A 142,537-nucleotide genomic window follows, 5' to 3' on the forward strand; every position below is an offset into this window, starting at 1 on the left:
GCCTGGGAATCTGCTAGAACAGCTCACGGAACTCATGAAGACACTTTACTTCCTGTTACTGGTTTATTAGAAAGGCTGCGACTCAGGACAGCCAAATGGAAGGACGCACAGGCCCAGGCGTGGGGGAAGGGTGGAGCCTCCAGCCCTCTCTGGGCGTGGGGTCCTCCCAGCGCCTCTGCGTGTTCACCAACCTGGAGGCTCCGGAACTCCCTCCTTAGGGGATGGATGGATGACGTTCCCCTCCGCGGGCGTGACTGAGTGCATCACTGACCGTTGGTGATCAACTTCAGGGTCCAGTGGCATGGTCCGTTCCTCTGGGCAGTCAGGAGGCACCTTATGAGCATAAACCCAGGTCTGGTTGAAAGGAGCTGGCTATGAAAAACAGAAGATGCTTCTAAAACGCCTCTTCTTTCCATCACTCAGGAAATTCCAAGGGTTTTTGAAGCTCTGTGCCAGGAACCGGGGACAAAGACCAAATATTTATCTCATTATACCCCACTTTGCAAAAGGGCCTTTCAGATGTGATTGTCAGCCGTCCTGAGACGGGGAGCATCCTGACGCTGTGGGTGCGCCCAGTGGACCCCCCAGGGTCCCTGTAAGGGGGCAGTGGGAGCATCAGAGAAGGAGATGCGAAGAGAGTGGAGATGCTGCTGGCCCTGAAGATGGTGGAGGGGCCACAAGCCAGGGTGTGGGGGGACTGGAAAAGGCAGGGCCCCCCCCAGAGCCGCCAGAAGGAAGCAGCCCCCTCTAGACTTCTGACCTCCAGAACCGTCTGGGATAGGTCTATGGGCCTTGGAGGCACCAAGTTCATGGTGATGTGCGACACTGTCGCTGGAAACGGCGGGCGCACGTCCTGTGGGGCCTTTGGGTTGTTTTGCTCTGAGCAGGTGGGAGCGTGGGGGGTTCTGAGCAGAGGACGCTTGGGGAACAGGGTCACTCCGGCTGCTGCAACAAGCCGGGCACCGCGACAATGGTCTGCCTTCATCGTCTCATTTAACGCCCCCAACAACCCTAAGAGTTTATTATTACTGTGCCCACTTTACAGAAGAGGAAACTGAGGCTTCAAGGAATTACGTGCTGTGCCCAAGGTGGCTCAGCTCATAAGAGGCTCCACATCATCCTTTAATGGGGCATACAGGGTCCTTCGTCCAGTGGCCTCACTTGCTGTAGGAGTTTTCCTTCAAGTGTCCCCTAAAATAAATGCCCAGCTCTCTACTCTTCCCCTGCCCACTCCCTCCTGCAGGTCCCTACGGCCTCCCCAAGAGGCAGAGGACGCCAGAGAGCAGACGCAAGAGCACCGGCCCAGCCGGCTGACATCACCAGGCTCTCCAGGAGGCAGCAGGGGGCTCCAACCCCCATTCCTCCCCTTATTGGGCTGTGGGTCCTTACGCACGTGGACCCCACCCCTCCAAACTCCCCACAGCTCTCAGCCTCCCGCCTGTTGGCTTGACCTCAGATTTAGTAATTCCATGGTTCTCAGCTGGGAGCGACTGTGTACTCAGGGGACATGAGTGGTTGTCGCAGTAGGCGGTGCTCCTGGCGTCCAGAGGGTGGGGGCCAGGGAGGCTGCTGAGCGCCCCACAATGCACAGGACAGCCCTGCAACAGAGAATTTTCAGGCCCCAGCGTCAGGGGTGCCGAGGCTGGGACCCCACCTTCCTGGTCACAGGGCTCCTGCTGACCTTGGCCCGGGCCCCGGGGTCTGCCCTTGGCCCTGCAGACTTGGGCGTTACACAGGGGGTTTCTGTACACTATCCTTGCACCCTTCTGTTCCGCCCTGTCTTACGCGCCCTCAACTGGCCCTGGCTTGAGTGCCTTCTGTTCCCTTGGGGCCTGTGCTACCCTCCCCCACACCCGCCATGTCCCACCTTCCCCTGACTCTTTACCTGCTCCCCCTTCTCTCTGGCTCTCTCTGCCGTGGATGCACCACCCAGGAGAGGGGCCTGCTCCCTGGGTTCACAGCGCATCCGCGGTGCCCAAGACACTGTCCACAGCATGCAGATGCTCAACGTGTCCCTGTCGAATGGTGAAGGTGACAGCAACCGTCTTGGACCCTGGGCCTGACCTGGACCGAGCCCTTGTTCTGGGCACTGGGAGCAGGACGCGAGTCTGTGGGCTGGTGCAAAAGGAACACGGGAGGCCCAAGGGGCCGTAAGAATTTCAAGACAGCAACTGCAGGGCGTTCAGCCAAACTCAGGCCGCTCGAGCACAGAGCTGTGGGCTGCCCGGCGCATGGCCCGAAGCCGGGGATGGCTTGTCATCTCGCAACACTGGCTGCCGGCCTGTGACAGGATTTGTGGCCACACCGCAGGGCTCATAGCACAGAAAGCGAGCTGGCTCTGGGCCTGATTCCATGGGGTCGGGGCTTGAGACCCTGCCCCAGCTCGGCCGCCCCCTCCCTGCTGGGGAGCGTGTCCAAGGGGCGGGCGGGCTGACGGAAGGACTGCAAGCAGGCAAGGGAGGAGCGCTCCCAGCGCAGGTGCTTGCTGCTCCATCCAGCCGTGGCGAGCTCCGAAGGCTTTGGAGCGGCCTGTGTTTTTCCTCTTCTATTTTTATTTCCTCAAATCTAAGACCAAGAGCAGCGAGGGCCAGAGTCCTGAAGGGGTCTGAGCCAGGAGGAATCGATCCACGGGCCAAGGAAAAAATGTCTGCAAAAGGTCACAGTGAGTGTCTGTGGAAGGGATAGACGGACTCCAACCTGAGTGCAGGGCTGGGGCCCTGAGACAGGGTCTGTCCAGCGACCCGATGCCCCCGACTTAAGCTGGGGCGGGGCTGCCTCTGCAGAGCCCCAGCATGACGGGTGGCGTTTTCGTGGACACCTGGGTGGATAGCGCCCCCTGGAGGTGTGCAGGGCCCGCCCACTAACATCCAGCAAGCATCTCACGGGGCCATTTTCACTGCCTGCGCCTTAGCCTAAACTGGGAATGGCAGCTGCAGCGTGCGGCTTCTCAGCTTCTCCCCAGGAAGTGAGCTCAACGGGGCAGCCCTCCGTGTCCTTGGGCAGGGGCCCCGACCAAAGCGAGGGCTCTGGAGCTTGGAGCGTGTTTGCAAAGATCCAGACGGGTCATCCTACCATCCTTCCCAGGCACATCCGACAGCAGCTGGGGTGACGAGTGACTTTATCAACAATTTTGGAACTCCAGGTAAGGATTCCAGGCGCGTGAGGGTTGCAACTCAAATTGTTCAAATCATTTGGTGGAGAGGGAACTCTGGGTGGGGGGACCCTGTATCCAGTGGCAGTCGCTGTTACCTTCTTGTGTGGGGCTGTAGGCCAGCGCACGTTTCCATGCGCCTGCTGTCTCCTATACCCTCTATATTAGTCGAATTACGTAGTGAGTTTAGATAGTGTGCGGGGCAGAATTCCACGACGGCCCCAGAGATTTCTGCCTGATCTGTGATTATCACTCCCAAAGGTGAAGGGAATTTGCAGATATAATTAAGGCCCCCAATCAATTGATTCTCAGTTAATCAAAGGGAGATTATCCTGAGAGGGTCTGGCCTAATCAGGTGAATCCTTAAAAGAAGTAAGAGCCGTTTTCCTGCTGGCTTCGAAGAACTAGGCTGCCGTGTTGTGAGAGGACCACACGGACAGGACCTGGTAGTGGCCTCTCAGAGCGGAGAGTGACCCGTGCTTGACAGCCAGTGGCCTCTCGGAGTGGAGAGAGACAGCCACCAAGAAAATGGGGACCTCAGTTCCACAACTGCAAGGAATTGAGTTTGGCCAACGACCTGAACGAGCTCGGAAGAGGACGCAGCCACTTCAGGTGAGGGCGCAGCCGCTGGCACCGTGCATTCACCCGGGTGAGATCCTGAGCAGTGAACCCAGCTCCGCCCTGCCCGAACTTCCGATCCGCGGAAGACGGAAGACGACAGATGGGTGATGATTTAAGCCGAGTTTGTGGTAATTGTTATGCAGCCACAGAAAACTAATCCCGGCAGGGAATTACTGATCTCCAGCAGTCACAAAATCCTGACAGCAGCAGCACCCTGACTGCTGATTTCTGACTGTGTACACTGCCACCCAGAATCAAAGATTACAGTCATGCGCCACAGAACGACATTTCTGTCAATGGCAGACCGCATATGTGACGGTGGTCCCATAAGATTAGCATCATACGGCCTAGGTGTGTAGGAGGCTGTACTATCTAGGTTTGTGTATGTGCACTCTATGATGTTTGCACAATGATGAAATCGCCTAATGATGCGTTTCTCAGAACGTATCCCTGTCATTGAGTGACACATGATCGTATAGTTCTCAGTCTCTCCTGCAGCCAGATGTGGCCATGTGACTGTATTTTTCCTAATAAGAGGGGAGTAGATATTTTGTGTCTGATCCTTAGGATGGCTGCTTAAAGGGAGCATACAGCCTACAGCCTGTATGATGGCTGTAGACATGATGGCTGGTGCTCCAGCAGCTATTTTGGACCATGAGGTGGATTGTGAACATGGAAGTCATTAATTAGGATGGCAGAGCAAAAAGATGGGAAGAGACTAGATCCCAAATGGCACAGTGGAGTTCCCATCTTGACCTTGGACAGCTTACCTTCAGACTTTTTTAAGTGAGAGAGAAATAAACTTTTTATCTTGTTGAAGCCACTGTTATTTGGGGTTTTTCTGTTATATACAGCTGATCCTGATCCTAAGTAATCTAGGTGGACACCAAATCATCTCACAGATGAGGAAACTGAGGCACAAGAGGGTAGTAAGTTGCCCAAAGTGGAGGTCCCACAGCCAACTAAGTAACTGAGTTGGTTTTCAGTTGGAGCTGATCCTGGCCCCTCTGCCCAGCAGGCACTGCCTCTGGCTTTCTGGCGTCAGAACTCCCCTCCATCCTGAATAAATATCTGTAAGAGGGTCCCAGGGGAGTGATGGAGCATCCTCTCAGCTGCCTCCATGCATGGACTTGACCAGCACCATTCCCACCAAACACTGCGGAGAGGGGTCTGAGCGCTCACCCGCCTCCAGCCTCTGCCGGGCTACCTCCTAAAATGAGGAGCAGGGAGAGGCTTAACCGGACAGGACAGAGTAAAATGCCACTCTCTCCTTGAAGCCCCAACCCCGTTCCCCAGCTCTTCTCATCACACGTCCTCTCCCACTCTCGGCACTTCCTGTGACCCCATCAAAAAGTCCCTCTGTGGCCCTCAAAGCCATTCACGTCCGGCTGTTCTCATTCCTGCCTGACTCACCTTACTCCAGCCACACGGGCCTCCTTGCTGTTCCTCCAACCTGCTGAGCAAGCCCCATCTCAGGGCCTTTGCACGTGCTGATCCCTCAGGTGGAAGTGCTCTTCCCAGTGGTGACTCCCTCACCTTTTCCTTGGAGTCCTTCCCTGACGAATCTTTCCGAAGAGCTTGGCCTCTGACTCCACCCTCCCACCCCCTGCTCGCTGCCTCTCCCTAGCACTAGTCATCCTTAGCCACTGAATTGCTTGCTGCTGGGCCGGCTTCTCCACCAGGCACGGTGGGCACGGAGTCCTCGTTGCTTTTAGGGGCCCACAGAACTATTTCAATGTCTTTTAAAATCAGAAGATAAGAAGCGAATATAATTCAGCCCGGTTTACCTCATCTTTATACCAGCGCAGTCATAAAATGGAATTAGTATTATTTTGTATGGAGGAGGGGCCCACGCAGCCATGGGTGGTGCCAGATCTCCTGTTCACTGTGCCCCGTACGTGAGCTCCCAGGTGCAGGTGTCTCGCCTCGTCCCTCTGCGTCTCCAGGGCCCACAGCAGTGCTGGCACACCGTGGACACACAGCGAAGGAGCCAATGAGCAAGGGAGCGCTTCTTGACAAAGAGGAAGCCCGTGCTGTCCTCTGAGCATCCCCGCGCCTGTAGAGGACGCTATGGTGTGGCCATTGGCTACGGCCACCCTCACTTATGGTCTGCCCGCTCCTGCTCCTCCAGGGTTGACCGAGCCTGGAGGCCCTGCTCTGGCAGAGCGTGGGTGAAGGGGCGGAACGGGGAAGAAGCTGACGCTGGGCTCTCCCGGCCCCTCCTCCAGCCGTGGGACGGGCAAGGAGCTGCAGAGCTCGCACCACCAGCACGGACGGCGGCCAGGGGCGTTGAGGACCAGCTGAGGCTGGACAGGAAGTTCTGTTATACCCCCCAAACTCTGCAGTGGGACAGGAGGACAAGTCCTCGGGAGGTGACGTGCAACCTCACCGTCGGGTGTCAAATGGTGGCCCCTCCATAGGGGTCCCCATCCTAAGCCCTAGTACCCATGAAGGTGACCTCATTTGGGAAGGTCTTTGCAGATGTAATTAGGAATCTCGAGATGAGGCGATCCTCCTGGACTATATGGTAAACCCTAAACCAGGGGCACGTGGCTTATCAGAGACACGCAAAGGAGACACAGAAAAATGGAGAGAGCCATGTGAAGACGACAGCAGACACCGGGGAGATGCAGCCACAAGCCAAGGAAGCTGGCGGCCACCCGGAGCTGAAACAGACACAGCAGGCTCCCCAACCCGAGCCTCCGGGAGGGGCACAGCCCTGCCAACACCCTGACTTTGGACTTCTGGCCTCCAGAACCGTGAGAATAAATTTCTGTTGTTTTAAGCCATAATTCGGCCGTAATTCGTCATGGCAGCCGCAGGACACTGATACACTCACCTCAGAAAGACCAGAGTGGAGGGACGCCCTCAAAATGGCACGTGAGAATTTTCTGAGCAGGTGGCCCCAGTGACCGCTGCTGACCCTCCCAGCCTCCCAGCCAGGTCCACGCACTGTTGTTGCCAGGCAACGGAGCAGCAGTCAGAGGCTTGGCAGGTGCGCTGGAGAAGAGGTGAGGCCACCAGCCCCAGCCGGGGGAAGCCGAGTTCAGCATCACGCCCACAAAGGAAGGACCTGAGCAGCCCAGCAGCATGAGGGGACCCCAGGCCTGACCTTGTGCTGCAGGAACTCGGCATGGATGCAGGGACCGACATACGGGATTGGGGAAAGACGCTGGGGGGCTGGGGCTGGGGGCCAGGAATCCTCACATTTCATGAGAAGCCCCAGGAGATTCGAACTCAGGGGAGCCTGGGGTCGAGCCCAGGACTTGCGTTCAAATTCCAGTTCCAGTAATTCTTAGCTGGTGACTTTGAGTAAATTGCTTCACCTCTCTGTGCCCTCTCAGCATGGCCGGTGGTGACATCAGGGCAAGCGGTGGGAAGAACGGCACCAGACACAGGTGCCCAGCGAGCAGGACTGGGAGATGCGACCAGGAGTTGCTATAGGGTGAAAATTAGCAAGAGAGGTGGAAACTAGGAGGGGGAAAGGCGGGGGCAAAAGCTAGGCCATCTGTGGTGCTGCAGCCACAAACACACCTGCCTGCAGGGGCCCAACCAGGAGCCGGGGGTGAACAAAAGACTGTTTGTCCTCTCTCTTCTTCCCCAAGCGTGTGGCCTCTCAGCTTTTACTTGCCTACTCTTAACAGAGACATGGGTACAGATAAATAGCTATCTACAATTTTTGAAACAGCAACTGAGATTCGCCCCTTCTGAGAAGGCAATAGGGAGTAGTGGAGACTGCAGCAACAATTGCCCTCTGGCTCCAGCCAAGAGCTTCCAGGCAGGAATGGAGCCCAGAGTGGCCAGATCTACTGATTTCTCCAGAGAAGCCAGAATCTAAGATTTTTCATCCCAACCTTCTGATTTTCAAAAACATGTTGGCAATAAATTCACATTTTAAAAAAATGTGTAAACAGTGTGCAGAGGGAATAAGACACGTCTGCAGGCCACCTCTGGCCCTCCGGTTCGTGGCTCGGTCTTTGGCCTGGAAAGAGAACAAAAGAGGAGTCGCACGTCAGGACAATGACAGGAGGGTTTAGAAACCACAGGGGTTGGAACTTGTTAGGATACAAGGCAATGGGGGAAGAGCGAGCAGCCTTGCCGAGGCCCGGCCTGGATTCTAACATCCATCAGGTGATCCGAGGGCGGAGTTCAAAGCGAAAGGGGACGGAGATGCTGTTCCCTGCTGCTCGGTGAGCGTGCTCTGTGCGCAGTCTCCAGCCGCTGCAGGCCGTCTACGGCTGGAGCCGGGAGCCAACAGTGGCCCCCAAACCACCGACGTAACCCTGGACCGTGCCGGCGCCGGGGCCTGAGGGCTTCGGGGTGTACACTCCCCTCAGCCATTTTTTCTTTCTTGTGCCTCTTTTATTGGGATGATGAAATCTTTCAACTATGTGAGCAGTAAACACAACTAATTTACCCCTCGCCTCTTTGAAACAGCTGCTGACAGCTGCACTGTAATTCAATCAAGGATCTTTGTAGTCGAGCCTACCAAATTCACATTTGTTGCTTGATTCCACCTCTCCTGCCTGAGCCCACACAGCTGCACCAAACACTGACGAGCGCCTCTCTCCCCAGGGCTGGACCAGCAACAGCCTGTTCACGGTGGGGCCAAGACGGAGCGTTCTTAGCAGCTCCAGAATGCCAGCATCCAGGAGTGGAGAGGAAAAAACAACACACACAGACACACACAGGCCCAAGAACCAGAACCAAATGTCTCCTTTTATTGCAAAGTCAAAACCCTTTGTCTATTTATACAGAATTTGTGCTGAGGACGGCTCTAGGCAACAGTTGAAGGTACATGGGTCCGACCGTTAATAAATAGTCTTAAATAAGAAAACAACAGATTGGAGGAAGCGAGCTCGTCGTCCTGGACACGGGGTTGAGGAGGCCCTAACAGCTTCAGATGGACATAAATAATTTCTCTGTTTTGTAACAACTATTTACATGTTTCAATGTACAAATGATGCTAACCAGAGGCTAGTTGGGGCCTGCGTGGTGAAAAAACTCGCACCAAGAGGGAATCACACAAAAATCCCCAGATCTGCCAACAGACAAAATGAAATATAACAGAAACCGCGACACTTCCTCATGGACCAGGCAAAGGCTGCAGCCCAAGCTACTACAGAAGAAAAAGATAAAAGAAAATGAAAGCAGGGCCCAGTGTTTCCAGGAACCAACTTAATCAAGGGGGAGAAACAGTTCCCCACCGGACTGGATTGCAGGGGCCACGGGCCTCACCCAGGCAACAGACGGCCCGGGGCCTCCCCAAGGCCTGGTGTGCGGCTGGAGGCTGGGTGCGCACCACTGACGGGAACTGCTGGCCAAGGCAAGGGAGCCTGGCATCAAGCGTCATCTCAGAAATGGCACCTATAGTCAGGACACTTGACTAGGGTGCCACTTTCAAAACAGCTTCTAGAGCCTTTCATTTGAGATTCGTGTCCAGCACACCCTGCCCCCAGCAGACCTCCCACCACTCCATCTTTCCCTTACTTCAAGGAGCCGATCATTTGCAGGGCCCTCAATAGGGGTCTGCAAATGAGAAGAAGGGGCCACGGAGGCCCTCGTCAGAACCCAGACTTCAGGACGCTATCAATGAACAATGGAGGGGCCCACCTGGGGGATGGACAGTCCCCTGCCCACCCACCCCTGTCGAGGGCTAGGCTCCCTCGGTGCTTCTGGAAACGGGGCCACAGTGGCCGAGTCCAGGGTCAAGTCCGGGTTCTGCTCTGAATGTTGCCCCCTCCTCTCGGCCATTTCACTGATTTCCTACCCCGGGGAGAGCTGGAAAACCAATTGCGAGCATCTCCTGGGGCTGCACAGGCCTACTTGAATTCTTGCCATCACACACCCAGCTGGAGGACGGGACACATTTTTCCTTCAAGGTCAACACGCCCCCTCCTCGGAGCAGAAATCTGCTGTCTCCCCTCCCAGCCCAATCCTGCGTTTGGGCAGGTCTGCGCAAACCGCGGGCCTCAGGCTGAACACGGGATGGGGTGGAGGGGGCCTCCCGCCCTCCGCTGGCCGCGACTTCTGTTTATGAAATCAGAGTAAACCAAGAAATGGGGATAAACTGTTTAGGAAAATATATCTGTAACATCCTAACCATTTTCATTCATTCATTTTATTGTGACGTTTATTACAGGGACTTCCTGCTCAGCTTTCCTTCAGCCCAGACACATGTGTGCCCACCCCTCGCCGAGCCGCCCACTGCCCGCTGCTGGGTGGCCTGGCGGAAGGGCGCTCCCAACCCCCGGGGACGAGTCAGTGCACGGCTGAGACTTTGCAGCCAGCGATCGTGGCCGGGCCGTTTTCTTTACATTTTTTTTCCTGTTGGGTTTTGCCCGCAGCAACCTGTGGGAGCTTGCCCACGGGATACCGACGAAAACTGATCAAAGCCTCTCAAATTCCTGAACGCTCCCGCCCTTTTCAAGTCGGGGAGGGCGTGATGGTCTCAAAAGAGGCGCTGGGCCTGCTGAGCGTCACCGAGGCGTGGCGGCGGGGGACCGTGGGCGGCGGGAGACGGGGATCCAGGAGAAGGTGGCCCCAGAGGGTCTGACTTCCAGGAGGAGCTAGTGGCAGCCACAGGCCCGGACGACCATGTTTCTGTATTTCTTCAGGATGACGTTGGAGCTGTCGTCAAAGTAGAGGACGGAGATGGCGTTCAGCTGCGTGGGTGCACAGCAAGGCTTGGGCACCGTCTCTGGGTTGATGAAGTGGACCTGGAACACACAGCAAACGTCAGCAGGGGTCAGCAGTGGTACCTCCCCGGCCTCCTTATTCCAGAAGGAACACGTGCTCCCTTGGCTAAATGACGGTAGGTGACCGTCACTGAGCACTCCCGTTTCTGGGGTTATCCTGTTTTACAGACAAGGGAACCAGAGCACAGAGGTTTACACAGCACCCAGCTGGGAAGTTCGTGGCCAGACCAGACATTTGGGGCCAGATGATCACTCCATCGAGAGGCTGTCTTGTGCATTGTAGGACATTTAACAGCATCCCTGGGCTCCACCCACTAGAAGGCCAAAGCACTCCACCCCCACCCCCCAACTGTGACAACCAAAAATGTCCCCAGACGTCATCTCTGCCCCAGGAGGCAAGACGGCCCCAAGTCAAGACTAACTGGGCTGGCAGGGTCGGCCTGCGGCCAACTCTTTCCTTCACCTGTCTCTGCGAGCAGAGCTCTGCTGGCGTATGGCCGCGCCCGTCCGTTTACCCAGCGTCTACGGCTGCTCTTGAAGAGTTGCAACAGAGACCTTATGACTCTCAAAGTCGAAAATATTTACTATCTGGCCCTTTCCAGAGAAAAGTCCTGACCTCTGGGCTAGACCAGTCCTGTCCAAGAAACATACTGCAAGTCGCACACAGAATTTAAAGTGTTCTTGTATCCACGTTTAAAGAGATGGAAAAGAAACAGGTGAAATTAATTTAACCCAACATTTCCAAAATATTATCATTTCAACATGTACTGAAAATAAAAAATTATTAATGAGCTATTTTACTTTCTTTGTACTAAGTCCTCAAAACCCGAGTGTATTTTATACTTAACAGAACCTCCTGAGTCAGCCTGGCCACATTTCAAGTGCTCAAGAGCCACATATAAAAGTGGTTACTGTACTGGAGGGTGCAGGACGGGACTATACTAGATGATTCTGCCTCTTGAGCAATCAAAAGAAGGAGGAAAGAATTTGGGCAAACACTTGGGTGGACATCAACAGGAAAGCAGAGAGTCCAGAAAGTAAGAATGAAGAAAGAAGCAGTCCAGCTGCTCAGGTTTACTGCTCCTTCTTGTTCCTGGGCTTCTGTGAATTTTACGGAGAACGAGCATCAGAGGGCAAAGAAACTCAAGTGCCTGCAGGGGCCACACAAGCAGTGTTGATGAGTGAGCAGGCCAGAAGTAAGACAATAGGGAAGAGTGAGGACTGGGGCAAAGTAAAGGGAGATGGCCACAAGCCAACTGTAGCCAAGTGAAGGCGATGTGGTCAGATGTGCTGAGTGTTCAGGACAGGCCAGAGATTTGGTTCTGTTTTGTTTTTATGTGAAACTTCCAGATTTCCAACACACCATGCTCACCAAGCGAAAGCAGTCTGTGGATGGCCCTCTGTTCACAAGGTTCCGGTCTATGACCTCTGACATAGGCCAGCACACTTTTTAAACTTCTTATTGTGGACAATTTCAAACCCGACAAATCTAAACCTTCCCCCATGTCCTTCACCCTTGAATAATCTTACGGCAAATCCCAGGTGTCAGCTCATTTCCTCTGTAAGGATCTCTCTAGGACTCTCCAGAAGGCAAGGGCTCACTCCCCTCTGAAACGTGACCACAGACCCCTCATTTCCAGATAATCGGAGCGGTCACGCAGATCCTGGAGCTCACTGGTGAAACACGGAGTGAGTGGGTGGGCACAGGGCAGGGGTCACAGGAAGGCAGAGGTGTGCCTCTGGCAGTCTGAGGGAGGCCCCGTCACCTCCCAGCGTCCTCGGAGCGGGACCTTATGGGGGACACTGGCACAGGGAGTAGGTCCAGGCCGAGGAACGCAGAGGGGGGACTAACCGCTTCCAGCCCAAGGACTTTCCAGCCTGAACAGGGCTTCAGAGCTCACTGTCGGGGGAGCAGGGCCCTGGAAAAGCAGTGCTAAACAGAGAGCCTTCCCCCAAAGGGAAAGGAACAGAGGAGCTTTTCCTCTAAGAAGAAACACATGGGGCAGGGACGAGGGACGAGGATTACTGAGCAAAAGCAGCAGAAAGCTCCGTAAGAAACAACTGCAGGACAGAGGGGATGGCCCTGGGGAGTGAGCAGCCCATCACCAGAAGCATTCAAGCCAGGGAGGATGACCAGTTGTCAGGAAAGGCCCAGATAATGTTCATGGCGGGGAGCTAGAAAACCGAGGTCCCCGAACCTCAGATTCTAAACTAAAGAACAAAGTCCCTAACTCTTATCGCTGCTGTTGTTGGTAGAGTAGTAAAAATGACATCTGTGAGCGAGAGTCACCACGCTGGGCACCCCCTACGAGCTTTCATCTCATTACCTCGCTGAACCCTCCAGGGCGACCCCCATCTCTCTATCCTACCATCCAGCGGCCGTCTCCCCAACACTCTCCATCTCTCATTTGCTCTTTTCTTCACTTGACTGTTTCCTCCCTGGAAAATGAGGCCGGGGCAGGGACCACACAGTTATAAGGTATAATTTTTTATCTTTTTTTTTATGGAGGGAGGGACCCACAAAAGCAGAGGTGCCCAAGGCCCACGAAAGTCACGGCGCGGCCTGGGGCAGAGGGCTCCTCTGGCCCCAGCGTGCAGGCGCAGGGCAGGCTCTGGCGGCCCTGCTCCCCCGCTGACCACGCCCCAGCTGGCACGCAGGCCGCACTCACCAGTGTCTGCACGATGGCGTGGTTGGTGGCGTTCATGTAGGAGTTCAGCGGGAAGGCGCACTCTCCCTCGCAGTAGTAGGCGGCATAGCCTTCGGGTGCGATGATCCAGTCCTGGGGGAGACAGAAGAGAGTGCAGCGCAAGGGCCGTGTCCAGAACCACACGGAAAGTGTGGGCCATGGGGTCCCACCTTCCATGACAAAACCCTCCTCCTGTGGGCCAGACTCTGGTGCTGCCAGGAGTCAAAGGCAGGGCCCACAGCCCCCTGAGCAGCCGGGGGTCCCGCAGAGGCAGGAGCAACGGGTGGCAGCATTTCCAGGTCCCAGCAGAATGCACAATGTCCTCAGAGACTACCGCAGGGCTGGGCTGAGCCCAGAACGGACACTTGCGTGGCTTTGTCGGAAGGTGGCATGGAGAGGGGTGATCAGGGTGGCATCAATTTCACCCCTCCTAGGTGGTAACACATTGGCAGTTTGCTTTAAACAAAACCTCAGTCCACCTGCCTGGGAGAAAGACCAATAACCCAAATGGTGTGAATTCAATGAAGTGTGGACCACCCAGCACAGCGCCTGGTATACTGTGCTGCTTGTAAAGGATGCGCATAGCCATGCCTGCCTTTAGGGTCGGTGAGCACAGAAATATCATTCTAGCAATAAATATCCCCCTCACTGACTCAAGGCCATAGACTTTTCCAGCAGAGGCCCCTGGAGTTCGCGGCTCTGTTCCAGCACTAGAACCAAGCACTGCCTGGAGCCCCTTCAGGCGTGGATGTCGTCCTAAACGTGAGGACACAGTCGCCAGAGGGCCCCATGCTGGCTGTGTGTGCAAGACCCTGAGAGTGTATTTGGGAAGATCCCCAGGGAAGAATCTGGACTCTCCCACTGAGCTATAAGCTCACTCAGAGGACAACAAAACCCGTGGCCTGGTGACCCTGTGACAATGCTCTGTAGGGGATATCTGAGCTCCCCGAGGGCAGGGACATTGCAATGTTACTGCTGCACCCCCAGTGCCTAGGAGGGGCCCAGGATGCCACACAGGCTCATAAACAGCTGGGAGACGGGACGATCCTGACTCCCTTTCTAGGACTCATGCCCTGTCCTCTGTCCCACCCCACCAGAACGGTTCCACGGGGCAGCCACGTTCCTACGACAGGACCTCACCCCTAAAACAGCTGACGGGTTCAGGAGCAAGCACCTGCCCCGAGCTGGACGCTTCAGCCCATTCCCTGGGGACCTGAGTCATGGGAGGGGGAAGGAGGCACCGACGGGGCAGAGGGTGGGAGCCGGCGCTCGGCCAAGTCTGAGAGAAGCCGTGGGATGCACACGGGGCTCACGGGGGGATGAGGCTCAGAGTCCACCGTGTTTGGGGCCCTGCTTCCACTTTGAGTCTCAATCACAGTCCTGCGCTGGGGCTTCAGGAGGCATCCCCAACCTCGACCTGGACCCTTGGCCCCAGCGAGGACACCTGACACAGGTCTCAACTGACACAGACGGGAAACAGCTCACTGCGCACTTGGGACGCAGCCCCACTGCCTAGGGGGGAGCCCACCCCAGAGGCCCCAGCATCCCGGTGGCTGCAGCCCGCGCCTCACCTGCCAGCCCAGGTCGCGGAAGCTGACGTACAGCTCGTGCTTCTTACAGGCCTGCCTCTGGTCGCTGCTGCTGTTCTCTGCGTAGACGACGACGGGCGGAGGGGGCGGGGGGACGAGAAGGACAGCACGTGTTACTCTCCCTTGGTCTAAGGCGGCGGGGCGAGCGCAGGCGGACTCGCAAACTGGGGGCCAGTTTCTGACACAAGAGCCGCTCCAGCGCCTGGAGCTTAAAACGCATTTTGGTCCCCAGCCCCTAGCCTCAGTAAGGGAGGTGCCAGCGCCGCGTCCCTCTCGCACGCGGTCTCAGTCACGGCACCTTCTGGATCCTTCTGCGGACCCTGGTTTCTCTTGCACACACGTGTTGTTTGGATACTGACATCTGCCTGGATTACTAAGGGAACAACCCCATCTGCATCCCACAGGGCCGGCCGCTGGAGCCCATGCAAGGGCAGAGACAGGGCCCGGGACAGAGCCCCCAGCACCACCACCACCACGAAGAAAACAGAGGGCAGAAGGTCAAATCCCACTGACCTTCCGGAAAAGCACACTCCTGAGGTTTTGTTTGAAGAGCGAAAAATCTGCAGTGGGGTTTTCCAGAAGTATGTAAGGTTTGCAGGCACTGGGTTAGGGCCTGCACACTGGTAAACATGTGGAAATGTCTGTCTCTCTCCCTCTCTCTCTCACACGCGCGCACACACACTCCGTGCTGCCACTGCACAATCTTCCCTCCACCCTGCAGCTGAAGGGATTGGTTTTTTTCTTACCCACAACCTGTCTCATCTACACCTAAAACTTTCCCGGGGCTTTCTATCTTACTTATAGCAATGTCTGTACTCCTGTCCTTCGCCTGTAAGGCCCTGTGTGGCCCTGACTCCTGAACTATCAGCTACCAACCTTCAGTCACACCAGCCGTCTTTCTGTGCCGTGAATGTGCTGCCCGTTCCCACCTCAGGGCCTTTGCACCTGCTGTTTCCTCTACCTGGAACGCTCCTTCCCATAATCTTTGTATGTCTGGCTCCTACTGGATATTCAAGCCTTGGCTCGAATGTCACCTTTTCAAAAAGGCCCTGTGAGGCAGGGTCCGGTGTCCACCAATATTTGTGGGATCAACATACAAATAAATGAGTGGTTAACACCTTAGTTTCTGTCCACTGCTCTGATCCCCTCAAGGAATAAGTGTCCCAGAAGGTACTGAATGGGTGAGGGGCACAGAAAGAACTCGCAGGATGGAGAGGAAAGACCCCGGAGATGAACGGGGCTGCCTGCTCACCTGACCTGAGCTTGAGAGACGTCCGGGCGCACCTGGCTCCCACTGCCTGGTTGGCTGTCTCAGATGGCCTGGTGGGGGGCCCTCCCGGACTCGGGTCAGGGGCCGTCAGGGCAACCCCACCCCTTGCCAGTGACTGGCTTAGAACCCAGGCTGAGCTCTCCAGCTCACACCCTGTCCTTCGAGTAACGGTTGCTTCCGAAAGGCCAAGTAATCCAGCCCAGGCCAACAGGACACAGGTGGACGCACACAGGGGCTTCTGGAAAAGTTCCCTCATTCCTCAGAAGGACCCAGGGGAAGAGCGGCTCACTGGCTTCCCTCCATTGCCCAGGAACAGAGAAGGAGTGAGGTTCCAATGGCTACAGCCGTAGCCTTGGGATGAAGCCAACATGAAGGTGGCGGCGTGGGGACGCAAAGAGCCAGGCCGCAGAGCTTCTGGGTCAACCAGCCCACATGCCCACCCAATCTTGGATCTGGGGGCCAACGATGTTCCTGAGGCTGGGAGCCCCTTTGATTTGGTCTCTCTTACTTGCAGCCAGACCATCCCAACAGGTCCTACCTCTGAAGTTTCCCGTGAGGGCTCATCCTGATGTGGGAGTGCCAGTTGGCTTGAGCTGAGGTGTAGACCCTGGAGTGCTGACCCTGGAGTACACCAGCCCGAGTGAAGTCTGAGCAGTGAGTGAGGACCGGGCAAGGGGGCCACTCCAGCTCTGGAGTCAAACCCTGGGTCTCCGAGACCCTGGGCTCCTCATCTGCAGAGTGGGGAGGGGGTCTGACACCTCCCAGAGCAGGCTTGTGTCTCCAAGTCGGATTAGCACCGCGCTCAGCTCATAGCGTCTGGCTATTTAGTATCATCTGCCAGCCCCTCATTAGGGAAGTTTAAAGGCGTACACCTCCTCCATTTACACGCACCCCCTTTGACCATTCGGAGTTCATGACTGTCTCCCCCAAACTCAGTGACACGTCACCCACGTGTTTGGCAAAAGCTGAAACACCCTCCGTGTTCCGCTTTCCCCTGATTCACAGGGACTCTATCTGCACAGCTTCCAGGTTCACGAGAAACAGTCAGATAAGAAGGACATCGCTGACTTCCCCTCCCGGGGCCTCAATTTCCTCAGTGTAAAATGGGTGTGACAGGAGCTGTGTAGGGAACTCACTCTGTATCCATAAACCCGGTGACCATCCACTACAGACCAGAAAGCCTCCTCGGACACACACTGGACATTACGTCGTCCTGGAAACCCTCGACGTCCAGCCACCTGGGCCGCGCGGTGGCCGAGAACGACTTTGAAATGAAATAGAGGAAAGGGGAGTGAGGGTGGGAAGGAAAAAGAAAGAGAAACAAGAACGGGGATGCGGAGAAGAGGGCAGGGAGCGAGGAGAGCGGAGGGGCACAGCGGTGACCAGAAGATGGCCTCCCACTGGTGTTCCCGAAACGCTTAGGTCCGGGACAGACAGGCGTTCCTGGCTGGGGGCTTTGGTCTCAGGCTGCTTCTACTTTCACCAGCTTTGTTGAATATCTCCAATTTTATACAGATCTTTATATCCATAGTTCAGAAAAGCAATTTTTACGGATATACAAACCAATGAGAAAATTACATTTCACTGAACACAACTGAATTTGACGTGTCTTTATAGGAGGGATCCTGGCTCCCAGGAGACACTCAAAACCAGTGAGATGACCTCAGCGTGGGCTGACCCAATGGGGCCCAGTCAACCCCCCAGGCTGGGGGGCAGGGAGCACTCGCCTTCCAATGTCTTTGGCCCCCACGACCTTGGTGCCTGGCATACCATTCATTCATTCATTCATACGAACTGGTGTTGAGTGCCTACTGTTTTAGGCGTTAGAGCTACAAGTGTGAACAAAACAAAGCCGCGCCAGCAAGGGCTTCTCTTCTAGCGAGAAAGGCCGATGATCGGCTGATCAGTCATGCTGTCGAGATGAGCACTATGGGGAAAAGGCAGGCAGGGCAGGAGGACAGGAAGGGCACGCTGCCAGGGAGCTCTGTGGCGCAGGGGCACACAGGAGGCCTTTCTGCAGAAGTGCCGTCCGCGTAAGAACCGAAAGGAGGTGAGATAGCAGGCCGGGGAGGTCTCCAAGGGAGGAGCACCAGAGGATATGGAGTGGAGAGGAAGGCGCCCTCCACAAGGAGGAAGTCAGCAGTCGGAAAGGAGGAGCAGGCGAGAGGGGGACAGAGAGCCAGGCACCGGTGTGGATGGGGGATGGTCTGCTTTGCCAGCTGAGCTCCAAGGCTGGGGGTCGGGGGAGGTTAGGGAGGACGGAGCAGCCGTGGGGACCCCACCTCTGGGCCTGGTAGCCCGAGGGCTGTGAGGGACAGAAGCAGCTGCAGGGGCAGCCAGGCCTCTGGAAGGCCAGGTGGTCATTAACATGTGAAGGTCAAGGTCAAGGGCATCCTCAGAGAAGAGCCTGGGAAATCTACTGGACCATTCACTGTACTGTCCTGAAGGAACTGTATGGAAATCCATGATGGCCTCCATTGCCGTGGCAATGCCCATGGCCACAGGTGGCAACGTCAACACCCGAGACTTCTTCTCCCTCTTCCCTGCAGGGAGGTGGAAGATGGAGGGGAGGCAGGCGGGGCGTCCCTCAGCCCCGTGATGTTGTGCGAAGCAGAGTGAACAACACAAAGGTCTGAGCACGTTAGCTCGGGCCAGACGTGGCAAAGAAGCTTCGTGCCGAGGGCCAGCATGGCCGGCTGCTGGGTGCCCCAAGTGAAGAAGGATCTGATGTTATGTGAGGGCTCCGCATTGATTAGCAATGTCTGCCATAAGCAGAGCAAGGGCAAGCATCGGCTGAATGCCACTTTCCCCAGCTCTGTCTTAAAGCAAAGCAATGACATCTGGCTTAAGGCTGAAACCGAGGCTGCGAGCAGCTCACGAAGCTAGCCGTGGATGTGCAAGTGTGAGGTGGGCACTAGTCCTGCCATCAGGGACCCCAGCCACCTGCACTGTGCCTCCAGGCCCCCTCAGGCTGTGGCTACTCTGGGAGAAGTGGTCAGAAGTCCTGTTTCACCATGACCACTTATAGCAGAAAGGCAAGGAGGGGGGAGGAGAGAGATGCTCAGGAGGTGGTCTCCCAGCTCCCCTGTCCGTCCGGTCCTGCCCTACCCAGCCACCCGCAGCAGGCCGGCGAGCAGGAGCCCCCGCCGGAGCAGCTCACAAGTTACAACGGCTGCTGGGACTCAGCTGGCCCCCCACAGGGTCATCTGGAGAAGACGGCTCATGACCAGGGAGCTGGGTCCAAACGTGGGTGGGGAGAAGGAAGTGCAAGGGAGCCAGGGACCCAGTTTCTCAACCCCAAACCATGCCGTCTGAAGAGCAGCCGAAGACCCCGGGGTGGTTAGGCTGCAGGAGAGAGAGCTTTGTGGCCCGCGGCCGGCTGGAGCGTGTGTCCCCCCAACACACAAAGAGCTGCCTGTAAGAGGGCACCCGACTTGTGTGGCCCCACAGCAGGACTCCCGGCCCATCACGTGAGGTAAAGCACTTCGAACAGGCATGTACATGCCCACACACCCACACACACACACTGAGAGATTCTGGTTTACAAACCTGCAGGGGTGCTCAGGCCTCAGTGTATATATATATATATTTTGTTTTTGTTTTTGTTTTTTATTTTTAGAAAGATTAGCCCTGAGCTAACATCTGCTGCCAATCCTCTTCTTTTTGCTGAGGAAGACTGGCCCTGAGCTGACATCCATGCCCATCTTCCTCTACTTTATATGTGGGACGCCTACCAAAGCATGGCTTGCCAAGTGGTGCCATGTCCGCACCCAGGATTCAAACCAACGAAACACTGGGCCGCCTGCAGCGGAGTGCGCGAACTTAACCACTCGGCCACGGGGCCAGCCCCAGCCCCCAGTATTTTTTTTATTACTAAACTTCCAGGCAGGGTTTGGATGAACTTCAAACAGTGCCAGGAAGTAGAAATCCACAGGAAGGAGGCAGATGCCAGGCAAGGCAGACCAGCTGCCACGTGAGGTAGTGAGAGCCCAGTCCTGGGGGTTATGTAAATGAAGACGATGGGGGTTTGGTGAGGATGCATGGGGGAAATCGGGTGTTGAATTCTAAGACTCTGAGACCTGGGCCCTCCCCTTTTATAACCAACATACAGCTGGTAGAGTCCAAGACTCAGGAGTCTCTGCTAGGACGGAATGTGCCAGCACTTCCTGCCTGGTTGACCGGGGCATGCCTCCAGCAAGTCTCCTGGTCTGACCCTCCCCCAAGGCCCCACTCGGCTAGCCCTATTCTCGATTCTCAGAGCATCTGGAACGATCTTATCACCCCCACCCGGCACCATAGCAGGGACTCTGCAAAGGCTTCCAGAGCTGCTATGGATGAAGCTCAAAGTGGAGACGTGGCTCCAAGAGGACACGTGACTCTGCTCACCTCCCCAAGCCCCCGCCCCCCATCCCAGCCACGCAACCTCCCCTCTCCCCTTGAAGGTACCATGCAACCTCCTGTCACGGCCTCCATGCCACAGGGCCCACTGCCTGGAGCCGATCTGGCCTGGCCTGCGGCCTCGCTCGGCGCAGAGCACTCGGCCGGGACGTCTTCTCTGAACCGCCCCTCCCTGGGTGACTGGGTGAGTCCCCAGTCACCGTGTGCCGACTCTCAGGACTGTTAGTGTGGCTGTGGACACCGGCCGCCTCCTGCCCGTCCCGACGAGATCCACGAGGGCAGACCGTGGCCGGGCTTTCCACCTTGAAGGCAGCCCCCAAGAGCCCAGCACAGAGCAGGCTCCCAGAGCGAATTAAGACAGTCAGCTGGCTTTCCACTGGGAGCCCCCAGATCCCTTTGAGAAGCCTAAGAAGGAACGGATGCCCCTGCCAGAAGGAACCCCTACAGTTCCGGCACACACCCCCCAAAGTCCATCCGGGCCTGGGGGCCGGAGCCCTGCTCTTAGAAACACTGCTCACGACCAACCCAGAGCCATGAAGTCTCCCCCAGAAAACCCTACCACTGACATTCAACAAATATTAGAATCTGCCATGAGTTTCAAACGTTTTTCCCTTTAAGAAATAAAATTGAAGAGAAAACAAACGCCCCCATTTTTCCTCCTCCCCCTCCCCAGGCAGCGGCTCCCTCCGCGGGCAGGGAGCCTTCCCTTGCAAGCTGTCAGTTCTCTCTCATTTATCTGTAGCCATTATTTTGCCTCTTTAGAAATTTACACGATTGGCATCTCTTTCTATTACTGTTTTGCTGCTTGCGTTTCTAAACGCATTTACTACTTTCACACAATGAAGACGGGGAGCTCCGTACAGGTCGGGATTGGTGCGTTTGCTTCCCGCCGCACTGGTTCCAGAACCATCTGTTGAGCACGTGAGGGGAGTGTGAGTCGCCCCCGCTGGGGTCCTGCAGGGGCCCCCGTGGGTCCCTTGGGGTCTGTGAGTTAATCCCCCCGCCCCGGGCGTACCTGCGACATTGGCCACCCGCAGGGCCTCCTGGTTCTTGGGCGTCTTGGAGCGGTTCTGGCTGCGCTGCTTGCCGCCTGTGGAGCGGGTGCTGCGAAGGTGGACCTCGGTGGCCTTGAAGAAGGCCACCATGAAAGGCTGCTTGGTCTGGGGGCCGTGCCGCCCGATCAGGCCCGCCAGCTTGGGGTTCACGCTCTGCCCTAGACGGGAAGCAGCCAAACGCAGAGAAGAGCAGTTAGAGGAGGGGCGGTGAGCGGGCGACTTCATCCACGTCTCCCGATGCACTCAGACTTCTGTTATTCGTCCGCGAGCACGCGTGTATGCACACTCATTCTGTGCCAGGCTGTTTTAGGAGCTTGCATCACAGCAGCAACCCCACAGAGAGGAGCCCCTGTCCTCTGGGCGTGCGTGCTGGCGGGGCAGGGGCACGAAACACACACCACAGTAGCCCCTGGTGACACTATGGGGAGAACGGCGGAGAGCAGAGCGGCGGCCGAGGTTCGCGGAAGGACCGGGCTGGCGCAAGTTCCACTCACATTTTACTGGCCGGGGCAGGTCACGTGATCCACCCACATCCAAGGGGTGGGCAATCCTGCTGGGTGCCAAGGGGTGTGGGAACAGTTGCAAGCAGCCCTGGTGACTGAAGGCCACCCTCTGCGGAGAACCGGGTAACGGGGAGGAAGCCTGGAGATAGCTGGGGAGAGGGCGTTCCAGGCGGAGGGCGCTGCAGAGGCACGTGACCCGAGGTGGGAGCGAGGGGGGTGTGTTCCAGCAGCAGAGCAGACTGGGGGCCAGAGGGCTGGTGGGGTCAGAGAGATAAATGGTGGGGGATGGCAGGGGACACAAATAACACAGGGTCCTTTGGGCATCAGGAGGCTTTCCTGTGTACAGGGTTGGTGTCCCCCAGACTCACGTCCTGGAACCTCAGGATGTGGCCTTATTAAAGAATAGCGTCTTTGCAGATGTAATTAATTAAGATGAGGTCATACTGGACACCAACCCAATGACTGATGTCCTTAGAAGAAGGCCACGTGAAGACACAGAGGTGCACACACGCGCTTGCACGCGCACACACACACGGAAGCCGGCCATCTGAACACGGAGGCCAAGGAACGCCGAGAGCCAGCGGAGGCTGGAAGAGACAAGGAAGGCCTCTCCTGGAGCCCTCGGAAGGAGGGCAGCCCTGGAGCCTGGATTTCGGGCCTCCAGGCTGCGGGAGAATAAAGCTGGTTGTTTTAAGCCCCCAGTCCAAGGTCCTTTGTTAGGGTCACCCCAGGACACTCACACACGTTAAGAACGAAGACCACGGGCTGTGTGAGCTGAGAAGTGGCAGCTTGAGTTGTTTGTAAAACCACCTCAGGCCGCCCCTGGAGACTGGACTGTGGGGTCAAGGTTGGAAGCAGAGAGGAGGCGGAGGCGGCTGCCCAGTCCAGGGAGAGGTGGGGCCTGGACCTGGTGCTGGCAGCCCAGGTGGCCAGGAATGGGCAGATCCTTGATTGTTCTTCTTTTTTTAAAGACTGGCACCTGAGCTAACATCTGTTGCCAATCTTTTCTTTTTCTCCCGAAAGGTCCCAGTACATAGCTGTGTATGTTTTAGTTGTGGGTCCTTCTAGTTGTGGCATGTGGGACACCGCCTCAGCGTGGCCTGATGAGCAGTGCCACGTCCGTGCTCAGGATCCCAACCGGCAAAACCATGGCCGGCCAAAGTGGAGCACGCGGACTTAACCACTCGGCTATGGGCCGGCCCCCTTGACCCAAAGACACCCAGCTTGGAAGCAACAGAGCCGAATTTGAACCCAGGTCAGGCTGCGTGACCGTGACAGATGCCCTGAAGTTAGGCCAGAGGGGTCGGAGGCCAGAGCAGGCTCTGGAGGCCCATCCACATCTGGAACAAACGTCACCTGGAGCTCCGGACTGACTGGAAGTCAAGAACCCAGCCCCCCGAGGGCCGGACGAGCACCAGCGGCTCCGCTTTGGTTCTTTAACGACCAGCGTTTAAAGAGCACACCTCCGCGCGCAGCACTGTGTCACCCTGACTCCCGTCCACGCTCCGCTGCCTGCATTCTTTACCGGGGTTTCCGCGAGTTCACGCGTCTATAATTTGAACAATCCTATAAAAGAACCCATTAAAGCTGCGCCCCTAGGAGTTGCGTTCCCCCCTGGAAGGCTTTTAGGGCGAAATAAAAATGCCTCGCCTGGAAAGCTGACGCTGTTGCAGAGACAGCGCGTCCAGGCGCTGCAGCAGCCCCTGCGCCCCTTGGAGGGCGTCCGGCTGGCTCTCACAGCTGTCAGGATGGTCGGGTCTGGGGACCCACAGCATCATCCGGGAAACGGGCGGACAGAGGTGAGAGAAGAGGGTCTCTCGGGGTTTGAACCCACGTCCACCTCGGACCAGCCTGTGTGGGCTGACGGAGGTGAGGCTGCGCCCTGGGGCCTCGGTTTCCTCACCTGTAAACTGGGAGTGATGTCGCATGTCTTACCCACGCCGCCCTTTCCTTGGTACCCAAGCCAGTGTTCATTTCTGCAGCTGTGCCTTGGCTGACCCCACGCTGGCCACAGCGGAGGGGCCTGTGGTCTAACATGTGGTGACTAATCCTCCGGCTACAGTGATTGGTTCAGGGATCACACGTGACCCGGTGCAGCCCATAAATGGAAGAGGGGTCTCCTGAGAGCTTCTGGGAAAGAAACGGCCCAGTCTGGTGTCCAGAGCAACCTTCTCTCTCCCTGGACAGGACTGAGGGAGGAGGGACCGAGGTAGCACCAGAAACAGTCACCATCTGGTGACCACAAGTGGACCACGTTTTCAAATGGGGCTGATCTGGTGGAAGGAAGAGCAGAGAGACAGACAGACACAGGGTCTCTAGTGACGTCACTGAGCCACTGGGTCAAACCCGTCCTGAAGCTCGTGGCTTGCCCCAACCACCAAGACTAATAAACCTCCTTGATTGTTTAGTCTGAGCTGCCATTTTGGGGTTGTTCTTGCCCTTTTCTTAGAGGCTTGAGGACTAGAGAACAGGGCAACAAGCCATCCTGGACGACACTCAGAGGGCAGGTATGAATCATTCCCCTTCCGTCACCACATCTGAGAAGAGATTAAGGTTTTCAACCTAAAGGCTAGCAACACCACAGCGGACATTTACCTTCAGCAAAAACCCAGGGCTATGGAAAACACTTCCCTCCGTCTCAGATGGCCACAACCATGGCAGGCTGGACACAAGTTTTGGAGAAGGAACCCTCAGACGCTGCTGGCGGGAAAATGGTGCAAATGTTTGGAAAACAGTCTGGCGGTTCCTCAAAAAAGTTAAACATCGAGTTCCCATATGACCCGGCACTTCCACTCCTAGGTACATTCCCAAGAGAACGGAAAACATAGGTTCCCACAAAAACTTATGCAGAAACGTTCACAGCAGCAGCATTCCCAATAGTCAAAAAAGGGAAACAGACCAGACATCCATCAGCTAACGGGTGGATAAAGAAAACGTGGCACGTCCATGCAGCACAAGATCAGTCACCACAAAAAGAAATGAAGTTCCCTACTTGCTACCACACGGATGAACATCCTGCTGCGTGAGAGAGTGAGTCACGGGACATCACATGTTGCCCGATTCCACGCGTGTGAAATGTGCAGGATGTGTTCCATGTGTTTTCATAGGAGCAGAAAGTAGATGAGAGGCTGACAGGGGCTGGAGGTGGGGGGGGGGGGCAGGAGCTAAAGGGACAGGCAGCTTTCTGGGGTGATGGAAACACTTTGGAATTAGTGGGATGGTTGCACAACAATGTGAATATACTAAAAATCACTGAATTGTACACTTTAAAATGGTGAATTTTGTGTTATGTGAGTTATGTCTCAGTTTTTAAAAAGTGCAGGGCCTGGCTCCGGTGGCCTAGCGGGTAAGTTCGGCACACTTCGCTTTGCCAGCCTGGCTTTAGTTCCCAGGCGCGGACTGACACCACTCGTGCATAGGCGTCTGTGGTGGCATCCCACGTACGATACAGAGAAAGATCGACAACAGACGTTAGCTCAGGGCAAATCTTCAACAAAAAAAAAGTGCAAAAAAAAAAAAAAAACCCAAGGCTAGGAATGATCCACCCACGGCACCCTGGGGCCCAGGTTTTATAACAAGCGCCTGGCCCTCCTGGGCTCCTGCCGTCAGTTTACTAGATGAACCGGTGGGTCCATGTCAACAGTGGACGGAGCACTCATAGCTTATTGCAGTGTCAATGCAGCCGCCAGGCAGACACCGCGACCTCACCGTACAAAGAGAAACAAGGCCGTGTGACTACAGCCTTGCAGCTGGTCAGTGGCGCAGGCAGGATTCGAACCCTGGTCTGTTGGAAGCCAACACCAGTGCTCTCAGCCACACACCAGCATGTCCTTGTGCTGCAAACACGCCCAGACCTTCCTCCTCGGCCATCCCACATGCTGATGCTAAATAGGGTTCGGGGTTCCCCAAGATGGGGAGGGGGCTTCACGCGAGTTTGGAGGCCCCCTTGGCCCAGGGCCACATCCGAAATGGGCACCTGGGGGTGGGGAGGAGATGACTTCTCCCAGCGGCAGGTCCTCCCTGGTATTCCCTGAAATATCAAATGTGGGACCAATGGTCATTGGAAGAATTGGGAACGAAAGACTCTGAACTGGGTTCATCGCCCTGGCTTTTCCCTGCAGCAGTGGGATTACAGAAGCACTACCTGCTGTCCGCAAACAGAACACAGTTCCAGGGTCCCCTGGAACCTCCTGCACGGAGCCCATTTGGGGTTCTGGAAGATGGATCAACCTTCCAGCATCCTCGGGCACCAGGACCGGCTCGGAATCTGCAGGGCCCAGTGCAAAATGAAAACGCAGGACACCTTGTCCAGAAGTTATTAAGAATTTCAGGATGGGGAGAGCAGAGCATCAAACCACACAGGGGGCCCTAGCTCAGGATGCCGTGCGGTCACACAGTGAAGCCAGCCCCGGCATGCACGGACAGACACAGAAACACGTGTGTGATTCCTCACCATTGCGATTGTGCTGTCACTGCTGTTCCCTATACACCTGGTTTTTACACTATATATGGTGGATGTCTGTCCACGTCAGTGAAACACACACTGACTTCACCCCTCGTGGCCACAGAAGAGCCTCCCAGCTGGAAGTTCCTCCGCCTCGTCCTCTCCTGCTGGTGGACATTTGAGTATGTGTCCCAGGCTTGAACAACCACCTCGTTTATTCGTTTACTAGTCCGTTCAACAACTCTTTCAGAAGCACTCACCAGGTGCCCAGCACTGTGCTGGGGTCGGGTACCGCGGAAAGCCAGGACAGGGCTACAGCTGCCCGGAGCTGAGCACATACGCTCAGGGACAAGGCCGGACGGGTCAGGGAAGGCTTCTCAGCCACGGGGGTCCTGGGCGAGGAGCAGTCCCAGCAGACGGAACCGCAGATGCCAAGTCCAGGAGATGGGAATGTATGTGGTGTGTCTGGGGAAGGGGGAGGGAGGGGGCGATGGCAATGAGGCCAGGAGGAGGGCAGGGATTAGGTCACGTGGGGCCTCTGCAGGGGCTTTGGGTCATGTTCTAGGTCGTGTTCTAGGTGTGACAGCAGCCACAGAGGGTTTGGCGGTGGAGACGTTGCCAGAGTTCTGTGGCGAGAGGTGCACTAGGGCTGGTGTGTGGGGAACACGTGGGGCAGGGAGAGAGGAAGCCGAGTGGCGGTCCAGAAAGGAGCCCCGGTCACCATGCCCTCCTCCCGACCCCCACGGCGCTCTGGGTGGCCTCGCTGGGCCCTGCACACTTGTTCCTGTCCTGCTCCAACAAGCTCAGCACCTCAGGGCAGGGACGGTCCCTTCACCCCCTCCCAGCACAGGAGGAGCTCCAACACTGAGCCCAACACACGTCCATAGCCGGCTTCTCCACCGGCACTGGGCACCGTGGCGAGACAATCCTCGGTGGGTGCTGTCGTGGGCACTGCGGGATTGTAGCAGCGTCCCAGGAGGCTCCCAAAAATGCATCCCCAAAATGTTTCCAGACGTGGTCAAGTGTCACCTGGGGGCAAAACACCCCAGGTTGAGAGGCCCGGTTTTACCTGCCCTCCCTAAGGGCAGCCAGGCAAGAGAGCCGTGCAGAGAGAAGGCACCAAGGCAAGTTTTTAAGTCAAGACCCTAGAGCCAGCTGGTGCTTTATCAAGACAGGATGGTTAAATTAGGGGGCATGCACGGAGCACCGAGCAGCTCCCTGCACAACTCATTCATCTATTTACCAGCACTGCTCCGGGCCTGGGGTGGGCAACCGGAGGAAGCCAGGCACAGGCCCCCCGGGGGCCCAGAGACAGAAGGTCCCTACATCGGCCGCTAAGTGAGAGGCAGAACATGACACAGTGTGACTCCACCTGGGAGAAAAGAAATTTAAAGTATTTACCAACATATGTAGGTATGTTCACATACAAAGCTTATTTTTGTTTTAATGCTCCCAAAAAGGGCCGAGAAAGGTTCTATAGAGGGAGAGGAAGTGGGGGTTGGCTGGAGGGGAATTCCGCTGCATTTACGACGTTACAATATACAGGCTTCACTCAGCACATCAAGTATTTGACTATTTGTATTTAAGTGTCCAGGGCAAGTCACACTGGGCAGGGAGCCGGGCCAAAATGTCTTAGGCAGAGGGCCTGAGGTTTCCGAATTGATTGATCCAGGGAGAAAAGATACATGATATTTTAATATAGGTCTATATCTTCGGGCAAGTTGAAAAGGATTTCTATTCTAGCCAAGGGTTAATAGGTTAAAATAAAAACAGCTGAAGATTTGCCCAAGAAGAGGGTTGCCAGATTTTGCAAATAAAAATACAGGCTGCCTGGTTAAATTTGAATTTCAGATAAATGAATAATATTTGCAATATGTGGGACATACTTATCTTAAGCAGTTATTTGTCGTTTATCCCAAATTCAAATTTCAGGGCGAGTCCTGTATTTTATCTGCCAAGAGGTGCCCCTTAAGTGAGGATAGAAAGGTCTTCCCAATGTGCGATTGGAACTGGTTTGTCCGCGGGCTGCAGCAAACGTGATGGGGCCGCTGGGCCACTCGACGGACAGGTCAGCGGGCCCGGGGCAAGACTTCGCTGGGTTCCACTTCTTTAGTAGAACTCATCGCTGGCCTCCGTGGGGGGGTTTGCTTCTGTTTTTTGTTTCTTGGCTTTTTAAAAGTTTAGTTTGAAAATTGACATAGTAAAATGGAGCTGTTTTGATGTACAGATCTGTAAGCTGTAATGCATGTATCACTGCTACTGTCAGGGTTCAGGGCGGGCCCAGCCCCCCGGAGAGCTCCCCGAGCTGCCTTTCATCTCAGTGGGTTGCAATCAGGGGTGATTCTGCGCCCCAGGACATGTGGCAGTCTGCAGACATTTGGGGTTTTTATAAATGGTGCTGCTGGCATTGAGTGGGCAGAGGCCAGAGATGCTGCCGAACACCCCACGGTGCCCAGGACGGCCCCACAGCCAAGCATGATCCAGTCCCAAACGTCACAAGTGCCGAGGAAGCTCTGCTTTCCCATCATGCCCTCCCTCGACCCCAGCCTCTGGCCACTGCCGACCTGTTCTTGTCACTCTGACTTTGCACCTTCCAGACATTTCATATAAAGGGACTCCCACGGTCTCTTGCTGTGGCTTATTTCAGCCTGCATCTTTGGGAGGCACCGGCAGTGCTGCGTGTTTCTGTAGCTCGCTCCTTTTCGTGGCTGAGTAGTACTCCAAGGACAGATGTACCAGTTCATTCATCCATCACCTGGGGAGGGGCCCTTGCGCTGCTTCCACTTTGGGGGCTCATGAACCTCCGGAATAAGCTTCGAGGACAGGTCTTGGCGTGGATCTATGTTCCCGTTCCTGTGATGTGAAGAAGTGAAGCCCCTCGTGCGGCCCGTTTCCCACAGTCCCTGCACACGCTACGTGCCCATCCGTTCCTGAGTCCTCACACCTGCTCCCCGAGGAGGCCGGGCAGCTGTCTGAGCAGGCCCTGCTCCCGTCAGAGCCGAGTGCAGAAAGCCCGGCCAGGGGGCGTGCCATGAGGCAGAGGCGGCCGGCTGCAGAGCCCACGGCCGTGCCCAGCCCCTCTCCACGAGACCCTTCCCCAGCCTCATTCGCAGCCCCTCGAGGTTGGGGGCTGTAGGCTTCTCAGATACATCTGCCTCCCCAAAAAGGCAGACGTGAGAGCATCCTTCATCCAGCCCACCTGCTTCCTTCCTCCGGGCCGGGCAACGTGGAGGCCGCCGTCTTGCCAGCCGCAATGTGATCAGCCTCAGGACCCATCAGCCCACTCAAGGGGGCGGGGCTGGGGGGAGCCTTGACTGCTGTGGGTACTCGAACTCCGGGGTCTGCACACTACAGCCCGGGGGCAAATCCAGCCCCCGCCTGTTTTTTTCTTAAAGATTGGCACCTGAGCTAACATCTGTTGCCAATTTTGTTTCTTTTTTTGCCCTCCTGCTGCTTCTCCCCAAACCCCCCCAGTACATAGTTGTGTATTTTTAGTTGTGCGTCCTTCTAGTTGTGGCATGTGGGATGCCACCTCAGCATGGCCTGATGAGCGGTGCCATGTCCATGCCCAGGATCCGAACCGGTGAAAACCCTGGGCCACCGAAGCGGAGCGCGCTAACTTAACCACTCGGCCATGGGGCCGGCCCAGCCACCTGTTTGTCAAATAAAGTTTCATTGGAGCACAGCCGCGTGCATGCATGCACAGACCATCCGTCTGCTTTCACGCTACAATGGGGGGTCGAGGAGCTGCAACAGAGAATGTCTGACCCAAAAGCCTGGAACCGTTCCTATCTGGTACTCAACAGAAAAAGTGCTGACCTCTGCCCTCCCCTCCCCTAGATCCACTTACTTCCAGACTTGTGGAGAAACCGTAAAGGTCCCCGTGAGATAAGACACTTTTATGGTCTATTACTTGCCAATGAAAGTATTCCTGATAGCGTCGGTTCCATCTTGTTGGTTCTCGACAAAGATGAGAAACGACCCGTCACTGAGGGCTCGCCAGCACCGTGCTGAGCCCATTCCTCGTAGGACTCTCAAGCCCATATTCACAGAGGAGGAAAGCGAGGTCACAGGCGTGAAGTCACCTCTCTGGGACCCACCACCAGGGATGGCAGAGAAGGAGTCCACACCCCGGTCCAGCTGACTCGAGCCAAGCTCTTAACCACCGAACCATCGCCAAGTCCAGGTGGATGTTGGGGGACATGCGGAAAGGAAAGCTCGCCCGCGCATGGATGTGGGCCACCTACGGGGCCTCCAATGGTAAGAGGAATTCACTGAGGCTCAGAGTAGCTAACGCCTTCCAAGAGGCGAGCCAGGTGGGCAGTGGTGTGGACACAGGACTCTGGGAAGTGAGTTGAGGACAGGAACATGCCTGTGCATCAGGCCACCACCTGCAGGCTCCGGGTGGCCCGAGCGGAATCAGTATTTTCAGCCCAGAAGCAGCTCCCGGGGAGCAAGCACAGAGCACAGATAGGGCCTCTCGGGAAAGGAGGGGCTGCCACCCGCCCACGGCAGAGGCGGCATCTTGGTTTTCTCGTGGCTTCTTTGTTTTCCAGGCCCAGGGCCACCGGCTGCCCCTTGGAGGCCCACAGCATAAGAACGTTCCTCATTAATTGTGCAGAACATTAATTCCAGCCACTTCTCTTGATGGACCCAGGCCTGAGTGACAAGTGAGCATGTAGTTAACACTTGTGACATCCGCCTGGCCCCAATTACCCAAAGCCATCCCCGCCACCACTGCCAGCCCAGCCCTGGAAGGACCAGTCCCAGCCTCTGGGCCATAGAGGCCTCTTCTCTTCTCTCTCACTCCGGCTTCTGGACAAACAGGATGTGAGGCAATCGCATGGGCGAAGGCAGCTTGGAGCCAGCTGCGCTGTGGGCGGGATCCGTCGCTCGCCAGCCCCAGCCTTACCGAGCTTAGTCTCTGCAGCTGCAGTGGGCGAGTGGGTCACCTCCCGCGTCCGGACCCCAGCTGCCTCGGCTGAGCACCACACTCGGACAGCATCCGCCCTCAATCCTTTAAACGCCTTGCCATCCCATTCGATTGCATCTGGGGCGATCAAGAAGGGGACACGTGCTCTCGCGCCCGGGAGAGAAGCCCGGGGCTGTCCGTGCACACAGATGTCCGGAACTGTGTGCATCTGACTCGAGCAGGCAGAGACAGGGTGGGCGGCAGGAGAAGGGCCCTCTTGGTCTGAGAGCTCAGTGGGTGTCGAGCGGTAGCTGGAGGCTCCTGACAAGGAAGTGTGAGATGGGGAACTGAGGCTGCCGGATCGTCTTCCTGGATCAGAGAGGCCGGGCGGATCGGTGCTGCACTGCTGAGCCTCCAAGTGGTTTCTTCTGTGGACAGTGGAGGGGGGACCCCACAAACTAGGACAAGAAGCTGGAATCCTTGTTCAGGGAACAAATGACCAGGGGCTTCCACGTCTGCAAAGACTGAAGGGTCTCCAGCCCCAAATGGTCTCCATCTGCCTGCAGCTCTGGGATGGCAGGCGGCACCGGAACCATATGTACTCATGTGGAGAGCAGCAACAGGCCCTCGTGAGCCGTCCTCAGAACCACAGAACTTGTCTTCAAGGTCTCGTCCTTGACCTTCAGCCTATGGCCCCTTCACTGTCTGTCTCTTTCTACGAGAATGTGAGCAACACGATGGCAAAATCCTTGTCCTGTTCAGGACATGGCCCCATAGCCTACAACAGTCTGTACCACATCACAGGTACACACGAATGTTTGTTGAGTGAATTGTACTTCCCAAGTGGAAAAGAGGCTCTTGACTGCAGGAAGCTGGTTCTAACAACCAGGTGCTGGAGAAGGGAGAGTTCAGCATCGTTCTCCGGCCTGGGATGCAGGCTGAGGGCCAACTCGTCCATCAGGCACCGTGCCCAGCCCCACGGCACTTTAGGGCCCATGAAAACATTTTAATGTCTCTTAAAATCAGAAGACAAAACAGGAACTTTTTAGGGTGGGAGAAAATGTCAATTTTTAATCCTGCCAGGATTATATTTGTCTTCATACCAACATGGTCATAAAACATAATTTTTAATATTTTTTTTAATGGAGGGAGGAGCCCTGGACGCTTGTGTTCCACAGGCTCCTTCAGTTAGCCCTGCGGGAAGCTCGCTGTCTTCTGGGTTCTTCTTCAGACTCTTTCCTGCGCAGGAAAGGGGACGTGGCAGGAAGAGCCAGGCAGGAACTGAGATGCTGTGGGTCCGGGGCTCTGTCTGGATGGCCAGCCAGGCACCCAGCAGGGGCTCAGTGATCACACACCAGGCCCACAAGTCTGGTCCCGGGCGACCACACTCCCTGGAAGGCTTTTCAGCAAAGAGTGAGGGGCCGGAGTCCAGATCCGCGGTGAAGCCCAGGGCCACCCCAGGAGCCAAGTGACTCTAGTCAAGTTGCTTGGCCATCTTGGCCTCAGTTTCCTCATCTGTAAGATGCTGGCAATAACAATCACGCTACTTGGGCAGCGTCATTGTGGGAATTAAACACATCACTAACAACAACAACAACATAATAATAATATCTAGCACTCATGGGCACGGACAGGGCGCCAGGCCAGGGCGCAGCATTTTGCATGAATTCACTCCTGTCTTCCTCCCAACCGTCTACAGTGTGGGTGACATTATTGTGCCCATGGAACAGATCAGGGACAAGGCACCGAGAGGCTGGGCCAGCTGCCTAAGATCATGCGAGGCTGCCCCGAGGAGCTGCCATGTGACGGGGCTGGGCGCTCCGGAGTCTGTGCGGGAGCTGCGAGCCTGTCCAGTTTCTGGTCTTGCACAGGGCCTGTCCTGCAGGGGGTGCTCAGCAATCGCCCGCACCCCCTGGACAGCCCCCTCGTCGGCGGGCAAGCCCTTACTCGGTGGGGCCAGAATGTGGAGGGCCCCCTTCGCTCAGGGTGCCTCTTCTCACCTCTCCACCCGCCCTAGGGGGAGGGGGTGGACAGCAGCCTGTGTGGCTGGGAGGGGAGGGGCCGCCTGCCCGCCTCTCTTCTGCACAAAAGGAAAGACAAGCAGCCGCCAGCCCTCCTTCCTGCAGCGTCCGGTCCCACACAGATGATGGATGCTCCCCAGGGACTCCTGACGAGCCACAGGTGCCTGGGGAGTGACGGGCTTCTCCCCCACAGGCAGGCCAGGAAGGGCGCCAGCTGTGCAGCTCCGAGGGGTGACTAACAGGAGGGCCGCAGCTGGAGGAAGACGGAACAGACGCAGGCTTCCTGGGTGGCCTCGGGTGACATTTAGAGGCTGAGAGAGCAGGCGGCCCACACTGGCCAAACACAAGGCTTCTGAGAGAAGGTGGGGGACATCTGTGCCTCGCTGGGATGGAAGCTGTCACCAACACGCCCATCGTGTGGGTGAGGAAACCGAGGCCCCTGAGAGAGGACAAGCCTCCATATTCCCGTGGTGGCCTGGAGACCCCTCTCCACCCATGGCGGGTGTAGCCTGGTGGCGCCAAGATGCTGTCGAGAGTCAGGGCGAGGATGAGGTGCTGCACCCCTGACCCAGTACCTCGTCTCCTCCTCTCCCCGACGGGGTCCTGGGAGCTGGGCAGGGGGGCCACCCACCGCCCTGGGACTCAGCTTGTCCGGGTGCCATCTCACTGAGTTTATGCTAAAGTTGGTGGGAGATCCCAGGTTAGGGACCAGGCTGTCTCTGCACACAGCCCGGGGATGGCACACAGTAGGTGTGCACCAGGCTGCCCAGCAAACGGACCCCAGAATCCATGGACTCCCCAGTAGCTCGTCTGGTCTTTCACCGGTGTCAACATCTAACAGGAAAAGGTTTAGACCCAGGACCTGAATGAGGCCGGTCAACCTGGATACCGTCTTATTAACAGCGGACCCTAAAACACGGGGCGTGACTTTGCCAGTGTGTGGTCACTGGTCCGGGCCCTGAGGGATCCATGGGGCTTGTGAGAAAAGGCAGATTTCTGGGCCCATCAGGGGTCTGGGGATGCGGCCTGGGAATCATACGCTCAGTGTGCCTCCCAGTGTCCCTCTGAGGGACACCACGCTGGAGAACCACCGCTGCCGGGAGAAAAGAATTTCCTAGCCAGAAGCCTGCGGTCTCAGAAATGCTGGGCTCACATGCTTCTTATCTTATCCCCAAAAGATCCGAAAACCCACATGCCCAGTTGGCCATTATACACTTTGACCCTCCCTGGGGGTCTGAGTGGGTGGTCCTTCCCTGACCCCGGCCGCCACACCAAACTTGGTGCACACGGCGCCCAGACAAGCCGAGTCCCAGGGCGGCGACACCCACACCCGGCCCCCAGCGCCCCGGCTGGGAGGGGGGACATGGCACCAAGTCAGAGGTGCAGCATCTGGTCCTTGTGCTGACTCTCAGCAGCATCTCAAGGTCACACCGCACACGGATGGAGAGGGGTCCCCTGGCAGCTCTCAGGCTGTCTCCTTGCCTGTGCCGTGGCATGTTAGCGACAGCATCCATGCCGCTGTGTGATTGTGAGGATCACAGGAGAAGAGGTGCCTTCTTCGTGCTTAGGAGCTACCGCAAGTGGAGCAGTGCAGCTCTGCACTTGCATGAGCTCATCTGGTCCTGACGACCGCGCTGGGAGGTGGAAACTGTTAGTCAGCCCCTGTCCAGAGGAGGGACAGCACGTGACTCCCGCTGGGTCACACGGCCAGAAGCAGCCCAGCTGGGATTTGAACCCAGGGAGTCTGGCTGGCTCCCAAGCCCAGGCTCTAACCATCAGGCTGTGCCACCTCGATAATGGGAAGCCTTATCCACAGCCTGAGGGGGCAGAAGCTGGAGGTGACAGGAGCACAGAGACCCTGACTTTGGGGGAGAAAGATGATGGCAGGCCTGACAGCAGGGGAACCAAGTTGAGCGCCACTTAAGAGAAAAAACAAATCTGGGCCCCCCGAGCCAGCAGGGCAGGCAAGACAGAGGAGCACAGGACCCGCTGGGGTAAGCTGAAAGGTCTAGCCAGTAACCACAAGCCCAGGGAAAGGGTCACCCTGAAGAGGGGAATCATGTCTACCTTGGCCTCAGTTTTACCTCATCCCCAGTATGTTCCACAGGGGCTTTTAAAGAAAAAGAAGAGTTGAATGATGCTATTGCCAAATAAGTTTGCTATTCCTCTGTGCCGTATTCCCCATCAGCAGATTCACAATGGACGTCGGCAAAATAAAGGCTCTAATAAGTCCTGCAGAGAAATCCGTTTTGTTTATCCAATATAGCATTTCTTACTTAACCGGTCACAAACCCCTTCCCTTTTCCCTGGGACACTCATTGACATTTCATGGAACACAGTTTGAGAAATGCCGGTCTAGAGCAGGGGTTGCCAACTTTTTCTGTAAATAATTTTTCTGAAAATAATAAATATTTTATTTATTTATTATGGGCCATAGAGGAAATGTGAATTTCATATAATTTTATGCATCACGAAATATTCTTCTTCCTTCGACTTTTCTCAACCATTTAAAAATGTAAAAACTATTCTTAGCTCATAGGCCACCCACAAACAGGCCGCAGGCTGAATTGGGTCCACAGGGCAGAGTTTGCCATCTTGATACAGAGCAATGGGAAACTCCAGGCTCTTTTGGGACCCCCTGTAAGTGTCCGGGGCGTGGACAGGGCAGGGGGGTGGGGTGGGGACACCATCAGGAGAGAGAAGACTGGCCTGAAAACCAGACAAGTGTGGTCCTAAGCCCCGTGGCCCCTCCCACGTGGCCTGTGGCCTTAGGCGAGTAATTCTGGTTTTCTGAAACTCGAGGGGGCAGCTCCAGATGGAAGCAGAGGCCTCCGACAGGAAGGAGCAGAGGAGAAGCCCGGGAGCAGCAGAGGAAAGGCCGTAGAATTCAGCTACATGGTCTAAATCCACTTGGCAAAACCCAGCATTAACCACAGTAGAAAGAGAAACTAAAAACTGGGGAAATATTTGCTGCTCAATTCACAAGGGCAAGTGTCGCTAAAATATAAAGAAAGAAAGAGCGAGACCCTGTCCGAACAGTGGGCAGAGGGTGTGAAGGGAGGGGGCACAGGGGAGAAACCGCCAAGGGCGCGGGAGCAGGGCTCCAGCCGCACAGGAGAGAGAAAAGCAGACGGAACTGTGGGACCCGCTCGTCCTCCGGCAGGTGAGCCGAGACAGGCAGGTGGAGAGCTGGTGCCGACTGAGAAGGGGAAGCAGGTGCCCGCGTGTATTCCCGGGGGGTGCGCACAGAATGACCCCTAGGGAGGACAAACTGACAATATCCATCAACTGTACAGCTAGACAAGGTCACCTTCAGGAATTTTATCCTAGAACTCCACCCACTCACACACAATGACGCATGCACCGAGGTGACCCCTGCTGCCCTGGTCGTGAGAGCAACGGACCGAAGACACGGAGACATCCATCCCAGGGGGCTGGGTAAGTCACTTTGGGTGGTAAGAACAACAACAACAACAACAATAATAATAACACCAGCAGCAGCCGCTCTCACTGAGGGCATGTGTGCGATGAGCCAGGTCTCGTTCTCGCCCTGGCCACGCAAACAGGGTCCAGCAGCCAGGAGCCTTCGCACCACTGGGGGCTGGTCGGGAACGCAGGCTCCCCTCCACCCCAGACCCGCTGAATCAGCATCTGCATTTTAACGAGAGGCCCAGGGGTCCCAGGCACAGGGAGGCATCATTTTCAAACTCTTCCTGTAACAGCTCCAATCTCAGGACAGCCCAATGGCCAGGCCCTCTGGTTTCCGGCATGTTGGAGATGAGGAGCTGAGGCTCTGACAGGCATAGAGCCACATGGCAGAGCCACACCCACTCCGCACATTCACAAACACACAGCAGCCTTTAAACGCACGAGCAAGCTCTTTAATGGCTGCAAAGGACCAAGCTCTAAGACGGTCTGTCAGGTGAAGAAAAGCAAGGTGAAGCACACTGGAGATAACGCCACTGCTTGTGGAAGGAAAACAAAAGGAAGGCAGAGTCTCTATGTAACTGCTTAGATGCCCGGACAGCATCTCTGCAAAGATGTCCAATAACACGGGAGGGACAGTGGCCTCTGGGAGGCGGAACCCAGGAGCTGCGGGAAGCAAGTGGGGGGAGACTATTCACGTTGCACACATCCATAAGATTAGAATTTTGAGCCTTGGCACGGATCACCTATTCTAAAATTATTGTTTTTCTTGAAACTGGTGTAAGGAAGAAGCTACACCCACCCCCAAACCATCCCCACTTAATAAGAAACACACTTTGGGAGGGAGAAATGGGCACAGCCAGGTCCACCCTGGATCCCCACTCACCATCCCGTCTGCCCTTCTGGAGGAAAGATGGGCGAGTAGGGGGGAGGGACGGTGCCGGGGAGGGCAGGCCAACAGGCTCCTCCGAGTGTTTGGGACTCAGAACCATGTTCAGACTCTTGGGAGGGGCTGACGCCTTGCACCAGTGTGCTGGTGCTTACCCAGGGCCAGCTGTGCCCTGCGGGGGACATTTGGCAACGTCTGGAGACAGTCTGGGTGTCCCCATTGGGAGATGCTACTGGCTTCTAGTGGGGAGAGGCCAGGGACACCATTAAACAGCCTGCAGAGCACAGGACCACTGGAATGTCCTGTCCTGCGGGGGAGGAGCGTGCATCAGCATGTCCAGGACTGCTGTGTGTTCAGATGTCACCAGGGGCTCCAGGCCAAGCGCAGCTTCTGGCCCATGCAGCAAGCCAGGGATGGGCAGAGATGCTGCATTTATAATGGGGGGGGGGTGCTACCCTGCTGGGGTGGGACCACACACTGAGCAACGAGGCCTTACCCAGTGCAGCTGGCCAACTGTGTGATCGTCTTGTGCAAAGTGGGTGAGGCTGCTTTGGGTTTGGATCAAAAGGCTGGACCTTGAGTACCGACTCGGCACGGGGCGGGGGCAGCCTGTTCTTGATGGAAACAGGCACTCGTGCTGCTAAGATCCTCCTCAAGTCCAGGAGTGGGGGCTGCATCAGAACCGGCTGGAGTGGGGGCTGCATCAGAACCGGCTGGAGTGGTGGCCGGGAACTTACCGTCCAAGGTCTCCACCGAGAGCTGCAGGCCCAGATTGTGCCGTGGGTTGACCACCCAGTGGTTGCTGGTGGCTGTGATGTCGAACACCAGCCAGCCCTCCTCTGAGGCCCAGAGGGTGCGGCTGTCAAGCAGGAACAGGTCCGACTCCCTGCAAAAGAGGAGGAAAGAGATGCAGGCCCCAGGTCAGCAGGTCATGGCTCAGTGAGCCACACTGATGGAGAGGAGGTAGGGGAGGCAGGAAGGCGTTCGCTGGTCCCCCAAAAGGATTCCTTAGACCATGAGCCAGGCATGGAGACCCCTTAGTAGCTATGATGGGGAAAGGGAGTGCAGAAGAGGTATAAAGAGATACACACAGGACAGGGAGCTGCCACAAGGCCAAGTCACCCTTCACACTTGTTAGGGGGTGCCAAGGGGACAGAGTCCAGGAAGGCAGGTGTTATGCAGCCTTCACAAGGCGGGGAGTCTCAGGGAACAGAAGTTCACATTTGTTGGGTTATTCACATTTGCCAGGCACTGTCCCAAGTGTGTACACATGTCACCTCATTCAATTCTCACAACCCTAAGCTGTACGGATATTATCATCTCCGCTGACGACATGGTAAAACCGTCACTTGCCCAAGGTCATGTAGCCAGGAAATTGCCAGGCTGGGGCTTGAGCGCAGGCAATCGAGCACCAGTCCAAATGCTCTTCATTTCCATGCTGTGCAACTTCTTCATGAGTCCACCAGGTGTTAGGAGATGGACTTCTAGTCTGACATTATTCATAGAGGTAGCCCTTTAATTCTCTCTTCCTCAGATTTTGCAGTAGCAAAATGGATAAAACCACAAATGACCTTGTAGTGGATGGAGGATGGATGGGTGGGTGGGTGGATGGATGGATGGGTGGGTGGATGGATGGACGGATAAAACCACAAATGACCTCGTAGTGGATGGAAGATGGATGGATGGGTGGGTGGATGGATGGATGGATGGGTGGGTGGATGGATGGATGGATAGATGGGTGGGTGGGTGGGTGGATGGATGGATGGATGGGTGGGTGAGTGGATGGATGGATGAATGGATGGATGGATAGATGGGTGGGTGGGTAGGTGGGTGGGTGGATGGATGGATGGATGGGTGGGTGGGTAGATGGATGGATGGATGGATGGATGGGTGGGTGGGTGGGTGGATGGATGGATGGGTGGGTGAGTGGATGGATGGATGGATGGATGAATGGATGGATGGATGGATGGGTGGGTGGGTGGGTGGATGGATGGACGGATAAAACCACAAATGACCTTGTAGTGGATGGAAGATGGATGGATGGGTGGGTGGGTGGATGAATGGATGGGTGGGTGGATGGATGGATGGATAGATGGGTGGGTGGGTAGATGGATGGATGGATGGGTGGGTGGGTAGATGGATGAATGGGTGGGTGAATGGATGCATGGATGGGTGAATGGATGGGTGAATGGATGCCTGGATGGATGGATGAGTTGGCAGATGAATGGATGGATTTCTACATTCCTAGATAGTATAATTCTAGTATAAAAGGTATCGTAAGGTCTCTTTTGCACTTTTGATTGTCAGGATTCAAAGTTTCAATATTTTGAGTCCTTCAATAGTCAATTACAATATTTGAGCCCCTATGTTGTGCCAGGCACTAGGGTACGATATGAACAACACCCAACCAGCTCCCACCCAAGGGCAATAACAATCTCTATTGTACCTGGAGTGATCTAATTTTTCTGGGAATTAAGGTGAATTTTCTCTGCTCACAGACAAAGACATCAGACGCAGCAGCTCTTTATTGAGCACGTACTACATGCCAGGGCCTGGTTTGAAATGCCTGACCAGGCTCGTGTCACTAAGTCCTTACAGTAACTCTCTGAAGCGGGTAACGCTACCGGCACTGTTGTGCAGATCTCGAAATTGAGGCTCAGAAAGGCGAAGTTACTGGCCTGGAGTTACACTGCTGGGACCCAACCAGGCTGCTAGCCCAAACTTGCAACCATCCATGAAGACAGTTCTTCTGGACACTACCTTTGCTCAGGGTGGTTGCCATCATTTCAGAGGCTCTGGCAAATCATACTCACTGTAATATAAGCCGTTAACCATCTGCTGGAGCCGAGGAGAAGATAGCCCTTTAGTAAGGCACACGTCTCCCACTGGGCCGGTGCCCAACGCTCCCTTCTGAAACTGCTGCCAGCCATCCCGCTAACCTTTCCTGTGTGGCCTGGAGACCTCCAAGTTTGTGAGTTGGCCAATTTTTAATTCTGTGGCATGCCATAACACATTAGACATCTACCAGGCACGTTAATATGTACAAGACTCTGGGAAGGCATGCAGGAAATAAACTGATTATGTTAGCCAGTGTCTGCAATTTACTTTGACTCAGAACCCACTGGAAATGTTTTGGGAGGTTAAGAGGTCACACAGAGAAGCCTACACAGGGATGGACAACCAGGCTCAGAAACAGACAGGAGCCAAGGCAGGCGGGAGGGGCTGGGCTGCCGTGTCCGACACAGGTGTTGGAGGAATGAACTTGAGCTGTATTGCCCTGTTTGCATCTCTCCATCCAAAAGTCTGGGGACACAGAATCTAATTGGCCTCGCCAAGTCTGTGCCCAGCCCTTGGCCTTGGGAGGGCAGGACACTCCACAGTGATGGACAGCATCCACAGGACCACAAGGTGGAAACCAGGGCTGTCCCCTCCCACGTGCCCCCAGAACCCACTTTCTAAGTAATACTCAACAATCGCCAGGACCCGATTCAGAAAATGTTGAATTATGCAACACGTGTGACGGAATATGACTTCGGATCTTATGACCAACCAAATGTAGCTGCAATACGAGACAGCACATTGCCTCCCAGCCAGGCACACGGAAGCTCCTCACGACCTGTAAGAAACTCACCGCCTCTGAAACAGAGACATTACACAAGCAAGGTGGTCTTTTGAGAGCCACAGAGGATTCTGGAGACCCTAACTTTGGCTTTCACGTCCAAACTGAATAAAAATAATGGGACGCTCTTCCCCGACTCCTGCTTCTTCCCCGTGTCCCTCTGGAGGCGGCCTCAGAACTGACTTGGGGGACGTCCATGCAGCTTTTAAACTTACAAACAAGAATTTCCTGCTGCCTTCTCCTCCAGTTTGCTTTGATGGCTTTCCTGGCCATGGAGAGCTACCAAGATTGTCAGTGAACCAGCGAGCTGTTCTCAACAGTTAACAGATGAGAGAAGAAACACCACGCCGAATCGGAACAAGCCCCACTTAGTCAGGCTCCCGGGGCCCGTAGGAAACTCCACACCACGGCACGGAGTCACAAACCTGGGTGGTGACTTTGCTGGAAAACTGTTCTTTGGAGGAAAATGTGACCAGATATCTGGATAGGCCCTTATGGACAGTAAAACAAAGAACAGTAACTTAGGGAACCGAATTAGGCCTTTGAAGAGTACATGTCTTGCCAAACAACATTAAACATTCTCTTATTACAGGCCGTGGCACTGAGCGCCAGATGTCACAGGCTGGCGTTGAGTCATCTGTGAATCAACGTGGACGCACCGGCTTCCCTCCCCCAAATCGTAGTTTGCAGTTTGTCCCAGGGTTGCCGGGAAGAGCCGAACCTGCATTCGAAGGCTTCGGAACAGGTCAGTCTTGTTGAGATGGGACCAGAGAGGTGCTAACACAGGCTTTGCTTTCTGACTGAAGGGCCAGGTATGAGGTTGGCCCCCATGGAAGGGACAACGAGGAACTACTCAGCAGCCAAGATCAGACTGACAGCTGGGAAAGTGGGAAATTGCTAGCTGCCACCTGGAGCATCTTATTAGAACACAATGGTTCTTACAACCAGGGGGAACTGAACAAGCCTTTTGTGATACCTTTATTTACCTTGAACATACTGGCCCCCTGACCCAGCCCAGGTGCGAGCAGAGGTGGGGAAGGCTCAGGGTGAAGGGCCCCAGGGAAACTAATCGTATTCTTTCACCTCTACCTCTGCGGAAAATCTAGGTGCTTTCCTTGTGTCAGTTTTCTGAATCTCCCCAACAGTAAGGTTAGTGTTCTCTTTTTACAGATGAGGAAAGTGGGGTTCAGAGTGGGGACGCCAAGGGTCCTCATGGGTAGACCTGACATGGGACACACCCTCTCACCAACGGACAAGAGACACAGGAAGTTGTTGAACATGAATGACGCACTTTATTGTCACAACATTGAGTAGGGCGGAGAGAACAGAGAGGGATGAGCCTAGGTGGCAGGGAATGGAGAAGGAAAGTAGGTCAAGCCAGCTAATTCCTGAGCCTCAGTTTTCTCCTCTGCCAAATGGGGCTAATGCCATCTTCTTTGCCATTGGGGAAAGCCCAGTGAAGACTAGGCTGTCACAAATTCTCAAGGCTCCTGGAGCATCTCTAGAGTTACTACAAGTCATGTAAGTGTCGGTGTACATTCCCTGCTGGCCTGTGGGAAATTCTACGATGGCGTCTTTATCTGTCTCGGCCCCAGCGTTATGTAACGTCCCAAGATCCACGAGTCAACAGACCACAGATCCATTCAAAGAATATTCACTCTGACTCCAAAATTCATCGGATGAGTGCATCAGGATGCTCACAGCTGTGCTAGATTTTCTGCAAACATGGCGACCAACAGCTCCTCCCATGTCTGTGCCCACAGGCAGCTCTCCCATAAACCGGTGGGGTCTGTTCCCCACCTCTGAAGTCTGGGCTGAGCGCGTGCCTTGCTGGGACCAGCAGGACCCAGCGGAAGTGAGGCCCTTCTGCGTCCAGGGCTAAGACGTAAGGGGCTTAGCAGTTCAGTTTCGCTCTCTGGGAAGCTAGACATGGGATCTAGAAATCTGACTGTTGGCTGAAGAGAGAGATCCCATGGCAGGGGGAGGGAGCAGTGGCCGAGCAGGAGGAGGATCCATGAAGGGAGGCAGAGGGAGAAACCAAGCCAGCCCCAAGATGAGGTGCCACGTTGGGCGTTCCAGCCCCAGTGGAGCTCCCGGCTTCATCAGTGACCACAGCAGACACCACAGAGGAGAAGAACCACCTGACTGAGCCCTGCCCGAGCTCCTCAGCGATAAAATGCTTGTTGTTTTAGCCGCTGCATTGTGGGTGGCTTGTTCCCACAGACACAGAACTCAACAACAGTCACACTGTTTACAACAGAAAAACTGAAAACTCACTGACAGGGACTAGTAAGACCTTGTGGCACATCCAAGGGCTGCATAGCAGCTTCGAGGGACCATAAACCTATGCTTCTTGACAAGGGGAAATGGGGTGTTAAGGAAAAAGGTGTCATAAAGCAGAGTGTGTAGGATGTAAATGTCTGGGAAAATCAAAATGCTAAAACTGGTGAAAAAAAAGAAACAGAATTCGAGTCCTTCCATATGCATTAAAGAATTGAAATGGGAATAAAAGGCCTCTCCCACCCCTACACCCCAGATAGTTTTATACTGTATTTTTACCAAATTAACCACATTATCAATAATAATTCCTTCTTATACAAGCTGATGAAGAAAATGGAAGAGGGTGAGTTGCAAAACCATGTTGTAAAGCTGACATGCCATTGATTCCAAAAACGGCTGAGGCCAATTTGAAGAGAACGGCCGGCAAACACCTGCAAAGATGATCAGTATCACTAGCCATTAGGGAAGTGCAAATCAAAACCACGATCAGATTGCACTGCACACCCACCAGGATGGCTAAAACCCAAAACAGAGAATAACAAGCGTTGCCGAGGGGGTGGGGAAAGCCCAGGCCGCCTACGCTGCCGGTGGCAATGGGGAACGGCGCGGCTGGGGTGGAAAACAGTCTGGCAGCCTTTCAAAAGATGAAATGTAGAGTTACCATGAGCCCCAGTAATTCTGCTCCTCAAGAGAGATGAAAATACATCCAGACAAAATCTCATACACAAATCTTCATAGCAGCATTATTCACCATAGCCAAATAAGTGGAGACAAGTCAAATCTCCATCAACTGATGAATGGATACACAAAACAAGGGAGGACCACACAAAGGAGTACTATTTGGTAACAAAAAAGAATGACGTATTGACACACGCTACAACACGATGAACTGTGAAAGCAGGATGGTGAGTGAAAGAAGGCAGGCACAAACAACCACACATCATATGGTTCCACTTATATGAAACGTCCAGAAGAAGCAAATTTACAGAGACAGAAAGATTAGTAGTTGCCAATAGCTGGAGTGAGGGAAATGGGGGCGGTGGCTGCTAACAGGTAGAGAGCTTCCTTCTGGGGTGATGAAAATGTTCTAATGTTGAATAGTGGTGTCGGTCCCACAACTCTGAATATACTAAAAGCCCTTAACTGTCCTCTGTACAAGGGGGATTGTACGGTCGGTGAATTATCTCTCTGTAAAGCTATATTTTCGAAAATGGACAAGGCCAACATAAGCCCAAAATAGAGAGCCTGGTGCCATCATGGGAACAATATTTTCAAGGTGTACACACCTGTGCATGGAGAGCCCGTGCACACCCTCCAGAGCTCCAGCAACAGCTCGCTTTGAACTATGCTGCTCCCTCTACGCACGGACGGCAATATTGTCCCCACGTAGCAAGCTCCTCCTATTTCTGGAAGAAGCGAGATCCACAGGGGGCAACATATTCCCATGTTCTACTTGATCTGCTGATTAAAGAAACAGCAGCAAGACTCTGAAGGTCGACGTCTCCCCTCCGGAGACCCAGGCCCCCCCAAAGCTCTGCTCTCTGGGAGGCGTGAACGGCCGCTGACCCCAGCTCCGAGGCGGCAAGGATGTTAATGTTTAACCACCAGCCTCGGGAGAGAGTGTTGCTGGGGCCTGTGGCCTCCTCCTCCAGGGAAAACCTAACCCGCAGGAGATGCGGGATGAACCACACCGCCACCAGCAGCTCTCAGCCCTGTGCCCCTGGAAAGTTCCACCACAGTGGAAAAGTAGGTATTTTAAAGTCTCCAGCGTGGGAAGGTGGAAAGTCCTTTTTTTGCCCTCTGGCTCCCCAGAGACTATTTAGAGACTGTGATCTCAAGGGCCTTCACCCACGACCCACTCCCGGAGCATCAGATTCCCGTGTGGGAGGCAGGATGCCACCCCTTGGAGGAGGGCCTTGGAGAAACCGTCCACGCTCTGCACAAACACAGCTCCAGGGAAGACAGCCCTGAGACAGGCCAAACGGCGCCAGGATGGGGGTCTGAGGGTTCTGCCGGCCCTGGGGCACCCCAGGCTGGAGCAGGAGCCACCTGGGTGACCCAGCGCCCACTGCCTCACCCAGGACGTCCCTGTACAGTCTCAGGACCCAGTTTCACTCTCCTTCCCTCTTACCCCGTGGAACTGAGGGGAAGACACCTCCTTCCACCTCCTGCCTGTGGGTCCCAGCCGTCCAGGGTCTTAAGTGCTAAACAGGACCTTGGAAATCTACTCCGGCTGCTTTAACTCTGCTCAGGAGAGCAGTCTCTGTCTTACGTGCAAGTCACTGGTTGCTGTATGGGGATTAGAACTCCGGGCTGGGCCTCCGTCCAGGGTGGTGTGATGGAAAACACTACTGCCGTCACAGCCCAAGGCCCAGCCAGACTCCCCCGCGGTCCCTCAGACCCAGCCCGTCACCTCCAGGGAGCAGAGGCGAGCTGGGTTTGGAAGGGCCACAGTCGAGGTCATCCAAGGTCTCTCCAGGCGCCTGGCTCGTGCCTGGTGGCCTCAACACCCCAACGCCGTGTCCCGGGCACCTACTGTGTGCCGAGCTCCAGAGCGACCCTCTCTCACCTAATCCTTCATCACACAGTCCCGATCCCCACTTCACGGACGAGACGACTGAGGAGCAGCGGAGCTGAGAAGCATCCTCAGCCAGTGAGCGGCTGCCCCGGACGGGAAGCGACGGGACAGCACACGGAGCCATCCTTCACATCGGCGCCCCGCCAGGAATGCTTCCCACGTTAGGGGAGGAGAGAATCCAGGAGAGAGCGTGGCTGGCCCAGGGCCACGGGGCCCCCCATCACAGAAAGGGAAACGAACTGCAGACCATGTGGAGGCAGCGTAACCTCCTCGAGGAGATCCACATCCTGCTCTGCAGAACCTCTGCGTCTGCCAACTCACCCGGCAAAAGGGACTTCGCCGACCTGATGGAGTTAAGGGTTTTTGAGATGGGAGACGATCCTGGATTGTCCAGGTGGGCCCCATGTCATCACACGTGTCCTTAGACGTGAAAGAAGGAGGCAGGAGAGTCTGAGAAGGAGATGTGAGGCCAGAGCGATGCAAATGCTGGCCGGGCCACGGGCCAGGGAAGCCACGCCGCTACAAGTGGGAAACGGCGAGGGACTGGATTCTCCCCTGGAGCCCCCAGAAGGAAGGCAGCCCGGGGGACACCTTGATTATTAGCCCAGCGGGACTCGTTTCAGAACCCTGACCCCCAGGACTGTCAGAGAATAAATCTGTCATTTTAAGCCTCTAAATTTGTGGTGATCTGTGGTGACAGCAGCCAGCTCACACTCCTGAAACCCACTCTGACCCCTCCCGTGTCTCAGGCGCTCTGCTCGGACCCAGACGCAGCAGCCAGCCGGGCTCGGGGGCCGGGGCTGTGAGCGCATCACACAGGGCGTAATTAAACCCTGACGAGGCGGCACGAAGGAGAGGAAGTGTCCTCCAGGGGCGCAGACGAAGGACAGGACTACACATGGGGGCGAGGGTGCTCAGGGAGGATGTCCTCGGGAAGCGTCTGCCCAGGGAGGCCAGAGGGATGAGCAAGGCTAAGGCATCCAGAAGGGCAGGAAGGGTGTTCCAGCAGAGGGAACAGAGTGTGCAAAGCCTGATTAAAGAGGCTAGGGAGGAGAGGGTGTGGGTGCAAGGAAAGCACAGAGGTGGGCGGTGGCCGGAACCTGCAGGGCCTCTGGCCCCAGGAACATTCTGGTCCTAAGACAACTGGGAGGCTGGGAGGGGTTTTAAGCAGGGGATGGAGAGAATGGGTTTCACCACTAGCGGTGACCCCAGCCTCTCTCCCTCACCCCTGCTCTGACCCTCACCCTCACCCTGCCGCTCTTAGGAAAGCTGCAGGGCTGGACATTTTAAAGCCCTGCATGTTATGAACTGCTGCTGGGCCTCAAGAACATTCCTCAGAAGGCGAAGGGCAGGAGCGAGAGTTGTCCCGGGCTGACGTGATGTCAGGGAGGAGAGCGGGCATGTTGCTGCGCAGGACGAGGCAGGCTCGGGGCCAGCAGCCCGCTGCGCACCTGGAGCCAGCCCAGCTGGAGACACAGCCCTGCAGGGAGGCCCGCACGCACATCAAAGCAGCCCACAGAGGGAGGCGGGCGTCGCCCTCCCGAGCCCCAAGCTGGGCAGGACCGACCCAGGTCCCTGGCACCCCACCTCGGGCTGCAGGGAACGCCCTGCCTCCTCCAAGTCACCCAACATTCGCTGGCATCCGCGGATGGGAGGACAAGGTCAGGAAGGTCCAAGGCTTTTTAAACACACTTTCTTTAAGACTCTCATATCCAGGAAGGCTAAAATTAAGTCATTTGGGAGAAAGGTGGAAAACACACAAAGAAGCCCGAGACCCTCCCCCCAGCCAGAGCACGAGTTGCCAGCCCACGGCGTCCCCACCCCAGGACCCTCCGTCTGTCTGTCTCTCTCCCTTCTCCGGACCCCACTCCCCGCCTGGGCCTTCGCCGGAGGGTCAAGAACACTCCTGTGTCGTCCCCACAGTGGCGTCTGCTCCAGCAATGGGGTGCGCTAAAGAGGCTCTGGAATGTGTGTGTACATGCGGGCCACAGGGCCAGAAGGTGGAGGCGGAGGAGCTAAACACAGAACGCTCTTCCCCCATCAGAGAGCCACCTACCAGCGGGAGAAAAGAGTCAGGAGGTCTGAGTGGAACCCAGGATCTTCTTTGCAATGAGGTCCCCAGGGTGGTCCTTGAGTCACACTTTGGTGGTCAAGGATGTAGGCATTAACACACAAGGCTTTGGGTCCTAGGAAAGCTACAGTGAAATCCCTGTGGAGTGACCCCGGAAGCCAAGCTCTGTCCTTCAGTTTCTCTTGTTTGTAAAGCGGGATAACAATGATGATGGTTCTCAGGATGGGTTAAACGGGATGACACAGTCAGGATGCCAGCACAGAGCAGCGGCTCACACCCCAGGCTGGGGCAGACCCCACTCACAACCACATCATCCTGACCCTGATTCGAGGCGCAAGGATCTTGGACCAGGCCTGGCTCCATGACACCGCGAGAGCTTGTGAAGCCTGCGAGGCAGTGCTGTCACCCCGTCACAGGAGGACACCGAGGCTCAGGGAAGCCTGCAACACTCCCACTGTGGAGGGAGGGCTGCGCCCGGAGGGACCTCGGGGGTCCTCCTCCCACCCTGCCCGCGCCCCATGACGCATCCCCAGCCACCTGCATGGGCTTTCACAACCCGAATCTGAACACACAGCTGCCCTCCCTTAACCCCTTTATTAGCTCTTAGCATAAAAAGCCAAAATTCCTTAATGTGTTCCTTCATAAGAGAGACCATGTGACCGATGGTCCAAACTGGGGGACTTTGGGGAGAGAAAAGAGGCACCATTAATAACTCCAGATGGGCGTTTAATCACTACCTATGAGGCCCTGGGTGTCCAGCCCCCCATCTCCCAAGCACCCCCTCTCACACCACCCTCCTCCCACCTGGCCCCCACTGTTCCAGCCACCCCAGCCTGCTTTCAGGCTCTCAGCCTTCGCACACGCTGTTCCCGCTGCCTGGAACACGGTTCCTTATCCTTTGCCTCCTTCGGCTGCTCATCCTCAGCTCCCCGGGGAAGGGCCACAGAAGCCCCAAGAGGCGCATCTCGTTAGACACCCTCAGTACCTCTCCTTCCAGCACTCAGGCTGGAGTTCACATTTGTTCCTACGGCACTTTGGGTTTTCTTCTCTCTTCACCAGAGTTTAAGCTCTTGTGGGCAAGAACCGGTCCTACTTTGCTCAACACTGTCGTCGCCCCAGCACCGAGCGAACAGCATAGCGCGTAGTAGGTCTCAAACACACGCTGAATGGATGTGCGAGCACCTTTGGCACATTCTTATCAGCCAAGGAGGTTTTCTGGTGTCACTTTCTGCAGTTTGTGTTATTAAAAGAAAAAGAGTGAATGTTTTTTTCAAATACTCAGGCACCTCCAGAACCAGCCGTGCCCTGTGCCCACGGGAGCCCAGGCTGCCTGGTCACACACACTGGTCAGGCCCTGGGCACCTGCCCAGGCCCACCGGTGTAATCAGAGGTTTGCCAAGTCACCCCCAGCCGAGCCCCCCGTTGGAGGCTGCCCGGCTGTTCGGCCTTCTCTGCCTCCACTTCTGCACCCTCCTCATGTCACCAGGGCCTGTGGCTTTATCCGCATGCGTCAGGGGGAACCAGAGGCCACAGATGGGCAGGGAGCCACAGGGGGCAAGAAAGCCAATCTCAGATGTACTTCTGAACCCAACTCTGTTCCCTCTTGCTTAAGATTCCAGGATTTGGGCCCCAGAATTTCTGGAAAACTGGAGACCTGTCATTGCAGCTCGACCTCGGTGCCATCCGTACGGAAACCAAATGCTGCAGGGTGAGCCGTGCTGGTGTCTTCCCTGCTCAGACACTGTGATGACACATAAGGACCTCTGCAGTGCCCCCAGAAAAGCCAGGCCAGCGGGGAGCCCCGAGCAGCCTCGGAAGCAGCCCTGGAAATCCCACGCTGCTGGGCGGCTGAGAGCGTCTGGCATCCTGGAGGTGGGCGGGCGAGACGCCAGGGAGGGGAGACTCATCTTTCGAGACTTTCCCTGCTTGCCCCATTTCCTCCAGCCTCCAGCTCCAGACCAAAATAGAATGAGGTAAATGCAGCCTCTTTCACGCACACTCAAGGAATAAACAAACCAACGCAAACACAGTGTTCATGCTGGGTCATCTTTCCGCCCTTTTTTTTTTTACAGAACCACAGGCTGTTTTAAGGTTCCCAACCTGGAGGCAAAAAAGTTCAGGGCATCGGGCAGATGACGGAGGGAGGAAATGACCCTGACAGAGGAGTCTGCAGCCAGAAGCAAGTGCTGCGATGACAACTCCAAGATTTTCAACAGAAAGGCCAGGTCAGAACAACGTGGAGTGGGGGGTGCCTAAGGCTCCCCTCTGACTGGATCCTCAATCAGAGCGCTGGGAGGAAGGGGGGAGGCAGAGGAGAGGGCCGGCACTTGGAAGGCACCTGCTGGGCCAGATGCCACATGCACCTCATGCCACTGAACCCCGACAGCCCGGCCACGTGGATGCCCTCATCTCCCGTCATACTTTGGGAACCCCCAGAAGCAGATCCGAGTCAAGGGCTGAACACCAGTAGTTTGTCTGAGAGGTGACCCCAGGAACCACCTGGAGGAGGGCAGGAAGTGAGGCAGGGTTGGAAAGAAGCCGAAACAGGGACATCTGGGGCTCACACCTGCCAGGCCCTCGGGGATGCTGCGGAACACAGCTCAGCGTGGTGTTTCCCAAGCCGTGAGCAAGGGCAGAGAAAGCCCTCTGGGAGAGGCCAGTGGCCAGGGCCAGCAGCATGCCCTGGGGCTTGTCCAGTGGGCTTTCCCTCCCAGCTGCCATGCCCACTTCACCTGTGAGCATCAGAGTGGAAGTGCCCAGGCATTGACATCCCTCCCCTCCTTCCCAGAGCTTCTCACCCAGGGGCAATTCTGCCCCCCAGGGGACCTGTGACAACATCTCGAGACGTTTTGGGTTGTCGTGACTTGTCATCTCGTGGGTAGAGGCCAGGGATGCTGCCAGCACCCCACAGCCCACAGGAAGCCCCACCACACAGAACAGTCCCCCTCAAACGTCAGGAGTACCAGGATTGAGAAACCCGCCTTAGATGATACTGGCGGATGTGGACGTACAAACACTTCAGCTCCTGGACCCCTGCCTGGGGTGAGGGGTGCAACTCTGTCCCCTGCAGGAGGAGGGAGACAAAGTCACCCTCTGCGGGACTCTGCGTGGCACTGCCCCCTGGCCCAGTCGCCCACCTTCCTGGGCACTCTTCCCCCATGCCTCCACCTTGGGCTTCAGGGAAACCCTGAGACCAGTGACCAGCAGGCTTCACTCGATGGCCACTTCCCTCCACTAGCAGTGGCTGCTCACGCGGGGGAGCTGCACAAGGGTTCAGGCCAAGTCCAGGTTCACAGGAAGGAGTGCGGGGCTCCATTGGCAATGCCTGCCCTGGGTGCGGAAGGGGAGTGGCGGCCTGCGTGCTGGAACACAGGCCAGCTGTCAGCTTTCCTGCCTCCATTCTCAGAGTGGCAAAACGCAAAGCCACGGCACTGTGGAGGAATAAGGAGAAAATGGCAGTGACGGGGGGCTGGCGACCAGAAGACAGAGGAAGAACCAGCGTTCGGAGGAACCTCGGGCTTTTAGCAGATGCCTACTTCCTCTGGAACGTGCACTAGCCAAGCACTTCCCTACCATGGTTGACTCCTCTAAAACGTATCTTCCCGGCGAGCCTGCCTCCCCATCGTTACCGGGTTCATGTCTGAGCAGACGCTCTTCTTCCCAGCTACAGATGACCGCTCACGACCAAACTGAAGAATAGTCCTTCTCTTTGTCTCCTGCCAAAAAGGCTAAAGCAATTACAGCCCTGATATGAAACACAGATGTTCATACATTTGGAAAAAGAGGCTCCTATAGGCGAGCAGACGCCCAAGCATGAAGTGCTCTTGGAATTAAATCGCCGGATCAAGTGCTACAGCCAGCCCCCAACACTGAAGCCGGTTCTCCCCGAACTCATTCCAGCACAGGGAACCTGGGCCCTGGCACCCACGCTGACAGCCCCCCATTCGCAGATGAGAACCAGTCCACCCTTGGGTGCCCACTGGCATACAAGTTCTAAATAATATAATTATAATCATCAGAGGGAAACTTCCCTGAGATCGAGAAGTATTATAATTATGGGCAATTTTCACTTTTTGGAAATTGGGCTCAGATGCTGAAGGAAGATTGCAAACGAGGCGTTCTCGGGTTTCAGTTCTGGAAGAGAGAACACGCTGGAAGGTTTGTTGGGAGGACCGGCCCACGGCTAGAGATGCTGGGAGAGTGAGAAGAGGGACCAGAGCTCCCTGGCTGGCACACACTCAGCCGACCGGTACCTGCCACGCACCGCCTCGTGCAGGCACTGCGCAGGTGCTGGAAACGCCTCACTCGCTGCAAGAGGATCTGTCGACTGAGGAGGACGGCGCCCTAGAGGAAGGCCCGATGGTTCTTCCATCTGCCCCTGCACACATGCTTTACTGAGAGCCTACGGTGTGCCAGGCTCCAGGTGCAAAGGAAACGACAGTGAGCAGAACAGGGCAAACTCCCACCCTCCCGGAGTGTCCATCGCTGCCCGTGCCGCTGAGCACCCACACGGTCAACGCAGCTCCATTGCGACCTCCGCTGACACTCCATGAGGCTCAGCGAGGGTCCCCAACCTGCCCAAGTTCACGCAGCTTCCAAGTGGTGGCGCAAGAGGCGGATCCAGGTGTCTCCAAAGCCAGCGGCCTTGACCTTCTCGCTGCGCGGCATTGCGGGGACAAGCTGGCGGGTCTTTTGTCTTCTCTGCCTCAGTTTCCTTGTGTGGAAAATACAGTTTCCCCACCACTGCTCAATTCTCAGGATTGCCATGAAGAGAAAGGAACATGTGTATCCACTAGTCAAAGAAGAAAAACAAATGTGACAGGAACCGACGCAAGCTTCCTTTCTTTAATCCCAACCTGGCACGTGCCTCAGTCTCCTTGTCTGTAAAACTGGGCGGGTGACGGCCCCTCCCTTGGGGCTGCGACAGGAAGTAGTACAGAGCGTCCATTGCATGGTAAGCGCCCAAGACAATCTGCTTTGTCATCACTGCTGCTCACGAAGGCAGCCATCTCTTCTCTCAATTCAGGGAGGTGACATCGAAGGGGAGGCATCTGACAACCTGAGCGAGCAGGTGACGCTGCGAATTTGGAAGGCATAGGCCAAAGGGATGGAGATGCCAAGCGAGCAGCCTTGCCCACAGGCAGGTCTGCAAGGGGAGCGGAGTGGCCGCTTTACGGGGACATCTGCTCAACCCGACCTTCAGAGGCAGCGAGCGCCGAGTCCACGTGGAGTGACCCAATGGCTGGACGCAGACGAGGCACCTTGTAAGGCTCCTTGATGTCGTCACCTGCACGCTCCTCTCCCGGAAAGGCATCCAGCTCCCATCCACTCAACTGGGGGACCCGACACTGCCCCACCAGCACGTCCCCAGCACTGTCCTCAGGAGGGGAGCAGGAGACGAGTCTCCCCCCGTTGAATGGATGAAGTGACTCGTCCAAGGTCCCTGAGATCCTCAAAGGAGCAGGCAAGTCCACTCTGAGGAGCTAAAAATATCCGTGCCGAGGAGATACCAGGACCAACAGCGTCGGAATCCTGGGGCTGGGGCCACAGCACCTGACATTTTACTTATTACCTGGCTTTGAATTCCGCCTCTAGTGTGTCACCTTGGGAGGGTCATGGACCGCTCTGTACCCCAGTGACCTCATCCACAAGACGGGAGGACACAGACGCCTCGAGGTTGTCACGAGGAGCACTAGAGGCTGCCCGTGACTTGCTTCGCACCCTCGACACTCCAGTGCTCAACAGACAGAATCCATCACCACGAACGCCCCGACTGCGGCCCACGTCCTCCCTGCAAAGCCAGTTTGGGGATGAATTATGGAAGGAAACAGAAGACACAAAGATCAAAAAGCCACCAGGTCCACCAGATGGCCTTGGCCTGCAGGACAGGAAGCCAGCGGGCCATCTGGTCCCAGGATGCTGAGCAGGGCAGGCCGACGGTGCTTCGACCCGCACCGACTGTACGGCACCAGCAGCCTGCCGCCCCTGCCCATCGGGGTGTCGCTGAAGGCAAAGAGGCTTTCCCAGAGTGTCCTGTGGACATGGAAGTGGACCCCCAGAGAAACGGAGAGGCCTTCAGGACCCTTCGCTCACACTCCAGCAGCTCTGCCTGGATTTGGACGGGGGCTAGAGAAAGGCAGCAGGGAAAAGTGCCAAGGCCTCCTTGACCGGGCCGCGCTCTGGTCTGCTCTCCTCTGACCTTCTGGGCCCTTCCGGCCGTGCCCTGGCAGCTAGCTGCTCCCCCGTGCCCTCTGAAAAGGCGACCGGGGAGCTGAACCGGCACCTCCTGAGAACGCAGCTCAAAACCAGAGCTCACAGCCTGGGGCTGGGGTGTAGTGGGAGAGCTGGAAGCCAGGAGACGCAGAATCAGGCACGTAGGCCTCCAGAGCAGCAAGAAGGCTCCAGAAGCCTTAGGAGTCAGAGCCCAGAGATCTCCACCCTCAGCCAGCCCTTTCCCTGTGCCTCGGACTGTCAGTCGGGGCCTGGACCACACTTTGGGCTCCGTCCTGTGGGAGAAAAACAGTTGTCCCTGAGAGATCAAGCCAAGGGGAACCTGGGGGCCTGGACTAGGGGCGATCTCTCCCCTCTCTTCTCTCGGCTCATAAGACGGCTCACAGGTGAGAGAGAAGAGAGATGTCAGCCAGCTGCTCACGGCCCTGGCTGCACAGGGAATCGCCTAGGAGCTCTAAAGAAATCCTGATGGACAGCCCCACCCCCAGACTCTGATGTTTCCACAGCTGTAAAAACCCTGCAGGTGATACTACTGCACAGCCAAGGGCGAGGACCACAGCCCGGGACTCACATCGCCCTGCCTGACCCCCAGTGAGGAAACAGTACACACGAGAAGCACTGGGGTCCGGCCGGGGCCAGGGACGTGAGCACTGGAGTCTAAGACCCGAGTTCAAGTCCCAACTCTGCCAGTTTCTAGCTGTGTGATCTCCGGTAAGTTACTTCACCTCTCTGAGCCTGTCTCTACCACCTGGAGAAGGGGATAGGAAGTCTTCTGTAGGATGGTTTCAAGGTACAAGAAGAAGCTGAAGTGCTGGCGCGCAGTCACATCCAGTAAGCGCCCAACGACAGGGAGCCTGGAGCATGGGGTGGGGACGCGCTCTGGAGTGTGACCGTGTCCCTCTGCCCAGACACGCTCACGGTGAACGAAGTCAGATAAAAGTCAGAGTCGCGTTACCAAGCCCCTAACCTTTCACCCGATGAAGATGGGGAGGCGTCCAATGACCCGCTGTCCTGGGGCCCCGGGTACAGGGACTGCAATGCCCTCCCACCCAGATGACCTCAACACCCAGCACCCCCGCACCTTCTCACCCGCCTCCACAGATCGCAATCATAATGCACCCCTGGGAGCTCATCAGAAACGCAGGAGCTCAAGGCCCACCCCAGCTGGCTGACCAGGTACCCCAGTTCTCCCCTGACCGCGGGGAGCCGTGTTACTGAGCTGAGCCAGTAAAGGGCACAGATCGGCTGGGCTCGGGTCCAGGCAGCTCTGAGCGAGCTTCCTTCTCCAGAGAAGGCGGGAGTCGCAGCAGCCGTGTGTGCTCCTGCTGGGCCGGGGGCGCGGGCTGTTGAGACCCTCGACATCTCCCCAACGCGGGGGGCTGGGAGCCCTGGGGAGGGCCGCTCATGGGGCTGTGGGCAACAGGTGCGCCCACAAGCCGGGCAGCACGGGGCACAGTGCTCGCCCCCTCCCTCCTCATTGCCCCGCGGGCTGCCTCGGGCTGAAGGAGGCTGGCGAGCAGCCTTCCCCTCTGGCCCGTCATGGGGACAGCTCCCCCTTCCACAGAGTGACTCAGGCAGCAGCTGATCCAATCTTGGCCCCAGAGACCACTCTGAGGTCACCCTCCTGGCAATCAAAGTCCCTGAGACGGACCAAGGGATATTTTGCATCCAGCTGCCAACATCATCTCAGCCTTGGCCATGACTGACTCCCTCTGCAGGTTCTGCTGTCCTGGCTGGCCTGCAGCCCCCAGGGGTGACTCACACAGCAACCACGTCCCCTACAGATGGGGCAGCGCTGCAGGGAGCAAGCTTGGGACCCACGGGGGGAGGTAGCGAAGTGAGGATGGAAAATGCTCAGTCCAGGTTCCACAAATGAAACCGGTTAACTAGTACAACCACCACTCCAACACCCTCTTTTTCAGCTGGAACTGGAGTCTGAGCCAAGGGGGACAGACATGAGTGTAGCTCCGGGAAGCCGGGCCCCAGCTGGTCTGGCCCTGGGCCTGGGGTTCAGAAAAGGAGGGAAAGACTCTGATCCCTCGGCCCCACCACGATCCTCCTAGCAAGGCCCCTGGAGCCAAGACCACCATCCCCAGACCTGCCTCTCAGGTCCCACCCACCCCACAGCCCATCAGCATGCCTCTCCAGCTGTCTGGGGCCGTGCTGCAAGCAGGGCCCAAGGGCCGTGGAAGGCCTCCAGCTCGGCTCATTATCGGAATTTAATCTGGATTCCGAGAGATCAAGAGGACTCGGTGGAAAGTGGCTGCCACAAGGGGAGAGACACCGAGGCCAACCCAAAGCCGGCTAATCCCCGGCACCCTCAGGGCTTTCCTGGAGCTCAGGCAGAGGCTCGCCAGGGAGCCAGATGTCCCAGCTCTGCACAGCTGGGCAGCCAGCAGCAGAGAGGCCAGGGCTCCCCTAGCAGGGGAAGCAGGCTGGCCAACCAGCAGGGCGGGCAGCAGGGGCCAGATGTGGGCTTATCCAGGGCATCAGATCAGGCCAGGCCTGCAGCTCGCAGAAGATGCATGGCCCCAGGTTGGGAAAACGCAAACAAGAGCTCCACCCCCACCCCCACACAAGCTCAGGCCTTCATCCCAGCTGAGATGGCAAAATTAGCGAGTTAGCAGAGAGGGGGACGGCGGTGCCACAGCTGGACCCGGAGCTCCCCGCTTTCCTAAGAAGGGCTCTCTCCAGTCTCTGCAATGAGGATGATGATGATGATGATGGTGATGCAATGGTGATGGTGGTGGTGGATGATGGCGATGGTGATGGTGGATGATGGTGACGATGATGATAGTGGTGATGGTGATGACGGTGATGGTGGATGATGGTGATGGTGGATGATGGTGATGGTGGGTGATGGTGGATGATGGTGATGGTGGATGATGGTGATGGTGATGGTGGATGATGGTGATGGTGGGTGATGGTGGATGATGGTGATGGTGGATGATGGTGAAGGTGATGGTGGATGATGGTGATGGTGATGGTGGATGATGGTGATGGTGGATGATGGTGATGGTGATGGTGATGGTGGATGATGGTGAAGGTGATGGTGGATGATGGTGATGGTGATGGTGATGGTGGATGATGGTGAAGGTGATGGTGGATGATGGTGATGGTGATGGTGATTGTGGGTGATGGTGATGGTGGATGATGGTGATGGTGGTGATGGTGATGGTGATGGTGGATGATGGTGATGGTGGACGATGGTGAAGGTGATGGTGGATGATGGTGATGGTGGATGATGGTGATGGTGGATGATGGTGATGGTGGATGATGGTGAAGGTGATGGTGGATGATGGTGATGGTGGATGATGGTGATGGTGGATGATGGTGATGGTGGATGATGGTGAAGGTGATGGTGGATGATGGTGAAGGTGATGGTGGATGATGGTGATGGTGATGGTGATTGTGGGTGATGGTGATGGTGGATGATGGTGATGGTGATGGTGATGGTAGATGATGGTGATGGTGGATGATGGTGATGGTGATGGTGATGGTGGGTGATGGTGATGGTGGATGATGGTGATGGTGGATGATGGTGATGGTGATGGTGATGGTGGATGATGGTGATGGTGGATGATGGTGATGGTGATGGTGGATGATGGTGATGGTGATGGTGATGGTGGATGATGGTGATGGTGATGGTGATGGTGATGGTGGATGATGGTGATGGTGATGGTGATGGTGGATGATGGTGATGGTGATGGTGATGATGGTGATGGTGATGATGGTGATGGTGGATGATGGTGATGGTGATGGTGGATGATGGTGAAGGTGATGGTGGATGATGGTGATGGTGATGGTGATGGTGGATGATGGTGATGGTGATGGTGGATGATGGTGATGGTGATGGTGGATGATGGTGATGGTGGATGATGGTGGTGATGATGATGGTGATGGTGGATGATGGATGAAGGTAGTGGTGGATGATGATGGTGATGGTGGATGATGGTGATAATGATGATGGGGTGGTGGTAATGATGTGATGGTGATGGTGGTGACAGTGATGGTGGTGATGATGATAATATTAGTGAACTTGTATTGAGCACTTACTATGTTCTAAGAAGGTATGTCAACTCCTTTTATCCTCACCACAACCTTGGGAGGCAGATTCAGTTATGACCCTCGTGCTATGGAGGAGGAAACTGAGGTTCTGAGGGTTCCTACTTCCCAAGGCCACACTGGTACATGGTGTTGGTATTCGAATCCACACTCTTAGTAACTGGGTTATCCCACTTGGGGAATTACATAATAGGCTCATTTTGCTTCTGGAATCAAAAACAAAACAACTCACCCAGAAAAAAAGCCAATAAATAATTTTTTAACAAAAATTATAACCTTTTAACTTCTGGAGAATGAGGACCTTGCTTCCTTCTTTCAAATATAGAACGGAAATTCAGAAATCTCAAGACAGCAGTCCCTTACCCCCTCCCCTGCCTCTCACTCCACTCCCTGCCCTGCTCCACACTTTGCACCTGCCATGTCAGCCCATGTCGGTTCCTAGAGGGCAGGGACTTGGGTCTGGTGACTTCCACTGGTGCACGGCACACAGCAGGTGCTCAGAGGGTCACTGACAAGGGACTTAGTCTCCCAGCAAGCCAGAAGGGGCATCCCCAGAGATCTCCCGCGGCCACGCTGCTCGCGGGGGGCACTGTGTTAACCCGCCTGGGCTGCCTGCCAGGGAGCCGTGGACAGCTGTCCTGCCCCTCCCTCTTCCAACCACAGTGACTCAGGCCTTCTCCCCTGCCCAGGACTTCTGCATCCACCGCATGGATCTAAGGCAGAGTGGAGGAGGTAGCCATCTCAAGCCATGATGGAGCCAAGCACCCACAAAGTCAGCAGGCTGACATAGGCACAAACAGGAGCAGCTGCTGGCAGCCTGGCGGGGAAGCCAAAGGCCGTGCTTCATCTAAGGAAGAACCAAGTGGTCACCATCAGCTCCCTTCTTTCCTTCCTAGGACCCAAGCATGCCCCGCCTTAGGATGGTGGCGCCCCTCGCAGTCCCCGAGACACTGCCCCCCGCAAAATTGCAGGTCCTTGTTATCATTCAAACGTCCCTGGCTCAACCACCCATCACCTCATCAGGCCATCGGTTGATTTCCTCGCTTACTTGGTTACTGCCTGTCTTCTTCACCCCCTCTTCTGGGTTGAATTGTATCCCCTAAAAAGATGTGCTCAAGTCCTCCTGGTACCTGTGACTGTGACGTTATTAGGAAACCAAGTCTTCGAAGATGTAATTAGTTAAATAAGATGAGGTCACACTGGAGCAGGGTGGGCCCCTAATCCAAGATGACTGGTTTCCTTCTAAGAAGAGGTGCAAGAAAAGAAAGCCCTGAGATGGCAGAGCCGTGTGACAACAGAGGCAGAGACTGGAGCGACGCAGCTGGAAGCCAGGAATGCCGATAATCCACGAGAACAGCAGTGGCTGGAAGAGGCAGGAAGGACCCCCAGCCCCACCCCCACAGGTGCAGAGGGAGCAGGGCCCTGCCAACATCCTGATTTCAGACTTCCAGCCTCCAGAACTGGGAGAGAATAAAGGGCTATTGTCTTAAACCACCCAGTGTGTGGCACTTTGTTAGGGCAGCCCCAGGACACTAGTACACCCCTCTGCCGACATTTTAGACGAGGTCCCTGCTCTCGTGACCCGATCCGGCTTGCTCCCATAGTCCAGCTCAGAGACCAGCGCCTGGCACAGAGGTGCTCAGTGCTGGCAGAGTAAATGAACCGCTGGGCTCCCATCTCCCTCCCAGGGCCATGAAGGAGGCGCCGTGCCCCCCATGTTCATGGCAGGGTCTCCAGTCTGTTCCCAATGCCTGGAGTAGAGTGGGCCTGCACAGGAGGTGTCGCACCAATACGTGGGTACACCTCTCGCATCAAGGGCAGTGCCTGAGGATGCTGGCAGTCCTGCAGCAAGCTCTCGCTCATGGGAAGGAGGGGCCAGCATTGGAAGCATCCCAGCCGACCCCAATGGCCACCGGCCAGGGAGGGTGGACACATTCCTGCACCGAGAACTCGGAGGAAGAGCCGCGGAGGTGACACTGAGCCAACCCCTCCAGTTCAGTTCAGCCAAACCTCTCGGGGCAGCTGCGTTCCTGAGGCTGAACCTCATCATGGAGATTTCGGAGCAGGTTTGGGGAGCCTACCTAGAGGCCCAGGGCGTGAGCAGGAGGCGGGGTTTGCACCAATGGGCCGATCGAGTCCTACTGACAGGCTCTGGGTACCCACCTCACCCCAGTTAATCAGCCCTCAGGAGAAAAGTCAAACATACGTTCCTGTTCGAGAGTCTGGGGGATCTGTCAGCATTCAGAGCAAAAATATGTCACCCCCCGCCCCCCGAGGATGAACTCCATGCTGCTTATTGTAATTGGGCCTGGGGGTCAGGGCACAGCCCGCCAGGGTTAACTGGGGCAGCTGGGTGCCGTTAGTAAGATTCAGAGGTGACTGCCAAGGCTGTCTGTCACCTCCCCTGGGCCCCAGCCTCTTTCCTTCCCGTACCACCCCTTCCAGAGGGCCTGCCATCCTCTCTAGCGGAAAGCAGAACAGGGCAGCGCATTCACGTGGGGCTCTGAAATGCAAATTTCATCCACGCTGAGCTGCCATTTGTTGCCCATCAGACTGACAGCAATCAAATCAGTCTGATAAGAGACGGTGTTGGGAGAACACACAGGAAACAGGCCTTCTGTATGTCACTGGAGGGAGCATAGACTGACATAACCTCCAAGGAGAGCAGTTCAGCAAAATCCAACACTTACTGCCGTGTGCGCCCTCTGACCCCACAATTCTATTTCTAGAACCGTATCCGACTGATAGACAGGCCAAGTGTGAGATAACGGGCCGACAAAGTTATCCCCCTCCTACCCCGCGGTCAATAATGGAGACCCACCAAGTGCTCGCAGGAAACTGGAGAAGCACCCGGCAACCCACACAGTGAAGTGGGTAATTCACAGAGCAGGGAGCCTTTGAAAGTGCCATGGAAGGACCGTCCGGGTTCACCATCTCGAGGTGCGGGCGAGAGCGTACGACGAGACACCCTTTGTGAAAATGCAGAAGCACAAACACATTTGCAATCAAGACGCCAGTGGCAGAGGCTGCCCGAGGGGTGGGCGCTGGGCGCAGCGTGGGGAGAAGCCCACTTCCACTGTCGCTGCTTTTCTCTCTTTTGAATTTTATACCGTGAACGTGTCTTACTATTCAAAAACGAGTTTTTAGACGAAATATATTTTATAAGCCTGGGCTCAAATCCTGCTTTGGCCATGCTCTCTCTGGGTGGCCTCAGGAAGTGACACACCTTTTGCGTTTAGGCCTTAATTCTCTCCATTTCACAAAGGAGGCACCACCTCGGGGGGCTGTAGTGAACGTGAAACGAGGTGACGGATGCGAGTGTCAGAAACACTCAAGGAGAGTCTGGTTTTCTTAGTATTTAAGGAGACCTCCAAAATGGCGTGCTTAGCAAAGGAGGTGGTCAGGGCTCCTGTGGCCCCAGATGTGGTAACAGGTGCCCGGTCCAGCCGAAGATGCTAGAACTTCCCCACAGAAGGAGGTGCCCACACCACCTTTCTTCCATTAATCACCAAGGAATACCATCAGCCTGATACGTCCAAAATCCCAGCCACCCGGGACGGCCACGTGGTCACGTCCACCTCGGGACTTTAGAATGTGCTTGTAAGATGTTCCAGCACATTCTCTTAGCCTTCTGGCCTTTCAGAAGACGTTGAAATCAAAGGGTCTCAAGAAATTAAAGTCTTTCAACATGAGCGTGTGGTTCCTGACCTCATGATTTCTGGAAGGCTGAGAGTTCTCAGCCTGTTTCTTTTTGGTTTGGGGGTTTTAATCGCCTCACGTTGTATTACAAACGGCCACTGTCATTGGCTGCCTGACATCACGCGCTGGGTTTGAGAGTGATGAATGGGACGGAACAGACCCATAAAATGTTCTTCCTCTTCCCCATCCCCCTCTCTTCCATGCCCCCCAAAACAAGCCAGTCCCAGACCACCCACAGACACCCACATAGCCTCGGCTCCCCCGGCCAACCCCTATCCCTAACTGGATCCGCTGAGGGTGATAGCTTTAGGAAACAGCACACACACCATACGCCTTATTTAGAACAGACATTCATACAGGGCCTGACACAGGGTTGGCGCTCCTGGGTGGGAGACTCTGTGATTGCCCCTGTCCCAAAGGGGCCCGCCCTCCACCAGCCCTGCCTCCCCTCTGTAGCCGGGGGAGGCTCAGCAGCCCTCCCGGCACCAGCACCCACCTGGCCAGGTGCTCCTGCAGCACTTGGTACACGCTGATGCGGAACGTCTCGTTATCGAAGCGCTCCCGGACGTAATCCTTGTAGATCCGGAACTCGGCCGCAGTCACGGCCTCCCCTTCTGGGATCTTGGAAAGATCAAACCGGAACTCCCGATGGTGGTAGCGCGGGTGAAAGAACTCTTTGTCGTGCTCCACTGAAAGGGGAAGAGAGCACACGGGCACCAAAAGCTCATTAGGAACTAGGTTTCACTCCCCTGCCTCCGAGTCCAAGCACCTTGCCCACGCGAAACAGAGACGTGCCACTGCCGGCAACCCTGGTGCCAACTGCCCATCTCACGCTGACCTGCTGCAGACCAGAGGCCACAGGCTCAGACCCCACGGTCACCTTGAATAACAAGGGCAAGGACTCTGCATCTGGCCTGCCGGGAAGAGCACGGCACAGACCGAGCCATCCCAGAGGCCCTGGACAGACTAGGTTCCGGGAGCTCAGGCCTGGGTTCAAACCCAGGCTCAGCCACTAACCAGATGTGAGGCCCAGACGAGGTGTCAGGGAACCTATCTGGCCCTCGGTTTCCTCATCTAAACAATGGGGATAATAATCCTCCTTCACGTGTTGAAGTGAGTTACGTGATGTCATTCATGCAAACGGCTTCGCCTCCCGTAAGGCCGGACAACTGTGAGAACACAGACCTTACTGTCCCATCGTGGGGTATCCGAGGCCAGCGCCCAGCCCTGGCCACATGAGAAGATCACCGTGGGAGTTTTGAAAGAACACTGGTGCCCTGGGCCAGTGGGGGGCCGGTAAATGTTAATAACCCTCTCTGGGACCTGATTGTGGTGTTTGCCAGTTCCCATCGTGGCAGATCTCAAGCTACCAAAGCAACGTTGCTGAAGACGGAGGTGGGAAGATGGGCACACAGGAGCTCCAGCATCCTGCTCTTCTTATCCCTCTGAACCAACTGAATCAGCCTCTGTGGGGAGGGGGCCCAGAAACCTGTCTTTTCAACACACCCCAGGTATCTCTAATAGCAGCCAGGGTTTACAATCACAGTCTTGGAACTAAAAGCAGAAAAAGAAGTGAATGGCAGAGTCAGGGATGCTTCTGAAAACGACTTCAGGACAAAATAAGGCAAGGGCCTCAGCCCTCCTCCCTGACACTGGCAGATACTACACTAAGACATCACGCTCATTTCATAGACGATAAACACCTGCGTGGATAAAAGCCGAAGAACAGAGTTTCTGGGAGGGGACCTGCGCTTCCCAAGGATCACATATCCTTTGGACCAAATGGAGCAGGGATGAAGCCGGGAGCATCAAGTCCTGGAAAGAGGTAGAAGGGCTGAGCTCAGGGAGGTCTGCAGCATCTGTAGGGCCTTTCATCTCCTGGGAGATACAGCTCCATCTCCACTTCCTGCCTGTGGGGTGCGGAACCCGAGAGATAGTGAGAGACGGCGGACCAGCTCAGCCAGAAGAGAGGAGAAACCGGACCAGCGAGCCTCAGCTTCATGAGCCCAGGAAGCTCTGGGGCTGGGTTGGCTGGGCGGCTCCAGGCAGGACGGAACTGCCTTCCAGGAAGAGGTCCCCGTCACTGGCGGCCCGAGGGCCCTTCCTACAGGTCTCCCTTTAGAAAAAAGAAATTCTGTTTTAAACCTTAATAATAGTTCCAAAACACATCGGGGTGAGGGCAGAGGGGGCAGGTGAAGTCCTCGAGGTCAGGGGACTCTGGGCACAGGAGTGACCCTGCCCCTGGAGAGACCTCGGGAAGGTGACCTCTGAACTGCACCTGCTGGAAGCTGGGCCACGTGTGGAGGGCTGGCCGGAGGAAAGGACTCTCCAGAAGCCTTCCCCGGTCCCTCCGATATGGCTGTCCTCACACACCGCCCGCCCGGCCCCGGCGTGTGCCCACATAGGACACTTCTCTTCCGACCCGACCTATTTGAAAGCCTGCAGCAGATGCAATGGCCAAGAATGGCGACGGGGACGTCGCTGGTCCCCAGTGTGATTTGTAGAGAAGGCGAGGAGGGAAGACGTTTTGTGGCAGGCTCTAGGAAGTGCAGTCCACTGGGAATCAGGCGACCCTGGGGAGGGGACCCCAGGGTGAGGCAGCATGGCAAAGAGTCCAGACTCTCTCACTGTGGAAATGCCCTGGGCCAGTCCTCTGTCACCCTTCTAGCTCATTCAGCCTTCCCGTCACCCTAGGAGGTGAGCACCATGCCACACTGGTGGGGGATGCACGGGAGACCCCAGAGGTGCTGAGGGGCTTGCCCAGGGTCAAAGAGCTGGGGCTCAACCCAGGTCCCACCCAAATTGGAGACCTTAACCATGCGTCTCGGTGGCAGGGCTGACAGCTCAGCAGGAAGAGTTCGTTCGTTTGCCGGAACTTTCTCATCGTGTTACAGCATGCGTGTAGTATGTACACAGACCACGTGTGTAGAGCTCAGCGGACTGTCACAAAGTGACCCACCCATGGCAGCCCCTCCCAGACCAAGAAGAAGAAGACCACCTGCGCCCCTTCTCTCTCCCAGTCTCAAACCATGAGTTGGCTTTGCTTGTTTTCGAACAATACAGTACGCGTTCTTTTGTAGCTGGCTTCTTTACTTCAGCAGAGTTTCTGCAATTCATCCATACTGCTGCCATGTCCACTCATCCTCATTGCTGTATAATATTCCACAGTTTGATGATACGATGATCCATTTATCCTTTCTACAGCTCAGGGGCGTTTGGCCGTTTCCAACTGGGGGCTCTTAAAGCAGTGCTGCTGTGAACATTCTGGTGCCTGTGCTTTGGTGAATGGGGGAGGCAGACCTAGAAGCGGGATTGCGTTCAGTGTTAGTAATACCGCCAAGCTGTTCTCCCAGAGCACTGCACCAGGGAGCCTGTTAAGGCTATGCCAGGAGGAGTGGCGGAGGGAGACGAGCCTGTCCTACGAAGGAGATGGGCACAGGCTGCGGATGACTCATGGCCTCAAGTGCTTTTCTGCAGGAGACCGAGAGGGACGTGAGGCAACAACTCCTGGGGAAAATCCTGACCTCCCAGGGAGCAGTCAGTGTGTGCGCCCAGGCACCCCTACTCTGCATCTCCGGGAAGCAATCAGTGTGTGCGCCCAGGCACCCAACCCCTAGGGAGCAGTCAGTGTGTGCACCCAGGCACCCCCACTACGCACCCCAGGGAGCAGTTAGTGTGTGCCCAGGCACCCCCACTCTGCACCCCAGGGAGCAGTCAGTGTGTGCGCCCAGGCACCCCACCCCACACCCCAGGGAGTGATCAGTGTGTGCACCCAGGCACCCCCACTCTGCACCCCAGGGAGCAGTCAGTGTGTGCGCCCAGGCACCCCCACCCCCACTCCCAGGGAGCAGTCAGTGTGTGCGCCCAGGCACCCCCAACCCCCACCCGCAGGGAGCAGTCAGTGTGTGTGCCCAGGTACCCCCAACCCCCACCCGTAGGGAGCAGTCAGTGTGTGTGCCCAGGAACCCCCAACCCCCACCCCCAGGGAGCAGTCAGCGTGCGCGCCCAGGCACCCCACCCCGCACCCCCAGTGAGTTAGCTCCCAGTGCACAGCCTATGCTGCCCCTCAGCCCCACCTCCCACCCAATCCGAGGCCACCAAGGCCACCACTCCATGACTACATGGAAAGGACATTCTATGGTCATCATCTTCCTGGCCCTCCAGGTAGCAGCATTCATCACTTGGCCCCTCCTGCCTTTGCACACCTCGCCTTCCTGTGGCTCCCTTCACTGGGAACTCTTAGGTCTCCCTGGGGACTCTGCCACTCCCTGAACCATTCCCGTGGATATTCCCATTTAGGGGCGTTACCGTGGGGCTGCGGAGTATCAGGAGAGCATTCCACAGGCCACTGCCCCTCCCCCATGCTGACAGACACACAGACAGTCTCCATTTCCAGCCGTCTTCCTTTCTCCTCCCCCAGCAGAGCAAACCTCCAAAGGGCAGGAGCAACATCCAGCAGCGGGGGCTGCTGCACGCCGTCATGCACGGGAGCCCCCAGCACGGTGCGGGGACGCAGTAACACCCCCGACAAACCTCAGTTCCCGTGTTCCCAGCCCTGGGACTGACCACACCTCAGAACAGCTCCTCCTGGCCAGTACAGCAATCAACCCCAGCAGACAAAGGGGGTGCCAAGCCCCTGTTACAATGAAGATGTCTGAAGAACCCAGAAGTGCAAAAAAGCATGCTGACCAAAAGCGTGCTCTGCAATGGGCTCCCGCGCTGAGCATCATCTGATGGACCCCGACGAAGCAGGACTGATCCCCACTTTACAGATAAGAAACCAAGGCTCAGGGAGGTCAGGTAGCTTGCCCAAGGTCACAAGTTAGGTGAGTGGCTAAACTCCAAAACCCACAATCTTGACCTTTACGGTTGCTAGAACCAGGTGGCCTGAGTTCGAAGCTCAGCTGTGCCACTTACCAGCTGTGTGGTCTTGGCCAAGTTACTTAACCTCGGTGTGCCTCCCCTCCCGCAGGGGATAATAACAGTGGCCCTTTCTCACAGAGTTCCTGGGAGGATCACAGAGTCGGCACTTACAGCAGCGCCCGGCAAACGGAAAGCAATTCGTGTCTGCCGTTGTGACTGGGCCTCTGAAACAAGGAGCCGGGAGAAAGGCAGTTGATGAGGAAGAAGCAACATGCGCATGTGGGTATTTACATCATTCAGCTACGATAACTTTGAAAAAAAACTGCAATGGATCGAACAATAAAGAAATGTTTGAAAAAGCATGACATTAACACAGGTCCAATCGCCAAAGTTGCACCCAACGAAGAAAGAAAACATTGGTACATAATCACAAATAGAAAGTTTATTGCAGCAGGGGTACGTATAACGTTTTTTAACGTATGAGATTAAATATATCAGGGTTATAAGATGTTTTTTTAAAAAAAGAAAAAGGGAGGAAGTGTCCAACTAAATTTCTTGCAAACATTTGCAGGCTCTTTGGGATGTTTCTGAGTGAATTTCCTTCATCAGTTGTTTTGGGACAATGACAGGCATGAGCCACGTCACCATTCTGTTCTTCCCCAAACCCACATCATCACACGTTCTGAAAATAATTTTGTGATGTATCAAAGAAAAAAACAGTCATTTTTTTGGGAAAAGCAGGGAATAATTCAAAGTTCAAACCGAATTCCGAGTCTCGTCTGCCCGAGGTTTTCATCTGATACGGACGCCACTCCATGGCGTGGCATCTACCCCACTTTAATCCCAGAGATCAAGGTTGTCTAACAGTCACCACTAAAGTAGACAGAGACACACGTGTACTTTTAGGGAGAAAATACGTCTTTCTACTTTCTTCTTAAGTTACCACAGTTGATTACTCAAGCCTTGGATTTTAAAATAAATGTCTAGAGCTGATAGCGGCCTATGCCCATACGAAACGCTTGCTAAGGAAACCAGAGCCCAGGAATCCAGCTTTTTCTCCTGCCGCTCTTTACATTCCAGCGCCCCACCGGCTCAGAGAGCTCACAGGCATTAACAAAGACTTTCATCTTCACGAGATTAAAGAGCCCAAATCCTCAGGACCGAAAGATAAGTCCAAAGAAAATGGATTCCGGAAAACACCACCCTGACAGCAGCCAGCCCCATGGCTGTCCCCAAAGCCGATTCTAGTGTCCTTCTTTTACAAAAGCCTGAAATAATATCCCCAAAGCTGACCCTGGGAGGGGAAATTCTGGGCTGGAGGGTGTCAATAAAGGGTAGAAGCAGGTGGAAACAGGAAGCCACCCACCTGGGCGTCCCCTCTCCTGATCCTCTGACCGGGCCAGGGGAGATCTCTGCACCATACGAGTCAAGCCTGCTCCCCAGCATCACTCAGGAGCATCCCGCCTCCTCGCAGCGTCTGGGGTTCCTCCCCCCACTTACAGTTGCACGAAATGTACAGGCAGACCCCTCGTTGAGCTGGTGTCCTCTGAACAGGGGGACAAGGATACCAAATGCAAGTCACCAGAGAGACTGGCAAAGGGCAGCACGTATTAAAGGCACCCAAGCGTAGGTATTCAGAACCACGCTTCATAGAACTGTATTTAACACCCTGAAAACCAGGGGTATGCACCCCCCACTATATACATACTTACATGATACATAATAATACACCCAGGTAAATGAATACAATAAATCCTTAGAAGCACGAGAAAATAGATATAGAAGATATGACATCTCTCCTGCTCCCTTGTGGATTATTTCGTGCCAGGCCACAGCTCAGTGTGATGTCACAAGTAGGTGCCACATCCATGCCATCTCTGTCTCGCGGAGAGCCTCATCATCTCTCTCCCAGTCAAGCCACGTGGGCCCAAGGGAGCTGCCATCTTGTCCCATGACCGCGTTCTCCCAAACTGAGGGATGGGAGGGAACAAGCCCCAACCTGGGCCAAACACAGGATTTCTTTTATTTTTACTGGAATCTGGTGAGAAAGAGGCCCTGTTTGCTTTCTCTGCCTTGAACTGGAAGGATGTAATTCCACCACCGGCCCCGCTGTGCAGAGAAAGCCGGTCTGTGAGAAAGAAGATTCCAGGACGCCGGGATTGAGGAGGGAAGCCCTCCAGGCTTGATCTCCGGGTCTGGTGGTCCCCGTCCTTCCTGAAGTTGGGTTTTCAGTTCTTCCAGGCCCTTCAAACAAGTCCCCTTTAAGCTAATTCGAGTCAGCCTGCCACCACCTGTAGCCAAGGCAGTTCTGTGCAAACACTCATGAGCCAGTTACATGCACACCCACAGAGGACCCGCCAGACACAGGCTCATGCACGTGGTCGTCTCCAGGTGACCGTCTGCCCTGAAGGCTGCTTTCCTCCGACTTGGATAATTTCCAAGTACAAGGTGACCCCCTGACCGAGCTCCACAGAAAACAGGGACAAGGACTGACTCAATCCTGCACCCCCAGTGCCCAGCATGGCCTCACGCTTAGTAGGGCTCCATGAGTCTACTGGATTGAATATATTACTATTTTCAGAATTCCCACCTAGTCTTTAGGTAAACGATTTTATTCATGGTGTGCATATGGTAAAGCACACAGACCGTAAGCATCCACGAAGCGCCATGAACTTTCTCAACGCAAACACACCCAGCGCAGGACACAGCACATGCGTTACCGGCACCAAGGACATCCCCACAGGGCCCTCCCACGCACCAGCCGCTCCTCCCCAAAGGCGACCGCCACCCCAGGCCCCGGCACCACAGCCCCCTCCGCCTGCCTGGTACCTCCCCTTCCGCGTCTGCCTCCCTCACTCGACGTCCCCCCGTGGGCGTGCCCAGCGGGGTTCACTCACTCATTTCACTGCTGTATAGGAGCCCGCGGTATGAACAGGCCACAGTTTATTTTTTGATGGGCATTTGGGTGGTTTCCAGTCTGAGACTATGACAAACTGCGCTACCACGGACATCCTCGTACATGCCTTTTGGTCAACACGTGTCCACTGGGGGAACAGGCTGCAGTGGGACTGCTGGGTCAGAGGGTTGAGCGTGCTCAGCTTTAGCATATGCGTCTGTTTCCACGCCAAGAATTTGGGTGTAACCGGGCATGGGGCCAAATGAGATGAAACACGGTCCCTAAAGGGATAGTTCGTTTTCATTTATTTTATAAGTCCAAGTGCTTTTGTTTAGGTGTGAGGGCGGTGGGAGTTCTTCACGGAGAGATGCTGAATATGATCGAAGGCCTGAGAAACGAGCCACAGAGCATGCTGGTGACTGGTAGAGTCCGTTGGGAATAGCCAGAAAAAGGCAAGTTAGTTCCTCATTGGGAAGGTTCTGAAGAGCATGCTAAGGGGTCACTCAGTGACCCCATCAACCACGATTGGTTTGGTCCACTGTTACGCTGGGTCAGGCTTTGATCAAATCTATTTCAGACAGAGGGCTGGCGACACTGTGGAAAGTGGATAGCAGGGGGTGAGAACAGAGACAGGGAGCTCAGGAGGGTCCTGTCCAGGGATGATGCATAGATGCCATGCGCCCCCTTTCTCCCTTCCTGCGCCCAAGGTAGGCATCACTAAACAACCACAATGCTCTTTGCTTCAACCAGCACTCAGGCAGCCACTACCAATCCTGGCTGGCTCACGAGAGAAAATGACCGTCTCTCTCACCCCTGGTCTGGACTACAGGAGAGATGGAATGACCAGACGATAAGACTGGAATTTAAGATGACCGGATGGTGGCCAGACTCAGATAAAAGGGACAGGGAGACCCTCCACTGGATTTGGTCCTCGGCTGCTCAGAGGCCTCAGTGAGGAGCTTTGTGGGGACAGCCGTGCAGAAAAGACACCTGCAGGACAAGGCTGTGGCCAGTGGCAGATGAGAGATGTGGCACCGTGGAGGGGAAGTGTCGGCCCATCCTCAGTGGTCTTCACTCTCTCTGTAAGCCGCTCTCCCGCCCAGGGCGAGGAAGGGCTGATAAACGGGCAGTAACCAAGTTAACTGCCCAGCACCTCCTTCCAAAACTTTACGGTTTTCAGAAAAAGTTTGGTTAAGCTTCCAGATTGTACAGCTCTCTTGCTGTCCCCAAAGATGCCACCAAGCTATGCGATAGGACCAAATATTTTATGAGCAAAGGGACACTTCCCAGGCAAAAACTGCAAGGCCAGATTAGGACTCTGCTCCTCACTTGGAGGCTGGGTCCCGTGAGCTGCCACTGGACCGAGGAGGCCAGTCCCGGGCTGGGGACAGACCCCTGAGCCCCTTTGATGAGGACGAGGCTCTGGGAACCGACAGAACCGACCGAAGCCCACAGTGTAACCAGAAGCCAGAGCCGAGTTTTCAAGGACCTTGACGGCTGAGGACGCCGCGGCCAGGACCTCCCCCATCCTGATTTAACTCTGAAACTTCCAATCCAGACTCCCTCCTTTCCCACAGGGATACAGTTCATCCGGAAGGTTCTGGCACACGCCAGAATTCACCAGAGATGACTGCTACCAACGCTGCTGTCAGTGGGCGATTTATGGCCCCGCAGCTTCGGGGACGTGAAATTAGATGACGGCTCTTCATTCATTTGAAGATTTACGTGGCCAGATTAGGGAGCTTGAAAAAGCCGCCAGAGGCACGCCATAAATTGGGAGTCCTGGGAAACGGAACAGACAGACCCAACTACTCTAAGAGGAGAACGTTCTCCTAATAACATGAGCGCAGATGCACCCAGCTGCACAGCTCTTATGGGAGAAGGCAGGGGCGGAGTGAAACCCAGAAAAGAGGAACGTCGCGTCAGAGTCTAAAACGAGCCAGGCTGCCAGCAGGATACTGTGGTGTCTCCTCGCATCCACTGTGCTCACCCAAGTATTTCCTGCTGCCCCATTCGAGAGTGAGGGACCCTCAGTGTCCTGCTGTGGGACAGCAGTTAACAGAAGCCCGGTTAGACTGCAGCTGTCACCTGCCTAAGCCCTAAGCTAGGTAATGGCCACGATTTTTAAATTTTTATTTTTAATTGTGGTAAAATACACAGAACATAACATTTCCCATCTTAACCATTCTAAGTGTAGTCCAGGAGGGTTAAGTACGTTGTTGTGTGACCAAACATCCAGAAATAATTTAATCTTGCAAACCGAGAACTCCATATCCATTAAACTCTAACTCTCTGTCCCCCACCCACCCCGACCCCTGGCACCGCATCCTGCTGTCTCTGTGAATCTGACTGCTCGAGGGACCGCAAAGAAGTGTAATCATACCGTATTTGTCCTTTCGTGGCTAACTTATTTCACTTAGCATAATACCCTCCTCCATGTTGCAGCATGTGTCAGAGTTTCTTTCCTTTTCAAGGCTGAATAATATTCCACTGTATGGGTAGACCACATTTTGTTTAGCCATTCCTCTGTCAACGGACACGCAGCTTGCTTCCACCTTTTGGCTATTGTGAATAACCCTGCTGTGAACACAGGTGTGCAAATATCTCTTTGAAACTCAGCTTTCAGTTCTTTGGGGTGTATACCCAGAAGTGGAATTGCTGGATCAGATCGTGATTATATATTTAATTTTCTGAGGAACTATTATACTGTTGTCTACGGCAGCAGCACTGTTTTACGTTCCCGCCACCGGCCCACACGGGTTCCCGTTTCCCCACATTCTGGTGTTTGGTGTTGATAGTGGCCATCCTAACCGTCATACAAGCCCTCCCACTGGCCCGGATGCCGCCTCACACGTGTCACACACATCATCTCACTGAGTCGTGCTCAGAGGTAGACACACGCATTATGTCCATTTTACAAGCGAGGAGACGGAGGCACAGAGACGTGAAGTCACCTGCCCACAGCCGCACAGCTGGGCTGAGTACCCACATGGTCTTCCTCCCAACATGGCCCTACTTCCCCTAACACTGGGAACCACCACGGACTTTGTGGCTGTGGAGACGACTAAACAAGGACAGCTCTGAAGGATACCACGCTCTCGGCACACACGACGTGGTCACCATGTTACTCCCCTTAAAAGCTAAGCTCAGAGGGTGAAGGCTCTGCACCGACTCAGCTCCCCCGCTGGGTGGTAAATTTTGCTCCTGCCCAAGGCCAGCGTCGCCTTAAGAGGGGCTGACAGCTTGAAGACTTTGTAGCACGAACCCGTCTCCCCATCATCCCTCCCTCGCCCCCCGAATTGGGGGCAGGGCCTCGCCTGGCGGAGGGCACACAAGCAGCATTGTCTCCCCGCCCCTGAACTGCCGCTTCAACTCTCGAACTTTCCACCAAATGCTTCGGCTGCCAACACGACCACCTGGAGCCCCAGCGCCGGGCGCTCTGAGAGGCTCTTCAGAGACACTGCCTCCTTGTTAGACGCAGAGGGCTGCGTCCCAAGACGCGGGGCGCGCAGGCGAGACCACGGGCAGGCCAGGCTCTTTGTCACCGGCCCTGCAGCCCGCACAGATGTGGGGTGGGGGTGGGGGGCGGGGAGCATTACTGTACTGCAAGATTAAACACTTCAGTGTCAACATGTGTGCAGCGCTGCTCGAACAATGTTATCATTGTGAATTGAATGGACCAAGCGTTTAGGGGATGGGGCGGAGAGAGGGAGAAAAGATGGGTTTAATTATCTCTAGGGCTGAAGCCAGTCGTTTGCCTAAAAAGACCCAGACGCTGGCAGAGCCGGAAAGAAAAATGGGCTGTAAGCATCTGTCAATCTTCCCACCGTAAGCTGAGGCGGCCACCCTTCACCCATGGGCATCCCATCAGCTCAGAGGGAGGACCCAGCCCCCAGGATCTTTGGGTCCCAACTCCATCCTTGGCTAATTGAAAAGGAGGGAAAAGACCGGAAACTAGTCACTATTTTCAGCAAAACTAGTGATTGCCCATGAGGGGCGATTTTGTGCTCCCCCCACGCCCGCCAAAGAACACTGGGCAACGTCTGGAGCCATTTTGTTTGCCACGAATCAGGGGGCGTGTGCTACTGGCATCCAGTGGGCAGAGGCCCAGGGCATTGCTAAACATCCTACAGTGCACTAGACATCCTCCCCCACCCTCCAGACGCACACACACTACAGGGCACGGTCCAGCCCCAACTGTCATCTGAGAATCCCTGAGCTAACAGACAGACGAACCTCAAGAGAGTCAGGAAACCTGGGTTTTGGCCCCCTCCGGGCTCTCAGCTGGCTGGGTGAGACCCCAGGCTCGCTGGGCCTCGGTTCCGCCCTCTCTAACAAAGGAATGGATTTAACTGGTCTGAAGTCCCCCTTTCACTTCTCTTAGGTTGTACTGTATAAAGTTGCCAACATTCTGCCAATTTTGACCTATACATGGTTCAAGCTGATACCTCTGAACTTGAATTCTGCCTCTGCGCTCTCCAGGATGGCGGCCGCTAACCACACGTGTCTACTGAGCACTGAGATGTGGCTGGTGGGGTGGGAACTGGACATTTCCATTTATTTCTGTGTAATTAATTTAGACTTAAATAACACATGTGGCTGGTGGCTCCCCTACTGGACAGCATTTCCATCATCGAAGAAAGTTCAATCGAACGGCACCGCTCTGGAGCATGGATGCGCTGGCTTTCTACAGCAACAAGCTCAATGCAAAAAAGGGTCCAAATACATGTTCTCAGAATATGGAAGAGGGTTCTTCCTCAAAAAGAGGTTCCTAGGGGGCCGGCCTGGTGGCGCAGCGGTTAAGTTCGCATGTTCCACTTCTCTGTGGCCTGGGGTTCACCAGTTTGGACCCCGGGTACGGACAAGGCATGGCTTGGCACGCCATGCTGTGGTAGGTATCCCACGTATAACGTAGAGGAAGATGGGCATGGATGTTAGCTCAGGGCCAATCTTCCTCAGCAAAAAGAGGAGGATTGGCAGCAGTTAGCTCAGGGCTAATCTTCCTCAAAAAAATTTTAAAAAAAGAGGTTCCCAGTGTGAGAAATTCCATGGAACGGGGAGAATGTGGTTCCGGAGTTGTGTGAGAGGCTGGAATGGACGGTGGCAGCTTGGGGGCTCTGGGTTCTGTCTGTAAAACAGGCAAGACAGCCCCTGCTCCGGTCACAGGGCCACGGGGGAGCTCGTCACTTGGTGAGCGACATCACGCCGGATAATCAGACACACCACGTTCAGGGCACGAGGCAGGGGCTTTGCTCCGGCCCACCCGGCACCACAGCCCTTCCCCTCCCTGAGAACCCCCTCCCCTCCCAGCCCCTTTCATTTCGTTGCTAGAACTTTTAACTGCTCCAATGATTTTATTGATTGGCCTGTTGACCTGTCCATTAGCTGTCTCCTCTTCTAGACTTTAACTCCAAGAGAGCAGGAACACAAGAGCTTTTGACCGTGGGGCCTGGCTGGGGGGTGAGTGCCGGCTCCACCACCCACGGGGCGAGCAGCAAGTTTCTCCTCATCTGTGAGATGGGAGGACAATGACAACACTGGCTTCATTGGGCTGTTGCAGGATGAAAACAGACCAGGGACCCTCCAACGCCGCCGCGCTCCAGAATCACCTGGGAGCTTATTCACAGGCACACCGCCGGGCCAGCTCTCGGCGTTTTCAACCCGGGAGGTCTGCGGTGGGGACCAGGAACCTGCATTTCTAACGCATTCTCAGGAGATGCGGCTGCCGGTCCGGGGACCGCACTTTGAGAAGGGCTGGAACAGAGCCCGTCTGTGGCGCTGGCGCGCAGGAAAGCTGCAGGAGGCTGGTGTGACTCTTCTTGGTCCCTACTGTCTGTCCACCGCACTCCCTCACCTGGCACCCAGCAGGTGCTCAAATCTCAGAGGGGAGCGTCTGGAAACCTTCTCCACGGGCTCCCTCAGGACAGAAACCCCCTCTTGGCCTCACTCAGCTCAAATGGCCAGAAACAACTGGGGTTGGGATGGGCCAGGGGGCCCGACGGCCTGGGTTCGAACGCAGGCTCTGCCGATCGCCAGCAGTGACTCAGGACAAGTTAGCCCATCTCTGGGAGGGCCACTTCCCCCTCGGTAACAGGGGGGCCCTAAGAGGCCCCCAGTTCTGGGGCCGTGGTGGGAATGCAAGGAGATAGAGGCTGGCAGTGCCGGGGCACGGCGGGACATGTGCCAGAGCAGAGCAGGCCAGGAGCAGCAGGGGGCAGGCCAGGAGCTGCTGTGCGCCCCCCCATCCCCCCCAGGACAGGAGGGTGCCTCCCCAGACCTTCCCCCAGAGCAGCCAGAACCTCCTGGGTCAGCTGGGCAGGCACAGCTGGTTTAAGGTATTTTAGAAGCAAATCAAATCAAATGAGAATTTATAATCCTTCCTGAGGTCTGGGTTCCATCAACCTAAACTCATTAGGCCCTGGCCGCGCAGGTGCAGCTAAGGAAGAGATTGTTCTGCGTTTCCTTCACGCTGGGCTCCCATCTCCCTTTCAAAGTAAGAGTCTTCTCCAAAGCCCCATACTTGGACCAAAACACCGCAGAGCCATCAGCCTTCATTTCTGCAAACAGGACGGCACCAAGCTGCTCAAAGGCTGCACCAGGGCTGGCAGAGGGGGGTTGTGGAAGCCGGCATCTGCAACAGCCTCATCCGTCTCAGGCCCGCACTTTAACCCGCGGAACTTGGATGCCCGAGCTGAACTATCGAACATCTTAGAACTGCGTCGCCGTCCTCTGCACTATTTCCAGTGAGGGAAGCAGAACCCGAGACCAAACCAAAGAGCACAGAGGACATTCGGGATCCCCTGTTGGATGTGACCGGTGGAGCTACAAACAGCCTTCCCAAGGGGGCTCTGGGCACACGGGACGGCTCCAAATGGGGCATCGTCCCAGATCACGGGCAATCCTCAGGAGTGATTTCACAGAATTCCTCACAATTAAATTTATATAAAGGTTAAAAACAGGCGAGATGAATCTACGTCGTTAGAAGACAGGACAGCAGTCGCCTGGGGTGAGGGCGCGAGGGAGTTCTGGGAGCTGGGCACGTCCTGTCTCTCGATCTGGGCCCTGGGTCCCCAGGGTTCTGACTTCCAGAAAATTCCTAAGTGTTCTCGATCTGTGCAGCGTTCTGTGCACGTCACACTTCGGTGAACAGTGAGACTAACCATCAGCGCTGGCTGGCTTCATCCGCGTCCCGTCCTCCCCAAGAGTGTCTGTGCCGTATTTCCTCTACTGTGAGAGGGGCGACCAGTTCAACGACAGCTCTCGAGAAAAGATGCCAACACCTTTACCAACTTTAAGACATCTTGGTTTCAGAGACAACGATAATCAAAGAAATGGGATATTAAGCCTGAAGCACATCATTGTAAAACGTTTATATGGCTTCCTGCCACCCTCATGTGTGACCCTCCCATTGGCAAGACTGTTCATTAACCTGCTCCAAACCCCTCCTTTGAGCCTGAGGAGCAGTCCAGGATCAAGTGCAAGAGGGAGGGCTCCGTGACCAGACCGTCCCTCCTCGCCTTCTCCATAAATCAACTTTGTTTATGTCACATGACCTGTCTTCTAGACCCAACTGATTCATGAATGAACATGCGATTCGAGCTGCCCAAGAGTCTCTCCTCAGGAATTTCAGTTGAGTGCAGTAGTTCGACCACGTCATCAAGAACCCAAGTTTCTTCTGTCTTTTTGCTCTGCCATTGTCTACACATTGACTTTCAATCCTTAGACTTGTTGCCTCATGGTCACAAGATGGCTGCCATGACTCCAAACACCATGTTTTCACAGAACCACATTCAAGGCAGAAAAAGGAAGAAGAGGACAGAAAGTTCTGTTTGCTCAGCTGTCACTTATCAGGAAGCAAAATATTTTTCAGAACCACATCCTACCCTATTCTACCCCTAGCCAATTTCCTCTTGTGTCTCACTGGTTAGGACAGCATCCTCTGGCCATTCCAACCTGCCAAGGAAGCTGAGGAGGCAAGCATGTGGCTAGTCAGAGAGCTGTAACTACAAGTTGCCGTGGGTGGCCATCTTTGTCCCAACAGGCAGGCTAGCAGAGGGGTCCAGTGAGGCAGAGAGGTAAGAGGGAAGCTGTCCAGTGACAGGGATGAGGGACGTGGAGAGAATAACCCCCCGATTCTCGAAGGGCCTAGTGTCCTTCTCAAGGCTTGGGGAATACAGAGATTTCTTTTTTTTTGCTCAAGGTAGTGCAAACAGATTTCTTTTGCCTGCAACCAAAGAATTCGGTTGCATGTACTTTTGTTCACACCCAACACACACTGCCTAGAAGTAACCCTGAAAACACCTTCTACCTCCTTTCCCCGGCCGTCCCCTCCAGCTGGCAGGCCCAAGGGTACACTCGGACCCTCTGGATCACTCTCTCTTGGAAACAAGCAGAAGAAACCCAGGCGCCCCAGACCCGCACACTGGAGAACTCTGAGTTCAGACTCTCAGCGTACACAGGAGGTTCCACCAGGATGGGCAGGCCTCTGCTCCGCGCAGCGCTCCACCCGGCCAGCAAACAATGACACGGATTCTTAAAATGCCGCGAGCATCTTGATCCGTTCATCCCCTACCCAGAGGGAAACAGGAGCCACCTGTCCCACCTGCAGAACGCAGACGAAGCCCCACCCGGCCTCCGCTTCCTCCCAGGGGACGATTCCTGACCTCCTCGGGTCATTTTCAAGAACTTGTGACCCTTGTCTAAGGCCATCAGGAGGGTTCAGCTGATAAAATAAAGTCTGTTTTCAGCAAACAACTGGCTGTTGGCTGGAGTCTTACGCAGCCTGCAAAGTTAGGGCGGAAGTTGTAGCTCCTGATAGGTTTGAGTTTAAAGAGAAACGGGGGTCTCTCCACCGCTGCAGAGGGCCTGGCCGATTAACGTCGACCCACAGCCAACCTTCTGCGGACATTCACAGCCGCGCACTGTCTGGAGTCGGAAAACCAGCTCAGGGCCTCTGTTTATCTGTGCACATAGCAGAGACAAATCACAAGTGCAAATAACTTAAGTAAATGCAACTATGTAGCACATAGACAACCACCACAAAGGGAGAGAGAAACCACTGAAATCATTTGAATGTGGCTACCCAACCACCCCTTCAGACACACTTTTCCCTTACCCACCTCCCACTGTGCTGGCTAGAGGCCAGTTTCATACCTTCCCATCCTCTCTTGCAGCAAGAGCTGGCCTTATGAATCAGTTTGGCCCATGAGACCTAAGGAGAAGTCTTCTGGGGAACTTCCAGGAGACCAAGAGATAGGCAACCAAGGAGAGCTCTTTGGACCCTTCCCCTTTCTCCTGTCAGACGATGTGATCTCTGGAGCTGCAGCAGCCATCTTGTAACCATGAGGTAACAGGCATGAGGAATTTGAGGATGGTAGAGGGAAGGTGGTGCAAATTTCATGTATACCTGGATGACATCACTGAGCTGCTACGCCAAACTTGGAATCACTTTCCTGAAGACTTGCTGTTATGGGAGATAATGACATGTTTTTAGTGCTGACACTACTGTTAGGCAGGTGTTCTGTGACTTAGAACAAGTCCCAAATGAGACATCCTTCCTCTCCACAGGAGCAGGGAGCAGGCTCTGGGAGATACGTATCTTGTAGCCTCTCCTGTCTCTGAGGGTGGTGCTCATGTTTAAAGATAAGTATTTTGTACACTATGGGCCCTAAACTTAAGCTAATTATTACATCTCATGTGCAACAACCGAGCGGCAATCGGCCCCAACACAGGAAGAAGAAACAGCAGTGGGGTCTTCCACGCAGAGAGGGGGCGCGTCCATCTCCAATGTGGCAGCTTCCTAAGGGATTTCGAGGGTAACTTCATTCTGCCCAATTTCCGTCCTACCCACTGCCTTCCACCGAGCCCCGTGGAAGGCGCGACTGCAGCATCACACTTTTTTCCAAATGTCCAGGCCTCTTCAAAATCTATAACGGGACTTGAGTAAAAAACATAAGTATAACTCTGAAAATGTGAAGCCACCCACAGAAACGCACAGTCTTGGATATAAGGGCTCAACTGGACTCAGAGAGGGACCTACAGGTGTCCCCAGTGAGTGGCAGCTGGCAGACTAACCAGGACATCTGGCCACAGGCCACCGTATGTTCACAGAAGGGCCCCGAAGAGACTCCGCAACCAGGCTGGGCTCCCGAGGCGGCCTGAGGAACGGCCCCATCCACGGAGAGCACCTGCCATTCCTCGTTTAGTCCCACGGCCCCGAGCCGCCCCACATGAGAGGGACACTGCTACGGACTGAATGGCGTCCCCCCAAATTCATGTGTTGGAGCTGCAACCCCCAACATGATATTCTCAGGAGTGGGGCCTCCGGGAGACCCTGGGCTTACACAACGTCCTGGGGACCTCACGATGGGATCAGTGCCCTGAGAAAGAGGGAGCGACCTGGGCCTGAGCACTGTGAGGACACAGCCAGAAGGCAGCCGCCCCAAGGCCAGGGAGAGGACCAGACCCCGCCACGCTGGCCCGCGCGGATCCCGGACCTCCAGCCCCCGGAACTGCGAGAAATAAACGTCTGCCGTCTAAGCGGCTTGCGTGTGTTGTGTTTGGGCAGCCCAGGCCCACAAGGCAGAAACGGAGGCCTGGGGCAGTGAGTACCTTCAGAAACCTGCCTGACATCACGCGCCAGGGACCTGGGACTCAAAGCCAGACACCCCGCTGTCCCCAAAGTTGGGCAGGTGACCTGTCATCCCCAAGCCCCAGTGTCCTCACACGTCAAAGCAAATGTGGGAACTGTGCTGTTGGATGAGCAGCCGGTGTGGGCGGGACCTCACTTAAGATGGAGAAACATTAGTCGTCCACAGCAAAAAACTAGGGCACAGGAAGTGCCACCCCACGTAGTCTGGCACAAACAGAGTTCAGAAAACAAAGAGGAAAAGGTACAATTCTCCCGTGAAGTTTTTATTTTATTTCTCTTTTTACAGATGAGGCCGGCCCCCAGTCGAGTGTATGAATCTGAGGCCTTGTTTGTGCCCTAAGCTGGCAGGCTCGCGGATTGCTGGCCCTGACAGTTAGGTGTTTCCTTGAAACTGCATCAATAAACACAGACTGTAATCAGCAAGGGGCGACTTTCTAGTATAACAGGATTCGTAATAAGAAAATCAGCTTCCTGGTTCGTCTGTGCCCAGTCCACAACAGACTAGCTGCCCCTTGCACAGGGGATCACAGCTAAGGAAGGACCACCGACCCCATCCCGCATGGCTCAGGGCATGGGACCCGCGTACACCCTACTCTCGTGACAGAAGCCGGGCAGCGCCCGCCACTGCCCCGGAGCTGAGGCGAGCTCACACAGGACGTGTGCAGGCAGGCCAGCTCCAGAGCCGGCCGAGTGACAGCGTCGCTGCCAGCAGCTAATGTGCCCGGCACCTGCTGCCATGTGGCCCGTGCTCAGCTCTCCTCCTGCCCCCGCACAGCGCACCTCCCAGCAGCCCAGGAGGCAGGCGCCAGCGCCAACCCCGAGGAGGTCATGGGGACCCAGGGAATTACCTGCCCAAGGTCACAAAGCTGACAAGTGGCAGAGGCGGGATTTGGACTCGTGCAGCTCGACCCCAGAGCCAACGTCTTAACTACCTCCTGAGACATATTAGGGGGCCTTTTAAAAAACAGAAAACGGGGGGGCTGCTGGGATGAAGCAAACTGAGGAAGGGGCGCACAGTGTGCTCCATCGCCTTGGTGGGGACTCATAGCACACCCCTCACGGCAAAGACGCTGGGAAGGCTTCAGAGGAGAAAGCTGCTTAAATCAGAGTTTCCTCAAACTAGGAGCCCTCAGGGCTGGCCTGGTGGCATAGTGGTTAGGTTCGTGCACTGGCTTGGGCAGCTCGGGGTTCACAGGCCCGGATCCCGGGCTTGGACCTCACATTGCTCGTCAGGCTATGCTGTGGGTGTGTCCCACATAAAATAGAGGAAGATGGGCACATATGTCAGCTCAGTGACAATCTTCCTCCCCCCCCCCTAAAAAACCTAGGAGGGGCCCCTCCGAAAATCCAGGAGGAGGGCGGTGTCTGTGTGTCGCTGGACATCCGCAGAGGACGAGGCAGATGCCGCTTAAGCTTTTTTATCCTTTACCCTTTCTCAGGTGGAAGGTACACACAGCCTGAAGCAGGAGTCATGACTTCCATCATGGCCCAGATCATCACTGATATAGGCCCTGCGAACACACAGCCTCTGTCACAACAACTCAGCTCTGTGGCTGCTGCGTGCCAGGAGCCCCAGACAACGTGGGAACGAACGCTCACGTGCCAGTAAAGCTTCACCGACCCCGGAGTGTGCATCCCACCTAACTTTCACCTGTCATGAAATATCATTCTTCTTTGATTATTTATCAGGCTTTCACAAAATGTGAAAACCATTCTCGCTCACGGGCTGCACAAACACAGACAGCAGGCAGCCCTGGCCCGCGGGCTGTGCCCTAAGGCTCTACGGGTTGTCGAGGGGCAGGAAGAGGGGGTACGCAGCTTCCCTGCTCCCCGAGCCCCCCAGTAAGTTACCTGCTGAGAGGGGACCAAGGTGAGAGAGACTTGCCCTATTTCTCTGTTTCCTCCTGAGGGAAGTTGGAGGAGAAAAAAAAAAGAAAAGAGGGAGCAGTTTTAAGCGTGTGTTTCATAACCTTTTGGTATCATCGGACAAAAGGCGCTGTGCAAATATTTTGGTTCCCAGGAGACAATGCCTGCTCTTTAGAGATTTGACCTCCATTTTCGTCTCCAGGGTGTTTCAGACCCAGGCAGAGCTGGGTTCCCAGGAGAGGGCTCACGTTTTGATTGCAATCTGCGCTCCTTTCAACCGGAAAATCGTCCATCAGTCTAGAAATGCCGCTTCCCCCGCTCGCCCCACGGGCCGATGGGTTTGCGGGAAAGGCTCTCAAACCAATTTCCAAGTTTGAAGAAAGTCCTCCTAAAACCAGTGGTTCTCAACTGGTGGTGATTTTGCCCGCCAGGGGACACTGGCAATGTCTGGAAACACTTTTGGCTGTCACAGCTTTGGGGAGGGGCGCCACTGGCACCTGGGGGCAGAGGCCAGGGACGCCGCTCAGCATCCTGCAGTGCCCGGGACGGGCCACAGCAGAGCACCGTGCGGCTGAAAATATCAACAGGGAGGGGCTGGGACCTCACCCCAAACCTTCCTTAAAAAGGCACGTTCAACTTCCTAGGGCATTTGAGCCACAAGAGTCCCAGAGATTTCTGGATCTCCTTTCCCATCCTATCCCCCCCTCAGTATATCAAGACAATGAGAAGCTCAGGGTTTGAGTAGGTATAAGGCAAGCTGCTTCATTTATTGTTTCCTCCTAAAGGAAATGACCAACCGGTGCCTCCACCCTATAAACATTTACTAGCCCTGGAAGGTTCGGAGGCCCCACTGCCATTTTTAAGGGCTTCTCTCTCAACAAATGTTGGGTCAAATCAGTCAGAAAATGGAACCTGAGAAGGGGGAAGATGGCGGGGGGCATTTTACAAAGTTCAGGACCAAGAGGAAAATTGAAAGACCTAAAACGACCTCCCCATCCCCTCTTTCTTGCTCATAAACAAATGACTGCTTTATACCAGGCGTCCCATGAACGGAGGCAGACAGAGTTTTAAAGGTCTCGGGGCCCAGCCACGCGGGGTTTTCATTCGCCGGCTGAGCCTCGTCATGTTAGTGGGTCTGTAGCTTGACTAGTTATTGGCCTTTGGGGTGTAACGCCCTGAAAACAGCCCGGCTCTCCGGGACCCAAGCTCTGGAAACAGCGACACCACCAAGAGCCGCCACACCGTGTCTCCAGTAGGAGGGTTTTCTGGTTTGCTGGGGTTGGAAAAAATGTAATCACAAAGAAGAGTGAAGAGAAAAATGTAACAAATATCCAGGTACCCACAACTGAGAGGTAACAAGAGTTAGTATTGTGGTTTCTTCCTTTTTTTTTAAATAAACTTTTTATTTTAGAAGAACTTTAGTTTTAGAGAAAAGTTGCAGACTGTAGCGTTCCTGCTCACCCTTACTCAGCTTGCCGCAACGTAACATCTTCCACAACCACGGGACACGCGTCACAACTAAGAAATTAACATCGGGGGCTGGCCCCGTGGCCGAGTGGTTAAGTTCGCGCGCTCCGCTGCAGGCGGCCCAGTGTTTCGTCGGTTCAAATCCTGGGCGCGGACATGGCACTGCTCGTCAGACCACGCTGAGGCAGCGTCCCACATGCCACAACTAGAGGAACCCACAACGAAGAATACACAACTATGTACCGGGGGGCTTTGGGGAGAAAAAGGAAAAAATAAAATCTTTAAAAAAAAAAAAAAAAAAGAAATTAACATCGGTGTGTCACTAGTAACTCAACTCCAGGTTTTTTCAGGTTGCAGCAGTTTTCCACTGATGTCCTTGTTCCGTTTCAAGATCCAATCCGGGTACCACGTCGCACTTCCTAACAGTTTCTTAATTATTAAAAGGAAGAAAACTTGACAGGAGCACTTGGAGTTTATTTCAAAGTTCCCCCCATGTCACCCCTTCCTGCCTCCCCGAGGTGGCTGGTGCGGGTCCTCTGCCCACGTTTTCACGGTGTTACTACATAGGAATAACCCACAAATGATATATACTGTTATCTGGTGCCCTTGTCTGGGTGTGTTCTGACACAATGACAAACGGTTACAGCCTTCTGCAACTTGCTTTCTCCCTCCTGACATTCTGTTTCGATTCTACGATGATACATAAAAAACAAGTCCTTGCATTCCCTTCTGGTTTATTACAAATTTATACAGAAATTTATTACAGATTTATGTCTCCAATGCCCTGCTCGTGGACATTTAGAACTGTTGGTGATTTTATGCTCTTACAAACAATATGCAGTATTTATTCTGGTTCACGTGGTAAAGACGGTCTTTTCTATAGTGTCATGAGGTATTGCTACCAAAATGCCAACCTCCAGCTGCCTCTGGAATTTCCCCATCAAGGGAGTATGGAGCCCTGGCACACGGACACTCGGAGCCCTTTGCCCTGACAATTGTTTTTAAGCCATAGAGACAGAGGAGAGAGGAGTTCTCACAAGCAGGATGCTCCGAAAGGGGAAGACGTGTGCTGTGCATCTTTATCTCACTCTGCAGGGCACAGATCCACAGTCAAGGTCAAGAGCTCGGCGTCTGCTTTGGTGGTCTCAACACCACTCTTCTTGTGGCCCAGCCCCCCATTCCCACACCCCCAGGGGGCCAGGAACAGTGGCTGGCTCTCCATGAGCGAGAGCTGGATTCAAACACCAGCCCCGCCACTTCCTAGCCACACAAGTTTGAGTCCCTTCGGCTTCCTCCTCCCTCCAAGGGGGATATCACTTGCTTTGCTGAATGCTGAGAGAACTCAAGGATGAGCCTGATCAAGAAGGTTATTATCCATCCATTCCTGCCACAGAGAGATCTCGACCGTCCCCCCGCTCACTGTGAATCATTTCAGCGATGCATTTAGATAACGAAGGAGTCTCTGAAGTCCTTTCCTGGATTCAGCCATGCAGGATCCTGCCTGGACTAGAAGTGCCTCCGAGACCCAGAAAGAAAAAGCAGCTCTCCGGCTCCAGGTCCGACTTCACGATGAGGCAGCAACCTCGCAGCCCGGACAAACGCCTCTTCAGCTGGGACCAGCGTCAGGCTCCTCAGTTCTCTGGGTAGTAAAGTGGCTGAGAGACAGGTCCTGAAGAGGCGAGTGCTTTTACAAGTGGGACCGGAGAGAAGGGTTATTCTTGCCGACCCAAGTGAGTACCTCAGTGATGCAGAAGCTTCTAGAAACGCTGGTCTCCAAAATGGGGTGCAAGCACTTGGGGGAGGCAGGAGGGGACCCTTGGGATACAGGGGGAAAATATGACAATCACACTTAGGTAAATTTCAAGAACTGGCGGACACGGGGGAAGATAGAAATTTACCAGCTGAGCTTCAACAAAATTCTCTGCGTAACTGGGAGACGAGATGGAAAACTAAGGGGCTTGTTTTAATAACACAGCCAAACACTCACTGGTTCCATCTCCATCTCTGCATCTTGGGAGACAGTCTCTCGCCTACGACAGGCGGGTAGTCGCTAGTGCATTTCCCAGACACTTTCTGCTGCCCACCTTTCCAAGCAAGGGTGGAATTGTAATTTTCTGCCCACGGTGGGTCAGGTTTGACCAGGTGACTAGCTCTGGCCAATGAAATGGAAGCAGAGGGCCACGCCACCTCCAGGTGGAAATTCCACATTCCAGGTGCACAATTCACATGGCCTTTCCCTCTGGCACCGTAATTGGTGACATCTGAGGGGGTGACAATTCTATCAGCCTGGGGACCTGAGCCCCCTCCTGCCTGGCCAATGTGCAGAGCCCCCTACCCACCTGTGATGGAGCTAAAACCTAAGACAAGAGGACAAACCTCTGTGGGTTAAAAGCTCCTGAGATCCTGGGGTTCTTTGTTATCACGTGACGACTTCATTCATGCTGACTAGACAGGCGAAGGATCAAAATAACCAAAATTCAGGACCAGACCTTTAGCTCACTGATCCCAAACTGTTGAACTATGATTTTTGAAAGACATCAAATTCCATCACATTGAAGGATTTAGGGAGAGTGAAGTTAATCAAATTTGTCTTGCTAATTGATTAAAATTGCAATCTTTGTATTAATTAATAATAATTAGATGAAATGTGAATTCACATGAGAACTTTGTATTTTTTTTTATCTCTAGTGCCTCCTACTTACATGTCTATTTTAGTCTTTGTTTTATAAAGTAAAACCTAGCCTAAAACAGTAGCAGTTATAGGATTTAATTCTATTTAGGGTCTATATTTGAAAATTCACTAGTGGGGATGCAAGATCGAAAACCATTGGGAAGACGCTGCCCAAGAACGTCTTCGCTCTATCCACGCGCGCAGGCACCAAGGTCTGAGCACCTTCGATGCTGGGAGAACTCTGCGAGGCAGTGCAAAAGCGTGATTTCTTAGCAAGAATGTCTGAAAAAAGTCAAGAAGAGTCCTTTATCAAAGGCCAACACACACACAAGCCATTGAAACCACAGGATAACGTGCCTGCCTCTGTGTGCATTGTTAAAGTGCTGGGCAGATGAGCCCTGGGACCATTCTAGGCCAACTGTCAAGCTACGCGCTTAGATTTTCTTTTTTTTTTTTTTTTTTGAAACTACATGAAAGCAAGAGAGAGAGGCTGGCATCACAAGACAGCACAGGCCTAACTCCAATGCTTAAAAGCACGCAGCTCCTCGATTCTGGAAACAGTGCAAGTTTTTATTCACAGCCAAATTTAATTAAGCCAGACAACAAAAGACTGAAACTTGAAAGCTGCTCTGGGGAGATAAAGATGTGAAAGAACACGTGACCGCAAAGATGCAGGGAAACTCAATCCTCGCTCTGCCAGATTTTTCACACAGTCTCGGAAGAGCTGACGGGAATTTATGGGAGGCCGAGAGGGAGACAGCCCACCCCTCATCTCAGGCCCCGGAGACATTCTCTTTCGTTCCTCCGGTCTCCAGAGGCTTCTAAATACACTGAATCCACACTGGGCTTTATTGTAGTTTGACCCCAGCTGGGGGAGCGGGGCGGGGATTGGGGGGGGCAGGCTTGCACCTGCTCCAATAAAAAGTGGGGAAGTTGTGCTGTTCTGTTAATGAATGCTCTGAGCTTGTCACTCCCTTGAAAGAAAAGACAATTTGTACTTTGACCATCTTCCAGAAAGGCGTAGGAAGAAATACTCCAGTAATGCGATGTTTTGAAATTAAAACTTTGTATTTTGGAATAATTTTTCATTTAGAGAAAAGTGGCAAAGATAGTAGAGTTCCTGTACGCTTCTCTCTCAAGTTTCTGTTTTCCCTAGGAGTAACATTTTTAAATAGCCATGGATGCCAAAATCGAGAGAAAGAGTCTGCAGTGTACTCTATCTTGGTGTAAGCTGGTGTGCTCCTTCAGTTACCCGATCTCTGAAAGAGAAGGGGAGGGTGTGCACATGCGCACGCGCACACACACATCTTTGGTGCCATTTTCACGGCATCTTTAAAATAACACGGGTGGCTTAATCTCAGTATTTTAAGATTAAATACTCAAAAACTGAAATTTGGACGAACATACCAAAGTGAATGGTGATCCAGCCACGAGAATAAAACCAACAGTTACCATCTATTGTGCGCCAGCTGTGTGCCACACATGCGTTATGTGATCTTGTCTTCATGAGGATCTGTGGAGGAGGGGATTATCATCCAGCTTTATAAGACGAGGAAACAAACTCAGAGATGTTAAGAAATTTGCTCAAGGTCACACAGCTAATAGGCAACCAGAGTGGAAACAGACACATGGGTTTAGGCTGTGCCTAAAGAGAATCACTGTGGATGCCGTTCCATCCTCCCTTGCCAAGTCACACCCTCTGCTGTCACCAAGAACTTCCGTTACACGGCAGTGAAGCCCCCCAGCCCCCCACTCCATATATCACCCAGAATTAGCTGCAAAGTGTCAGGAAACTTGGCCAGGCAGCCCCGAGCATCAGCGAGGGCTGGAAGCCTTCACTGGGAAGCCCTTTATAGAAAGCCGCAGTTGGCAGCCCCCGCTCCTGCATGGGAACAAATTAACATTGGCATTCCAAACACAGGAAAGGAAGGAAATTGGAAACACAGTTTATGCTTGGCCGGCCCTTTGAAATACTGTACCATGCTACCGACATCAATTAATGAAAAGCAGGGTTGTGCTAAGAGGCTCTGGTTTGGAAATGCATTAACACACGTTAAACATGTTTGTACAGGAACCGGATTATAAGCAGCCTGGCTCCAAAACAATGAAGCAATTACCCTAGAACTGGTGCGCTCAGAGCTGTCATTAATTCAATCCACTCCACTGGGATCAGCGAGGCTTTGCGCGGCTCCCAACAACGCCTTCCGACACGAACGTTGAAAGGACAGCACAGCACATGCTACTCTGAGTTTCGCATAAGGAAGTGTCAAACTTCATGTGCTCCTAACATCCCCCCAAATCATAAACACTCCACTCGGGAGAGGGGAAAACAGACAGCGGGCGCCCTGCTGGCCATCGGCACCGCCACTGCACACTGGGTTCCAGCAGTTTTTCACTGGGGAAGGTTAACTATGAAATATCTGTTCCACATTAAGAAATACCGAGTCACATTTTTGTCAAATATTATTTGTCAAATGCCATTTGCTGCAAAACCCAGAATTCAATTGCAGCTGAGCACACAGCTAATACCACACGGTTCACATAATCACCGCGGTCGCGCACGGGGTCGTCTGCAGCAAGAGAACCCCCCTTCCTCCGTAAGCTGTTTCAGGAATTGGAAAGAATAGCATCTGAAGCTCTGGAATAAATAAAGGACTGTGCCTTGAGCTGTCCCATACAAAGGACCCAGCGCGCTGGGAGAAGAGACGCGAAACAACCAACGGGCAAGTGCCCGCTAAACACTTCTGTAAGAACGCTTAAGAGCAAAGATTTCAGATGATAAGGGTGAGTCTCGATATTTCTGCCTTGCAATGAAAGAACTGGCTGGCTCCTTGAAAGGCCAGCATCCTCAGCACGTCACACAGACATACCCACCTGCGGCGGCACCAAGGGTCCAGGCAACCGGCGTCACGGATGTCGCCGCCCTGCTCCCTCGCCCTGGTGACGTCACCCCTCCACTCCACGTTGATCTGGGATCCATCAAGTTGGAGCAATTTGGGTGTGTAAAGCTAAATGTGTTATCATTTCCACCACAAATCAACAGTTTCTCTGTAAATATTGGTATTTCCTCACCCCAGGAAGGCAAGAGGAGGCAAAATGGCACTGACGCATTTGATTTAAACTAATTAAAAGCAGAGGGTCATGCAATTCAATATATTGATTTTACCAGTGGGACTTAAATCTTTTATAATAAGTGTACACAGCTGCAACGCTCTCCCACCACCACGTTTTAAAGACTAATCCTCGCATGCCTCTGACAATAACATGACAGGTCTCACACATCCCTGCCCGTGCCCTAACCCCAGTGACACTGCCAGAGCGCATTGAGGCGAAGCACTGAAGCGGCCTGCCAAGAAGCCAGCGTGTCGACAGCCCCCAGCTAGGTCTGAAGAGTGAGCGCAGAAAAGTCAACGTGGCCAGCCATTTAGTGCAAAGGGCTGTCCATGTGAACTATTCAGCTGGCCACACGGATGGGCAGGCCGGGGAGGGTGGGGCTGGGGCAGTGCTGGGACTCTCCGATTCCTGCACCGGGCCAAAGATGACCTTACCCAATAGGGAAAAAAGATATTAAAGCCATCGGGGTGATCAATCAACTTAGATGGGACTCTCCCTGGAATGAAGTCATTACTCGTCTCCGAGTTCAGCGGACATGTGACATTCGCTCATATCGCAGGCATCCCCGTGGTCAGGGGACCCGACACCAGCTGCTTCGCTCAGCAGAGGCTTGATGGCCTACTATGCGATGTCAGCCCCCAAACCAGCACTCACAGAGCTGCGTCTGAGAAGCAGTTTCTTCTCTCTGTGCATCTAGACTCCTCCCTTCGCGGCCCCCACATCGCTTGCTCTCTGGGCCGCCACCCCTTCGATGGGCCACTCCACAACCGAATGACAACCCCGGGATCAAAACCAAAAATAGCCACCCAAGCTGGCATCCGGGGCTTGGCCTGAACCTGCCTTGATTCCAGAAGGGAAAAACAAAGAAGATCAAAAAAGTTCAAATCTGGGTCACAGATATCCTTTGGAGACGAGGGGTGGGGGTGGGGGGGGTGGAGAAGACCTTTGATTTACACAAGCAGGAAAATGAGGTTTAAAAGAAGTGATTTTGAAAGGGTTACTGAAAACACAGCTGTTGGTGCACTCCTATAGCGAAGGCGCTCCTCAGAAAGAAAGCAAGGAGGGAGAAAAGCCTGTGTGACATCTATATTAACCTCTGGCTGCTCACCAGCGAGGGCCGGCGCTCCAGCGCTGGAATGTGGAACAGCCCCTTCCAAATTTTAACACAAGCCAGGTTACAGCTGCGAACGCCTGCAGCCCGGCTCCCTTCGCGGAGCACCTCCCCGAAGGAAATTTTTAAACTGTAACAGAATCTTTTTCTAATACTCTACAGTGGTAGGGCCTGTTCTTAAGGGGCAAAAGGAGAGATCTTAATGCCAAACACTTGTCAACAAAAAGGATAGCCAGATGGGATAAAAGTCCCACAGCACAGCCTTCTCCCTGCTCTTCAGCTCCGTTCACAAAAGCCACTTTTAGACCCTGAGTCTAATAAGGATAGGTTTCCAACTTTCCCTTTTTTTAATTTAGCTTTGAAGATTATACAAATTCGGTTCCTTCATAACCTGGAACGGAGATAAATATGCATCACACACCCTTAATGCCAGCCGACTTCTTTGGAAGAGTCCAAAAGGAGCTGCTGGATTTCTCCAAAGAAAGCACGGTGGGGGACGATCTCCCAATTCAGCCTGCAGGATTCACAGTGCCTGGGGACAAGTCAAGAGAGGGGAGCCTGTTTTGAATTCCATTAAGAGTACACAGAGGAGTCGGGGGCTTGTTAATCCAAACCAGTTTACAAATCTCGCCATTGAACTCAAGGGGCCCAGGCAGGGAAGATGGGGGCCCCTCTGGCAGCTCCACTAGCATTACACGGGGCTTTATTGTCCAGGCTGGTCTTTGTCATAAGGTGCGGCCTGAAGTCCTCATTCTCGGCACCTGGTTTTGTCGTAAATTCTCCTCTAGTTCCCTCTCTAGTTTAGATCCTGCTCAGCCTGGCAAAAAGCTTGAATTCCGAGGAGAACGACTTATAGGAACAAAAACCAGTTTGGCTGCAGACAGAAGGAAGACTAAACGCACCAGGTCTGCAAAAGCCGTCAGAATTCAGGCAGAGATCCCCCAAGCACTGCAGGACAGCGACGGAATGCCGCGGAGGGCAGAGGGTGCGGTGGAGAAAGTCAGGCTCCCCTCGAGCTCTCCATCCACGGCCCCCAACGTCCCCCCACGTCCCCCGAATGATAACAAGTAATGGTTTGATTCGGAAAAGTGACATTTGCTCACTCAGGTAAAGTGTGAGACTAAATGCACCTCTGGAAAACTTTGTAAGTTACAGATCAATCATGATTTGCAATTCAAGGAAAAAGAGTGGGCTTTCTCAGCAAATCAGCCTCTAGACAAGTCTCCTACATACTCCCCTCCACCCCCACTGCCACCCCCAAGCTCCTCCTGCAGAGAAACTCTGGTGGCACGGGCAGGATGGCAGGGACAGGCAGTTGCTTCCTGCGCTGGTGCCGAGTAGAAATCAAAGGCCAACCTCAGAAGCACAGGCAGGAAGACTGGCCAAACTGCTGTCCAGTCTTCACCCAACTCATTACCTCGAGTTTTGGGGACAGATTGAGAAAGAAAACAAGGTCAGTGCACTCTGTTCAAAGCCACTGCGCCATCTAATTTGGAGCGATGTTCCAGAAAGCAAGACCCGAGAAAGTCAGGGCCGTCCCACAAAAGCCCAAAGCCAGCTCGACTGATTAAGAGGCTCAGACAAGCCGGGCTTTGTCCTTTCAAGATGAAAGAAATGGGTCTAACGGGGTTGAAAGGTGTGTGTAGAGCCAGAGGAAAACCACCCAGCTGTGGCCTTCTCATACAAGCCCCTGCTTGCTCCTGCCACCAAGGGGGAGCAAAGAGCCCTGCCCCAAGGTCCCCAGAGACAGCCAGTCAGCAACTTGGTCCTTCTCTGGGGTGGGGGAGCCCCAGGTCCCACGGTGCGGCTGGTCCATGAGAAGCAGGCCACTTTTCACACTGGGTTTGCAGAGCCTTCCACAGAGGCCAGAGCTTAGAAATACCTTTTTAATGACCCCAGCCAGGCGCTGAAGGCCACCACTGGGACCTGCTGCATTGACTGGGAGTCCTGGGTACCCAACAGACCCGAAGATGCCATAAATCTCCGCCAGAGAAAGGGCAGTGTTAAACCCCTCTTCAGGATGGCGACAGAGCCCTGCTTTAATTTACTTGTTTCCATGCACGTATTTAGAATTTTTCTTTAGTCTCCGGTACAGGCTATAAATACACAAGGTAAAAAAAAAACACAGATAGACAAAAGTGCTGACAATGAAAGATCAGACCCCAGCCCCCACTCCCTAAGCCCCAGCCCCAGTGCCGCCCGCCCCCTCCCCCCACCCGATAAAATCTATTTCCAGTTCACGGATGGGGACCGGACCATCCACAAGCACATAGGAAATCTCACTGACCGGCACCTTGATTTCTCCACCTCGTCCATCTCGGAGATGGTTCTAAATGATGACATATGGAGCGGCCTCGTTCTAACAGGCTGCGTAGTATAATTTAAACTTTCTTGAAGTTATTTTGGCATCTAAACCTCCCACCCTTTGCTCGCTGAAACTCATTTCACTCTTTGATTTTTGGCTATTATTAAGGACAGACAATGGCGTCCTGAGCACTCCAGGGACCTTATCTGGACCTGGAAGCATTAAGGTGGATCCCGCTTCCCCGCGCCCCCATCCACGCCCCAGGGCCCAGCGGGGGCTTCAGTATCATTATTCCTGTGTTGACACAGCGCCCGTGGGCGTGTTTGCCGTCCTGCTCCCTTCGGATTTTCGCAGCAAGTTACACATGTAGAATGAAAGCGGCTCAGGAAACAGCGCTATCGCGGCGTTTTATCTCGGAAACCAAATATTTGACCATCAGCCCTACTGCGCGCGCTGCCGGGGGTTAGTTTGAGCAAGTCTGGTCCATGTGGGGGCACAGATGGAGCGGGAGCCACTGCGCCCCCGCCGCAGCGCCAGCCTCCGGTCGCCGGGTCTGTCGCGGCTCCAGTCGGGAGCCGGGTCCCCCGGCCGCCCCCGGCGGTGAATGCTTGGAGATCCCGCGCCACCCAATCGCCAAAAGCCGCGGTTTGCGCGCCACACGTGATAAACGCTGAAAATGGATTCTGCCCGCCCGGGACCTATCATTAAATATTTAAAATAGAAAGCTCGCAATGGCAACGTTTCTTCCCCAGCTCCAGCCAGGAGAGCGGAGAGCTAGGGGGGCGCCCGGCGGCCGGGAGAGGGGCCCGAGGCGCTCCGGGCACGCAGCACGCTAAGGCGGGCGCACCGCGAGGGGACAGGTAGGGTTGCCAGGGCGGGGAAGGGGGCGCGACGCCCGCGATGCCAGTACCAGGCGGGGCTGAGAGGGACCCAGAAAGGGCGGGAAGGCAGCTTCTCCGAGCAGGGCCCTTTAAATCCAGGTAGCGCGGGCCGCGCCGGCCGGGCACAGCTCACATGACCGAGCCCCGCGCTTTGAACTGAGCCGCGGCTGGCCAGGCGCCTCCTGCCCGAGAGGTGCAGCCGCCGACTTAACCCCGAGGGGGCTTCGGAGCAGTCCTTGCCTCCCCAAATCTCCCAGAGGCCAGATGAGCCCGCCTCGCCCTACCTGGGGCGCGCACAGCTTGCGGTCCACTAGGACCTCGGGTAGGAGACCCTTGGCCAGGCACTGCAGTTTTACAAACGGCCAGGAGTGGAAAGATGGGCGGGCTGGATGTAAGAAGCGGCACCCTCCCTGTCCCAAAGCGCCTCCCGACCGAGACGCTCACCCCCTCCCTCCTGCCCTCACTCACCAAGGTTGACGAAGCTCATGACCATGTCGGCGTCGGTGAGGAAGTGGCTATCTTGCAGGCTGGCCAGAGGGGGGCCCTGGGTACTGGAGACGGCCTTGTGGGGGTAGGAGAAGCCCTGGCCGTCGGGCCCGCCGCTCTCCTCCACCGCCATGGCATTGTACAGGTCCAGCATGAACATGGGCGCCGAGTTGTGCTTGCCCTGGAGGTGGGGGCGCGGGCGATGGGGCAAACCCAAGATGGAGAGGATCTCGCGCTGCATCTCCCGCCGCTCCTGGCTGCGGAGGCGCCGGTGGATGAAGCTCGAGTGCACCTCGTTGTCCAGGCTGAAGTCGGCCAGGGCGGAGCGCAGCAGGAACAGGGGCGCCCAGAGCGCCACAAAGCTGTGGGGCGCCGCGGTGCGCAGCGAGCGCACGTGCATCGCGCCGGATCTACGCGCGACCCGGGCTCCGGGCACCCGGCACCCGGGCCCGCGCCGCCCCAGGTGGCGGAGGGGGGCAGGCGGCGGTCCACGCCGCTCGGTCACTTGCTGCAGACGGGCCCCGCTGCGCCCGCGCCGGACATGGCCCCTCCCCGGCCGGCTGCGCTCTGCGCGGACCCCCACCGCCGGCTCAGCTCTGGCCCCGGGGCCCCTCGCCCCGCACTCGCCCGGGCGCACCGCGGGGCTTGGAAACCGGCGCGAGCGAGCGAGCGAGCGAGCGAGCAAGGAGGCGGGCGCGGGTGGGAGGAGCAGCCAGCACACCCAGGAGCCGGGAGAGCGAGCGCCGGGGAGGCAGTGAGGCGGCGCCGAGCGAGCGCGGCTTTTTCCCGCTCCTCTCGCGCTCTCGCCCTCGGGCGGCGGCGACCCACCCTCCTCCGAACTCCGGCGCCGAGAGCAGGGGCCCGGGGTCGCTCTCCCAGCTCTGCGCGCCCTTGATCGCACGAGAGGCCGCCTCGGGAGCCCCAGAGTGGTACGCGCTGGGGCCTGGGAGGAGGAGGAGGCGGAGGACGGGCTTCCAGGGGCCCCTCCCGCGCCCGCGGCCTCCCACCTGCCCTCGGCCCCGCCCTCCCCCCTGCTGCACCCAATGGGTTCATTCATTCCTTCTAGTGCGCTCCACAAATATTTACCGAGTGCCCACAGGGTGCCCAGCGCAGGGCCGGGCGCCGCGGGGATGCGGAGGCAGGAATCTGAGCCGACCCTGTCCTCTCCGGACTGCAGTCCGGATTGGGAAGGAGGCCTGAGCGGGACCCGTGGGATTCAGGCTGCGGTGGAAGAAGTGAGGGAAAGCGCAGGAATCGGAGAAGGCTTCCCTGGGGAGGTGACCCCCGGGCCCCTGTCGTCCCTCTGCCCCCGCCCTTTACTGCAGCCACGCCGACCCCTCTGCGACTGCCCAAACTTGTCGCCAGCTTGTCTTTGCACTTGCGATTCCCTCTGCCTGGAGCTCTCTCCACTCCCTTCATCCGCCCCCACCTCCATCAGTGCCTAGGTTGGCTGACCCTCCCCTCCAGGTGCCACTTCCTCCCAGAAACCTTCCCAGACCAGCAAAGCTAAGGTTGCTTCCCGCCTTAAGAAACACACTTGTTTTCTTCCTTTTAACTCCTCTCACAGTCTGAAATTACTGTTTGAGTCATCCGTGCCTTCTTTATTGTCTTGTCGTCCCCACTGGAAATGGAGTGTCCTGGGGGCCCAGGCTGGCCTCCCCACGTTGCCCCTTCAGCCGCCATGCCTTGACCCCTGGGCCTGGCAGCCACGGTGGCTGCACAATCATTATTTATTGAATGAATACATGAAATTGTGTGAGCTGGAGAGTTCCTCCCCACTCCTCCCCTTTGGGGCCCCATTTATTTCCAAGCACTTCTCGGCCTGAGACCAGACACCGCCTGCCCACCACCCTCGGACCTTCCCCATGGGGCCTGCCGGGCAGTGTCTGAGGAGCACGCAGCTGGCCTTGCAGCCAGTTCACCTCCGAGGGTCTGCGCCTGGGACCTCACCAGACAGACAGCCCCTCCTGGCATCCTTTACCCCATATCACAGAGCCCAGCTCACACGGGGGCTGGACATAGGCGCCCCAGACAACTGAGAACCTGCTGTGGGACCTTAAGTGAATTACTGCTCTTCAGAGCCTCAGTTTCTTCATCTGTGTAAATGGGAGTAAAGTAACACTTTGCCCGGAGCAGCAGTGAGGACCCTGCGATCAAGGTTGCGCCTTGCCTCCTTCCCCTCTGGGGCTGCGCCTCAGAGGCAGACCCACAAACCAGAGCTTCCCACGTGATGGGCTGCAGGCAGGATGGCCACAGGCAGTGGGGACAGGGCTTTCCTTTGGGAGGGGTCTGGCTAAGCCTCACTAAGGGCCGAGAGAAAGCGCCAAGAGCTGGTAAAGAGGTACCTGGTCTTCTGGAGTTTTCTGGAGCAGAGGTGGCTCTGCCGTGCAGCCATTTGGGGGCTTTTGGACAAGACAGCAGCCTGAGGGGCCACATGGGTGGAGAAAGGAGAGGCGAGAGGCCAGGCAAGGAGAAGAGACATGCAAGCCTGCGGGTCTCAGCCATTCGTATGGCATCCTCTGATCCTGTCCATGGGCCCCAGGCTGAGATGGAACGGGTCCTGAGCCCCTCACCCAGGGCTGGGCCTCTGCCCACCTGTCAGTCAAGGCACTCTGAAACCCCCTCCACCTGCCCTCCTCCTTCCTTCAACAAAGGCTTGCTGAGCACTTCCTGGGCAGGCTGGGCTCCATGGGCCCAGGCTCCCGTGCTCAGAAGGGCCTCATGCTTGGCTTAATGCTCTGCTGTTGCCATCTTGCAATTCTTCATAATCTATGAACAAAGGGCCTCTGTTTTCATTTTGTACTGGGCCCTACAAATTATGTGGCCCATCCCGGTGCCAAGCAGAGCGCTGGGCTGGAGTGGGCAGCAGTGCGTGAGCCCCGTGGTGGCCTCCATCCGAAGCTGGTCTTCAGGCCTGGGGGGGAGACAAAGCAGGAAGCTTGCCTACGGTTTCGGGGTGGCGGGGGGGGGGGGGTGCAGTGCTTGTCCGTGCATCCCCTCAGAGAAGGATGCAGTGCGCCCAACTGCCCGAGCCAGGCGGAGAGGGGCACGCAGGAGGGTCAAGGAGAAAGACCTGGGACAGGCATTGCAGAGAGGGGGAGACTAACACAGGGACCCACTGAGGCAGTCGGAGGAGTGCTGGCTGGCCTCCAGTGTCCATCGGAGAGTGTATGACCCACATCATCTTAGCCTGTGATGAGTGACAGGAGTAAATAAACAGGGGGAGGTGGGGGGAGGTGGGAACGGGATCTCCAGGAGGGAATGCCATTGACCTGAGTCCTGGAAGGATGAGAAGGAGAGGGCTTTCCCCGGGCAAGTGCGCAGGCCCCGCAGAGCGAGCCACAGACACTGGGCTCTGTCTCCTCAGAGCTGCTGCGGCCCCAGGGCGGGCCTTCCAGGGGCAAAGCCACCGCACGGCTCGGTCACCTCAACGCCAGCTGAGATGATGCAGGTCGCTTTCTTCCAAAGTCTAAAATGCCACCAGCCTTCTCTGCTTTTCCATGCACTCTCAGATCTTTTGGGGGGATTTTAACAAGCAAGTGAGGCTGCGGGTCTGGGCAGCAGGTATCCGTGCTAGCAATTTGTGTATGAAAACAACACACTGGTCTGCGAATAGTTGTCCCCCCTCAGCCACGGGAAGGCCCTGAAGCAAGGATTGTTTACCCCTCTGAGCATCTCACCTGAGCCCGCCTGAGCCTGGCACACAGCAGGTGCTCAATAAGTACCTGTTGCATGACTAGTAAAAAGCGCAGCCAATACCTACAGAGCAGGGGCTGTAGGTAGGGCTGACTGCGCAGGCGCAGGCGCAGGCGCCGGGCTGGGCGTCTCCCGGGCTGCTCCGCCGCCTGTCCTGCTCTGGGATGCCATCTTTTCTCATGCAAGATGGAGAGAGCGCATGCTCTCCATATCCAAGAACTGGAGGAGATAAGGCTCCCTCTGAACTCCCATAAGCCCTATTTAGCCTTATCTTTCCTGTGATCCGTGCTGGGGGAGGGGATGGGCTCTTGATCTTCCCTGCTTTCTCCCCCAAAGCAGTCCCCGCCACTGCACCTGGCCTCAGCGAGGGCTGGCTCGCACCTGGCCTCAGCGAGGGCTGGCTCGACTGCTGAAGGAATGAATGCAAACAAACGCGCAGGCAAGACATTGCTGCCTGAGAGGACATGGGATGCTGTCTGAGAGCGGAGGCCACTGGCAGAGGTGCCGAGATTGTTTAGAGGAAGTCTTGGGTGCGAGCTGGCAGCCTGGACTCTGGAAGCCTGCCCACCTGGGTTCACACCCCAGCTCTGCCGCTTCCAGTCGGGTACCACAGGCAGAGGGGTTTGACGTCTGGGTGCCTCGGTTCGCCCATCTGTATAATGGGGGACTAACGGCGCCTGTCTCTTACAGTGCTGTGAGGATTCAGGAGCTCATTCAGTTCACGTGAAGGACTCTGCAAGGTGCCTGGGGCCCAGAGAAATGACTTGATAAATGTTAGTTGCCATCTGGATGAAAAGAAAATTATGTTACCAGGAAAGCCTCCTAAGTTTAAAAATAACAAGGCAACTTTTCACCATGGTCTGCTTTTCGGCCAAGCAGAGAAAAGCAAATTTATCCTGACTTGGAGAGATCCAGAGCAGGAGCAAGAGAGCGGGAGCCCAGCGAGCCCAGCGGGAGAGCCGTGTGAGAGAGAGGATAATCCTCGCATTCCGATCCTCTTATTGTCCCCCAGCCACCCTCCCCCGCCCCCCCCACACACCATCCAGGCCCAGGAACGGCCCTGGGGCCTATCTTGTTTCCCCAGCAGCCAGCCCCCCACCCACCCACCCCTAGTTGTGGTTCCCAAAGCCGGGGCACCCAGCTTCAGGCTCCCAGGGCCGTAATCCGATCTGCCCGTCTGCTCCACACCTGGGGCCCGCTTCACTTGGATGAAAGATGGCCTGGAAATGTGAGGGGTGTTATTGTGTCTGGCCAGCCCTGGCCGAGGGTCCGCACCCCTCGCTTGCTGGCCTCCCAGCACTGGGCAAGGAGCTTTCATTTCATACATCGTCAGTCACATCTTGCCAAAGCAGTTTTGACCAAGTCAGCATCTGTCTCGAAGGCAATAAAAAGAAGAAAAGAATTCTGCTGACACATACATTCAGCAGGAGGTAGGGACCCCATCTTCATGGGTGGAACTCTGTCCCGTCTGCCTGGGGGAGCTCAGCCGGCCTGGGGGCTGCTCCCTCTGTCCACCCACCCGGCCAAGGCCAGATGACCTGGGCCTCAGACCCCAGCAGGGAATAGGGGGCCGAGAGCCTCCTCCTGCACAGGCGTTAAACTGCTTGTGTGCAGAGCTCTGCCTGGAGAGGAAATGATTTTAGCACACCTGTAACAGAATGCTGCTTTCCATGCGAAGTTTTGCTGCACTGGAGGTACAGACTCAGACTGGCTGCGCTGGGGCTATCTTTGCACAATTTTTTAAACAGAGGGGTAAGATACCAAACAGCTTCTATCAGTCTTAAGTACACTCGGCAGTAGCCACAGTTCCAAATGGAAAACACAGACACGCACATGCACGCACGTGCACACGCACACGCTCCTGAGAAAGCTGATGCCCAGGGCGGGATTTCCAGAGTCTCCCAAACAGCCAAGGGGAAGCTTTGGTTTTGTTTCTCACTAGCATGGCTATGATTTCTTCCTCAATTTGAGGAAATGTGGTTTGGTTTTGAGCATTTACTATTCTTGGTTCAGCTTTAGAGGAGGCCCTTTCCTCTTTCTCAGACATGAAGAAGAGTGGCTGACAAGCCCGAAGCAGGTCCCTCCGCCAGGCACCTGCTAAGTCCTGCCCTGGCATAGCCCATGTCGCCCTCGGACTTGGAGGGGCCTGTTCTGCTTCTCAGACCGCAGAGAAAGACACCGAGATGCTGAGAGTGACGCCCAACTCCACAGGGCTCCCCCGTGAGGGAACCATTCTCCAAAGCGGCGTCTGTCTCCACAGCCCGGCTCTTCACCAGCTGGTGCTTTAGTGATCTGGGAGCAGACCTTTCCCTTCGCTGGATCCTAAAGCAGCACTTCTCCATCCTGACCGTGCACGAGTTCCCAGGGGGCAGATTCCCAAACGGCCGGGCCGAGCGGGGCCTGATTCCGCCCTTCTGCCCAGTTCCCAGAGGCTGCAGATGCTGCCAGTCCCGGGACGAGATGTTGAGGAACAAGACTAAATTTCTCAAGTTACAACTAACTTACATTTTCTGAGGCTCCCAATTAAAACTTAAAGATCCGCCAGCTACTATTGCAGTGCTTTTTTTATTAACACGTTACTCTTTCTAACCAATGTATGAGATATTCATTATAATTATCCCCATTCTGCAGATGAGGAAATTGAGGCTCAAATACTTGAGGGAACCTGCCTATGACCCTGATGAGTGAGTGATAAAATCAGAATTCTGATTGCAGGCTGTCTGGATCCAGTGCCTGAGTCCTTAAACCCTGAGGCATGCCGAAAAAGAGGGATTGTCGTAGTCCCGCCTGTATCTGCCAGGGCTGGCGGAGGCGTTGCACACCACGGGGGCCCCATCTGTATTCACACACGCCCAGAGGAGCTCTGAGCTCCTCTTCACGTCCTCCTTTATGCACTTAAATTGCCTGCAGCCACCAGCCAGGTAACAGAAATACAGAGATGCAGGGCCTGCTGTGGGAGGCCCCAGGAATGTTTACCTCCCTCCTGATTCCAGTAAAGGGCACTACGAGCACTGACACGATGGCAGGTGGCAAGGGCCACGGGGCCAGCTGCAGCGGGGACAGGCAGGGACAGGGGGACCAGACACCACATTCCCGGGGGTGATGCGGTCCCAGAATTTGATTCCAGTGTTACAAGGTAGTTCGGGTTTTCCAGAGAAGCTGGAAGTCTGGGTTTGTACGTGACAGCTCTCAATGAGTATTTGAGAGTATTGAGGCAACTAATGCAATTTGGTCTTTGAACCATTAGACCAAAGAAAACCCATCTGCCAGTGAGATTCAGGAATCCAGTTTGCCCCCGGCCTTATAAAGGACTCTGGTGGGCTTGGAGGGTATGCCCAGCCTCCCCCCACCCCAAACCAAGGGGCCACCAAGCCTGGTGCATTTCAAAGCCACTCCATTTCATTCACTTTTCAGGGAACACTGGGAAGTTGAAAAGACAGAAACTCCCACCCCCCAGGCAAGATTGGACACTAACCGCTCACCCCTCCAGAGGTCCCTTCCCACTGACACTCCTGCTCTTTGGCCCTGGGAACTGATTTTCCCATAAACTTGCCTCCTTCCGGCTCAGAAAATTCACCCAGAAACCTGGAAACCCAAAATTCTTTCCTCAGGAGCAGGCATGTCCCTCGCTGTTGCGTCTAAGCGTCTCCTTCCTCCCAGCGACATTCTTATGTTGAGGGAACCCTCCACCTTGGGAAGCAGAGCCCGCCCCTCCAATAGGAGCTGAACGTCCTGGACATCCACTGTCCCAGCCTGCTCTGCGGCCAGAGCGGTGGTATGTGACCGGATCTCAGCCAGTCTGAGGCATCCACCCCAGAAGCTGTTGGTCTGGGCCCGGACCATTCTGCAGAGCGATTTGGGGCCACATTCTCCACCGCAGAGCCCCCAAGCCTGGTCTCTGGCCTTCCCGGGGGTCTGTGAGCCCCCCAAGGTCCTTTGGTGAACTCTTTTCCTGCCCCAGCCAGCCCCAGATGGTTCTGTTGCCCACAGCTGCAGAGCCCGCAGGATACAGTGTCAGGGAGCTGACAGGGCCGTGGAAGTCACGTCGGTTAAAAGTTCACAGACTTTCTCTTTTTCTTGACAGCTGAAACTTTTCTTCAAGATAGTTTTCACAGATACCTGACACAGAAAACAGAAACAGAGCCTCTCTGGTTAAACAGAGAAGAAAGGGGGCTACATTTAGCAAATGAAACTATAGGATGTCCAGTTAGATCTGAGTTTCAGATAAACAACGAATAATTTTTAGTATAAGTATGTTCCATGTGTTATTTGGGATATACTTACATTAAAAATTTATGTCTTTGCTTATCTGAAATTCAAATTTAACTGGACATTCTGCATTTTACCTGGCAACTCCAGCAGGGACCCTAAGCCCCCGAGTTTGCTCTCCTTTCACACCACTCCTCCCTGCCCCCCCCCAGGGTTCCACAGAACACACTTTGGGAAATGCCCATTGCCTTGGCCTCCCCTGCCATTTCCTCCTTCTTCTGGCAAAAGTACCTCTACTGCCCTTTCCTCACTCTCCATCCCTGTTTCGTGTTAGACTTCCCCCTCTCCCAGATTCAGGGGTGGGCACACGAGCAGGCCTGGCCAAGCAGACAAGCCTACGTGACTGGCCCAGAGAAAGGCATGGGATTCAATCAGGCCAACGAGACTCAACTAGAACTTCTGCTGGAATTACTAGGAAAGAGGGTCTCTCCTCCTGCTGGAGTTCTAGGTCAGAGGCTGCTGTAGCCATCCTGCCTCCCTTCAGGGACAGCCTGCCTGAGAGAGAAGCCACATGGGGGCACAGCCAAGCAAGAGGAGGAGGGAGACTGACAGCCTCGGGGAGCCTCTGGAACCTGCCGTGCCTGAAGCCAGCCCCACCCTAGACTTTTCAGTTACACGAGTCGAAATAGATGTTGGATAGTTTAAGCCACGGTGTACTAAGTTTCCAGTCAGTTCCAACAAAGTCCTGCCAATGTGTGGTTCAATTCCTTCATCTTGGAAATAGAGAAATTGAGACTCAGAGAAAACTGTGGGGCCCAAAGTCTTCCAGTGGGCCAGGGCAGAGCTGGGATTCGAATCTGGGCTCTGGGTTCCCAGGGTCCCAGGAGCTCTTCCCTGGCCCACATCACACTTCCCTCCATCTCTGTTTCTTCTTTCTTCTCATTCCTCCCTCACTGTATTTCTGCCCGGTTTTTTAAAAATTATTCATTCTTTTACTTCTGGTTTTATCTTTCTTGCCTCCCCTTGGTCAGCCTTCACTCTAAACAGGTTAGTCTTGATTCAGATGAAGAGAGAATTTGGGAAGATGAACAGATTTGAGTTTGTCTTACAAATGATGCGAAGACTAGTACGAGTTAGTGTTTGTGACACAACCGTCCGGTGTGGAACACACCGCAGATTACCGTGAATCTTCCAGCAGCCCTGAAGTTAGATGCTGCAGCTCCCATTTCACAGATGAAGAGACAGAGGCACAGTGGTCAGAGAACTTGGCCAAGACCACGTGGCTGATGAAGGGCCAGGCCAGCGTTCAGACCCTGGGCGACATGATTCTGGCTGTCTTATTTCATCCAGCCACACCTCTCCGTGAAGCCAGCCCACAACTGCTATTTCCACAGCTCTCACGATGACTGACCCCTGAGTAAGCTCGCCAGATTTAGCAAACGAAAATATACGACACCCAGTTCACTTTGAATTTCAGACAAACAATGACTAATTTTTAAATATAAGGTGGGACACACTCACACAAAAACTTAGTCATTGTTTGTCTGAAATTCACATTGAACTGGGCATCTGTGTTTTATCTCTGGCAGTTCTACACTGAGGGGCTCTTCTGGGTAAAGCAGGAAGCGTCACCTGTGTCCTAGGCTCTGCCTTGTAGGGCAATGGCCACCCCGGCCGTGCAGCACAGCCCTGAGACCTTACCGATTCATTGTCATCCACACCTAGTTATTTAGTTTCTACCATGTGACAGCCTAGTCAGGCCGTAAGGCAGCATCAGTGGAAAGACATTCAAAATCCCTTATGTTCTAGTTGGGGAGATAGATAGAAACAAGAATGGGTGACAAGTGCCACAGAGGAAAAGAAAGCTGAGAGAGAGTCTGAGAGCGACAGGTGGGGGAAGCGGCTCTGAAAAGGCGACGTCTGAGAAGCCAGGCATGTGACAAAGAGGGAAAGGGGGCTCCTGGCGGAGGCACCGCAGGTGCAGAGACCCCCGGGTGAATCCCGAGAGCATCTGGGCGACTTGGCTTCAGGAATACTTTCTAACTCCAGCGTTGCCTGGGACCTGATGGCTCCCTGTGCCCAGATCCCCGGACACGGGCATCTTCGTGGTCCCACTGCCTCCCTTGGCGTGGCTTGAAGGAGTGCCTAATTCTTATAGCCAGAAGAACTCGGGCCAAGTCCCAGCCGGGGCCTCTGCCCCCGAGCAGCATCCAGACGTGGGCGTTGCTGGGTGCTCATCCACTTCTGGTCGGAAGCTCAGCCAGACCCATCCCCAGCCGCCCCTGCAGGCGGTGCTCCCAGTCAGCTCGAAGGCGGTGCTCCCAGCCACCCCTGCAGGCGGTGCTCCCAGTCAGCTCGCAGGCGGTGCTCCCAGCCACCCCTGCAGGCGGTGCTCCCAGTCAGCTCACAGGCGGTGCTCCCAGTCAGCTCACAGGCGGTGCTCCCAGTCAGCTCGCAGGCGGTGCTCCCAGCCACCCCTGCAGGCGGTGCTCCCAGTCAGCTCGCAGGCGGTGCTCCCAGTCAGCTCTCTGCAGCTGCAAAACCAGGCAGTGCGGTGCTCCCAGACCTCAAAGAGGCTGCCAAGATCGCGTCGCCTCAGACCCAGACCTCTTCCTGCAGCTGTTGTGTAGACACCAAGTCCGAGGCTCGCTCCTCAGGGCTCCTGAGGAGGGGCAGAAGCTACGGCCGCCGCCTCCGCCCCCTCCATAAGCAGTGGCTCCCATGTCCCTCTGTGTCTCTGGCACTAGGGCCCTGATTTTGTTTTATGGGGTAATATTCTTTGATTCCCAAATGGCTTGTGGGAATTTGCTGCGGGTGGAGGGTGGGAACCAGAGAAACAAAAGGATGATTTACAAGTGTTCAAAAGCCTCATTATAACCAGAAGATTTAATTTACAGGCATTGGGTTCCTTCATTTCCATTTTTGAAGGAGAAAAAAAAATCAGTTGAGTGTGACCACACTGAGTGCCCCTTGCTTGGAGGTTAGTTCAAGACATCTGTGACTTCAGAGAGCCCTCCGGGCAAAAAGCAGTAAACCGGCCAAGCAGACACAACCACCCTGTGTTGGAAAAGCGGGTCTGTCTCTGAGGCAGAATGTTTATGGGTAAAACAGCAGAATGTGACTTAGAGAAGCATCTTGTGAGAATGGCCCCGTGTGGACACAGATCGCCTCACTCAGGAGCTGAGCCCCACATCAGACGGGAAGTTTTAAGGGATCTAGATAATTCTTGACATCTGGCTCCAAGTGGCCACCTCAAAGCCCACTTTCCAGATGAGTTTAATAATGCAAATGTCACCTCCCACCTCTGCTGTCCTGTCTCTTTCTCCCCAGTCATCCAAGTGTTCGTGCATGTCGTGTGGGAGAAGGACGTCCTGGGCAAGTGAGTTTAGGAAACGAGCTCGAGAAGGATAAACGGGTCTCATCGTGGCAAGACTTCTGGGTCTTTGATGAGAGCGAAGGGTCTTCCCGAGCTGTCGTTATTGAGTCAGGAGTCCATGAAGTGCCGGTGACACGAGCCTGAATGGAAGCAGTGTCTCTAAGAGGGAGATCCCGTCCGGGCAGCGCTGGGTCCTGGGGTTCGCGGGCGACCTCTTCTCTGCGGCTCTGTTTCTCTCTGTCTCTCCAGCTCCATTGTTCAAGCTGGCATCTGTCGGAATGGTGGCTTCGTTATTTCCTGCCACAGACAGGCTTCCTCTGCGTGGCCAGGGGACTTGGCCACTGATGGCTCCAGACGTACAGTGTTGGCTGGTGACCCTGAGGCAGGGGGGAGCTTCTTGCTCCAGGAGACGATGGCCAGGTCTCGGCTCACCTCTTGGTCCAGGGAATGGAACACCTGGATTTCCCAATCTAGGTACCTGCCCACCTCTGAGTGAGGGTGGGGGTCAGGGCAGTGGGTCAGCCCCACCAGAGACCCATGCCATTGGGCCGGGGCAGTTCCTGAAAAGCAAGGGGCTGCTGTCACCAGAAAAAGAAGGGAAGGGATAACAGGAAGGCAAAAATGAAACAGCAGACACCAGCACCAGGTTTGATCAAAGAACTCCCTTTGTGGCAACTCTCCGGCTGAGCTGGGGTTTTGCAGACAGCTAGCTGCCCTGGGGAACCAGTGCTTCGCACTGCCAAGGGTGCTACTTTAGCCACAGTAGCCAGGAAAAGCCTCCGGGAGGAGAGGTGTCTGAGCAGGGGCCCCCGGAGGCAGTGGGGAAGGAGCCATTCACATCACTGGGGAAAAGCATTCTGGGGCAAAGAACAGAAAGTGCAAAGGCCCTGAGGCAGGACATGATGGTGTGTTCAAGGGACAGCCAAAGGTCCCTGTGCCTGGAGCATTAGGAACAAAATTAGAGAGTTAGGAGCTTTGCTCAGAGGTTTGATCAGCAGCCATATCATGGAGGACCTTGATTGCCACTGTGGCAGAAAGACTCTAGGTGGCCCCTAATTTCCCACCTCCTGGTGTCCACACCTCCCTTTCCCATGAGTGGAGGAGGGGTGACCGTGACTTACTTCTAACCAGTAGAATATGACAAAGGTGACGGGATGTGCTTCCAGGATGACGTTGCATACGATTATGATCTCTATCTTGCTGCTGGACTCGCTTCCTCGCTGGCTGTGATGAAGCTGTGTGAGCTGACATGACAAAAAACCGAGGGCAGCCTCTGGCCAACGGTCAGCAAAGCACTGCGTCCCGCAGACAAGCACACAGACTTGAACGTGGCTCCTCCCTTGATTGAGCTCAGATGGGAGCTCAGCCCCGGCCACCACCCTCACTGCGGCCGTCCAGAGGACCAGCTGAGCCGACAGCCAGGCTCCTGAGCCTCAGGAGCTGAGATGACAAACGTGTGTTGTTTCAAGTCACTAAGTTTGTGAGAATATTGTTGTGTCGCAACAGATGGTGAACACAGATAAGAACTTTGCATTTAGATCCGGAAACCAGCGGACGGTTTGCATGGAGGAGCAGCAAGATCAGAAGATTTAAAGGCTCACCCAAGTTGCCAAAAGGAGACTAGGTCTTGGGGGATCAAGAGGGACCACGGGGATCAGTTGGGAGGCCACTGGGACGTTCGGGGTGGAGATGGTGGCCCTTTAGACCCGGGTCGGGGCCACACAGGTGGGGAGAAGTGGGTGGAGTCTGGATCCTTTTTGAAGGCAGCTCCACAGTGTTTTCAGACGGACCCGATGTAGGGTGTGGGAGAAAGAGAAAGGATGACGTCAAGATTTTGGCCTGAGCAGCTGGGCGGAGGGTGGTGCTGTCCACTAGGTGGGGAACATGAGAGGAAGAGGAGGTCTCGGGGGGAGGTGCCTACTACACCTTCAAACGTCTGCGTAGAAAGCGCCGCCAGCTGGGGTGTGCTTGGCTGCGGGGAACCCCCGGCTGGTGTCTCATGTACCAAAGATATTAAATGATCTCAAATAACAGGGGAGGAGGCAAATGGTTGCAGCATTGGCTCAGGAATTTGACAGAGTCACCAAGGCCTGGGGCTGTCCGCACCGCCCTGCTCTGCCTCCTGAGGGCTACCAATTCCAACGCCAGGCTCTTCTGAGATGGATGCAGAAATCTCTAACCAGCATCCAGGCATCCCTTAGCCCAGTCCAAGTGACACGTATAATTAACCGTCACGGTGGGTGGGAAGGCTCCACCGCAAACGTCTGCGGGCGTGAGATGGGTGAGTGTTGAGTACCAGGACCCAGGGGCACAGGGTGACTCAGAGTCATCTATGTCTGTGGTGCACAGAGAGAAACAGCCCCAATTATGACAGTCTGAAGGATTCTGTAGCAGAAAAGTACTCAGGCATCGCTCTCTTCACTTTTTTGCCCACCTCCTAACTGCACACTGAATCGAAGGAAAAAAGTTGACATTAAAACTGATTTCATGGCAAAACATGTTACCTTACCACCCCACCCAAGATGGCCAAGGGGGTCAGAGAGCTCACTTCTGACATTATCAGCACTGAATATGGATCCCTTATTAGATACTTACCACGCGCCCAGCTCTGGATTCGGTATTTGAATTGTTAGGATTGCATTTGGCTGTATGTAACAGACATTTCTCTATAATGGCTGGACCAAAAAGGAGGTGTGTTTTTTCTCATACAGGGGTGTATAGAGAGGAAGTCCAAGGCTGGTACAGCTTCTCCAAAAATACTGCAAGTACCTCTCTCCTCTTAAGCTTCCTTCTCTGCTGTCACTAGCCTGTAGTTTTCTTTCTCATGGTTGTAGTATGGCTGCTCCAGCTCCAGGCATCACATCAGCCTTCCAGGCAAGATGGAGGGAAGAAGGAGGAAGGAAAAGGGGAAACATAGCCTATCCTGACATCAACACATCTCTTCCTCACATCTCGTCAGCCAGCACACGGCCACATAGGCACCCTTAGCTGCATAAGAGGCTAACCAGGGAGTTTTTTTAACTGGCACAATGTTGGTTCTTGTAGAAAGGACAGAGGACACAGTGGATACTGAGTCAGCAACCAGCAGCATCTGCGTCAGCATATCACAGGCTTAATTAATTTTATCTTCCCAACATCCTTATGAGATAGAGACCGTTTGCATCCGATAGATCAGGGGTCAGCAAACTGTGGCCCACGGGCCACATCCAGTCACCTGCTCTAGTTAATAAAGTATCATTGGAACACAGCTGTGGCCATTTCTCTACACGTCATTCACGGATGCTTTCATGCTACACCCCCAGAGTTGTAGCTGTGACAGAGACCACACAGTCTGCAGGGTCAAAAGCATTTACCATCTGACCTTTACAGAAAACCTTTACCAACTCCTGCCTTACGTCCTTGCTACCCGAGGTGTGGTGCGTGGACCGTCAGCGTCAGCATCACCAGGAGCAGAATCTCAGGTCCACTCAGGCCCGCTGATCAGAACCTACCCCTCCCGCACCGTGGGAGCCTGCAGTTTACTAAGCTTGTCCAAGTCTCCATTTCCTCATCTGTATAACGGGCAGAATTATCCTCGCATTTATCTCCCTCGTGTTGCCGGGAGAATCTATGAGATAATCCGTGGAAAGTGCCTGACATGCGATGATTACTTAAGAAATGGTGACTACTGGCTGGTATTGGTCTTCACTTCAGCCTCAGCCTCGTAATCCACGTTGCCCCAGGGGGGCACTCAGGAATTCCTCGGGGGATAAAGCAGGACAGGCTCCAGTGCTCTCCTGGTTGCTGGGCACTGGGAGAGAAACATTGGTGACATTAATCTGGTCCTGAATGCTCTTTGGGGCTTTTGTTCGACTGCACACAGAAAAGCTTGGATCCGACTGTTCCCCCGTAGCTTTCTGGCAAGTTCGCGTGTGTTTGCGCTTCAGGGTCTTTCCTCGGCCTTGGCAAGCATGTTTTCCCCCACCTTGAGTCCAAAACAGTAAGACTTGTCCTTTGCCTCCTTTTGCTTAGATCTGCTCACGAGGCTGGATGACAATGGTTCTGAGCTGCGTCAGGCCCTGCACAGCGAGAATAGCCCACAGCCCCACGGGCTGACGGTGCTGGAAATCTGGACTAGGAATCCAGAGGGCAAACGAGATGCGCTTCTGAAGCTAGTCACTCTAGAAATTCCATTTTGCCAATACAGAAAAAAAAAAAAAAAAAACCAAAAATTTAAAGATCACTTCTTTTTCGTGGTCCATTTCAAAGAGCAGGTGGGACTGAACTCACTCGATGCCCCGGAAAGCTGGCCACGCAAGTTCCCATCCCCCACGACACACAAACCGCTCCACTTTGGGGCAATTCTCTCTGTTTCTGGAAGCTTCTGGAGGCTCACCACAAAGGCCTCCGCCTGCTAGGAGCTTCTCAGCAGCAGAAAATCACCAACTGCAAAGCTTCCAGGGCAGCATTTAAAATCAGCTCAAACTCACTCCCACCCATGTGCCTCTTCCTTCGGATATCTTTTCGTAGTCTGATCCCATACTGTTCCCCGCAGACGGGATCAGCATCCAAGCCAGGAGTTCTTCCAAGGGGCCCCGTGTGCGTGAACATGATCACCTTGAGCTTGTGCAGGAAAAAGGGGGCTCCAATTACCAGGGGCTTCTGAAGGCTTTTAATAGGAAACGTCTGTGCCAAACAAAAAGGCTTCTCCTTGTGTTTGCTTGAGCTGTAGATTATCTGCTCTGAGGATCCATCCAGAAATCTCTGCGCAGGCCACTCCGCGGCGTGGCTGGGTCCAGATTCGTAACTCGGTGCAGGTAGGTTTTCAGCTGCCGCATCCGAACTGCAAGCGGGGGGACAATGAGAACAGAACTTCTTTTGTTCTGATTAAACTGTTTTTAATGGTCCCTTCTAGGCCAGGCCTTAGTGGAAGTCTCAACAAGGCCGCTCATTGAGACGTCCTTGAAAGCGCCAAGTGGAGCAGAGCGCCAGGGGACCCTCGGGAGGGGCCGGAGGCCCTTTGCTCAGCCTTGGTGGTCCTGCCGCAAAGCAGAACTGGGCTATTTTACTTGTTGTCTAAGACAGAAAAAGGGAAGGGGCTGGCCAGAGCCAGCCTGTCCCACAAATTTCCATAATTAGTGCCTGCAAAGTGTTAGGGACTCGCACACACGCAGAGAAATGTCAGACGTCATCCTCGAGGGACGGGGGTTCCCAAAAGCTGAAAACCCAGAAGCTGGTAGAGCAAGTCCACTAAACAGAACAGCATGTGTTCCCCTGGCCCGAGAGCTCGGACGGCACCAGGGGAGCTGTGCTGACCACCTCGCTTTTCATCTGGAGGCCTCGCGAGTCCCTTTGGTTCACACGGAATCCAGAATACAGACGGGAAGCAATGGACTGAAGGATCCCCACCACTCACAGGGCACAGTGTGCCGCCCGCTGGACACCCCCGTCAAAACCCGAGGTCCACAGCGTCCATCCTCTGAGGGCCTCCGGGCCAGCACTTGAAGGACGTTGTCTGTGTAACAACAGGGACCAAAGAGACGAGGACACAAAAGCTGTGATTGACCCATTGGAGAAAGTCTCCCCACTTTCACCTGTACGTGTGTCGGTGAGATTTTAAATGTGCTTGTTTTTTTCTTCTAAAGAACACATTTTGGTTCCCCCACGTCAGTGAAGTCCTCCGGATGAGTGGTTCTCAGCCAAGGGCGAATCTGGCCCCAGGGGATGTGTCACTGTCCGGGGACACTTTCCATTGTTACAACTCAGGAAGGGATGCTCCTGGCAGCTGAGGGGCAGAGGCCAGGGATGCTGACCCACATCCTGCAATGCCCAGGACCGTCTCCCTCCACAGGGAAGGCTCCGGCCCAGTGTCTACAGTGCTGAAGCCGAGAAGACGGGCGCTAGAAGAAAGTGACTCAGAGCCCAGAAAAGCCCCACCCCCACCGCCGAGGTTGGAAGGATCCAGATCCTCATTTAGTCCAAGGTTAGGAAAGATCGAATTGCTTTCTGACTGGGGGAGGCACAACTTCTGCCTTCGAAATGTGTTAGAACAGCCAGGGGCCATGGCTCTTTGAAGCAGGGGCCATGGGTTAGTCTTTATTTGGCGCTAAATCATCGTAAATTGCATGGGGAAACGGAATACAATTCAAGTTATATTACTAATCAATCTTTCAGTGGAATAAATCATGTGGAATGATATTCTGTTAAATCTGTAAGTAATTAAAGGTCATGTGGACCTCGTGAGGAGAGTTCTGGACTTTCATCAAGTTTTCCTCATGCTCACCCCCCTCCAAAAAAAACACACCTGCTCCTATCATGGGGGACTGTCTGCAGGTAGAACATGCTTATTATTTGACATATTGATTTATTAATCACGTCTCTTTTTCTCCAAGAAGTAGTGGGAAGGGGCTAATATCAGAGAACTCTGAACAGAGAAGAAGGTGAAACTTAGGATCCGACTCCCAAGGTTGGAGTCTTGGCTCAGCCAGCTGTGTGGCCTTGGGCAACCTGTGCCCCCTCTCTGAACCTTGGGTTTTCTCATCCGTAAAAGGGGAATAAGAGCAGTTCCTTCCCCCTGGGGTTCTTATCAAGACTGAAATGAGACCGTGGATGTAAATTTTTCAGCACGTCCCCGGACTCTGGGATGTCAGCTGTCTTTACGGTGCAGCTTTGTCCCTCTGCAGGTTTCTCCAGGGAAGCCTGGAGTAACAAGGTGCCCCTGCCATGCATTCTTGGGGCACCGCACTTCTCTGCACCCACATAATTATATTGCCTCTTGAGGCGTTGGTGTTGCGGAATCTGCCTTCCCCTGGAGAGTGTAAGCTCCAAGACTGCAGAGCAGGTCTGACCCGGTGCCTGGCACACAGTAAGCACTCAATAAATGCTTGTGAAACGAGTGAATGGCGAAGAGAACATTTGACCGATATCGAGAGCCTGGACTTCTCGTCCTTTCTCTACAACTTATTACCTGTAGATTTCAATAACAAAGACAGCAGCCTTCTCTTTTCCTCCTGCTCATCTCATCTACCAGCAGGTCCTGCCGCCTCTACCTTCAAGGCAGATTCCGATTCCACCGCTTCTCCCCCTGCACGGGGACCCAGGCCACCGTCACCTCTGTGCGGACTGCCTCCCCAGAAGCCCAGGCCACAGTCCACGACTGCCCCGGCTTCTGCCTGCCTTATCACTCTCGCTCCATTCCAGATGCTCCCGCCACCCTTGCCTCCTCCTCAGTTGTCACCGCCCAGACCGCTCTATCAAAGCAGCCACTTCTGCTCTGCAGCATGAGGGGCGAAGGATGCAGCCCCTAGGTTAGCCACTCCCCAAATCAAAGGTTCTTCAGGAAGCCGATGGTACCCACCCCCTAAATGAGACAGCCTTCACACCGTAGCCCCTGGCTTCAGAATTTCCTTGGTTTTGCCCTCCCCTCACGTGGACTACCTTCTTGGTGGCCAGAGGACTTAGGGGTACCCTCTGTGGTTCCCTTTGTGGGTGGCTTTGAGGCTAGTGGCCAAGCCCAGACTGACTGAAAAATGAGCCTTGTCCAGCATCAAAGTCCAATCCAGCATTCTCTTTTAGTTTCATTTTGGGTATTACAGACAACGATAACCAAGGGATGATATATTTTTCCTTTTTCTCTTATCAGTTTTCACTTCCTGATGCATCCAGCAAACCAGCTCCCCAGCACTTGGATCCAACTCCGGATTCCCCTGACCACTTTCACCTTTAGTGACTGATGGCAGCACTGCAGGTCCACCCCACGGTGACCGTACGGCCACCTCTAATCGAGTTTCTCATCCCCCATGCTTTCTCTTGTCCTCTCTCTTCTGGAATCATGCTTCCCTGAGCCAGGGCGGCTCTAACAAATCCCACTTCTGACACCAGCTGTGATCTGTTTCTTCTCCCAACACCACTGGCACCAACTGTGTATGGGTTTTTTTCCCACACCAGCCAGTTCTCCAATTCTCTGGACACCAATTGGGTGCCTTACAATTCAATTCAATTCTGACACTAACTACCTGGTGTTATCATAGACCCCAAAGGAGAAGGGCTCAGTCCCAAAAGATGGCCCCACATCCGATGCCAACTTCAAGTCCTGGGCCTCCCATACTTCCGCCCAACCAGCTGTAAATTGGGGGTTCCCATGACCTCCCCTCCCCAGATCCAATAATTTGCTCTAACTGCTCACAGAACTCAGGGAAACTACTTCCATTTACCGGTTTATTATAAAGGATATTATAAAGAATAAAAATGGGCAGCCAGAGGAAGAGGTACCTAGGGAAAGATCCAGAAGGGTCCCAAACCCGGGGGCTTCTGGTCCTGTGGGGTTGGGGTGCACCACCCTCCCAGCATGTGGATGTGTTCACTAAGCTGGAAGCCCCCTGAACATCATCACTTAGGGACTTTTATGGAGGTTTCATCACATAGGCACGATCAATTAAATTAATCTCCGTTTCCTCTCCCTTCCCCCGAGATTGGGTGAGGGGCTGAAAGTTCCAAGCTTCTAACCAAGATCTGGTCTTTCTAGTGACTGGCCCACACCACGAAGCTATTTAGGGATCCCCAAGAGTCTCCCCATCAGAACAAAAAACATTCCTATCACGCACAAAATTCCAAGGGATTCAGAAGCTCTCTGCTGGGAACCAGGAGCCAAGACCAAATACTGTGATGAAAGACGCTCCTATCACCCCTCTTACTCAAGAAATTCCAAAGGTTTCAGGAGCTCTGTGCGAGGAACCGGGCACGAAGACAAAGTGTATGTACCCCATCCTATCACAGCCCCCCGGGGCCTGCTATTGTCCTTCCTGTTACTGCATTATCTGTAATACTCTTTACCCATCTGCTGTGTGTAACTTCCTCTCCCCATGGGGCCGGGACTTCATCTTCCTTGTCACCATGTTCCTAATGCCTAGAACCGTGCCTGGCTCATTTTAAAAAACTCAACAGACGTTTTTTGAACTAATGAATAGACTGAGTCAAATAATTGATGATTGGATTAATTAACAACGAAGAGTTCTGCAGTCAGACTACTTGGGTTCAAACTCTGGCTGCTCCACATTTCGTCGAATGTTCTAGGGGATGTGATTTTGACCACATGGGCCTCAGTTTCCTCACCCACAAAATGAGGAACAGTTGAATCCGTCCTCCGCATTGTTTCAAGGACTGAGTGGGGTCCACAGTCCCGGCCGACTTAGCCCAGGGCGGCATCTCAGAGACATCCAGCGCCACTCGAGGAATGAGTCAATGGCTCGTGTTAGTGCAACACTTACCCATTGTCAAAACACTCCCACACCCTTTCCTTTTAACCGATTCAGGTACCACCTTACGGAATTACTGATATTTGACCATTTTTGACCTACAAAAATGGCAGTTTCTTAGGGTTCAGTCTAAATAGGTCGACAGGACAAGTATACGACTGACCCTGTTTTGCACGTAAGCAAAATCACAGTTTAGCAAAAGCCAGGGCCCCTGCCCCAGGCCACATGGCTGGGAAATGCTGGAGCCGGTCTGAATCCAGCACTTCTGCTCCGTGTTCTAACTGGGACCCTTTGTGCCTTTGGACGAAGTGGGTATGTGATGCCACGAGAGCTTCAGAATCCCTTTGTTCTCTCCTGGGTACAGAAAGGAGGCAACTGCCAAAACAGAGGTGCCAGAAAGGGGGGAGCAACAGGAGGAAGGCCACGGCAGGGACCACTCCAGCTGAGCGGGAATGAATCATCTGAGATAACGCTTCTCCCCAGCCCCCAGAGAGCCCATCCTCTAAGCATATGCATGTTTTCCTTTTTTCCCTTCCCCCCTTCCCTACCTCCCCCCTCCTTTTTTTCCTTCCTTCCTTCCTTCCTCCCTCCCTCTCTTCCCTCCCTTCTTTCCCTTTTTTCTCTTCCCTCTTTCCTTCATTTTTTAATTAAACAATGACAGGATTCCTTTCTAGCAGTTTCACAAGTTGTGAAATCACTTAGCAACCTTAATTATTTTCAACTTAATAACTTCCTGGGGCGGGGGGAGGCCGAGCCCCCCGTGGGTGAAATGTCTTGCTGGTTAAGCAGCTGAGAGGCCAGCTCCAGAGCAAGTGAAGCCTAGGAGAAAATGCTTCTCATAGTTTCCCTCTCCCCGTGAGCGCCTTTGTCTGCAGTGAACTTTCTCGTCTCCCCCATAAACAGGAGTGACTTCAGTGGACTGCAGTTTTTTTCAGCTGGCTGCAGCTTCAAAGGTTTGCGGGTTTTGAATTCCAGGCTTTGAAATTACTGGGGTTTTTTTGCTCTGGGACACACCTATAGTAGATAGTAGAAATATGAATTTTATCTTCAAATAAAAGAGAAGTAGGGAGGCTGCTGGGAGCGGTTCTCAGCCGGGTCAGATCAGCGTGGACAGGCTCCAGTGGTGGAAACACCGTAGATCATTGCAACCCACTGAGCAGTGACGGGGGGACCAGCGTTGCCAGAGACCAGCCCACCGCTGCCACATAATCACAGAACGCAAGCACCGAGCCTGACCATGAGCCCCTCGTGGACACATGAAATCATTGAGCTTTGGGGCTGGCCCCATGGCCGAGTGGTTAAGCTCGAGAGCTCTACTTCGGGGGCCCAGGGTCTCGCCGGTTCAGATCCTGGGTGCAGACGTGGCACCGCTCGTCAGGCCATGCTGAGGCAGCATCCCACACAGCACAACCAGAGACACTCACAACTAGAATATACAACCATGTATTGGTGGCTTGGGGGAGAAGAAGAAGAAGAAGAAGAAGAAAAAAAGAAGATTGGCAACAGTTGTTAGCTCAGGTGCCAATCTTTAAGGAGAAAAAAATCGTTGAGCCTCAAAACACCCTAGAAAGTAGGTGCCAGGATTACTGATGGAGAAGCTGAGGCACAGAGAGGTTAAGCAACTTATCCTGGGTCACGCAGCTCTACAGTGACGCTGAACCCGAACGTGGTTCCCCTCCAAAGCCTGCCTGGCTCCCCAAAGCACTCCTAGTACCGAAGTGGTAACACTGTGAGCAAGCAGCTGTAAATCAAGATGAATAAAATACCCACTTCGAAGTGCTGCCGTGGTGCTCCAATGAGATAAAGGGCATGGAAGATTCTGGTACGAGATTCCTTCAGAAACATTCGCCCGTTTCCTGCCTCTCCCAGCTGGCAAGGCACATTATAAATACCAAAGACAAAGATGCAGACAGATTAGGGTTCTCGCTGGGCAACCGTCCTTACTGGCCACGTGATATTGGGTGAGTCACTTAACCCTTTCTGAGCCTCAATTTTCCTCATCTGGAAAATGGAGCTAATGGCAGTGCACATCTCGTGGGGCTGTGGGAGGATCACGGGAGAAAGACGAGGGAATGCTGGATAAATGTCTTCTATATTTTAAAAAACAGGAATAAGCTGGCAGAACCATGGAGGATGGCTGATACGTACGGGAGAGCACTGGCCAGATGGTGTCTTTGCTGAAACAGGGATTTCGTGATACAGCCTGAAGACAGCCCCAAAGTTACTCTACTCAGCATTTGCTTTGTGCCAGGCAACATGCCGAGTAAGCTCTGCCCATCGACAGACCCGAGAACTCTGCTATGATTCGCTCATCTCATCCTCGCATCAGCTCTAGGAACTAGGTCCAGGGGTGAGCTCTGTTTTACAGACAGGGAAACTGAGGCTCAGAGAGGGGAAGTCACTTCTTCAAGGTCACACAGCAAGGGCATGGCAGAGCGAGAATGTAAACGCAGGCCAGTCCGAAGTACCCCCCCACCTCCCACCCCCAACTGTCGATCACTCCACTGCCGTTACTCTGCCACACTTCTATTCATCAAAGCTTTAGTATCCACTCTTCTGTGTCAGCTGCTGACTGAGCAAAGACCATCATCAGACAGCACCGTTATGACATCCTTACCTGACCCCTTCATGATTTAGAAATGATTTGATAAGGAACGGACTTTGGGGAAAACTCTGAGATGCTCCCATAGCATCTCCCTCAGCAATACAGCTGGTGGGGTTGCTGTCAGAGGTGAACATTGGTCAGGGTTCTTTAGAAAGCCCAAATCCCACAAAGCAGTGGGGCTGCAACCTGTGCATATACCCCCCCACCCCCATCCCCACCCCAAGCAGAGCAGAAGCAAATCCCGAATTCCCACAGCTCCCAGGCTCGTCTGGGGCTGGTCCAGCCTCCTGGAGGGGGTCAGGCACGGAGGCTCCGTCCTGTTAATGCATCATTTTAAGAGGGTGCTTTAACAGGAGCATTCATCATGCTTCGTGCAACAACGCTTTGCTTTTTTGCTTGAATTAAGCAGGTAATAAACGCCCGTCAGCTCTGCCACTGCAGCCTGGTGATTCCTGCAACCAGGACCACCTGAAGATGATGCTTGTCCCGATAAATTAACACTTGGGGGAAACTGGTCAGCCAGGGTTTGGGGTGTCTGTCCCACAGGAGCAAGGAAGAAAAGCTGGTTTTCTCTGAGACGGTTAATCTGCTGACCAGTGTGGGCCTGGTCAGAGAAGCCCCCGCTCCCAGCTATGAGCCCCCACTCCCACCCCCGCTGAGGCCACCTGCCAACCTGGGGGTGGCCTGTCTCTCCCTGCAAACTCCGCTCTCTTCTGTCAGCACTTTGTCGGGCCTGGGGCAACCGAAGAGAAGGAGCTGGATGGCACGTCTGTCTGCACAGAATGAATGGGGTCCTGGGGGAGCCGGACAAGAGTGCCTAGTGACCTGACGCACTACTTAATCAGGTCGCGGTTGGCACCAGGCCGGAGCTAGGCAGGGGCCGGGCTCGGCGTCCTCCTGGAGGAGGTGATGTTTATCTAAGAGGCTGGGGCTGCTCTCAGTACCCACAGGGCCAGGCTGAGCCGTGTTTCCCAGATCCCCCTTCTCTGTGAGTGTCTGGGCAGGGGATGCGTTAGTTTCCTGGGGCCCCTATAATAAACAACCAAAACCTCAGATGGCTTAAACAACAGGAACTTATTCTTTCACGGTTCTGGAGGCTAGAAGTCCAAAGTCAGGGTGTGGGCAGTGCTGTGCTCCCTCCAAACCCTCTGGGGGAGGGGGCCCCCCACCTCCTCTGGCTTCTGGGGGCCCCAGGCTCTCCTCGGCTTGTGGCCGCACCACGCCGTCTGCCTCCATCTTCGCTCATCTCCCTTCTCGGTGGGTGTCCAAATTTCCCTCTCCGTTTAAGGGCACCATCCTGCTGGATTAGGGGTCCACCTCACTCTGTACGACTTCATCTTATGACCTCAACGAATTACATCTGCCTTGACCCTAGTTTGAAGTGAGGTCACATGCTGAGATCTGGGGTAAGGACTCCAACACACCTTTCGGGGGCACACGATTCAACCCGTGACAGGGGCCCCTGAGAGACTCTTGTGAGATTTGCAGGGGACGGGGAGCTACGGCACTTTTGTGGCTCCTGTGCGTTGTCACTCGCCCGCCGGCTCACCTCACGGGCACGAGGGGACAGCCGGGCTTGCCAGTGATGCCCCCTCCACTCGGCTCCTCCTTCAGCTTCTCTGACTCCCAGGCCAGGTATGTGTTCAGCTCTGTGACGAAGGGCCTGGCCCCTGCGGGACACCCCCGTCACCGTGGTCAGAGGGAACAAGGACTGAGGTGGGTTCCAGGCCATCTCTGTGGGCTCCAGCTCGTGCTTGTGGGTTCTGGCATGCTCCTGCTCTCCGCCACTTTCCATCCACCTTCCTGACTGTCTGTCTTCCACACCCCGAGTGCCAGCACTGCCCAGGCCTCCTTGGATCCCCCTTTCTGCTTCGGGGCCCTCCTCCCGACTCCCCAAGGCCCCTGCACCTGCCGCTCTCTTCAAAAGGCACCTGGGCTACTGCGGCTGCCCCACCTGCAGGTGCAGGAGCAGGAGCACCTGGCTGTTGACATCCAGCAGCCCATAGCCAGCCACCCTGGAGGCCCCCTCCGGCAGGCCAGCCGCGAGCCTCGTTCACCTTCAGGCTCCAGAGCTCCGGGGGAATCAGGCCAAGCCGGCCTCGTGCCTGAAACCACCCCAAGCTCAGCTTCTTCCCGCCCCGTGCGCACATCCTCGGTAAGTCACGTGTGCCCGCATCAGCATCTCAGGGTCTCCTTCAGGGGACTCGACCTACACAGAGACGTTTAACAAAGTGGTTTCAAACACAGGTTAGGGGTCAAATTGCTTATGTTAAAGTTTTGAGAATCCAAAACCAGGGTTATCAGGAAGTCAACAGGTATGTATTTGGGGAAACTTCCCCAACAGGCCACGCTTGGATTAGTGGGGCCACACGGGGCGGGACGGCTGACAAAGGAGAGACCTGGACCCCCAGGACCAGTAGGTCTGCTCGCACAGGTTGTCCAGCCCGTGGGACAAGTGGGGCCTGCAATCAAGCCCACTATGAGGACTGGGCATCTTTTCTTGTTAACTTTTTGTTTTGGAAGTAGTTTTAGACTCGAAGCGAAGTTGCACAAACGGTAGAGAGTTCCGGTATGCCCCTCCCCCAGCCTCCCCGATGCGACATCAATCACAGTCACAACACATGGCACCTTTTACAGATGCACACTAGAGTACCCATGCTGGTGGCTGTGCTCCACCCCGAGTGAGTGGGCGAGTCAGGGAAAGTGCTTCTGCGGGAAGGGGTGACCCTACCCTATCCCAGGGGGCAAAGGTTCCAGGAGGAAGGAACAGCTCTGCAAAGGTGAAGAGCAGAAAGCAGAAGGCCCCTCGGGGGCAGCCAGAGGCTGGGGTGCGAGGCATCGTGGGAGGAGGCACAAGGCAGAAAGGGCTACCAGCCCCAGGTCCAGCATACTGAGCAGTTTGCACTTGATCCTGCAGACAGGGGGACCCTGGTGGCTTCTTAAGTTCCCCTCCCTGACTCCAGAGCTTGTGTCTTCACTCCAATAGGGTGGGCAGGGAGTGGGCTGTGAGTGGGTCAAGCTGTGCCAGAGGGGAGACACGGACGCTGGAGAAGCTGGGTGCACAAGACCCGTCGTACGGGCTGGGGTCAGTCCCTGGGGGGTGGCTCTAGGCCTCCTGATGCAGAGAAGGCAGACCTTGTCACCTGAGGGCTTTGCAGGACACTGGGGGGCCCGAGCCGTCCCCTGTCCCCTCCAGCCATCCGCAGGTCCCGCACTTTCCTCCAGCCCACCCTTCCCGGGCTGATTTCAGCCAAATCACCTGGGAAGCAGCCAGGAAACAGCCCCTCTCCCCTTGTTCCGCCCACTTACTCTCTTCCTCCTGGGATTCCTGAAGCGAAGGCGTCTCGGTTTCCACATGCATCACCTGGTGTCCCCCAGTCCGCCTTGGGCCATCTTTCCTCAGAAATAAGTCTGTCTCCTTCCTGCTCAGCCCCCAGGGGACGTCTGGGCATCTAGGCAGCAGGGCGCTGATCTAATTAGCCGAGTAAAGCGATTGACACCCGGGTGTGAAGGACTGCTGGCCTCACATGGGGTGGACATTTGCAGGCCACAGGGGGAAGCTGAGGTGTCTGGACCAGCGTGCAGTGGAGGGGACCGCGGATAGGGAGGGGCACAAAGGTGGCTGCCCCAGGAGTGCTAGAAATCCCAGAAGGGGCTCGCCCGGTTGTCCTCTGGAAGTGGCAGGTCACTCCCGTCTTGCTTCTTCACCTTTTCAGGTGTTCTCTGCCCCCCTTCCCGCTAAGGGCCACCACTGCCGCCCTGGGGAGAGTCTTCCCTTCCATGAAATCCCGCCCAGCTCTGGACCCAAATCATCCCCAGCTGCCCCGACAGACGTCCACGGACACTGTCACTGCCATCCACCAACGACACAAATCCACCAGGACATATAATGCAGGGAATGACAGAGCGGAGGTCACCCGAGGGGTCCAGGACCTCCATGGGTGGCTGTAGACTTCTTAAAACCATTTTCATGTAAATTTTCTTTAATTCAAAAATCAAACAGATGTCATAATCCCAAATCCCCTTGTGCCAGCTGAGTGATCTTAAGCAAGCGTTTAACCTCTGTGCCTTGGTTTCCCCATCAGTAAAATGGGGTAATAATAGCCCCTACTTCATGGGGTGGTTGTGAATTACAATGGGGTGATCTACATAAAGCGTTTACAGAGCGCCCCGGAAATGTGAGTGAGGGTCCTCCGTGCCCCGCTTTGGTTTGGAGGGAGAAAGGGCTTGCTGGCAGGAGCACCCCTGGTTACGGTCTTTCTAGAGGTCAATATTGGGATATGGGCCAAAATTTAACACACACGTCTGACTAGCTGTGTGATCTCAATTGCTTCACCCCTCTGTGCCTCAGTTTTCACACCTGGAAACGGGACTTATCGTGGCTGTTTCGTAGATGGCCGAGAGGATTAAATTCATTGATAAGCAGAGAGCACGTTAGATAAAGCCTGGACCTAGGGTGGGCCTGATTTATGTCATGGCTATGATTTGAGGCAAGGATTCTGCTTTTCCATTTCTAATTCCAGTTTTCAATTTGTGCTTCCTCCAGTGCCTTACGGCTGATGCAGGAGGCTGTCATTTTTGGCAGTATTTGTAATAACAGAGAGTGAGACGCCACCTAACACCTACTGGTTCGGGAGGGACTAATATTCTCTGGGTCCCCCACACAATGGATTCTCAGCAGCTGTGAAAAAAGAACGACTCCATGTGGAATAATGTCTGAGATGGGCCTAAAGTTAAAAAAAAAGAGAGAGAGAGATTACTAAACGACATGCATAGCGTTATTTCACTGTTGATTACACAATATTGTCAAGGGGCGGCCCCGTGGCCGAGTGGTTAAGGTCGTGCGCTCCACTTCAGTGGCCCCAGGTTTTGGCAATTCGGATCCTGGGCGCAGACATGGCACTGCTCGTCAGGTCATACTGAGGCAGCGTCCCAAATGGCACAACCGGAGGGAGCTACAACTAGAATATACAACCACGTACTGGGGGACTTTGGGGAGAAGAAGAAGGAAAAAAAAAAAAAAAGGTTGGCAACAGATGTTAGCTCAGGTGCCAATCTTAAAAATAAATAAATAAATATATATAGTCAGAATCTACAAAAAATCCTAAAGGAATTTTCACAAACTGCTCATTTCTAGGGAAAGGAATTTACTCTGACGTTCACATTTCGATATTCCTTCCATGAGACTACATGGCTCATGTAATGTAACCATAATAAAATAACAACAAAGATGCAGTGTTGAAACGGAACGGCCATCTTTGGCTCCTCAGAGGAGGGCAGAGCCGAGCGGCTGTGAGGTGGGGGGAATGAGCCTGGAACAGTCTGACTCTGGGAAGGGGGAGAGCCAGCTCCAGGGGTCAAATTCCACTCCAGTGACCTGGAAAGGGCCGTCACGCACTTTGCAAAAGGAACCTCAGTGCGTCAAGTGTGACTTTGACGCAGGTGATCCGGGGGCGGGGCGAGGAGATGCTTTGCTATTGGGAGGCACAGGCAGGCAAGGCAGGGACCACAGCACCTGTGTCAGCCACCCTGGCGACTTAGAGAGACCTACGGCCGCTCAGACCAGGGAGACTTCGGGCTCAGGGCTGACAGACAAGTTTCGTCCACCTTGGGATGTGGCTGCTTCAAGGCGGGAGAGGAAAGAGCAGACGGAGGGGTGGAAGGCCAGCATGGTCATAAGCCTCCTTCTCATCTCCCTCAGACACAGCTCCTCTCTCAGCCATTCAGAATTCATGAGAAGAATTCTGGCACAGAGCTATCCAGGCCGCATGCACAATTAGAGCGAGTGTTCTCGTGGGCTCTGTGTGCTAACTTTGTTTCATCTCCTGAACAAGCCTGTGGGTGAGATTATTATATATAGTCAAGAACCTGAGGCTCAGAGATTTAAATAGTTTATCCCAAATGACACAAATCGTAAATGGTGCAATTTACAAATTTGCAATGTGTACATCTTTTTGTACAAATTACTATTTTTAAAGATTGTAAAAGCTGGAATTTCAATTCATTATGTGTCGAAACCATCACAAAGCAAAACAATAAATAAACCAACCAATACCCAAGAATGTTAGTGCTGGAAAGCTCTTTAGAGATTCATTACGTTGGCCAACAAATATTTATCGAGCATCTTCTACATACAAGACGCCGTTCAACTGTTCTAGTCCTGAGATGGCTGCTGGTGTTTCAAACAGTGCCTGAAACCCACAAAAACCTCAACGAGTAGTTTTGAATGAATGATGAGTGAGTGAGTGAATGAATGAATGTGAATGACGATTTTTGGCATACATTTTTAATATTGAAAAGTCACCCTGAAATTCCTGGGTCAAAAATCTGGCAGATGTACTCTTTGGATAAGTTGGGAAAGAGAGAGACTCGTCCTAGAAGAAAATGACAACACATTTTTCAAAAATGTAAATGAGGGGCTGGCTCCGTGGCCGAGTGGTTAAGTTCATGCGCTCCGCTGCAGCGGCCCAGGGTTCGGATCCTGGGCGCGGACATGGCACCGCTCGTCAGGCCATGTTGAGGCGACGTCCCACATCCCACAACTAGAAGGACATGCAACTAAGATATACAACTGTGTACGGGGGGGTTGGGGGAGATAAAGCAGAAAAAAAAAAAAGACTGGCAACAGTTGTTAGCCCAGGTGCTAATCTTAAAAAAAAAAAAATGTAAATGAGTGAATAATATAACTGTTCACCCTAATCCTATAAAACCTCAATCTATTGAATTTCAGGATTTGTCTAAAGCTTTTTACAATAACTTTTAAAACTGGACTTTCTGGGGCCAGCCCAGTGGCGCATCGGTTAAGTTCGCATGTCCCACTTCCGTGGCCCGGGGTTCGCTGGCTCAGATTCTGGGTGCAGACATGGCACCACTTGGCACGCCATGCTGTGGTAGGCGTCCCACATATAAAGTAGAGAAAGATGGGCACGGATGTTAGCTCAGGGCCAGTCTTCCTCAGCAAAAAGAGGAGGATTGGCAGCAGATGTTAACTCAGGGCTAATCTTCCTCAAAAAAATAAAAATAAAAGTAATAAAATTGGACTTCCTTATACTAACGTCTGCAACTTACTTTGAAATAATTCCAAAAAATTAGATGAAATGATGGGTGGAGAGAGGGATGGAAAGATGGACAGATATGAGAAAAAGGAAGTTTAGTAAAATGTTAATTATAGAGCCAAGGCCATGGGGATATGGGATATACAGGATACTGTACAATTTTTTTCTACTTTTTTATATCTTTGAAAATGTTCTTAATAAAAAGGAAATAATTTGGACTTGCTTATGGAGCCTCCTCTTAAGGAGCGTTTCTGTAATTACTCATGCTGATGTCTATCTCTTAATGAGCTAACTGATCATAAAATCTACTTTTTATCTTGTGACTCAAAAGAGAACATGAAATGAAATGAAGAAATCCATCGAGCCAAGTAAAGCCAGTTTCAAACGTTCATGTGAGAAAAATGAAATGTTCTGCTGGTAGAGACTTGGTAAATTCTTTGCATTTCCACAGGGAGGAGGGGCAGTTGGATGGTGGAGAATTTGGCATAGGTCACCTTGCCTGTCCCCGAGCTGTGTCAGCCTAGGGATGTTCATTTGGGATCCCAGAGCTGGGGAAGACCTTGAGAGGCCCTCAGCCAAAAGTTCCCTGCCTCCAGGCCAGCCACCAGAAGCGACAGGATGCGTGAACACCTTTTCTGATTTTAAAACTCCTCCCCAAAGGTCCTTGTACCTCTCGTTTCCCAAGATTAAAACCCTTTAGCCAAGAAGTTCATCCTTTGCCTCCCTCGAATCTTCAATGCTGGAGCCTGAACGGCAGGCTCTAAGATGGTCCCCAGTGATCCCTGCCTTCTGATATTCACGATCTTGCGTGATTCCCTCCCCTGGAGTGTGGGCTGGCCTATGACTTGCTTCTAACCAATAGATTGCAGCAAAGATGTTGGCATGTCACTTTCTGATTAGGCTACAAAAGACTGAACACTGTGATACTCTGTAGATGCACTGTGACACGCTGATGCTCTGTTGATACACTATGATACTCTACTGATATACTATGTAATTCTAACCATTCCAACCCCCACCTCACTAATGCGCTTACAAGCACCAAAATCCTCACATACCTTTGCCCATGGTCCCTTCCAGCCTCCTGTCCCACCTCCCACCTTCCCCCATCCTTGCCCCAGCTCTCAGCTCTCTAGCTTCTCCCACCTTACGAGGTCACCATGCCTACCCCAGGGAATTTGCACATGCTCCTTTTGCCTGGAGTTCTCTTCTCTGCCTCTTGGACCATGTAACTCCTCCTCAGACATCAGCCAAGGTGTCACCTCCTCCATGAAACCTTCCCTGATTCCCCAGAGGAAATCAGACCCTTCTCCCATTCCCTCCCTCCTTTAAACATGCCCTTGAGGTCCAGAACACTTACGCCGTTGTTACTTTGTGTGATTGATGATTGTCTGTCCACCAAGCTAGACTGTAAGCTTCACAAGGGCAGGACCATGTCTATTTGCTCTCCACAATATCTCCAGCACCAACGCTCATCAAGTAACTACTGCATAAGGTACAGCCTCAAGGGGAAGGTGGGACACGTGCCTAGATAAGCCCTAAGACACGGCAGTCTGGGGCCACACATGATGTCTGCAGTGAGGGGGAGAAGAGGGTGAGATGCTCGCAGCCGGGAAGGAAACATGGGTGACATCGACGGAGAACTTCGCAGTGAGCCCAGCCTTGGAGAAGGACAGGGGTCGGCCAGCAGGGGCCATGCAGCGGGGAACCTGAACAGCGTGTCTTCTGGCCACGCTGGGACGTGGAGGCAGGCCTGAGGGAATGAGAATCAAGTAGCAATGATGGCAAGTCCTTGGCTTGGCTTTCCTGGCCTCAAGAGGCCTTTAAAGTTCAGTCTGAGATTCCTCATTAAAGAATTCCAGCAAAGCAGATTTTAAAGAGCCTATATGATCAATTGCTATTCTTCCTGCACTTATGCAAATACTCGGACCAAGTTTTATTGAAACTACACTTATTTTGCAAACCATTTAATCCTAATTTGGCTATCTTTTGTAAAAATGAAGGTGAGTTTAGAGAGAAAACTTATGTTTCAGTACAAGCTACAGTACACATTTGTGGATATTAGATTCTAGCTCTTCTCTTCTACAAGATTCATCTCTTACTAATCATAATGTCTCTTTGTGGTCGTTCGTTTCCGACACTTGGGAGCTCCCTGGCCACAATCAAACCTTTTCCTTCAACTCTACTGCCCAAATACTAACGAGTTTTGCCTTGTCACAGGTGGATCATAAACAAGAAGTTCCAAAGGTAAAGTCCCCAACCTATTGATACACACAGAATGGACTATATCAAATTTGGGACGAATATATTTGGCTCACTCCTACCAGTGGTCAACTCAGTCAAAAGGCCACTCTATGTTGGGAACAAACTAATCACACCTGTGATACGGGGCCTAACAGCACCTGACCTATGGGACAAATTCCCCGTTACATGTAGTCTCATATCATAGCCTTAAGAAATACTGATTGGTTTGGGACTGACTGGGATAGACGGCCCAGCACGCGTTGGTTAGCCCCTAACGGCACTCAGTGGTTATGTGGCTCCAACTTACGGCCTTGGCTGCTACCTGGATGGAGTGGACAACGCACCCTAGGTTTCGTCTGGATGCAAGGTAGAACTACATTTACTATATCTCCTCCTGCTAACCTACCCAACCTGTGACAACGCTGGACCCACACTGTCCTCCACTGGTATGACCACCTTACCTCAATCTTCCTTCCCCAATTAGGAATCGAAAGTGTCATCTGGCACACGGAAGCCGTAAACAAATTTCCTATCTGATATGAGTCACCAAATTAAATCCATGTCTGACCCCACCTTATCCCTAAATGATTGGTTGATCTCCTGGTCAGGGACAGGTCTCGGGACTACTGTCAAAGCCTGATTCACTGGGTTAATCACATTGATTGGATTTCTTATTATAATTTGTTGTCTATTTCGTTGTTTGTTTTCCACATGTCAACAAAGTTTCGGCTCCTGGACCACATCTCACTAAATGATTCTCTCGTCTCCGGAGGCTCTGTATACCCTGTCAGCCTTGGATTCAGTGGGCGCAGCCTTCCGGTCCACTGAACTTCCTGCCTGTACCCCTATGGCCCCGTTTAGGGACAGCTCTATGACCTTGTACAGCCGGAAGTAGTTCCAGAAGATGGACCATCATTCATATCTCCAAAGGATTTCAGGGCCAAATGGGTTTGGGGGGTTTATGATGAGGATCAGGGCTGCCCCAGGGAGAAGCCCAAGGCGTCCTGTCCTGCACATTGATCTATGTCATCCTCTGGGGAGCATACGGCGTCCTGACCGGATTCGACCTGATTCCTATCCAAAGTTACAGGACCACCTGATAACCAGACCCCACCTGCACTGATACCATTTTAATGATTTTTAGCATAATCTTTCCTTTGTCCCGTAAAGAGATAATTCACATACCTATGCCTTATAAACTTAGCCCTCCCCTCAGCCCATGCCTGCAGCTCTTCGCTGCCGGTGGGTCCTGTCCCCATGCTATTCTCTGAATAAAGGAGCACTCCTATCAGAACTTGAGAGTCCGAGGAATCTTTCCTTTGACTCCTTGGCTCACGGAGCCCGCATCAGCAACATCTACTCTTTCGTCTGCATAGAGCAGAACCACGCCCCTCATCTGGGGAGCCGCTCTTCACCAGCTCATCCCACAGGGCCCCAGTGGGGGCTGCCAATCCTTGGACCCAGATCTCCTGGCCACGGTGTGGGGCACAAGACTCATAGCCCACAGCCTCAGCCGCCACGGTCTTTACAAAGAGCTTTTATTGGTGCCGGGAAATGGTTATGCTACTAAAGGGAGGCCACAGTGCACACAACTGAATACATACAACGACCGTAATTGTATAAAAAGTATCTACAGTGCATATAGAAATACTGGAAGGACATATGGCTTCCTCTGAGTGTGAGATTGTGGGCAGTTTTTTTCTTCATCTTTATCTTTTCCAGTGTGGTCATGTATTACTCTATAAACAGAGGAGAAAATGTTGTTCAAGTGGGACAGGGGAAGGTGCAGGACGAGTGTTCGGTCGGTTCGTTTACACGAGGCTGCGAGCCAGTGAGCGAGAGGGTACACCAGAATCCTGCAGCCAGGCCAGTGATGACAGAAATGGGAAAGAGCGGACCCTAGCAGAGATTTTTATTTAATAAAACATTTTTGTAGAGGACATTTGATGTTTTCATCTTCTGTCCTCAGTATGCCTAACACTTTCTTCTGGAAATTTCCCTTGGAGGCCCACCTTCCTCTCAGTCCATGGAGTTCAGGTGTGGCTGGCTCTGGCTCTGTATATGGTGAGTCAATCAAAGCACTGTGTCCCTCTGTGGCCAAAGTGATTGGTTCAGGAATGGACACATGACCCAGGCTAGGCTAGTCAGTCGGCACCCCTCAGTCCTAGAAATTCTGTTGGAACTCTCAAGAGAAAAGCAATTGTTTCTACTGGAGTTGCTGAGAGCATTGGACCTGAGCCTGGAGCTGATGACCACCATCGTCTTTGGAAAGTGCCTGCCTGAAAAACGAGACAACACGGGGAGAAGTGTTGCTGGAGTCCCTGGACACAGCCTTGCCTGAAGCCATCTATTCTGCACTTGTAAGTTAAGTGAGCCAATATTTATTTTTCTGTTAAGCTGGTTTGATTAGGTTTTCTGTCGCAACTAACTCCTGCTGACACACACAGTTGCTTTTGAAGTTGCTTCTGTGGCTACACCTCTGATTTCCCCTTGGAGGTCTGCCGCTGGCTGCAGGCTGACACTCCTGCCCAACAGGTGTGGGCTCCTCTGGGAGGCCTGGGGCAAATCATCAAGGCCACCGAACCTTACTCCCTAATACCTGCAACTCTTTCTTCTTCTGATCCTCCTGTCTCCTCATTCGCTTTTCCCTCTTCTCTTCAGAGGCTGCCTTCTTTCCTGCTTTTCCAAATGGAAGAATTGTGGACCAATGAAGGATCAGAGTGTGGAATTTGGAATCAGACATCCCAGACATCAAGCATCCCAGCTGTGTGATCTAAGCAGATTGCTTAGCCTCTCTGAGACTTGCTTTGCTTTTCTGTAGACGGAGATAACAATTCCTATTCACAAGGAGTCTTATAAATAAGTCATGCACAATGCACGGCCCATAGGAAGTACTCATCAATGTTGACAACTATCGCTAGCCTTTCTCTCCTCTCCCCAGTGCCTGGCCCATTGATGCCTATCGCCGTGAGCGACCTTGAGACAAACAGGAGACCAGCCCTTGGCCACCCCCCAGCAGTCTCCGGGAAGGCGTCTGCAGACACTGTTAGCTGATGACGTAACTCTTCAAACAAGGCCCACCTGATGAGACGCCTGTCTGCTCAGTCAGGTTTTAAGAATATAAACACTACCATCGGCGAGATTCAAAGGCCAGGCCCGAGTGATGCCTCCCCTCACAGGCCCTTCGTCTAAGGCAGGTCTCAGCTCGCTCTGCGGGGCACGCAGATCTCTTAGGCGAGGCTGTAGCAAACTGCTTCCCCCGCAAGGAGCGCGTCATCGCAGCTGAAGGACTCCGTGCGTGGGAGGTATGCCGTCTGTCTTCTCAGTCCCCAGGTTCGGCGTTCTCACGGCAGACGTGCAGCACAGTCGATGAACAGACATTAGCTGGAGGACACCAGGAAACCCCATAACTGAGCTCAGCCCATGAAGGAATGGAACAGCACGCCCACCCTAAACCAACCCCGGGGGGGGCCACTGGGTTGGGATGTGTATTACTGGAGCTTTTTCTTTCACAGAACCCTCTTCAAACTTCCTGCTCTTTGCGTAAAATGCTTACACCACTTGATACTGAGGTCACCCCCAGCCCGTGTCCTTGAACTGCAGGGGACTCTCTTGGAACGACAGATGGTCCCAGCCATTCCAGAAGTCATGGAATAGTTTGGCAACCCGGGCGCAGGCTCTGGAGCCAGTCTCCTGGGAGGAGTGGGGCCTGAGTGGTGGAAATGAAGCTCACTGTTTGCGTGTTTTTTAGGCGCAATGTGACGCACAGCAGAGTTTTTATGCATCTGTCTCCTCTCCCACACTAAACTGCAAATCCTTGAGGACGGGGGTCTGTCTGGCTCTGTCCGCTTACAAGCTCGCTTAGTTTCCTAGTCTGCTACATGGGGATTCTAATGTGAGTAGGGCTGCTGTGTTAGTAAAGCCTGCCTTTGCTGAGCCCGTATCCCACCCAGGGCATCTTTCTATGTGTGTTTCATGCACTGTCTCATTTAATCCGGGCAACATCCACTTGAGGCAGGTAGCAATATTATCCCCAGATGAGGGAGATTTACAGATGAGGAAATTGACGCGGAGGGAGCCTGAGCAACTTGCCCAAGGTCCCGGATCTAGTAAGCGCTGGGGCCAGCACTGACCCAGGCAGTTGGCCAGCTTTATGACCACATGCCCCACTGCTCCTTAGTCCAACACAATAATGAATGTGCAACACACACGTGGCACAGCGTCTGCACCCAGCCGTCCATAAATGGTAGCATTGGACCATATTCGTGTCTTCCACCTTACTCCACCCACACAGTGGGACATCCACTAATTAATATTTAGCGAATGGATTAATGCAATTGATCAAGTGCTGGCTGAGCTCCTGCAATGCCCAGGGACTATGCTAGACGCGGGCAATGGAGCAGCCAACAGACGCGCGAGGCCTCCATCGGCCGGGAGGAGACAGACAGCAGAGCGGGAGTGAGATACGGTACGAGATACGATACGATGTCAGACGCGACAGGAAGAAAAACAAAGCAGCCCAAAGGGAAAGGGGTGGACATGAGCTGAAAGGGGAATGATTTACAGTTTGTTTGGAAATGTGGAACTTTCAGATGGAAGGGACAGTGAGAAAAGTCCTACAGGGAATATATTTGTGACTCTGTCACACTTTGGTCAAAGTAAATGCCATCACACAGCAGTGAACGTTATAACAGGGGTCTCAAAATGGTGGTAGAGAGAGACGGTTGATGAGGTTGGCCTGGAGGTGGAATCCTCGTACCACACTGCTGGCTCGGTTTTCAGAGCCCCAGCAGAGACCGTGAGCGCGCCTCGCCAGCCGGCTCAGCCCACCTGGGGAGGGGGCTCTCGAATACCGTATTTTGCCTCCTGTTGGGTGAGTGGCAAAAAGATCAACACAACCTAAAATACGATGTCATTCATCTGTGACCAGCACATAAGAACCTAGAACCCCAAGATGGAATGTTCGACGGGGTCAAAAGGTAGATGCCGTCCCCCCAGTGACTGCAGCTGGACACAGCGAGAAGCTAATCGAGACGGCGCTTTACAAGCACCTGACCATATGGACGGCTTTGCTTTTGCAAGTCATGCAAAAGAGGGTGGGTATTTTAGAGTTGCAGATAACTGGATAAGAAGAAAAGAGAAAACAGATCTGTGTGCAATTATCTCCCAACACTGAGTCATGAGGCGCACGAGCCCGGTCCCGAGGGAGGCTGCGATCTGCGGGCTGCAGGCTGATGGAGCTCAGCTGCTGCCTCTTAGCCTCTCTCGCTTCTTTGAAGCCCCCGGGGAGCTCGGTGGTGACTCCATTAGTGTCCAGTTCCAGCGCTCTGGAGGGAATCGGCTGTGCGGTGTCCAGGGTGATGTTAGCCAAGGAAATCCACAAAGCGAGCCAGGGATCGAATTTAAAGGCAAATAGAAACAGCAGTTTCTGACCCGGGGTTTCCACATGGTCTGGGGGATTCCGTCAAGCAGGTGATGTTAAGAGATGGGAAGACCATCAGGGATCTCCCCTGGTGGAAGACCACCAGAGATCAGCACCTCTCTGTCCCTTTTGTGGGCTGATCAGATGAAAAGACCCCAAAGAGGGTGGGGCCAGCATACCATGTGATGTCCCACTGATTGAGGTCTTACAAGCTGACGCTGAGAGTGACCGTAGAAGAAAGGAAATGACAGAAACTTGGGAGGAAAGCCCAAAGTGATCAAAAATGATCAAAACTCCCCCAATGTCGTGGGATTTGGCATGCAAATGACAGCCTCCTCTTCACATGCTGGGCCCTAAAGACCAAAGGAGAAGTGTCAGCTGCTGTCGCCGAGACCCTGATGATACATCACGTCTGTCCTTTGCCTGCAGCAGCTGAGTACGTGGCTTGCTTGGCCATCCCCGAAGAAATCCATCTTGACAAGAACATTCTAATGCTATTAGTGAGGCATCTGCGCCAGGGGTTTCTGGCTCTTTGCTGCAGAGTCTCTGGGGAGCATCAGGACCAGCCGCAGCGCACGGGGTAGCAGGAACATGACTAAAGCCTCCGAGCCGGGAGCTCCCGGAGCGGAGGGGCACTTCACTGTGTTGAGTTTCTTGATTGCACAAAAATGCCTCCACCTGGGACAGGAAACGGCAGGACTCCTGTCCCACGACAAACAGTCTTGCAAGGTAGATAAGCTCCAGAGTTGAGGAGGCAGGCCTGGATTCAAGTCCCAGCTCCGCCACTTTCTTGCTAAGGGCCCTGGGGCAAATCATTAACCTCTCTGAGCCTCAGTTTCCTGATCTGTAAAATGAAAGTGACAGCACCAACCTCAAATGACCTTTATGAGGACTCAGTGAGATAGTGCACACTGAATTCTAACCAGAGTCTTAGCCGTGCTGTGTGCTGCAGGAGGGTCTCTGTTTACCATCAGCTTTACGGCAGTTGCAGTGCTGAGGGCCTTGTGTGCTCCCGCAGCCGGAGGGCTGACGTTGATCGAGCCCTCACAGGCACCAGGCTCTGTGCTAAATGCTTTACAAACACCGTGACCTTATTTAATCCTCACAGCAAACCCAGGACACAGGGACAATAGTTCCATCAGTCAGAATACATCTGACAGTGGGTCACAGGTCAGTCAGTTAAAAGTGGGTTGAAAAATAAAGAAAATGGATTTTCTCTCAGCAGGTGACATCCACTGGCAGGTGGCCCCAGGTGGGATCCGCATCCCAGGACCCAGGCTCTTTCCCTCTTCTTGCTCTTCTCCATCATTGCAGACCAGCGTGTCCCCTCACAGTCACGAGATGCTGCTGCAGCTCCAGGCATCACACACAGATGTGACAGCATCCTGACGAACGGTGTTTGTTCCTGTCCACCTCTGTAGTAGGGAGGGAGGCCTTTCCCCCAAGCCAACAGCACATGGGCCCCTGGGTCTCACCTGCCGGGACTGGGGCACAAGCCCTCCACTTGGCCCCACAATTCACGAGCAAGGAGTTAGCCAGAGCGCTCATCTTCCATGCTGGGGGCCGGGCTTTGCCAGCAAGGAGAAGAGCTCGGGGCCGGGGTGGGGGGGGGGGGAGGCTCACAGCACCTGTGGAAGTGCTCAGCCACCTCCGGGAGGGGCAAATCGAGGCACAGAGAGATCAAGCAACGTGCCCAGGGTCACACTGCTGGTAGGTGGCAGAGCTGGGGGGACTCCAGACCCACAGCCTAACCGCTTGTCTTTCTTACCTTTCCCACCCAGAGTATTTAAGAAATCTCTCCCTACCCGAAGTCCGCTTCTCCAACGTCTTCTTTTCGAAGTTTCGTTTTTCATACACGGGTCTCTAATCCATCTTGGATTGAGTCTTGGGTATGATCTACGGGAGGAATCAAATTTCTTTTAACATATGGAAAAACGGTCATCATAGCTCTGTGTTTTTGCCGGCTCCTCCTCTCCCCTCATCTTCACGGTCACCTGAGTCACGGAGCAAGTTTCGTTCACCAATGTCTCCGTCACTGTTTCAAAATCAGCCTCTCCCAAGAACTAGAGCTTTGTAACATGTCTCAATGTCTCGTAAGGTAGGTCCCCCCAACTTCTTCTTCCAAATTGTCTAAATTACTCTTAGCCCTTTGCTTCTCCACATGAGTTTTAGAACCAATTTGTAAAGTTCCATTAAGACCGCAAAATCCAGGGGCCGGCCTAGTGGCATAGCGGTTAAGTTGGTGTGCTCTGCTTTGGTGGCCCAGGGTTCACAGGTTTGGGTTCCAGGCTTGGACCTAGCATCACTCTTCAGACCACGCTGTCGTGGTGTCCCACAGAAAAAAAATAGAGGAAGATTGGCAACAGATGTTAGCTCAGGGCCAATCTTCCTCACAAAAAAAAGAATGCGAAATCCAAAAATAATTATTGGAATTTCATTGGATTTAGGTTAATTTGGACACGTTCTTATCTTTATAACAGTGAATCTTCCATCCACAAATATGCCATATATCTCCATCTATTCTGGTCTTCTTTCATGTCCTTAAATAACGTTTTGTAATTTTCTCTGTAAAGGTCTCACCAATATTTTCTTAGCTGTATTCCAAAAATCCACATTGGAGTAAAAAGGATCTTAGAAGTTCTCTGATCTGATGGCCCCACTTACAAAGCAGAGACTGGGCAGGTGGTTGGGTCTCTGTAGAGGACCCCATCTAAGCCCCACAGGAGTGGTGCTGAGGCCCGGGGAGCTGCAGGAGTGAGAAGCGGGGTGGGGCGGGGTGGGCGGGCAAGGAAGACGCCTGGAGGAGCTTGTGCCCAGGAAGTGGTGACAGTGACGCCCAACAGAGGAGCAAGGTGCACTCCGAGTGAGGATGAAATAGCCCCATGGGGGAGACCGCAGGATGGTTGGAGCAAAATCAACGCGTGGGATTCCTGAATTCTCGGGAGGCAAGACTGATTTTCCAGCCAGCAAAATTCAGGATCTTGAAGGAGGCCAGAATACAAGCTTCAGCCAATAAAGACACATCTTGTGATCAAATCTATGGAAATGGATGCAGAAAGGATGTGACCGGAGTTTGAGCATGTGCTTGTATCGGCCTACGTTTTCATCACAACTGAAAGGTCATTATCATCATAATAAAAGCAGTGGTAGTAATGATGATGGTTAAAACTTACTGAGTGCCTCGCATGTGCCAAGACCTGTTCTAAGCTCTTTACTTGTATTAACTGATTTAATCCTGACAACCTGAGGAATGTACTTTACCATCCCCATCTTAAAGACAGAGAAACTGAGGCCCAGAGAGACTGATAATTGGCCCATGCTCACACAGTACATAACTGGCAGAATTGGGGTGTGAACCCAGGGATTCTGGCCATAGAGCACATGCTACAGCCACCACGGAAGCCTGTAGCTGGGGCCGGGCTCCTCACAGGGAGGTTGTCTTGCTTCTGGTCCTGGCCACTAAGCCCTGAACCAACCTCTTGAAAGAGATGCCAAACCCACTCCCCTTCAGACGCAGTGGAAATAGAAGCCATTGGCCATTGGGAGCCCCATGATGGTGGGACAGTCACCTTCGAGGTTCCCCAAGCACAGACTGGGTTACTGGTCCCCTCTGCCTGCCTGCCTCCCTGCTCTTTTCTTTTCAGGATTTACCTCACCTGGACAACACGCTACTGAGTTAACTGAGAAGGTCTGAGTTGCTGGTGGTCTTTCTTAAGGAAATGCACTTGCTGGATAGAAAAGCTGGCACTGGTGAATGAACCCGAGGGACAGGACGGTGCAGGGGTGACAAGAGGCATTGGGATAATTTAGTTCAAGGGGTTGTCCAGCTGCCAGCACCGCCTCCACATGCAGCCCCATGCCGCAGTTCCAGAGCGTGTGGGGGTGCTTTCCGAGGGAGCCCGGAGTCAGCAGTCTTCGAGGCAGAGAGGGTACGTCCTTGTGCGCTGCCACCTCCACCAGGGGCCAGGGGATGACTCCCACTTATCCGACCAAATAAGGTGGCACCTAACCTTGTTTAAAGACAGGGGGCTGAGCAAGGCACAGGGCGAGAGAAGAGAAATGGGCGACGCTCACAAGGCGGCCGTAACGAAACCTACAGGACCCATCCACTCTGCTTTCACTCAGCAGCTGTTTTCACTCAAGAGTTCCAAAAAAACACCAGGAATGGGGACCTGCACTTTAAGAACCCCAAAACTCTCCGAAGCTGAGTCGGGGTGGGGGGAGACAAAGTCACAGAAACACGAATGTCCCCGTTGACTTCCGTTACATGAGACTCAATTCTCTTTCCCTTTTTCCTGATTACGAAATAATCCCCTGCCTTATCAAACAATTCACACATTTCAGAAATATACATGATAGAAGGTGAAGTCCCTCCAGATGTGATCTACTAAAGGGAGCTCATGTGACACCGGGCTTTTCACCCACAGTGTCCGGGGCAGGACTCTGTTCGCCACATCAGCTTGCAGAGTTTCCTACTGTGTATAGGAAAACGTTGAATCAATCTTGTCATTAGAGTTTTGAGTGTTTGCAACTGGTTTGCTTTTCCCCACAGTGAGGCGATGACTAACACTGTGCTCACATCTGTGGACGCCGAATGCTTTAGAAGAGACATTTGTCATCCTCAGGAATGACGCTCGCTCCCATCTCTGGAGCACCTGCTGCACCCATCTTTACGCTGCCGACGCATTCTATCCTCCCGACCCTCTGAGGCAGGGATGAAGGTTATCCCCACTTCACAGATGAGCACACTGAGGCTCAGAGAGGGTAAGACACATGCTCGGAGTCACACAGCCAGTAAGCAATGGGGCTGGGATGGAAAGCCAGGCACCTGACCCAAATGATGATGGCAGCAGTGCAGCCACACTGCAAGGAGGGTTATGGGGTGGGAGCTAGAGCCAGAAGGGAGGTTGGGCACAGGCTTGGGCAGAAGTACAAGCATACATGGGAAGAAAGCACGAAACTCACTCTACTTTTCTGGGCTGGAAAGACGGAACTACCATTGCAAGGCCATAAAGCAATGTCTTCATCCCATCTCCGTGGCGGGGCTTTGGAAGGCTGGGCGAGGCAGCTGGTCCATCCGAGGGGCCTCACGCATGATGAGCACGCAGATCACACATCTTTCTCAACGCCCCGATGGCCAGGTCGGGGAGGCAGGACAGCAGTGTGGTCAGGTCTCCAGCCTCCACATCTGGACAGCCAGGGCCGAAGTCCCAGCCTCCCTCAAGACCAGCAGTCCCTGGAAAGTCTACCACGACTCGGTTTCCTCCTCTGCTCAGGGGGGATTCGAACAATACCCACTCCTGCGACTTTGGGGAGCATGAAATAAGACATGTCTCCCCAGCACAGTCTCTGGCCCCCAATAATTGACGACACCCTTATTACTTTTTGCCAGTGTTGCTCTGTCTTCTGCACATGCTCCCAGGCTCCGCTCCCATAGGTGGTGGACCCTCAGCTGCCATACTTGGATCTTGTGACTCTGCCCCCTGGTCATAAGCAGCTGGGCCCAGAGGGCCTCTCAGAGGTCAAGAGGCTAGCTCAGCTCACTAACTCACTGTGTGACCTTGTACAAGTGTGTCAACCCCTCTGAGCCTCAGTTTTCTTGTATGGAAAATGGGGTCATAATAGACCCATAGGACTGAGATGAGGATCAAATGAGTTAATGCATGAACAGCACTTAGCACTGTGCTGGGCACATGGCAAGCATCCTTAGATATTTACTATTCCTATTAATAGTGATTTATTTGACTAAAACTTATGAGCGCCTACTGTATACCAGGTTGTGTTCTAAGGGCTGCAGCTATAGCGGTAAACAAACCGGACAAAGCCTGCCCTCGCGGGGCTTGGATTTTGGGGGAGGAAGGCAAACAATAAACCACTAAATATAACACGCATTGGGGAGCAAACAGCGCAGGGAAGAGCCTTCAAGCAGGTGGGGTCAGCCGACGCAGGGAGATTAAGAAAAGGGGTGGCGTCGAGCTGTTCTCCTCCTGGACCCCTGTGATTTGCTTTGGCCAATGAAACGTGGACGGAGGTGATAGATGTGGCTCCCAAGTGGAACCGCAGAGCCACATGCCCTTCCTGCTGCCGCCGTGACCACGAAAATACAACCTGAGATGGAGCCTCGCTCAGCTGGGGCCTCCCAGGGACCACCAGAGCCCCCGGGCAATGAGCCTGGATGCGTCCTGTGTGAGGGATGGACTTCGTTGTGCCGGGATGTGGAGAGTTTGGGGGTGTTTGTTACCACAGCATAACTTATCCCCATCCAGAAGTCCCATGTCTTAAGGGGGCATTTGAGCAGAAGCCTAAAGGAAGTGAGGGAGCAGCCGCAGGACCATGTGTGGGAAGAGTGTTGCAGGCAGAGGGAACGGCAGGCGCAAAGGCCCTGAGACAGGAGGATGCTGGTTTATTTCAGGAACAGCAAGGAGGCCTGTGTTCCCAGAGCAGCTCCAGCAGCAGGAGGGTGTCAAGAGATGGAGTTTGAGGCTGAGGGAGGGAGGCGGGTAACATCCTTGTAGGCCATTGTAAGGCCAAGCACACTGATGACTGGTGTCTGGGGAGGGGACAGTCTCCAAACCAGCCAGCACATCTGTCCTCCAAGACCTGTCTCCAAAACCTTTAAAAAGCATTTAAAAAAGCTAAAGCCTTTAAAAAGTAACAAGGAGGGGCAGGCTCCGTGGCCGAGTGGTTAAGTTTGAGCGCTCTGCTTCAGCAGCCCAGGGTTTCGCCGGTTCGGATCCTGGGTGTGGATCCAGCACCAGTCATCAGGCCATGCCGAGGCGGCGTCCCACATGCCACAACTAGAAGGACCTACAACTAGAATATACAACTATGTACTGGGGGGCTTTGGGGAGAAGAAGGAAAAGAAAAAAACAATAACAAGGAGAAGATAGGCGGTGGGTGTCCACCCCCACCCTCCACACAGGCAGGGAGCTGGAGCATCCTGTTCAACACCCCCAGCCCGGGGCTCCTCCTCCCTGGCCAGGGACCTTCCAGCTGGCCTCGCAGTTTGGCTCCGGGTCCTCGTTTGTTTGGGGCTTGGACAGACTTTTGAGCTGCTCCGCTTGGCGTCTGTGTGCTCATGAAGATGACTCTGCTGCGTGAGCCTCCCAGGGCTGCTCTACGGTCCAAGCATCTGTTCAGCTGAGTTTCTTTATTTACTTCTCCAGTAAACAACCGGGGCAGAGGCAGGGTTCTGTGGTATTTCCACAACTCCCTCGCCTGTGCCAAGATCTAATAGGATACAGAGATAACGAGGGGAGAGATGAGGGCCCTGTGACCAGAGCGGAACATGGTGTGAGGTTCTGGAATCTCCATGCAGAAGCTGTGTCTTTGCTGCAGGCCCCACGGCACCCAGCAGCGTGGGTGGAGCTGGCCACTCCAGTGGACATCTGCTTGGCCCCACCAGCATCTGTTCCCTCTTTTGCTGCTCACAGCATCCCAGTGACCCCCTAAAGGACCCCAAAGGACCATCCATGCCCTTTCTCAGCCCAGGGGGTTTCAAGACAGGCCTGAAGCCGCGAAGCCCCCTGCTCCCCCCACCCTATGCGCTGCATCCAGGAACAGGTACATGGCTGAGGCCTGGCCACTCAATTTCTTCTATCTGCCCACCCCCGGCCTTTGCAACTGGCTCTGCAGTGGTCATGTGACCCAAGCTGGGCCAATGCAGGCCATCCCAGGACTTTCAGGGAAACCGTGTGGGGAAGGTGGGGTCTCTCTGTTGGATTAAGATGACAAGATGTGGGCTCACAGCTGCTGGTTACCATCTCAGCCACCATGTGGGGAGACCGTACCTGAGAATGAAGACATGCAGAAGAAAGCAAAGTGGAGAGATGGAAAGACACAGATTTATGAAAGTAATATTTGAGCTCTTGGATCCAGCTAAGCCTGAAGTCCCCGGATTTGGGGGTTAAGTAGTTCGTGTGGTTTCCTGTCACTCACAATCAACAGTGCCCCAATCAATTCACATACACACATCGGTAGACAGATACATGGAAGTGGGGTGTAGTGACTAAATGAACATTGGGCAGGATGGAAAATGAAAAGAAGGTAAGTACGTGAGCAGTGGTCAAGGAGGTCTGAGAATTACAGACTTGTGGTGGTTTTCTGTGTCCCTCAGCACAAATGCCAAAGTCCTCGCCACAGCCTACATGGCCCTGTGGGCTCTGGCCCTGTGACCTCTTGGGCCTCCTCTCCTCTTTCTCCCACTTGTGCCCTCTGTTCTAGCCACACGGCCTCTACATCCGTGTTCCATGCTGTGTAACATTACTGCAAATTTAGCAGCTTCCACGATGCCTATTTTTAGCTCACAGTTCTGCAGGGAAGAAATACAGCAAGTTCTCTACTGAGCCTGTCCTGTAACTGGAGGAATCCCATTCCTGTGGTTGTAGGACTGTAGTCCCCATTTCCCTGATGGCGTTCAGCTCTCAGCTCCTAGAGGCCACCTTGTCACGTGGCTCCCTCCATCCTCAACCAGCAATAGCACAGTGAATCTTTCTCAGCTTCAAATTCCTCTGACTTCTCCTGCCTCCTCCAGCCAGAGAGAAGTTTCTGCTCTTAAAGAGCTCGCCTGATTAGATGAGGCCCACCTGGCTCAGCCACATCATAAGGTCAACCGCCTTGGGACTTTAATCATGAACGCAAAGTCCCCTCACAGCAGCACCTAGATTCATGTTTGGTTGAACAACCAGAGGATGGGAATCTTGGGGGCCAGCTTTAGAATTCTGCCCACCCAAACTTCCTTGTTCCTCAAACATCCTAATCATGCTCCCCCTCAAAGCCTTGTGCTTGCTGTGCCCTCCCCCAAGAAAGCTCTTCCCACAGGTAGCCCCCTGGCTCACTGCTCACTGCATTCAGGTCTCCATACGACGCCCTCTCCTTGAGCAGCTGCCCCGACCTCCCAACAGAGACGTCACTCCCATCGCTGTCCAGCCTCTTAGTCCTGCTCCGGTTTTCTTCCTAGAGCCTGTGTGCTATTACAGGTCTATGTGCTCTGTTTCCCAGCTGGACTGTAAGCCCTGGGGATGGGACTTAATTTGTTTGCAGAGCCTGGACAGAGTAGATGCTCAATAAATATTTATTGAGTGAAAGGATGAACATGTTTCTGAAATTTCTTAATGGCCTTAAATAGTCACCCTGAAGGCTTTCTCGTGTTTATCTGCCAGCCTTCGGCTCCATGGGAGGCAGACGGAGGCCTCGACTGCGAGCCGGGCATCAGAGCCAGCTTCCCTGAGTCCACACCTTATGGGCCAGCCGCTTCACCTCGCAAAGCTGCTTCTCCCTCTGCACCCCAGGGAGAAGGTTAGCACCTGCCTCAAAGGTGCCGGTAGGTGCTAAATGAAATCGTCTGGGGAAAGTGCCTGGCACCCAAATCAAAGCCATAACGTGACACCGTTCCACACCCTCAGATAGGCAAAAAGTAAAAAGTGCCGTCACTGTCAAGCGCTGGCAAGGATGGGTGCAACGAGGACTCCACTGGGCGTGCATGTCACTGTAATCGCTTTAGAGACTCACTTGGCGAAATCTGGGGAGGTGAGGACGTGCCTGTCCTACATCCTGCCTGGGACACAGGTCCAGGAGTCCTCCTTGCAGCGCTGTCTGCCAGCCATCCGCCCCGACCACCAGCACAGAATGCTCCCAGCAGCAGGACCTGACAGCACCTGCTCACAGGTGCTCCCAGCAGGGACTCAGCTTCAGGGGACCGCCTGCTGGACAGCAGAGCAAGCGCTTCCCGTGAATCACCTCATCTCACCTTTATCCCCACGCTACACGTGAGAAAATGGAGGCTCAGAGACGTGTAAGTCACTTGCTCAGGCTCACACAGCTGGAGAGCGGGCCCGTTCTGACCTGCTGCTTGGATGGTGGGAGGGTGGGGGGAGAGGAGAGAGGAGGGAGGAGGCAGGAAAATGACAGCAGACAAAACGACAGCACCAACACAGCTCCCAGAGTGCTCTCTCCTGCAAGATGCTAAACACGGAGCTGCCCCACGGCCCAGCAATGTCACTCCCAGGCGTCCACCCGGGAGAAATGAAACCACGTGAACCTACACAAAGACGTGTACCTGAATGTTCACCACAGCATGGTTCACAAAAGTAGAAACAACCCAAACGTCCATCAACTGATGAACGGATAAACAAAACGTGGTCGATCCATGCAGTGGACTACTATTTGGCCATAAAAAGG

At 54.2% G+C, this 142,537-nt stretch overlaps 1 protein-coding gene across 1 annotated transcript; it reads right to left on the reverse strand.

Moving 5' to 3' along the window:
- Positions 1–10,339: 10,339 nt before the first annotated feature.
- Positions 10,340–94,924, reverse strand: BMP7 (bone morphogenetic protein 7). The gene is made up of 7 exons (NM_001195158.1): positions 94,501–94,924; positions 62,704–62,896; positions 38,402–38,550; positions 21,430–21,627; positions 14,729–14,805; positions 13,140–13,250; positions 10,340–10,491 (listed from the first exon to the last, which is right to left on the reverse strand). The coding sequence occupies exons 1-7, from the start codon at positions 94,916–94,918 to the stop codon at positions 10,342–10,344; spliced, it is 1,296 nt and encodes a 431-aa protein (NP_001182087.1). The 5' UTR covers positions 94,919–94,924; the 3' UTR covers positions 10,340–10,341.
- Between the last annotated feature and the right edge of the window lie 47,613 nt (positions 94,925–142,537).

The sequence above is a fragment of the Equus caballus genome, chromosome 22 (genome assembly GCF_041296265.1).
Source record: "Equus caballus isolate H_3958 breed thoroughbred chromosome 22, TB-T2T, whole genome shotgun sequence".
Lineage (NCBI taxonomy): Eukaryota > Metazoa > Chordata > Mammalia > Perissodactyla > Equidae > Equus > Equus caballus.

Coding starts and splice junctions, on each gene's coding strand:
- BMP7 (NM_001195158.1), bottom strand. CDS start 94,918: ATGCACGTGCGCTCGCTGCGCACCGCGGCGCCCCACAGCTTTGTGGCG. Junction 38,551..62,703: donor CTGCAGGAGCACCTGGCCAG/GTGGGTGCTGGT, acceptor CCTCTTTTGCAG/GGAGTCGGACCTGTTCCTGC. Junction 13,251..14,728: donor TCCGCGACCTGGGCTGGCAG/GTGAGGCGCGGG, acceptor TGTCTCCCCCAG/GACTGGATCATCGCACCCGA.